Source organism: Camelus dromedarius, chromosome 18 (assembly GCF_036321535.1).
Source record: "Camelus dromedarius isolate mCamDro1 chromosome 18, mCamDro1.pat, whole genome shotgun sequence".
NCBI lineage: Eukaryota > Metazoa > Chordata > Mammalia > Artiodactyla > Camelidae > Camelus > Camelus dromedarius.
In genome coordinates, this window is record NC_087453.1 from 17,836,557 (window position 1) to 17,958,452 (window position 121,896).

At 52.8% G+C, this 121,896-nt stretch overlaps 1 protein-coding gene across 9 annotated transcripts; it reads right to left on the minus strand.

The window, feature by feature from the left end:
* Nucleotides 1-59,047: 59,047 nt before the first annotated feature.
* Nucleotides 59,048-109,501, minus strand: SRC (SRC proto-oncogene, non-receptor tyrosine kinase). Of its 9 annotated transcripts, XM_064475702.1 has the most exons (17): nucleotides 109,347-109,484; nucleotides 95,317-95,409; nucleotides 89,729-89,797; nucleotides 89,547-89,607; nucleotides 79,341-79,508; nucleotides 78,613-78,869; nucleotides 77,393-77,492; nucleotides 76,354-76,371; nucleotides 69,846-69,944; nucleotides 69,562-69,665; nucleotides 67,626-67,775; nucleotides 66,014-66,169; nucleotides 63,883-64,062; nucleotides 62,762-62,838; nucleotides 61,854-62,007; nucleotides 61,563-61,694; nucleotides 59,048-61,254 (listed from the first exon to the last, which is right to left on the minus strand). In XM_064475702.1, exons 6-17 carry the CDS (start codon nucleotides 78,860-78,862, stop codon nucleotides 61,046-61,048), a joined length of 1,629 nt encoding a protein of 542 aa, XP_064331772.1. In that variant the 5' UTR covers nucleotides 78,863-78,869; nucleotides 79,341-79,508; nucleotides 89,547-89,607; nucleotides 89,729-89,797; nucleotides 95,317-95,409; nucleotides 109,347-109,484; the 3' UTR covers nucleotides 59,048-61,045. The 9 variants fall into 9 exon arrangements, with proteins under 9 accessions (XP_064331772.1, XP_064331775.1, XP_031289704.1 ...); XM_064475705.1 differs by lacking the exon at nucleotides 95,317-95,409 and having other exon boundaries at nucleotides 78,613-78,866; nucleotides 109,347-109,501; XM_031433844.2 differs by lacking the exon at nucleotides 95,317-95,409 and having other exon boundaries at nucleotides 109,347-109,501.
* Nucleotides 109,502-121,896: the final 12,395 nt, after the last annotated feature.

The window sequence follows — 121,896 nt, forward strand, 5'->3', positions numbered from 1 at the left end:
TTCAGAATATTGCAGCTCTGAGGGGAAGGACGCCTTGCAGAGTGAGTGATGGAACAGAGGGACACGAGCTGGGGGGTCCCGTGGGGTGGAGGGAAATTAGTTTTGGACAAGAACGCGGGTTTCATTGAATGGAACAAAATTAAATCGTTCTCCTGCCGCCGAGGACCGTGAGCTCGGCCTTCCTCTGGGCCCTCCGGGCGCCCGGGCCGGAGGTCGCGCCCGCTCCCCGGAGTCTGTGCTGCCCACAGCTGGACCGCCGCACCTGCCTTTGAGACTCACCACGCCTGGCCGCCGAATGAATCCTGCCAGCTGCTCAGGAAAGGCATTCGGACATGAAATAAAACGTCTGAAATGCAGCTCCATCTTCTTTTTTAATTCCTGAAACCAGCTGGAGTGTCAAGGGGATGTGAGTGGGACCGAGGGCTGAGGGAAGGAAGGCAGAGGCTGGGGGTGGGGCGAGGTAGGGAGAAGGGAGGCAGAGACCAGGCTGCCAGGCTGCCCACCCCACCGGGAAGGTCCCAGATCCCTGGCTCCCTGTGGCAGCAGACGTTTGCCCCCCTTGCCTCAGCAGCCCCCCACTTGGTGGAGGCAGGGGCTGGGCTGAGAGGAAGCCAAAGGGGTTATGAGATGGGCTTGGAGTCAGGGGTCACCGTATCCCCCAGGGCCTTCTTCCCCTGACCTCATTCTATGACTTCAGGCAGATGGCCTCCCTCTCTGGGCCTCAGTCCCTATGTTTTAGAAGCAGTGGGTGAGGTTTGGGGGAGAGCTTGCACTGGGTCACCTCTTCTTGCTTCCGCCCTTTTGGGCCCTGGGAGTCTTCCTTGAAGGCCATTCCATTTTCATAGCAAGTACCTGGTCTGTCTCCTTCATTCATAGCTTATTTTTTGTAAGATTTCTTATTAATAAGGGTCTTTTCCCCTGCGGGTTCTCTGTGAGGACATGGCACTATTCTGTTCCCCAGTGTAGATACTCACTAAGTATTTGCTGACCGGCCAAACGTATCCAACTGGAGATATTAGCCGACAGCGCCCATGTGCCAGGCAAAGATGCAGGAGATACAGGTGAAGATACCAGAAGTCCTTGACCGCATGGAGTTCATAAGCAAGTAGAGGAAACAGACAACGAACAGGGGTACAAATAACTACATCCTTGGCCTCCCGTGATCACAAATGTGATGGTGACGTGCAGGACGAAGGCAAAAGGCTGAGAATGACCAGATCCGTTCCCTGCTGGTGAAATGGGGGGCGAGTCCGGCTGTTCAGATGGAGTAGTCAGGGAAGGTCTCTCTGAGGAGGTGGCATTCTCCTCAGAGACCAAATGATGCAAGGGACTGAGTCACGCAAGGATCAGGGGGAGGAGGCTTGCCAGGCAGTTTGCTAAGGCTGCTGTAACAAGTACCACAAATTGAAAAATACAGAAATTTATTGGCTTACAATTCTGGGAGCTTGAAGTCCAAGATCAAGGTGTGGGCAAGGTTGGTTTCTTCTGAGGGCTGTGAGGGAGAATCTGTCCCACACCTTCCTCCTAGCTTCTGGAGGTTTGACAGCCATCTCTGGTGTTCCTTGGCTGGTAAACAGACACATCACCCCGTCCTCTGCTTTCATCTTCACAAGGTGTTCTCTCTGTGTGCATGTCTGTGTCCAAACTTTTTATAAGGATATCAGTTATATTGAGTTAGGGGCCAGCCCGACACCAGCCCTACACCAGCATGGTTGGCATCTGGGGGGCTTAGGTAGCCTGGTCTACAGCTCAGAGATCAAATCTAACCCAGAACTCCAGGTGGAGAAGGAGGAGACAGACCATGAAGCTGAGGACACACAGAAGAGAGGGATCCAGGGGCTGGAGGCAGGAAGAGAGGCCCAGCAAGGAGACTGAGGAAGGTCTAGATGGAGGTTGAGGGGGACACGAGAGGATGGTCTGCCAAGCAAGGGAGGAGGGCGTTTCTGGAAAGTGGGACCAGTGACCCATGGGCTGTAAGCAGAAAGGTTGGAATAAGAGGATGAGGAAGGAGTGATGCTCCTGGGCTTGGCAGCTGGGAAGCTTTAGGGGACCTCTGGGAGAGGAGCTGGGTAGGAGAGGGGGTGGGGGATAACTGGTTGGGACTCCCCTCGCCCCAAGAAGGGAAGGGCAGGAAAGGGAGAGTAGGAAAGCAGGGGCCAGTGGGCACTTGTTCTCTGGAAAGTGAAATTTGATATATTAATTTTCTGAGAAGACACGTCAGGGACATTGAGCAAGTAGGGATGCGACAACTAGGGGCCAGATGGGGCCAAAGGTGTAGGTAGGGAGATTATCATCTGACATGTGTTACATTCAACAGGACCTAATTAAACTGCCTCTCTTCCTGGAAAGGCTGATCTCTTCTATGTCCTTCTCCATGGTGATGAGGCCCCACGTAGGTACCAGTTCCATCTGGCATTGTGGCTGGGGTCATGTGTTCCCCACCTTCTAACACCCTTCCCCGTTTGCAATGGCCAGTAAAACTGATGAATACTGAATATATTTGGTTCTGTATTAAAGCCTGGTACCCAAGAAGTACAGCACACAAATCTCAAGTGTGTGGCTCAATGGTTTTTAAATTATGAACGCATCCACCACTCAGATCAAGACCAAAACAATCTCATCTCCTTAGAAGTCTCCCAGTTAGTACCCACTGTCCAGAAGTAACTACTCTCTTGACTTCTATCACCCAAGAGTGGTTCTGCTGTTCTTCAACTTCACATGAATATAACTGGTGTGTACGGTTTTGACAAATGCATATAGTTGCATAACCCCCACCACAACTAAGATATAAAACATTTCATCCAAAATTCCCTCAAGCACCACCAGCCAGTGGCCACCCCTGATCCCTTCCCTGTCCCTATACTTCTGCCTTTTCCAGAATGTCATATAAATGCAATCACAGCATATGTAGCTTTTGCGGTCTGGCTTCTTTCGCTTATCATAATGCATCGGAGATTCGTCCATGTGGTTGTGTGTTTCAGTATTTGTTCCTTTTTACTGCTGAGAACTGTTCCATTGGATTAAGGCACCACAGCTTTTTGTTGTTTTTTGTTTTTTAATCTCTTTACCAGTTGAAGGATATTTGGGTTGTTTCCAGTTTGGGACAATTGTGGATAAAATTGCTATAAACATATATGTAGATGTGTTTATGTGAACAAAAGTTTTTGTTTCTCTAGGGTAAATGCCAAGGAGGGGATTGCTGTGTTATATGGTAAAATGTATGTGTAACTTACAAGAAACTGTCAATGTTCAAAGTCTGTGCCATTTTCCATTGACACCAGGAATGTATGAGAGTTCTAGCTGCTCCTTATCCCTGATAGCACTTCATATCATTGGGTTTTAGTTGTGTTTGGGGGGGGGCTTTGTTTTCATTTTAGCCATTTTACTGAATATGTAGTGGTTCATGTCTTCTGCCCATGTTTTTGTTGGGTCAATGGGGAGAGTTCTGAGTGGAGGAAGGGCATGATCAGATGTCAGATGTATGTTGGAGGGCGGGCTGGAGGGGATCAGAATGGATGAACCAGTACCCTGGGATTGGGGAGGAGTTGGTGCATCGTCTGGGAGACAAGATCACACAGGGAGTGACCCTGAAGATCCAGGAAGTGAGAGGATCTGAATGGGGTTCCCAGGGTGTTCAGGAGGAGTTGGTGATCCTCAGGTGCTGTGATCACCACTGACCTAGGTCAAGGTCCCCAGAAGCAGAACATAGGACAAGAATTTAGGTACAAGTGATTTATTAAGGAAGTGACCCCAAGACATATTGGTAAGGGAATGGGGACGTGGGACAGGAAGGCCCAACAAGGCTGCCGTCTCAGATGAAGGGTACCCTCAGAGGGTCACCCCAGCCTGAACTCACGGGGAGCTCCAAGTTGTCCCTCCTGGAAGGAAGGGGGCTCCCACACTGGTCTGGCATCAGCTAAGGGATTTGGGGGTGCCTGGTGGGGTTGGAGGAGGGAAGCATAAATCCCCATGAACTTCTGGCTCCTGGTATCTGTAGGGGAAGGAGCTCCTGGCAGCTAAGAATAGTCGTCCCAAAAAACAACTGCAGGTGTTAGATGTGGGAAACCAAACACACTGGTTAGGGAGCACCGAAGACTGCACAAAAGGGATCTGGAAGGATCTAGACAGACCATCCATGTTACCCACTCCCAGTGTCACATCATAGTACCCAGAACAGCCCAGGCACCTAGGAGATGTGCAATGAATCCTGCTGACTGAGAGGGATGGAAGCCGCGGAGATGGGACACTCAGGAGGAAGAGCTGTTTCGGGAGGAAAGATGCAGAATTTGGTTTGGGGCCTGATGACCTTAGTAGGCAGTTCTAATTAAGGGTCTGGTTCTTGGGCTGTGAACCAGGAAGTGGAGTGGAGAGAGGAGGCAGGAGGAAGAAGACATGGAGGCTTGGAGCACAGGGAAGGGGGGCCACGATGGATGGGGAGAAAGTGGTCAGAGACAGTGGGGAGGAACCAGGAAACCAGGAGAGATGTTGGTGCTGAGGAAACCCAGGGGCAACACATTTGAGGAAGAAAAGGTGGTCGGCGATCTCAGGCACAGCCGAGCTAACGCTGCAGTCTGTGACCCCACAGAGCAGGCTGATGAAACTGGCCAGGAAGGTTTCAATTGCCCAGAGGACCTGCAGCAAGACCGGAAGGGGCAGCCAGAGAAGGAGAGGGACTGAGGGCAGAAGGGCTGGGACGAGAGAGGGTGGCTGTTGTAAAAGGGAAGAAATAGGCTGGGGGGGCCCCATGTTGATAGGATACAGGCCAGGTGGCAGGATTAATTTTACACAATACCTCAGTGTTAGGCTGAGCTGCCTGAGGTGAATTAATTAAGTCCTCCGCGGGTAACTTTATCCCTGTGTCCTGGGTGAACCTCCTGGGGTCCTGAATGCTCCCAGGGAGGGCAGGTTACATCCTGCCTGAGGCCCCCAATTGTTGTCCCACTTAACAACCGTGGCCAACATTGAAAGCTCCCAAGAAGGGGAGGGGGCAAGAGAGCCCCTGGGAGCCCTTTGGAATATCAACTAGGGGTGGAGGGTGAGGATGGGAGGCAGGGATGGAGGCAGCTTGATGGAGAACCTGGTGGAGGCAGAGGTGGTGGGATGAGAGCAGTTGAGAATGTTTATGGACAGAGAAAAGAGCTGGCAGAGGGAGAAATGAAGAAGAAGAAGAAGAAGAAGAAGAAGAAGAAGAAGAAGAAGAAGAAGAAGAAGAAGAAGAAGAAGAAGAAGAAGAAGAAGAAGAAGAAGAAGAAGAAGAAGAAGAAGAAGAAGAAGAAGAAGAAGAAGAAGAAGAAGAAGAAGAAGAAGAAGAAGAAGAAGAAGAAGAAGAAGAAGAAGAAGAAGAAGAAGAGGAGGAGGAGGAGGAGGAGGAGGAGGAGGAGGAGGAGGAGGAGGAGGAGGAGGAGGAGGAGGAGGAGGAGGAGGAGGAGGAGGAGGAGGAGGAGGAGGAGGAGGAGGAAGAGGAGGAAGAGGAGGAAGAGGAGGAAGAGGAAGAGGAAGGAGAAAGGGGGTGTGAGGCCCAGGAGGAGATGGGCAAGGGACAGCTGACCTTAGACAGAAGGTGCTGGCAGATTTCTCCAGAGACGACTGGGAGAGGAGTGGTGGGAGCCAGTGCCCCCACACAAAGGCCTGTGTTCTCCATAGAGCGGGAGCCCAGGTTGTCTGCTGGGCCTGGGGAAGCAGGTGGCCCCAGAGAGCTAGGTGGTACAGCTCCTTCAGGGTGGAAAGGGAAGGAGTTTGGGGACCACTTAAGTGGTTGCTGAGCTGCATTTAAGACTCAGCCGAGGTTGGAGAAAATTAATCTGTGTTGGTGCCAATCAGCGTGGTGATGTGATTTTTGCCTGCTGTACTTGGCAGCCCAGAGGTGGAATGGAGAAAACAGATGTTTTCTTAGCTCCTACTCATCTACCATCTAATTCAATCTGCCAGCAATGCTGGCTGCCTTTGATTTCCAAATGGGGAAACTAAGGCCCAGGGAGAGGAGACCACATGCCCAGAGTGTTGCAACAAGGAAGTAAGGTGGGTCCCAGCCCAGGGACATGGACCCCCTGATTGGGGCAGCCCCCATGACCCTGCAACCTTCTGCTGGTATGCAACTCCCTGCCCCCAATTCAAACACTCACTGAGCCCACTCCCTTATGAGCCCAGAACTGCTCAGCTCAGCTTTGCCTACTCACTAAATTACCTCTCTGTGAGGGACCAGGAGGAAACAGAGGCTCAGAGATGACACATGACTGCTCCAGGGTCACATGGCATGTGAATCAACATTGTTAAGAGGTCAGTTCTCCCCAACCTGGTGTATAGATTCAACACAATTGCAATCAAGATTCTAGTAGCCTTTTTGTAGAAATTGACAAACTGATTCTTCAAATGGATATAAAATGCATAGAACCTAGAATAATCTAAACAATTTTGAGGGAAAAAGAACAAAGGAGGGGACTTGCGCTACCTAGTTTCAAGCCTTACTGTAAACCTATAGTAATCAAGATAATGCGGTATTGGCCTATGGATATATGGAACATAACACAGAGTCAGAAATAGACCCACACATATATAGTCTACTGATGATTTGACAAGAGTGCTAAGGCAATTCAACGGGGAAAGGATGGTTTTTCTCAAATGGCCCAGGAATGGTTGGAAACCCAAAAAAATTAACCTCAACTCTTACCTCACACCATATCCAGAATATATAAAGAACTTTCACAACTTAATAGTAAGATACTCAAGCTGAACAGGTACTTCACCAAAGAAGATATATGAATGGCAGATAAGCACATGAAAAGATACTCAACATCATTAGTTATTCCAAAGATGCAAATTAAAACCACAATGAGATACCACTCCACACCCACTAGAATGGCTAAAATTAAAAAGACTGACACTATCAAATGTTGACAAGAACTCAATCCAAAAATGGGCAGAAGACCTAAACAAGCAATTCTCCAAGGAAGACATACAAATGATCAAAAGGCACATGAAAAAATGCTCAATATCACTAATTATCAGAGAAATGCAAATCAAAACTACAATGAGGTATCACCTCACACCAGTCAGAATGGCCATCATTCAAAAATCCACAAATGACAAATGCTGGAGAGGCTGTGGAGAAAGGGGAACCCTCCTACACTGCTGATGGGAATGCAGTTTGGTGCAGCCACTATGGGAAACAGTGTGGAGATTCCTCAAAAGACTAGGAATAGACTTACCATATGACCCAGGAATCCCACTCCTGGGCTTGTATCCAGAAGGAACCCTACTTCAGGATGACACCTGCACCCCAATGTCCATAGCAGCACTATTTACAATAGCCAAAACATGGAAACAGCCTAAATGTCCATCAACAGGTGACTGGATAAAGAAGATGTAGTATATTTATACAATGGAATACTACTCAGCCATAAAAACCGACAGCATAATGCCATTTGCAGCAACATGGATGCTCCTGGAGAATGTCATTCTAAGTGAAGTAAGCCGGAAAGAGAAAGAAAAATACCATATGAGATCGCTCATATGTGGAATCTAAAAAACAAAAACAAAAACAAACAAACAAAAACAAAGCGTAAATACAGGACAGAAATAGACTCATAGACAGAGAATACAGACTTGTGGTTGCCAGGGGCGTGGAGGGTGGGAAGGGATAGACTGGGATTTCAAAATTGTAGAATAGATAAACAAGATTACACTGTATAGCACAGGGAAATATACACAAAATGTTATGATAACTCACAGAGGAAAAAATGTGACAGTGAGTGTGTATATGTCCATGAATGACTGAAAAATTGTGCTGAACACTGGAATTTGACACAACATTGTAAAGTGATTATAAATCAATAAAAAATGTTAAAAAAATGTTGACAAGAAAGTGGAGCAAATAGAACTTTCAAACATAGCTAGTGGGAGTAATAATGTTTTGTGCAGTTTCTTATAAAATTAAACAAGCACTAACCATTCAATCCAGCAATTCCACTTCTATGTACTCACCCAAGAGAAATAAAAACATATATGAATAAAATGAAACACACGAAGACCAGCTCTCAAACATCCTAGCAGCTTTATTTATAATAGCCTAAAACAAGGGGGAAAAACCAAATGTTCATCAACATGCAAAAGGGTAAGTAAATTTCTATGTAGTTACAGAAAGGAATACTACTCATCAATTAAAAAAAAAAGTAAAACATGCAACAACATGGATAAAAATCTCAAAAAAAATATTATGCTGAGCAAAATCAGCCAGAAGCAAAATAGTACATACTACGATTCCATTTATGTGGAACTCAAGAAACTAATCTAAAATGATGGAAAAGTGATTACTTGGGGTGGAGAATGGTAGGAGACTGACTGGAAAGGGGCATTGAGGGGAATTTATCGGGGGATGGAAAATTCTATGTCTTGGTTTAGTAGTGGTTACATTACTGTAATAGTTTGTCAAAACTCATCAAAATGTACACTTAAAATGGATGCATTTCATTGTGAGTGAATTACACCTCAATAATTAAAAAATACTATTTAAATTGTCATCATGAGAAAAATTAGAACTCTGTGGACCTCCCTGATACTTACTTCATGGTTTATCAATTATTTTTATTTATTGTTGGGGTAGAAGAGCCATACTCTTGGGGCCTCTGAAGGCTTTAATCCAGCCCTGGAAGGCTCATTAGGGCCACATACAAGAGGGTATTGAATATCAACTGTAGTGTCTACAAATTATTTTACACCCTTCCCTTCAAGAGGCAGAGCCTAATTGCCCTCTCCTGAGTGTGGACTGGACTTAGTGACTTTCTTCTAACAATAGAATAAAGCAGAAGTGAATGTATAAGATTTCAAAGACTAAGTCATAAAAGGCACTGCAGCTTGCTCTCTCTCTCTCTCTCTTCACTTCCTCTGGCAGAAGCCAGCTGCCACACCCTGAGACCCTCCTGTAACCCCTCTGGAGAGCCCACGTGATGAGGCACTGAAGCCTCCTGCCAACAGCCGTGTCGGTGCGCCACCTTGGAATTAGAGCTTCCTGCCCCAGTCAAGCCTTCAGATCACCACAGCCCCAGCCATCAGCTTGGCCACACCTCCTGAGAGAACCTAAGACAGACCACTCAACCAGGCTGCTCCTGGGTTTCTGACCCTCAGAAACTGTGAGAGAATAAATGGTTGTTTTAGGCTGCTTAGTTTGGAGATTTGCATTTGTTATGTAGTAAAAGATAATACACCAAGTTTAGAAGTTTGGAATTTCTCCTAGGAGGACTGGGGAGTCCTAGAAGGTGTTAGAGAAAGAGAGTGACATGGGGAGGGCTAAGCTTAGGAAGAAGTCTCTTGGTCTCAGAGTGAAGGAACTAGACGCCACAGGGTCCAGAGAACACTGACCAGAGGCAGAAAGTTTGGAGCTGGGTCTCTGTGCTGGGTGATTGAGTCACAGATTGCACTCTGGGCAGAGGAAACAGGATGTGCTAAGGCAAGGAGGCTGGATGTTGCCTAGTGTCAGAGGTAATGGGTACAGATGAAAAGTGGGGTTATCAGCACAAGTGTGGATGGACAGTGAGATGCTCAGGGCCTGGCCAGGCCTTCCCATGTCTTCCCCACCCTAGCCTGGACCAGCACCAGCCATTGCTTCAAGATATACTAGACAGCTACAGAACCACAGCTCAACTTAACCCCCTCCATAGTTGTGCTGGTCCCTCCCCACTGGGGACGCAGTAGCAAACAAGCAGACAAAATCCCTGCCCTCATCACACTTTCATGTTAGTGGAAGGAGACAGGTGACAAGCAAACGAAAAAGTAAATATATCATGGAGAGAAATACACAAGATAATGAGGGTTGAGGTGGTTGTGACTCTAAGTAGGGGGCCATCTGCTTAGAATTAGCTGAGAAGGTAACATTGGAGCAAACACTGGTGAAGTGGGCAAGTTAGCCACATTGATATCGGGGAAGACGGTCTTCCAGGCAAAGCAGACAGCCAGTGCAAAAGCCCTGAGGTGAGACATGACTATCAGCGCCTCACTAGCCAATAAAGAGCCTGTATGCAAATTAGAAAAAGGACCACCTGGCATTCACTTCCAGCCCTGAATGAGGAATAAAGACCAGATTCACCCTTCTGCCATAACCTAGACAAAATTTTAGAAAAAAACAATTTTCAGACAACAGGTAGCATAAGACAGTGATCCCTGAGAAAAAGGTAAGCAAATAAGATGAACCTTTACAACTGACCCAGCCTCCTGCCTGGACGCATCTTGGATGTAGAGAAAGGAAACCCAAGTAAAGTCCAGTGGCGCTGCTGAGTTGGTCTTTGAGACAGAGATCAAGGTTCAAATAGGCTGAGTAATTTGTAAACTGAGAGGCAGAGTAAATGACTGGAGGAAACGCTGCAGAAAAATAGCTCCAAAAATCTACATAGGGCTCCCCTTGAGTTATTACTAAACGCAAGGTTGCGTATTTGTAAAGTGAAATTCCACATGGCCAGGCAAAGGAAGACTGGGGAGTTTTAAGCTGACCAGGACCCCGAGCTCACACAGGGTGGGGGGACCACCACACTTAAACTAGCCAGAACCTGAGTCCTCAGTGATCCGATGGGGCATTCAATCATGCCTTAGTAGAAGGGATAAACTATCCCATGAGTGAAGGCTACCATGGATCCACCCCAAAAGAGCTTAAAAATGAGCCTCAACATGGTCAAATTAGTTAGCAAGTAATTGCATGCCATTTCTTAAAGGAAGACAACAAAAATCCAGACCATCAACAGAGAAGCATTCACAGTATTCGGCATCCAATCAGAAATTCTCAGATGAGCCAAGAAACAGAAAAATGTGACCCATAACTAGGGGAAAATCAGTAAATAGAAACAGATCCAAAAATCACAGAGATGTTGGAACAAGCAGGCAAGGATGTTAAAGGGGCTTTTATATCTAGGTATTTACAAGAAAAAGGCGACCTTTCTTCTGAGCAAAGGCAACTCCAAACCAGAGCTCATGGCTTGGAGAAAGAACAAGGACTGGACACCCTCAGCCAGGTGCCTTCGTGCAGTGTGCCTCTTAACCGTGGGTGACAGCCCTGGTGTCTGTCTGTTCGAGGACCACCAAGGAGGCTGGCGTGGCTGGAGCAGCAGGAGCATGGGGAAGGGAGCAGGCGGTGAAGGCAGAGGTAACGGGGAGATGGACTGTGTAAGGCCCGTGGGCCACGGTGAGGATGTGAGCTTTTACTCTGAGTGCCATGGGAGCTATGGGAGAGTTTGAGCAAAGAAGAGTCACAATCTCTCTGGAAGTTAAGAGGATGAAGAGGGGAGAGTGAGAGTGGGTGCTGGAGGACCACGGAGGAGGCCTCTTCAATGATGCAGACACAAGATGCTGGGGACTGGCCAGAGGCTGAAGGCACTAGGAAGAGAGAGGTCTCAGAGCAGTCCCGAGGAGGGAGACTCTGCAGGAAGTGGGGACAAATGGCCGTGAGCAGCAAAAGTGGGAGGAGTCAGAGAAGGCGGAGGCCCACACGCTGGTGAGAAGGGGAAGAGAAGCACGTCCCGGGGGTGAAGAGGATGCAGTGGGTTTGAGGCACCTGTGCAGGGATCCAGCCGAAGTTGGCTCAAAGTCTATGGCTGGGGAGATAAGAAACAAAGGAGGGGGTTCTTGGCTGCAGGAGCAGTTGGGGGAGGTTAGTATAGAGGGCCAGGGCTGAGCTCATCCAGGAAGTATGTAGAGATGAGAGGAGGGGAAGGAAAGGAAGAGAGACAGGACAGACAGACAGACCAACAGATCCTACCCAAAGCTAACATGCATGCTGTCGGTGGATGGGTGGATGGGCAGACAGAAAAAGTGACCATGAGAGTGACAGCGAGGGTGGGAGCCCACCCCGACCAGACCTCGAAGAGAAATGACCCACTGGTTTGCACACACATGTAGACACACACAGACACACACACAGAGCAAAACTCCACAAACTCCAGGAAGAGAGAGTGAAGGAAGGGCCGCAGGTGCGCGCACACACACACACACACACACACACACACACACACAGCAGGGATGATGCGCAAACAGCAAATTCAATAAAGGCTCCTCTGGAGAGGGAGAGGGAGAGAGTGCGGCTGAGTGAGATGAAGCCAGAGGCAGCAAGAGGAGGAGGAAAAGGGGCTCAGAGAGGCAGACACACAGACAGGCGAGACACTGACACAGCACATGGGGAGGGACACACACATAGACCCACAGACTCAGGCTCCAACACCTGGAAGATGCTTGGTGTCCGAGGCAGGTGGATGAACTGACGGAAGGGTGAGTGGGTTGGAAAGCACACAGCAAACGAGAATGAGAAAAAGTGGTAAAGAGGAACCCACAAGTGTGACCTGTGGTGCGACACCCAGAAACAATGGTGACATGGCAAGAGGACCAAATCTAGAAGGATAATGTGACAATAAGAGAGAGAATGGGGAAGAAAGGAGACTTGGATTTAGAGATCCAGAGACGCAGATGTGTGTACACATTGGCAGACAGACAGACAGAAAAACAGGCGCCCCATGGCCTGACACTGGGGACCCCAGACAAGCGAGATGCAGAGAGAGGCTGCACATCTTCCTTCCCTCCCTCCCTCCCTCCCTCCCTCCTTCCTTCCTTCCTTCTGTTTACCAGACTAATTCATACCAATCTAATAATGTGGATCCATATGGGAAAATAAGTTAGAAACCAGGATTTAGAATAACTTTAGTCCTTCCTATAATGTTTTGAGTTTTTCAAGTTGAATATATTCATAGTGTCACTTGGATAATTAAAAATTAATTTTCCAAAGGACGAGAATGAAGAAGGAAACAGAAAAAGGGTTAAGAGACAGAGAGTAGGAGAAAGAGAAGATACCACAGACAGACATGTCTTATGTCTGTCTATCCATCCTCTCCTCCAGCTGCAAACATTCCTCAGCCCCTTCTCTGTGCTGAGACCCAGACAGAATTCAGGCTCAGACCGTGTCCTCCAGATGCTCTTGATCTGAAAAGAAAAACCCCTCCACACGTCCATGTGCCTTGCTGTTCCCAGAGGCTCCTGTGATACCACAGGGATGTTGGGGAGAGGGGCCACTAGGCTTCATCAGGAAGGATGAGATGCCTGAGCCAGAAGCAGCCTTGTTGTGTGTCTGGCAGACCAGAAGAACGGGCATTTGTGCAGAGGGCCGGCCTGGGCAAAGATGGGGAGGTAAGTAACAGCCCGTGCTTTCCTGCAACTGCAAGAAGTTCAATGTGGCTGGCGATGGGGCAGAAGGAGAAGTCATTGAGAGTGTGAGAGTTAGGTCTGATCCAGAAAAGCCTTGAAGCAGGACCAGTCATCTTGAGCTTGACCGGGAGGGCAGTGGGGTACCGGCCGAGCAGGGGTCAGGCCGATGAAGGGTGAGTTGTCAGATGGGAGATTTAGAAATGTGGCTTGGGTGGCTGCATGAGATGGGAAGGGCAAGACTGGAGGCTGGCATCCAGATAAGAGGGTGGTGGTCTGCTGGAGACAGAGGAGGATCCCTAGTTGTAATGGAGGGGATCTGAGAGCCCTATGGCAGACTGGGTGTGACCAGAAGGAGACTGTGACTTACATGGTAGTGAGGAGGTTGGTACCAGTGTGGACCAATGTGGGAATAGCTGGGAAGCATCTTCGGATGTTCATAGGGAGCCCCCATCCCCTACTCCCCTGCTGAGGTACGTGGATGTGCAGGTCTCAGTGCAGGAGGACTGAGCCCTGGAAAGCGTCAGCACTGGGGGGGGGGGGGCGGATGGAGGAGAAGCTGCAGAGGAGAAGTGGCCCAAGGGATGGGAGGAAATCTAGGAGCACCCAGTGTCCTGAGAGAGAAGAGAATGTCTGGAAGCAAAGATGGGCATCACAATCAAGGCCCCTGATGGGCCAGTGGAGGTGAGTAGGCAAAAGGGGCCATGGGATTTGGCAAGCAGAAGGTCAGTGGAGGGCTCATTTGAGAACCATGGTGGACTCAGGGCAGCTGTGGTCAAGGGCAAAGGGTCAGGTGGGGTGGGGCCAGGAATGGAGGCAATCAGATCCAAGGATTCCTTTCCCGGCTCTTGTGTAGATGCATAGAGAGGATGGGGCAAGAGGGAGAAACAATGGGCCACAGGATAACATCTCTCCTTATGCTGGAGGAAGGTGGACCCTGGCAGAGAGGAAAGGATGGCTGTTGCTACGGCAACCATACTGGCCACGGGAAGGAAGAGGAGCCAAGTAAATGATGAGAGATTTTGGAGGAAAAAGCAGTACACCCTTGAAGGATGGAGGCAGGGAGAGAGAGAAGCTTGGATTCTTGCTCCTGGAGATGGAGAGTGAGGAGCATGGATGAGAAGTGGAGAGGATAAGTTTTGGTCTAGCTTGGTGAGTCTGTGATGCTGGTCATCTGACTGAGTGGGGCTGAGCAGAGGACAGGAGATACACAGGGCTGGAGCTGAAGGATCTGGGAGATGGAAAGGCCAGCATAGAAACGAGGGGCATTTGTGTGGAGAGTGTCTCTGAAGTCCTGGACAGTGTGGCCATGAGAGCACATGGAGGGAGAGGAGCAAAGGGGGAGGTCACAGACCTGGGGAGCACTGCTAGGGAAGATCAAGAGGAGAGAGAGGGGCTAAGGCAGACCACACACTCACATGCCACACACACACATGCACACACAGTGATGCTGAGAGCAACTTAGAGACTTCAGAAGCCTCACCACCCCATCTTTTAGTGGGTGATAACTGGTCTTTCTTCACCCCCAGACTCCTTAGAACTCAGCCTTGGATTTTGGAACTTCCATCCTCAGCAGAGCACCCAGGTGTTTGACGGATGTCTGTTGGTGGATGGATGGATGGGTGGATGGATCAGTTATCCACTCACCCACCCACAGGACGCTGTAGCAGGGGCTGAGAGGATAGGGGGCTCTAGTAGCCCCTTAGAGGGAGAGTTGGCAGGGAGGGGAAACAGATGGGCTGTGGGTGGCTAAATAGGAGTGTTCAGAGACAACTCAGGGTTCCTGGCTGCGGGACGGCACCAGAGAAGCAGTGACATTCTCTGTTAATGAGAGAACAGGAAAGGGGCTGGTTGGAGGCGTGGAGATGATAAAATAAGTTATAGACACCTATGGAAGGGACCCGTCAATACTGGCTCCAATCTGTGGCTTGAGAGAGAATGGGGGTGGCATGGTTCTGAGGTGCAGGAGGAGATTGAGGTGTCCTCACAGAGGACACTAGGTAAGTTTGTGCAGAGAGCAGGTGGTATGAGAGGAGGGGTATCAGAGAGGGAGAGGAGGAGAGACAGGACAGACAGACAGACCCTGGTCCAGAGCTCACCAGACGTTCTGTGAACAGATGAATGGAGGAGCCACCAAAGGAAGAGTCTGTGAGCGTGATGGAGAGTGTGGGGACCAGCCCTGACTGTGCCCTGGAGAGATGTGGCTCACATACGTGTACACACACTCATGCACACACAGAGAGAAACAGAGAGAAAGAACAAAACTCTGCAAGTTTCCAGAAAGACAGAGGAGGAGCTGGAGGGGAAAGTAGCAGGCACACAGGCTCACACACAGGCACACATACACACCAAGCAGGAATGACGCACACACTCGAAGCAAAATTCAATAAGGCTCCTCAGGAGAGCGAAGCGAGCTTGGCGGAGCGAGATGAAGACAGAGGCGGGGGTGGGGGGGTACATCAATAATAAAGTCAAAAAATAAAATGAAGAGGGGGAGGTAGGACCCTCAGGGAGACAGAGGCAGGCAGATGCAGAGATACAGGCACACGTGCACACAAACACACACAAACACACAGAGGAGTGGGCGAGGAAGGGAGGGGGAGGACAAAACCTGCTATGGAGCCTCAGAGAGAGGGGCTTGCCGTGACCCCCACGTCCACACAGAAGCAGACTTCATCTGTGACCCTCAGGGCAAGGGCCAAATCTGGAGGGAAGGAGAAATGAGGCAGAACGGAGGATGGAAGGAGAGAGGCAGCCCACAGACCTCTGGACAGGCAGCCACATGAGTGCTCAGACAGACAGAGAAGAACACACATATGTAGGTCACACGGACACCTTCTGGAGGTCAACCTCGAACCTAGAAAAAGAGAAAAAAACCAGCAAGGGAGGTCTGAGCACGGAGGTTTGTGGCAACTCTATCTGTCATAGTGAGAAAGAGGAAGCAGCCTACATGACCATCCGCAGGAGGAGAGCTCAGCAAGCCCATGTAACCGTGTTCTGGATGTGCTCTGGAGCAGATTCTTCAAACAGGGTGCGTCCTTGTGCTGTGCTGGCGGACGGGCTCTCTGGGAGGAAAATTCCCGATTTGTAGCTTTCGTTGATTTCAGTGATGTAAATATCACCACCAAAGCCAATCTGAAGCTACCATCGGGCCATCACTGGACAGAGTTGGGAAGAGGCAGCTGCCGTTAGCTCTATTTTTTTTTTTTTTTTTCAGTGGAGGTCCTGGGGACTGAATCCAGGACCTTCCGCATGCTAAGCGTGCACCCTACCGCTGAGCCACACCCACCGTCTCCGCCGTTGGCTCTTGCAGCCAGAACGAGCCAGCTGCAGCACACAGGGGCCGTGCATCGACGTGTTCATGAAAGAGCTTGAAGTCTCACTGCTGGGCAAGTAAGCCTGTTGGCAAAACCCACACACAATAAAAAGCACTTACATTTTAAAACACACCACCCACCAAAAAACAACTCCATTTTATCTAGACAAGAAGGTGTGTATCTAGCGTAGGGACAGCCAGCCTCACACAGACTGGGTCCCAGTGGTTTCCCCCCAAAGAGTGGGGTTGGGATGAGGGTGGGGGAGGGGCAAAGAGACATCAGTCTTACCCATTGAGCTTTAAGGTTTTGCAAAGACGATGTCTTCATGTATCACATGCATAATTAAAAATGAAATTTTTTAAATCAGAAAAGGAAGAAAATTGGAGGCAAAAAGGGGAGAATGAGACTGAGGAGGAGGAGGAAGAGGTCTCCAGGTCTTTGGTCTATCAGTGCATCCATCCTCCACTCAGCACAAACGTTCTTCAGCCCCTTCTTCTGTGCCGAGACACAGAGAGAAATCAGATGCAGACCCTGCCCTGGAGGGGCTCACAGCCCAGGGAGGCAGGTGTAGGTTGGGGGAGATGTCCAGACACACATACTCCTGGTGCCCTGGGCATGGGAAATCCTCACCCAATAAGATGCCCCCCCCCCCCGCCATGGAGAAGCTGGCAAAGACTTCTTTGAGGAGGACGTGGACTTCCTGGAGAGCACACATGACTCTGCTCAGCAGAGCTCTAGTGGGGAGGGCGAGCGGTGCCAGATGTGGTCAGCATAAGGCTGGTTCCCTGGGCCCTCTGGGGAGACCACCCAGGGTAGCAGACAGAGAGGGAAGAGGGAGGATGGGGCCCTCAGAGAATGGGCACAGAGGAATGGGTGAAGCAGAGGAGGCTGTAAAGGAAATAGAAGAGGAATGACCCCAGAGGTGAGAGTCAAGGAAGTAAAGGAGGTCCAGGCACCAAGTCAACCCGCACTGTCAGAGGCCCAGGATGGATGAGGGAGGTGAGGGGAAATGGGCCGTGGGGTAAGGAAACCTCATCCAGCCACTCAAGTGGGCACGGAGTGGCTGCCATGGGACACTGAGGAGGGCCAAGGGTTGGGAAAGGAGTGGGTGGACATGGTCAGAGCGGAGAGTCCCTGCCCGGCTGTTCTGTGGATGAAGAGAAAGGACAAGAGGGAGTTGGGAACAAAATGTCAAGGGAGAACGTGACTCTTTAGGTAGGAGAGATGTAAGCATGTCCACCTGCTGAGAGAGCCCAGCGAAGGAAGAGAGAAGGGGACAGCTGTTGCCAGGGCAACCACATTTACTGGGAGGATGGAGAAGATGGGACTTTGGGGGAAGAATCAGCCATAGATTGTAAGTAAGAGGCAGGTAGAAGGGAAGGGGCTAACCTATGTTTTCCAGTCCTGGGTTTGGGACGTGAGGGCACACAGAGCTGTTAGTGGACTTGGTGAGCTATGAGGCTGGTGGGGTCCTCAGTGGGGTACATGGTGCCTCAGAAGAGGGGCCAAGAGTAGGATCAGAGATGTGGGAGCATCTCTCTCTTTCACATACAAAACCACACACACTGATGCTCAGAGTGATATAAAATCATGAGATGCACTTACCCCCATAGTCTCATTACAGGTAACTGCTTCCCTATGGACTCAGCTCCACCAGGATCTGGCTTGGGCTGTGGGGTCTGTGCCCTCAGCAGGGCATCCAGTAGGTGTTCAGTGCATGTTTGTTGGATGGATAGATGGGTGGATGATGGATGGATGAGAGGAAAGGAAGGAGGGAGGAAAGTTAAGAGAGGAAGGAAGGTAAAAAAGGAAGGAAGGAGGGAGGGAGAGAGGGAAGAAAACGGTTGGGTGGGTGGAAGAATGAGTGGAGTGGTTGATCCATGCCTGAGCCAAGACAGGGGCTAAGGAGTTGGGCTGGGGTCATGAACAGCCACTTGGAGGGAGATTCAGCAGGAAGGGGAGACAGATGGGTGTGGGCAGCAGGAAAGTGTGGAGTCAGAGAAGACTCCCAGCTTCTGAGCCTGAGGAGGGTAACGATTCAGTGCTACTGAGACCAGGAAGTGTCTGGTTGACCCTGGGAGGTGGTTACTTGGGGTGTGAAGATGCCTTGAGATTCTCTAGATCTGCATTGGTTTCAAATCTGAGGCTGCTTTTGGGGCAGAGTCCAGTCTACAGGAAAGAAGTGGGGTGTCAGCCAGAGAAACAGACCCAAGACAGGGATGGGGGGCCTCACCTGAGGGCAGGGGAAGGAGATGGCCAAGAGGGAGGGAAAAGGACAAGGACAGACCATGAGCACTGTGTGCAGACAGGAAGATGGAGGGATAGGTGGAGTTTACACTAGGGACCTTGACCGTGTCCTGGAGAAACATGTTCCAGACATGTATGTACACACACCATGTACACGTGATGAGACTGACATAAAGTTACAGGAAATGCCACAGATCCAGGAAGAGACCGCTGAGAGGGTGGGTGTCACAGGTGGACACTTACACAGCAGGGACGATGCATAGACTCAGAGCAAGGTTCATGAAGGTCCCTCTGCAGAGAAGGAGGGAGTCCGTCTGATAGAGCTGAAGATGGGGGCAGAGGAGGGATGGGAGGAGAATCCTTGGGGAGCAAAGAAAAAGGAGGAGGTGCAGATACACGAGCACACGGGGGTTCACACACGTGCATGGTGGCACCTAGGACGTGATGGTTGGAAGGGTGGGAGGGAGGGTGGAGGGAGGGATGGATGGATGGATGGACACTTGGGGTGACAGGTGACAGTGACTTAGAGACACCAGTGGCAGACATGTGGATGCTCAGACAGACAGACACATGTACAGACAAATCCTGAGAACCCTCTAGAATGATGCTGTCCAGTACAGGAGCCAGTAGCCACATGTGGTTCTTGAGCATTTGAAACATGGCTGAAACGTGACCAGTCCAAATAGAGATCTGATACAAGCGCAAAATACACAGATAACTTCAAAGACTTAGTACCTTAAAAAAAAGTAAAATAACTCCTTAATCAACATTTATATTGATTACATGTTGGATCAATGACGTTTGGGATATGTTAGATTAAATATCTTATTAAAGTTAATTTCACTTATTTCTTTTTTCTTTTTTAATAGCCACATAATGTGGCTATTAGAAAATGTAGAATTAGGTACGTAGCTCACGTTATATTCCTACTGGACAGGGCTCGGCCAGGACCTAGAAGAGGGCGCCAAAGAGGAGTCAGGGAGCCTGGAAGTTGTCAACATTGTATGTAATGGGAATAAAGTGAAAGAAGGTGGAAACAAGCTAAATATCCATCAACGAGGGATCAGCTAAGTAAAGGCTTGTGTTACGTCCTCTGGATACTACCCCTCAGATCAGAGAATGGCAGGGGTCTCCTGTGTGCTGCCAGAGAACGTATCCAAGACGGATCATTGCGGGAAAATCCATTACTGAACAATACACACTGACAGTAGCACTTAGATTTAGGAGGAAAAAAAGAATTCAAAACACTACATTTCTCTGAGCACCTAGGAAATGGGGTGCAGAGGACTCATCCCACCCGTCTCCCCTCAGTTCCCTCTGGGAAGGAGGGTTGTGAGGGGCTGGAATCGGGAGGGGATGTCAAAAGAAACTTTCTTGTCTGTAATGAGCTAATATGTAAAAAAAAAAAATTGTTCACGTATCATTTCTGTAAGGAAAAGTTAATTATTTTAGAAAAGGAGAGAGAAGGCAGAAGGAGCAGGGGAACTAACACAGGAAGATGGAGAGCCACTGACGACACATTTTCTGTGTGTCCATCCATCTGTTTATCCTTCCTTCTGCCCAGACATCCCACAGCCTGTTGATAGAAGCTGAGCATCCCTGCCCTCAAGAGCTCACAATCCAGTGGGGGAAGGTCTGCCCCACACAGGTATCTGGCCTCCCCTTGGGGGTGATCATGTGGACTGGGTGTGGTCCCTGGACGAAGGGGGTCAGAAAGGCTCCTTCAGGAAGACAGAGTGCTGGGTACCCAGAGAAGCTGGGCTGTGTGTCAGACCAGAGGGGAAGGCATTCCTGGCCAAGATCCAGCACCAGGAAAGGCCTGGAGATGGGAAACAGACTTTCTAAGAACTGCAGGTGGTTCAGGGGGCTGGGCTAGGGGAGGGGTGGCCCCAAGAGATAGAGGCTGGAGGAATTGGCAGCCTCTGGTCCAGAAAGACCTTGAAGTTGGGCCAAGGGCCTGGGTGCAGTAGAAGGTCAGCAGGTGACGGGCTGGGGTGAGGGTGGGGCAAGCTGGCCAGGCATAGGTTTTAGAAAGGGGTAGCCGGGGTGGGAGGGCATGACAGGAAGACGTAAGACTTGGATGCAGGAGGAGGCTGGAAATTGTGTTCAGGACTCAGCCTGGTGGCCTGGGAATGGAGGCAGCGGCCAGGCGGAGTGGGAAAGCTTGGAGTCACTAAGGAGGCAGAGGGGCCGGGCTGCCGTGGGCTGGTGCGAGGAGAGGGGTAGCCTGGGATTCAGCACTGAATAGGATAGTGTTCCCCCAAATCCACAACCTTCCCAGAACCTTGGAATCTGACCTTATCACAGAGGGCAGACAGCCATGTGAAGAGAGAGGCAGAGATTTGAGACTCGTAGCTGTAATCACCAGAAGCTAGCAGAGAGGCAGGGAACAGATTCTCCCTCTGAGCCCCCAGGGAAAAAACAACCCTGCCAAGATCTTGATCCTGGACTTCTAATCTCCAGAACTGCAAAAGGATAAATCTCTGTTGTTTTAAGTCACGCAGTTTGTGATACTCTGTTATCACAGCCCTACAAAACGAATATAGGTTCTGACCTGGGCAGGTGGGCAGGCGAGGGGCAGGAGGGCTCGGATTCGGAAGGAGGAAAGGATGAGGCCCGTGGTGGTCACACCGAGTGTGAGAAGGTACCTGTGGATGTCCACGGCGTTCTTCAGTGTGCCGCTGGGGCTCAGCAGAGCACCTGGGCCCAAGAGAGAGTGGGAGAGCTGGGAGGTGAGCCTGTGGACAGGTAGTGCCACCTAGGGGGCGGGGGTCTTCTCTAGGGGATCGGGCAATGCAGGAAGCAGAGAGAGAAAGGTCCAAGCCCTGGGGAGCAGCAGCACTGAAGTGGGGATGGAGGCAGAGGCGGAAGCAAAGGAAACTCAGAAGGCGCTGCCAGCACACAGTCAACTGATTGTCGACACGGGTGCCGAGTCAACTAACTGGGGAAAGAATAGGCTCTTCAGTGAACGGTGCTGGAACAACTGACATCCACAGACAACAGAAGGAAGTTGGACCCCTAAGCATACCATATGCAAAAATTAACTTAAAATGGATCATAGACCAGAGCTCATGAAAGAGCTGAAACTGTAAAACTTTCAGAAGGAAACATAGGCATAAATCGTCATGACCTTGGACCACGATGGTTTCTAAGCTATGACACCAAAACACAAGCAATGAACGAAAATACAGATAAACTGGATGCCATCAAAATGGATAACTTTTGTGCTTTAAAAGACACCATCAAAAGTTGAAAAGACAACCTACAGAATGGGAAAGTGTTTTGTAAATTATATATCTGATAAAGGACTTGCATCTAGAATATATAAAACACAGTTACAACTCAATGATAAAAAGACAAATAGCCCAATTTAAGAAATGGGCAAAGGATGTGAACAGACATTTCTCCAAAGAAGATACACAAAAGGTCAATAAGGACATTAAAAGGTGCTCAGCATCATTAGCCATCAGGAAAACGCAAATCAAAACCACAATGAGATATCACTTCACACCCACTAGAGTAGCTATAATCAAAAAGATATGTAACAGGGAGGGTATAGCGCAGTGGTAGAGCACATGCTTAGCATGCCCGAGGTCCTGGGTTCAATCCCCTGTACCTTCATTAAAAAAAAAAAGACAAAAGATATACAACAATAAGTGTTGGTGAGGCTATGGAGAAATAACAAGTATTGGGGAGGATGTTGGAACTCTCTCCACTAGAAGCAATGTAGAACAGTGTAGCTGCTTTGGAGACAGTCTGGTAATTCCTCAAAAGATCTGAGAGTTATCATATGGCCCAACAATTCAATTCCTGGACTGTTCTCAAGAGAAATGAAATACATGTCTATACAAAAATTGTACATGGATGTACAACATTATGCATAATAGCCAAGAAGTGAAAGCAACCAAAACGTCTTTCAACTGAGGAACGGATAAATACAACGTGGTCTAGCCATGCAATGGAATAGGATTTTGCAAGAAAAGGAATGAAGTCTTGATACAGGCTACATGGATGAGTCTTAAAAACATTATGCTACACGAAAGAAACCAGTCACAAAGGACCACATAGTGGATGATTCCATTTCTATGAAATGTCTAGAACAGGCAAATTCATAGAGACAGAAAGCAGATTAGGTGATTGCCTAGGGCTGGAGTGGGTGAGGAAGGAGTGGGTAATGAAAATGTCCTAAAAGTGATTGTGGTGACAGAGGGACAATTCTGTGAATATACCCAAAGCCATTAAATTGTATACCTTTGATAGGTATGTGAATTATATCTCAATAAAGTTGTTTAAAAAACAAAAAGAGGGAGTGCCTGAGAGGTGGGAGGAAATCCATGAGTAGAGGGTGTCCCAGGAGGAGAGGAGGAGGCAAGAAAGAGGGGGCACCGGAAGTGAGGACAGCCTTGATCAGAGGACCCCGATGGGCTGGGAGATGAATAGGGAAGTGGGGGCCTTGGGATCTGGAAAATAAAAGGCCAGTGGGGGGCCTCCTCCACACTGGGGTGGGCTCAGGACTGACTGGGTAGGAAGGCAGTGAGGGGCACATGCCCCACATGCCCCTTTCTCAGCTCCTTGAGGACGGGGGGGGGGGGGAGAGGAGGACAGGTGCTAGGCGGGAGCAGAGGGTCCTGGAAGAAAATGTGGTTTCTCTGGGAGAGAGATGAGTGTTCATCTGGATGCTGGATGTTGCCTTGGGGAAGGAGAGGAGTAAAAAGACTCTGGGAGAGGGAGTTGGGAGAGGGAGTTTAGAGAGGAATCAGCGGGAGCTGGTAGGAAGACTGGAGGTGGGAGGCCAAGATGTAGGGAGAGGGGTGCCTCTGGGCTTCTCACCCCAGAGATGGGGCCATGGGGAGCCTGAATAAGGGATGGGAAGGTCAGGATACTGACCTCGCGCGGGTTTGCTCCACTGGGGCTGAAGAAGTCACCGTGGATGTGTGGGTCTAGTGCTTCTTCAGCAGGGGCTACTGAACACAGAAGTGAGGCAGCCATCTACATGACGGGGTCTCTGAAGCCTTGGGCCCAGGCACAGAGGAGGGAGGAAGGCACAGCCCTGGGGAGCACTAATGCCAGTGGAATGGGAAGACAGGGAAGGATCCAGTGAAGAAGGTATCAAGGTAGGAAACAGATACGCAGATTCTCTGCCTTTTCTCTCTTTTTCTCTCTCCCCTTCCACACACACACACACACACACACACACACACACACACACACACCCCATAATGCTCAGAGTGACAAAAAGACTTGAAACTGCTCTGTCACTGTCTTCTCATGGTGTATTAACTTACCTGTCTCCCCGGGACTGTAAGGTCCTCAGCAAAGAGCCCAATGGATGCTCAACCAGATTAGAAGGATAGAATGGATGGATGGATGGTTGGATGGATGGACAGATGAATGGTTATGGTCCAAATACAAGATTCTTATATCTGAGCTGAAGCAGGGGCTCAGGGGATAGAGAGGGAGTCTTAACCTGTGCCTTGGAGGGAGACTTGGCAGGAAGTGGGGCGGGACAAGTGGGCCATGGTGGTAAGAATAGGAACAGTCAGAGCTGACCCGGGGCTCCTGGCTATGGAGCTGTGGGGGGTGGTGTTGCCAGGCGCTAATGAGAATGGAGAAAAAAAGACATGGGTTGGATACAGAAACAGTGCGATGGGGTTGAGGAGCTGGGAAACGGCTTCCTCAAGCTCAAGTCTGTGTTTGGAGAAAAAGAAAAAGAGGTCTGAGCTGCAGGAGGCACGGTGGGGGGATCAGCACAGAGGAAACTGGACAAGCGCGTCCAGGAATGTGTGTGTAGTGAGCAGAGAGCCTGAGAGGTATGAGAGCAGGAAGAGGAGGAGTTGGGGAAGGACAGGAGAGACAGGACAAACAGACACTGAACTAGTTAAACAGTTTATGAACATGCAGAGGAGCTGGCAAGGAAAAAGGCAAGGGAAGTGGCAGAGAGGGTAGCCAGCTCTGACCACGTCTCAGAGGAAAAGACGAGACTCACATGTGTTCACACACAGTGAAATGGAGCAAAGAAAGCATACGGGTCCCGGCACCTGGCAGCTGTGGTGTGTTTGTGGGTGATGGGTGGATGGATGGATGGATGAATGGATAGAGGAACTCAGGGAGTATGAACAAAATCAGATAATGGAACCAGAAAGAGAAAGACTCATGTGTGACCACTCTGCTGGTCACCTTCCTGATAACAGATTTCCTGTGGGGAAAGTGGGTGGGAACTGGGATCAGGGGAATCAAAGGGAATTTCAAGGCTTTAGAACAAAACTCTACAAGCCCCCAGAAAACAGAGAGAGCTGCGGGGGAAGGGCAGCCAGCCCGTGCATGCACACACATACACACAGCAGGAATGACGCACAGCCTCAGAGCAAAATTCAATAATTCTCCTCTGGAGAGAGGGAAAGAGCAGAGATGAGCAAGACACAGTCAGATACAGGAAGAGAAGGGGGATTAGACGTCAATAAGAAAGTTGAAAAGAAGCGGGGGCAGCAAGACACGCGGGAAGACAGATGGGGGCAGGCAGAGACCAAGGTGCAGGCTCACGTGTGCACACATGCACCCCACCAGACACCCCACCTTGCACAGGGCAGGGGGAGAGGCTCCGTGTGATGTTGCTGGCTGGCTGGCTGGCTGGCTGGATGTGTGGAGGGAAGTGGATTGATGGAAGGAGGGGGAGGATGGATAGATGGAAGGATGGCTATGTGGTGGGGGGGTGGGGGGTGATGGATGGATGGATAGATGGATGGAGCAACCCAGAGACTGGAAACAAAACTTGATAAGGGCCCAGGCCCAGACAGGGAAAGTTCCATGTGCTTCTTTTGGCTCCTTCAGTTCCCCCCTCCATCCTTCTCTGCTTCAGGAGGTCAACTGTACTGACTACCATCAGTGGGATCCCTGCCCTCCAGCTTCCAGTTAAGTTTGGCGCATGGGATGCCCTGGCAGAAGACAGACTGGGGAGGAGAGAAATTCCCTGGGTCACCTCAGGCAGGTGGTCCCTTGACTGAAGGTCACCGCCCATCTCAAGGTGGCCCCTCTCCATGACTGTTGCCTCCAGGTTCTGTTCATTACACCCACCCCCTCATCCCCGAAGTAGGACAGGTGGTCACAGCCTTACCGCTACCATCCCCAGGTTTCTGCAAAATCCTTCAGGGTTTTCCTACTACCGCACTTGGTGACCTAGTACCTTTGTAAATAAACTCTTCTCAAATGTTCCTAAATTTGAATGGTCCATCTCTTTCCCGTTGGGACCCTGACGCAAAGCCACGGTGAGAACGGACAACACATATATGTACATACCTGGATGTGGACACACACACGCACACGGGAACACAGAGTAACGATCACATCCAGAAAGAGCAGGGAGACTGGAGAAGCTGAGAGGGAGTGAGGAAAGCCAGGAGAAACAGAGTGACTCAGAGACCCGGGGAAACGATGGAGAAGGCACAGACGGGGGGAGCTCAGGGACCCGGATGTCCATGGCAACCTTGTCTTAACAGCAAAAAAGTAGAAATCATCTAAATGTCCATAACCAGAAGAAATAAACAAGGATGTTTCTCTTCTCTGAATACCACCCAGCCGATAAAGAGGCTGACCTACATCCTCATGTAGTGAGATGGGACGATGTCCCCAAAACCTGTTTAGTCAAAAATCCCACTGAACAATATTCATAGCTCAGTATAACTTCTATGGGGAGAAGCAACATACACCAAAACCTACCAAGAACACTGTATTTCCATAGGAAAAAAGCACATGCGTACATATATGAATATATGCATGTCTACATGAATGTGTGTATTATACGCAGGTGTGTATACAGGTCTAGTGTGGAATGATCCCTGATAAAGTAATAATTGGCTACCTCTGGGGGAAGTGGCTGGAGAACAGGGTGGGAGGAACGTCAAAGGGACCCCTTTAGTCTTGTCTGTGATACTTTACTATTCGTACAAAGATGATGGGTTCATGTGTCACTTGGGTAATTAAATACTACTTTAAACTAATTAAATACTAAATTTAATTTTAATTTAACTGATTTCTAGCAAAGGGAGAAAGAGAACAAGAAAGTCGAAGGAAGAGAAGAGACCCTGTAGAGAGGCACACCTATCATCCCTCTGCCCACCCATCCTCCCCTCCAGTCACAGCTGTCGGTCAGCCCTTCCCCTGGGCATGTGACTCAGACGTGCAGACTCTGTCCCAGAAAGCTCAAAGAAAGATATCCACACCCACACCTGTCTGGGTGTTCCAGACACCCCTGAGGGTGCTTCCTTCGGGGATGGGCCAGCAGGCGTTCCTTGGGTGGTGGTGGTGGGGTACATAGACCTTCTTCTGGACAGACAATGGGAGGGAAAGGGGGAGGTCTGTGGTGGCCATGCCAAGAGGAGGCACCCCTCAGGCCAGTGGATGTGGGGGTCCCAGCTCAGCAAGAAGAGGCTGGACCACAGACACAGTCGGATGTGGCCAAGGTGTGAATGGTCATCAGGTCCTGGGAAGGGTGGACGGATCTGGAGGAAGCAGGTGGAGTAAGTAGACGGCAGAGAATGGTCCTGGAGGGCACTGAGATGCTGAGGGAGCAAGAGAGCCCTCCAGAGGAGACGGAGGAGAGATGACCTGAGAGGTGGGAGGAAAACCAGGACCCTCGTCATCCCAGGAGCTAAGGGAGGAGCAGGGGTCCGAACGACAGTCTCCAGAGGCAGGGTTCCTATGCACCAAAGGAGAGAAAAGACCAGGTTCTGTCTGGAGGTCCGTGGAGGCCTCAGTTGAGCACCACAATGGGCTCAAGTTCAGCTGCAGGTGGTTGCGGAGGGGTGGGGGAAGATGAGGAGAAAGTCAGTCTTATGTTTCCTCCCAAGCTTTTCTGTGGACGGAGAGAGAGAGCAGACAGGAGGTACTGGGAACAAAAGGTCAGTGGAGGGAGGTGAATGTGTTTGTCTCGGAAAAACCCAGGAGAGGGTAAACATGGCGTTGCCAAGGCAACCACACTGACCAGGGGTGATGGAGAGACGCGGAGGGGAAGGTGGGGGTGGGGTTCAGAGGAAGAATCAGCCAAACGTAAAGGTGGGAGGCAGTCTAGGAGAAGGGGGCCTCGATTTCCATCCCTAGAGATGGGGAAAGGGGGGCACGGGATAAGGTATGGAAAGTCAAGGATTTCCTCCCAGACTCGGTGGGACACCGAGTGGGGTTGAAAAGCTATTTAGCTACATGGGCTTGCGGTGAAAACAGGAGGGCCTGGGTGAACAGAGGCATGAATGAAGGGGGTGTTGGTAGCCCCTGGTGTGGATGGCATGGACCAGGGAGAGTTTATGGGTGGAGAGGAGCAGAAAGAGGAGAGCGCAGCCTGGGGGCACTGACACTGGAGGGATGAGGAGGCAGACAGCCTGGAGACGCGGACAGAGAGAAGATCCCACACTCACCCTGAGGGTGAGGCTCAGAGACCACAACTCAGGGAGCCTTTATCACCCTCTGCATTTTCTCATAATGTAATAACTGATCTGTCTTCCCCTGGACCCTGAATTTCCTCAGGATACAGCTTGGGGCTTTGGGCTCTTTGCCCTTAGCAGAGCACACAGTTGGTGTTCCACTGGCATTTGTTGAATATCTACGGGAGGGTGGATGGGTGGGTGGATGGGTGGATAAGTGTCCTCCAGGGACAAGGCCTGGGTCCTTGCTGAGGCAGGGCTGAAGAATGAGGCAAGGGTCCTGAGCAATCTCTTGGAGGGTCACTTGACAGGAAGGGGGGCCATCTGGGTCACGAGTGATAGGCAGAAAGACAGATGACACAGGGCTCCAAGCAGAGGAGTGACATTCAGCGCTCATAAGAACAGAAAGTGATGCCCATCTGAGGTGTGGAGACTCTGTGGTGGTGTTGTGATGCTCTGGTTTAAGACACCTGGTGGGGGGGGGGGGTCCCCAGCCAGTGCTGGCTCAGAGAGGATCACATCTCTAGGAGCAGAGTGGGGGACAAATGCATGGAGGGCGTGGATAGGACGGTCTGGGGAACGTGTACCAAGTAGAGAGAGTGGGCACAGGAGGGGACCTGAGGCCCCCCCAGTGTACAGGTGGGTGGGGGAGGAACAGAAGTTAGGGAAGAACCTGAGACATGACAGATACACAGACCCTGGCCCAGACTCTCTAAGAACCCCCTGAATGGGTGGGTGGATGGATGGATGGATAGGATGATGGCCAGAGACAGATGAAACAGGACAGAAAAGGTGGGAGCCAACTTTGACCATGAACACACACGCACATACACACAATGAGACACAGAGAAAGAAAAACTCCATGAGCCTCAGAAACCAGAGAGAGAAAGCTGTGGGGGAAGGCAGCTGCTAAATACACACACACACACACACACACACACACATACACACACACACACACACACACAGAAACCCTGAGCCGAAATGACGCACAAACAGAGCCAAATTCAATAAAGCTCCTCTGGAGAGCTGAAGGAGATGAAGTTAGAGGCAGCAAGAGAGGGGGCGGCACGTCAAAGAAAAGTTTCAAAATCTAAAGAAGGGGAGCAGAACCCCCAGGGAGACAGGGAAGTGGAGGTGTGAGTCACACGCAGTTCAGCACAGACACGCCCCAGCCAGGGACCCTGGCCCCGAGGAGACGCTCACGTGCGTTGGCAGGTGGATAAGGGAGCCCAAAGGGGTGAAAACTAAGGCTGAGGAAGGCCCAAGAGAGAGGAGCCCAGGTGACACAAGGTGCAGATAACTGACTCTGCCCCCCCCCCCTCCTCCCTGCTCTCAGCCCCCAGGAGGCTGGGCTGCATGGACGGAGGTGGTGCCCCCAGCCTGAGCCCCCAGCTCCTGGCTGGGATTGGCCAGGGGGGCGATCTGAGTGGAGGTGGGGAGGTCAGGGTGTTCTGTCCCCTGGAGCCCATACTGTTGTGTTCCCCTTCTCTCCAGGCAGCCCTCTCTACACAATTCTGGAAGCTTCTCCCAGCAGTGATAACAATTCACTGCCACCATCCCTGGTAGTTCCCTAACCCACCCCTCGGTACCTTCTTCAACAGACCCTCCTCAACTGCCCCCATTTGTGGAGAGTCCTGTTGGGAACTGACCGAGGTTAGGATGGGAACGGGGTCAGAGGAGACCTCAGTCTTACATAGAAAGCCTTATTGTTTGTTTGTTTGTTTTTTTTGACAAATAGGTGCTTATATCAATGGTGGAATTTAAAAATTATTTTTGAAAAGGAAAGAATGAGAGTGAAAGAGAAGGGACCCACCAACACCTGTCCAGCCTCCCTCCAGGGCAGATCCCAAGAGGAGGCCGACCCAGACCCCAAGGAACCAGCCACCTGGCTAGGGTGGCGGGGAGACCACAGGCACAGAGCTTGGTGCTGCCAGGGGAGTGCTCGTGGGGTCCAGAGGGCCCCAAAGTTGGGGGTCAGCAAGGGCTTCCCTGGGGAGGACCCAGGACCTAAGGCCTTTTTCTCTTCATGCGGTGGGGGTCAGGAGAAGGGGAGGCGCCTGTGGCAGCCACTCCAAAGGGAGCCTCGTCGTGCCAACATGTGGGTGCAGGCTAGGCTGAGTGGCCTGAGTCAGGTAGAGCTCAGCATGGCCACAGAGAGGTGGGAGCTAGGACAGGACCCTGGGGAGCACTGAGACCCCATGGAGGCTGGCAGGGTAGGGGGGACCCTCCAAAGGAAACAGACGGAGCATGACCTGAGAGGTGAGGGGAAGCCGGAGTCCTCAGCATGCACGGCACTTGCCCCCAGCATCAGGGGTCCCTGGGAGGCAGAGGGAGTGAGGATGAGATGGGCTGGCTGGTCACGGAGCAGGTGGAGAAGACCTTGCGAGGGAGCTACAGGGGGCTCAGGCAGGGGGCCTCACTGCCGAGGATGGGAGGGAAATAACCAGTGCCTGATGTTCCCTCCCCAGCTCGTCTGTGGATAGAATGAGAGGGAAGAGAGGAGGGAGACAGAAAAGTCTCTCCTCAGGTGGGAATGAGGCGAACAAACCCACCTACCACTTACGGAGAGGACTCAGGAGGAGGGGGAGATGATAGCTGTTGCCAGGGCAACGACACTGGCCACAAGGATGGGGAAGGGCAAGGGGGAGGTGGGAGAAAGCCTCTGGGGAAAGAATCGTGAAGAATTGGGTGTCGATTAGAGGAGGGAGCAGGGAGAGGAGAAGGGTGGTCAGATCTCTGGCTCTGGAAATGGGGGCTGGCTCTGGCCAGAGGATTAAGAATTTCATCCTGGCTTGGTGAGTCTGTGATGCTGGTGGGACTTCCAAGTGGAACCAAGGAGGGAACCATGGATATTTGCAGTCCAGAGGTTGAGCCGAACAAAGAACCTGGGTTGAGGAGGATGTGAGGTGAGGCAGCATCTTGCAGAGGGGGTCCTTGAACCCCAGGAGTGGACAACAAGGCCAGGGAGACTAGCAGGGAGAGAAGGAGACGGTTCCAGCTTCGAGGAGCATCAGTGCTGGAAAACCAGGAGGAGGGAGAAGAGTCTGGAAAAGATCGACAGACAGACACACAGACACTGATGCTCCGAGTGACACAGAGTGGCGGGAAACCCCTAACACCCATCTTTTAATGCAGTGATAACTGGTTCCTGAGCCCCTGAAGGGTGTGGGCTTTAGGGCCTGGGTCCTCAGCAGAGACCCTGTGGGTGCTTGGAGCAAGTTTATTGGATGGAAGGATGGATGAATGGACAGTCCAGGCATTAAAGAGCTGATGACTGAGCTGTGGCAGAAGCTGAAGGGATTGGGGTGGGGAGGGAAGTGCTGAGCAGCCCCTCAGAGGGAGTCTCAACAGGAAGAAGTACAGGTGGAGGTGGATGGACGGCAGGAGTGGAGTCAGAGACGACTCTGACTCCCGGCTGTGAAGCCCTAGGTGGCGGTGGTGCTCAGCGCTAATGAGAGCTGGGAGAGCAGCACGTCTGGGGGCCTGGGAGATGATGTGCGTGCAGAACGACTAGGGTTGGGGCTGCAGGAGGACCCTGGGGTGTCGGTGCCAAGAAGGACTCTGAAATCATCCAGGAAGCAGGTGAAAAGTAGGAGAGGGAGGCTGGGGGCCCCACGAGGTGAGGGTGTTTGAAGCAGGAGGACTCAGGGAAGAAAGAGGGTCAGGACAGACAGACTCTAGTACATGGCTTGACAAGTATGTTGTGGCTGGATGGACAGGCAGACGGACAAAGAGCCATTGAGGTTGACAGAGAGGGTGGGATCCGATCGTGACCCTGCCTCAGAGAGAGGAGGTGACCCAATACATGTACACATGTGTGTTGCGCACCCATGGTAAGACATGGAGAAAGTAAAAACCTTTACAAGCTGGAGAAAAAGAGACGGCGCTGAGGGGGCAAGCGGTGTGCGCGCGCACACACACACACACACATACATACTCGCAGCAGGAATGACACACAAACTCAGAGCAAAATTGAGTAACACTTTCTCAGGAGAGTGGGAAAGAGCATGGCTGAGCGAGACAGAACAAGACAGAAGCAAGAAGAGCAAGGTGATGTGTAAATTAAAAAGTCAGAAAAAAAAAAAAAGGAGAAGGGCGATGGGGACTTTAGGGGACGTACAGGCAGGCAGGTGGAGACACAGCCACACACACTCTAACGCACACACACTCTCTTAGCTCTGCTCCTGGACCAGGCTCCGTGCGTCTTTGTTGGGGGATGAGAGGATGGGGTGGTCCAGGGGGAGAGAACCAAACCTGAGGAAGGTCCCAGAGAGAGGAAAGCTCCTCAGACTATCCTAATTTGACTGTGACATCCATTTCCTGATGGGAGCTTTCCTGATCCACATACAGAGTGGGGAACAGGCAACACAGAAACACACACTCCACAACTAGGGCCAATGTCAAAAAGAACTGGGGAAAATGGGGGAGAAACTAAGAGAGAATGCGCCAGGGCAGGAAACAGACAGAGCTCTCGGAGAGCCCAGGAGACGATGAATGCACAGACATGGTTTGCAGTGCCCTGCGGACCTGGAGAAGAGGGGACCGCAAGGAGACAGCGTGTGTGCAGCACCGCCCTCTCTGTAATGATGAGAAATTGAAAGCAAACACGATGTCCACCCTTGGCGGGGGGAAGAGCTGCACGATTTCTGGAATCCTGTGAGCAGAGGCAAAGAATCGACTGCAATATATGTTCTAATAGGGAAAAGGAGCCCCCAGAGAACGGCTGAGTGTACAAGCCCAAGCGAGACTAATGTCCACAGTACGGGGCAATTTCTTCTAAAAACAAGAACAATGATGTTTTGAATACTGTTTCCCAAACCATACTCTGCCTTTTCTGGAGGAATACATGTATGCTTCCATTTCCAATTGTTGACAGATTTTTCTGTTTTGACTTTGTATCTTGTGACCCTCACTCACCTAATAGTTCTGGGAATCCTTTTTGTAGATTCTTTAAAATTTCCTATGCGGACAATAATATCATCTGCTAATAGGACAGTTTTACTTCTTCCTTTCCCGTCTACTTTCTTTGACTTCTTTTTCTTGCCATATTGCACTGGCTAGGACCTCCAACATGACGTTGAATAAGAGTGATGGAAGCAAATGTCCTTGCCTTGTTCTGATCTTAGAGTAAAGCAGTCTTTCGCCACTGGGTATGATTTTAGCTGCTATTTAGAAGTGTGTGTGTGTGTGTGTGTGTGTGTGTGAGATTATTTTTTCCCACTAATTTGACAATGATAGTTTCCTCCTGGGAAAGAAATTGAGGACCAGGACGTAGGCTGAGGGGGACAGTGGAAGGGACTTTAGTGTCAAATGTAATGTTTTTATGTTTTAAGACAATGTATTTGTATATCATGAGTGAGACCAAAAAGTAATTTTTATTTTAAAAAAATAGAGTGAGGGGTGGCAGAAAGGGGAGAAAGAAACTTATACAGAACAAGAAGAAAGAGGAAGCCCACAGACACAATTTGCGTCTGTCCATCCCTCCTCCTGCCCTAAGCCCAAACATTCCCAGCTCCTCCTGTCAGGGGCTTCATCAAAGAGGACATGGTGCCTTATTCTTGAAAGATAACTTTGGAAGGGAAGGGAAATAGGCCATTGCATCCTTGCTGACAGTGAGGAGGAGCTCACAGGACAGGCACAGGGTCCTCTCCACTGGGCAGATGGACTCACAAAAGACATGAGACCACAGATCTAGCAAAGAGGAGGCTTTTAGAGGGATATGCCGAGCATTGTGGCAAGTCTGAAGGCACTGGGGGCAGCTGTGCTAAAGCGGAGGCTTCTGAAGATGGAAGGAGAGGGGGAACAGGAGCAAGACAGGACAAGATGGAATGTTTCTCCACAAGTGAGAAGGAAGTAAGCTGAGAGGAGCCTAGAGAGAAGGGAGAGCATGGCCGTCGCCAGGGCAACCGTATTGGCCGGGAGGATGGGCAGGAAGAAGGGGAAGACTGGAGAGAGGCATTGTAGGAAGAATCGGCAAGAAAAATTGGAACTAAATTGGAAATGGAGGGCAAAGGAGAAGAGAAGGTAATGTCTGGATTTCTGGTCTTGGAGATGGAGGGGTAGGAACAAAGAAGGAGGATGGGGATGATGAGGAGTTTGATCCTGTCTTGGTGAGTCTGTGATGTGGGGCTAAGGAAGGAGCAGTGGATATGCACGAGGGATCTTCTGCATCGAGCAGGGTCTCTGAAGCTCTCAGCATGGAGAGGTCATGGAAGGAGAGGAGCAGAAGCAGGAGGACACAGCCCCAGAGACCATCAATTCTGGAAGGTCGCAAGGAGGAGAAAGGTCTGAAAAAGTGGTCAAAGCAAATAAGACAGATGTAATCCCCCCAAACATACACAGTGTAGCAGCCAAAGTAACCTGAGATCTTGGGAAGCCCCAGACGCGTCTACAAGGGCCGTGGTGACTGGTCTGTCCTTCCTCCTGGACTCTGACGAGCTCCTGCAGGATGTGGGCTGGGGCTCTGGGGCCTGTGGTTTCTTGGGGCCAGTTTGTTGGTTGGATGGATGGATGGATGGATGGATGCAGTGGTCCAGTCTTCAATATTCTGATCCAGGCTGAGGGAAGGGCTGATAAGACAGTGGGGAGTGGGTGCTGAGCAGCTTTTGGAGGAAGATTCTACAGGAAAGAGAACAGATGGGCTGTGGGTGGCAGGAGAGTGAGGACTCAGAGATGACTCGGTGCTCCTGGCTATGGACCCAGGCAGGCAATGACACTCAGCGCTAATGAGAACAGGGAGAGAAACCCATTAGAGGTGCAGAAATGATGCGGTGAGCTTGTCATATGCTGGGTTTGAGGCACCAAAGCCAGCTGGGAACTGGATTTGAGTTTTCAACTTATGAGCAAAATAGGAGCCTGGCCTGCAGGGCTGTCAGCCCCGAGGGCAAGAGAGCATGTGCAGGGGACAGGGTGGGGCCCAGGACACACACTGTGGACCCTGGGGTGTGAAGGCAGGTGGAGGGACAGGAGAGGGGGAGGCACGGTGGTGGACAGTAGATAGCGCACGCGTGCGAGCGCGCGCACACACACACACCACGGACCAGCCCAGGTCCTGGCATGAAACAGGTGTTTAATAAACCTCTTGTGGATGAATCGACAAATAGTTGGACGAAGTGTGAATGACAGTGACCCCGAGACTGGGAAGTGCCTCAGCCCAAACCCCAGAGAGAAAGACGTGAGAGACTGACAGATGTTCACACACACACACACAATCCACGAACACAGAGACTCAGAGCAAAAATTCAACAAAGCTCCTCTGTAGAGAGAAAGGGAACATGACTTTGAAGGGAGATAAAAACAGAGGTAGTGAGGGAGGAGGAAAGGTCCCTCAGACAGCAGGGACACAGATACAGGCACATTGTGCACAAACACAGTCACATTCTCACTGACCTGTGCAGAATCTGGCACTTGTTAGATGAGGGATGGATGGATGGATGGATGGATGGATGGAGGAGTAATCCAGAGACGGAAAAAAATTTGATAAAGGGCCCAGAATATAAGTGACTCACATATGTCCATACACACATCACACACATAGACCATCTAGCACGTCTACCACAGATTATTTAAAGATGGAATAACTGAATGAAGTAATAAATTAACAATGGAGTGAATGAATGAAGCAAACCAGAAATTAGATCAAAACCCAGTAAGTGAGAGAGACAGAAATACAACCTACGGTGAGACAGACACAGATGTGCACACCCAAGCATGGGTGTGAGTTCACACACACACACACACACACACACACATGGATGATTATCCACTCTCAAAGGGAGGCCCGAAGCAGGGAGGGCTCAGGGGAGAGCGCAGAAGCCGGAAGGGATGCAGAGCACAGGAGAGCAAGGCAGAGAGGCGGCGTGAGCTGGAGTGAGGGGACAGAGGGAGCGCTGTTAAGGAACGGGCTTGACAGGATTTGGTCACCAATCGAATTCAGGCATGTAATCCATGAGTACTTATAGGGCACCTACTATATGCCAGACACTGGTAAACAAGCAAATTACAAAAGGGGCTTCTGCTGTAGGAGATTCAGCTCCTACTCTCCCAGAACCAATCTTCCAGCACACAAGACAAAGGCCAAGTAAGTTAGTGAGATATTTCTGATACTGATAAGAATTAAAAAGCGGATAAAGCAGGCTGGTGGGACAGAGGGAACAGTATAGCTCAAGTGGTAGAGAGCATGCTTAGCATGCATGAGGTCCTGGGTTCAATCCCCAGTACCTCCTCTAAAAAATAAATACCACCACCAACCAAAAAAAAAAACAAAAAACAAAAAAACCCAGAATGGTGGGATGGGACAGTGCCCCAGGAGAGGGGAGGGGACACTTTAGAAGGGATGATCCTCCCTGAGGAGATGTCATCTGAGCTGAGAACTAAATGACAGAAAGGAAGGAGGAAGCCTTATGAATTTCTGGGAGAAGAGCCTTCTAGGCTGAAAGAAATACAAGGGGCAAAGCCCTAAGATAAGAATGAGCTTGGCATGTCCGAGGGGCAGTAGGAGGTGGGTGGGGCTGGACTGAGTGAGTGAATGGAGAACGCAAGAGATGAAGCTGGCAAGGCGGTCAGGGCCAGGTCATGTTAGACTTTGTAGCGCATAGCACAAAACTTGGGTTTTACGCTCAACGCAATAAAAAATTACTAGACTGGATTAAGCAGGCAGTGGCCTGATCTGATTAACAAGATCCCTCTGGTTCTGGATACCAGAGTAGACGCAGGAAGCCCTGGGAGGAGGTTGGGCTATTGTCCCAGAGAAATGATGGGGGCTTGAGTTAGGAAGGGGAGGCTGGGATGAAGAAAACAGAACGATTGTGGGATCCTTTGGAAGTTGTCAGTGGGGCTTACCAGTGAATTGACCATGACTACGTATGAATGGTGAAGGGGCTCCTGGATAACTTTCTGGGTTTCAGGGCGGTGTCTTTTATCGATATGGGGGAAGGCTGGGAAAGGAGCAGGTTTTGGGGAGAGATAGAATGATTTCAGTTTTGGATGTAGTGAGTTTGAAATGCGTGTTGGACATCCCAGTAGAGAAGTCAGATGTGTAGAGGAATCTGGAGTTCAGGGAGAGGTAGCATTGGGAAGTCATCAGGAAAAAGAGAGTACGCCAAACTGCTGAACTAGGTGGGACTGTGTCAGTGAAGAAGAGAAGGGGGTCATTCAGAGGTTGAGGGAAGAAAGAGTATCCAGCAAAAGAGACTGAGAGGTAAAATCAGAAGATTGTCACATCACAAGAGTCAAGTGAATGTTCTGAGACTGAGGAAGTGTTCAGCTGCATCCAATATTGCTGATGGGACAAGGAAAGATGAGCACTGAGAACTGACAACTGGATCTGCCAAGATGAGGTCACTGGTGACCTTACCAAGAGCAGTGTCAGCAGTGAGGTGGGGGTGAAAGGTTTATTAGAGGCGGTTAGAGAAAGAGTGGTGGGGGCTGATTTCCAAGGCCTTGTTGAGACCCAGACGTGCTCAGGTATATGAGATGGAATGACAACAGGTGATGGCTTGGGAGTGGGGTGGTTGAAGCTGAGACTTTATAGAGTTGGAGCCGTTGTTGCAACATCAAAGATGCGACCACGGTTGAGGTCGAGTGGAGGACAAGGTTGTTGGCACTTCAGAGGTCAAGACCATAGTGTTGGCCACACCATTCACGTGGGTAGTGAAGTCATCAAGGATGCCACCAAGGATGGAGTAAGAATGGAGAGATCCAGGAAATACAGTCCTCCGTGATTGAGGGGGCACAATGGGAGACTGGAAAATGACCACTCCAGTGAGAAGTGCTGATGGAGTGAGCAAGGCAGTCAAGAGCGATATGGAGGTACCACCCTCTACAACAGGGCACATCATGGTCTTATTCCCCTATCCAGGGACCCCAGCAGGAGAAGTACATGTGGGGAGGATACCCAGTCCACATTGGGACACATGGAGTGGCAGGTGCCTTGAGGGACATCCAGGTGGAAGCATCTAGAAAACGGCTCATCATACAGATCTCAGGTTCAAAATAATGATTAGGCAGGAGGTAAATAGTAGTTGAGTGGTTATTGAGACAGTAGCCAGGGAAACAGGTGGAGAGAGACATAAGAAGGGCTGGGGACACACAGCATGCTGGGAGCGAGGCCCTGGTTTTAAGTTTGGATGGGTGGTGGTTGTGCCAGTTACTGAAATGAGGGAGGAGAGGCAGGGGCCGGGATAGGGGAGTGGAAGTTAAGGGTTCATCCAGAGCATGTTAAAGCTGAGTTGCCCGTAGCTTCCACAGGGAGATGTCCACGGAGCAGTGGGACGTAGGAGTCTGGGGCTCAGGCCCTGGCTGGGAGTCATCAGCATGAAGTCTGCCGGGGTTTTCAAGTCATAGGCCTGCATGAATCAAGACTCCCAAGGTGGTAAAGAGAGAGAGACAGAGACACAGAGACATTCAGAAAGAGAGAGAGAGACGATACCCCCAGAATGAGCCATAGACTCACCAATATTTCATCGACACTTACAAGGCGTTCTCCAGCTTTTCTCCGGCAGCAAGTCATGAAGGACAGATGAAGGAGAGATGACAGTGAATGTCCTGGAAACCGAGAACAGCACTGAAATGCTGCAAAGACTAAAATTAAAATGTCCATTAAATCAGGCAGCATGGAGGCCACACCAATGACCTTGATGGGGGCAAGAGCGGGATATTGATCACAGCAAGTGGAGGAGATGGGCTGGTTGGGGTCGGGCAACTCTTTCCCCAAGCTTTCCTGAAAAGGGAGGAGAGAGATGGAGCTGTAGTTGGGGGAGAGATGGGGTCAAAGGAGGGATCTTTTTCTAGGACGGGAGGGATTTGCATGCTGGCTGGAGGGATCCAAAATTTTTTTCAAAGGGTAGCCATCCTTCCAAAAGTACTATCTTTGAGACAAAGAGGTGGAAGGGGGAACTGAGAGGGGGACGAGGAAGAGACGAAGCGCACTCACTGGGTCATTCATTCGTTCGTTCAGAAAATCTCTAATAACAGCTATCCATTTAATCCTTAATAACAGCTACGGATCGTGAGCCCGGCCTGCCGGAACGGCTTTTCAGAATTCATCTAATCCTCGTGACACTCCATGAGGAACGTGCTGTCAGTGGCTTCATTTACAGACGGAGGGGACTTGGGAAGGTGACAGGTGTTTGAGCCAGAAGCGGAGGGGACGAGCGCAGAGGTGGGGTGCCGGGGAGGGGGCTGTGCTGCAGGAGGGGCTGAAGCGGGGGCTCTGGAGGAGCCCCCCCCCAGAGGGAGAATCGGCAGGAAATGGACAGATGGCTGTGGGCGGCGGGAACTGAGGAGTCAGAGATGACTCTGGGCTCCTGCTGCAGCCCCCCGGTTGGCGCTAATGAGAGCAGGAGAAAAACGCGTTTGGGGGCTGCGGAGACAAGGTGGCGAGTTGGAGGCATCCGTGGAGAGGCCCAGCCGGTGCTTGCACCGTACCTTTATACCTGTCGACTACAGGGGCAGGGGAGGCACTGCCCAGGGAGAAGGAGCAGAGTGAGGAGACAACAGGCTCAGGGCAGGACAGGAGAGGCAGAAAAGAGAAAGACTTCAGGGCCCTTTACACTTTGAGAGAAAAATGCTTAATGCATATCACCTTATATTATCACTTAGAGGATGACTTGAGCCAGACAGCCTGGTTCAAATCCCACCTCTACTACTCATTTGCTGTGTGAGCTGGAACAAATCACATAACCTCTCTGAGCCTTGGTTGCCCCATCTGTAAAACAGAGGTAATAATAGTATCAACAACCATGGTGTAAGGATTAAATGAAAAACACATGTAAGGAAGGCACTTAGGACAGTTTCAGCAGGTAGTAAGCACTATACAAGACTAGCTGTTGTTCTTGCTGCTGTGGATACACCGTCTCACTCTGCCCATGAACACCCACAGCCTGTAGGAAGGCAGACCTACAAAAAGAGGATAACGATGTTATCTGAGGTTTGATTTAACAGCCACATTTATGAGAGTGACCAAAGAGGAAGCCACTTACTAACAATGGGGGTCAGGAAAGACTTTAGTGAGGAAGGGTTATTTGAGCTGGGCTTTGAAGGATGTATATGAGTCAATGGGTGGAGAAGGAAGGTTTTTTTCAATCTTCCAGCCACTCTCTGGCATCCCCCGGGTGCCTTGCTCATGCCTGGCCCTGTGCTGGATGGGGGAGGCCAAAGCTCCAGAGAGGAACCAGCACTAGGGTGGCCCTCATGTCACTCCCATTCTGGTGGGGGAGGCAGGCTTGGAAGAAACGGATGGTAATAGGAGAACGTGGTAACAGCAGGGACAGGGAAGTGTTCAGGGGGTCATGGGAGCCTTAGGCAGGATGCCCACCTGGGGGTGATGGGAGGGGGACCATAAGGGAGCAGAGGAGGGAGCCAGGTCCAGGGAATGACAAGAGAAGGAGAATGCAAGCCAGGCCAGGCACAGCCATCACCAAAGCCTTCAAGGTGGGCACCTGTGTTGCTGAAGGTCACTCAGGTCCCCAGGCTTCCTTGTCAGCCTCCCCTCCCCACCTCTACAGCCCCCAGGCCTCCACGATTTCTCTTACTCCTAATTCCTTGAGTATCTAAGAGCCACCCAGGTGTGGACCCACCTCCTTCCTTCCTCCCTGACTGTTGCTCTGGCCTCTCAGTCCCTTCCCCATCCTTCCTGTTCACTGCTGCCAGAGGGCATGTTACCAAACTCCACGCTGTGACAGAGTCACTCCCTCCCTCTATAACCTTCCCTAGCTCCCTATGGCCCACAATGTAAAGCTCAGAATTTCTCTTGGCTGCTCTCACATCTGGGACCAGATTAGCTTGGGCCCATCTCTGGGTCCCCTACAGGATAGGCCCCATTTCACATCTGACTGACTGGAGGACTCCATGTCTCCATTTTGGAGTCAGGTGCAGTTCCAACCCCACCCACCCACCCACACACTGAACACACACACACTCCTCTCTCTGTTTCTGTCTTCTGTGTGTATGCCTTTCCCTTTCTCCCCTCCCCCCTAGTCCTTATCTCCCTGTCTCCCTCTGTCAGCCACTCCTCTCCCTCCTCTGTTTCTCTTTCTCTCTACATCTCGATGTCTCTCTGCTTCTCCCTGGGTCAGTGTGATGCCAGTTCTCTCCATCTCTTCCTCTGTCCCCTCTCTCTGGGTCTCTGCCACTCCTTCTCTCTGCCTCTGTCTCTCTGCAGGTCTCTCTCTGTCCTGGAGCCTCTGGGATCCGTTTTGCTCATCTCTGCAGCTGGCCCGCTCATCGCTGCAGATCCTGACCGCCCCTGCGGGGCCGGCTCTGTGCCAAGCCCAGTCTTTGTGTCCGGCTCCCAGGCTGCCACTGAGGGTCATTCTCCCACCCACTCTCCAACTTCTGTCTTCTTTTTCTCGAAGCCTGTCTCTGGAGTTGAATTCAGTTTCCCTCCAACCCCTGGGTCAGTCCTGCCAGGTTTGCTGTGTGCACGGTCACGTGTGCCTTCACACATCTGTCCATCTGTCCATCTGTCTTCCTGCCTCAGTCAGACCTGCTCTCCAAGTCACTCTGAGTCCGTCATTCAAATATTAGGCAGGGAGCACCCACTCTGCACCAGGAGAGGAGCCAGGATGCTGTTTTGGACACAGGAGCCTGGTCCCCTGAGGAGGGGAACAGCGATGAGGACAACCACGGTGCAACTGGAGCAAATGCCCACCACACACAAGCCCCGGGCCAGGCCCTCTTCTCAGCTCTCCACCCTCCTCCTTCCATCCTCTCCCCCAAACTATGAAAGAGGCACTACTGTCAGCTCCATCTCAGAGAGGGGGACACTGCGGCTCCCAGGGGAGGCCTAGCAGGACACAGTGGCACTGGAGGGGCAGTGAGGGGTGACTCCAACCTGCCCGGCTCTGGAATCCACGCTCGAAGCCCCTCCCTGATGCCCCCTCCCTGGAAAGGACAGATGGGCTGGTTCAGGTGGGTTTTTTTTTTTAATATTATTTAGTTAGTTAGTTTTTTTGTGTGTTTTTTTGTTTGTTGGTTTTGGTTTTGGAAAGGAGGTAATTTATTTATTTACATACTTATTTTAATGGAGGTACTGGGGATTGAACCCAGGATCTCGTGCATACTAAGCATGCACTCTAGCACTGAGCTACACCTTCCCCCTAGCTGGGAGCCTCAGGAGAGGGAGAGACACTCCTGGTCATCCCCTCCCTGGCTCACTGTCCCACCCCACCCCCTTTCAGGCCCCAGCCTGGCTCCCTCTGAGTCCTGGGAGCCTGGAAGTCAACCTCAGGAGGGTGGAAAGGGCCCAAAGCAAAGTCCAGGTCTGTACCAAGGCCAGGCCAGGGGGAGGGGGAGGAGGAGGAGGAGGGGCTTCAGGGAGATAATCTGGGTACAGAGTCTGCAGGAAGCAATGACAGCTCAAGAGTGGGTGTCAGAAGCCAGGAATCAAGCAGGGGCCCTGCCAGGGGCTGACAGCGTGGGATTGATGCCAGGAGCCCAGCAGGGGGCCGTGGGCAGGTGTCTGTGAGGACCTGGGGAGGCCCCAGATGGCTGCTCTGAAGGGAGCTGTGAAGCCCATGAAGCAGGGATGGCGGAGGGGAAGAGCTGGGGCACAGCTCAGCCACCGGACACACGCGTGTGCACACACTTGAGCCCAGCGCAGAGCTTGGAGCCAGGAAAGAAGGGGTGTATGGATGGAAGGAGAGGAGGGAGGGAGAGAAGGATGGAATGAGGGAGGGAAGGGAGGGGCAGCGCACCAACTGGCACGTAGCAGACGCCCGCTGCCTGCCCGCAGTGTGCTAAGCATTCTTGCCATGAGCCATCACATCAGATGAGCCTCAGAGCTCTTCTTACCCCCATTTTGCAGGCAGCGACACTTGGGCTCCAAGGAGAGTCACTTGCCTGAAGACCATAGTAAGACGTGAACAGGTGCTGGGCACCAAAGTCCAGAGGCTTCTCTACGGTGTCTGGTGAGAGGCAGGAGGCAGAGGCGGGACAAAATGGAAAGGAGACAGCTGCGTTCTCTGAGCAGGAGGCAGGCGACCTGGGCCACAGGGGGAGGCGAGGAGGGTCCAGACCACCCCACTCCTGCTCCCCATGGACCATGTCCCACTTCCCAGCCCCCAGGCCCTGTGAGGTTGAAACAAGAGCGAAGCCCCTCCATGCCCAGGCCCCTGGTCCCCTGCCAGCCTCATCTTCCGGGCTGACAAGGAAACCTTCCAGAAACACTGTCCAGTTTCCTGCCTACACTCGCTGGTGGGAGCCGTGCCCTCCACCTGCGTTATCCACACCCCCACCACCACCACCAGCGCCAGCTCTTCTTCATTCTTAAAAAAACGAAGAACAAAGAGACAGGGGCAGAAAAAGGATGCAGGACACAGGCAGGCACCCAGCATAGCTGGTCCCTGCACCCGAGGGAGGCAGAGAAAGAGAGGGAAGGGAGGGGATGGGAGATGGGGTCTCTGTCTCTGTCTCTCTCTCTCTTTCCAACCTCCCCCCCACTATTTTTTACTGCTGGGTTTCTCTGTCTAGTTTCCTCTCTCCTCTCTATCATCACAAAACACACACACACACACACACACACACACACACACACACATCTGATAAAGCCCCAGAAGGGGGGGAAGGAAGGAGGAGACTGTCCGACAGACAGACCTTCCCAAAGACATTCAGACCATTCAGACAGGCTGACAAAGATACGTGGGGGTGTCCCAAGTGGGGACCCCCAAACGCTTCTGAAGGAACGGATAAGTCAGAGCAGAGTGAAATCGAATCTGCAGAGCAAGACACACACAGACAGAACAGGTTCACAGATACAAGGAAGATTGCAAGAAGATTCCCGAACTGCTAACAGCGGCTCCTTCCTCTCCGGGAGATGGGATTACAGGGGATTTTTGTTTCATATTCTTCTGCACATTCTCTCTGGTATTTTCCACCTTGACTTCAGTGAACACATATTACTTCTGAAACCAAAGGAAAACGATAAATGTCATTTCCTGAAGAAAGAAAACGTCCACAGGGTGTTGAGGGTGGGGGTGGACCTGCCAAAGCTGCAGAGAAGCAGAGAGAGTGGGTACCACACTCACACACACACACACACACACACACACACGCTCCAACACACGAGCTCGCACACTCGCAGGCTCACACACTCACACACCCCTTCACGGTCACATGTCCTCCCACCCACAGGCACACACACGGTCCTGTTCTGTGGGCTCACAGTGTGAACAGCCAGAATGAAATTCCAGAAATCTCCAAGGAAGGAAAAGTGTGAAAAAGAGGAGAAAGGAGAGGCAGACAGAGAAGCCTAGAGATGGGTGGACACACACACACACCCCGCCCCCAGCCCAGGGCAGGACTCAGCTCACTGCTCACAATGTGCTCCTAATGCCCTCATTATTCTGATGGTTGTGGTTATAACTTTAAAAGGGCTTTTCTTATTATAAAGGTAATAATGCCATTTGTGTTCCTGGCAGACAATTTAGAAAAAATGATGCTCTATTTTTTGAATGAGCAAAAGAACTTATGAATGGGAGTGACCGTCGGAGACAGAGGGAGAGCAAACTGTGAGGAAACCACAGAAAGGAAGTGAGAAGGGAGAGCCTGTGGAGGGACACGCGCGCGCGCGCACGACAGGGCAAGAGCAAGATGGCGATTTTAAAAGGCTGCAGAGAGGAAGGTGGCAAGAAGACAGACAGGCAGATGGGTGTCCAGGGAGCCAGACACATGGACACAAGCCCCCTGGAGCTCACACAGAGTAGGGGCAAAATTCAGGGAGACCTGAGTGATGCAAGGGGTACGAGTCATCCCACAGACACACACTCCTGGAACAGGTGTCTTCAGGACGGGTTTGATGAATGAATGAACGTGCACGTGAATGGGAACCCTCGGGGGAGAGCAGAACCCATGCAGACAGAGACGGACACCCAGAGACAGAGGGACAGGCTGGGAGAGACACAGAGAAGGGCTCTGAGTCAGATGGGAGTCGGTGACAGAGACTGAGAGGGACAGAGAGTGCAAGGCAGAAGAGGGGCAGGAGAGGGGACATGAGGGGCACAGCAAGGTGGGGCCCAGGTCCCAGCCCAGCTTGGGGTCTACTCCCCAGCACGCTCCCAAGGCCCCCCTCTTCTGGGAAATGGGAGCAACATGAGACTTCTGCTCTTTTTTCTGTGCTTCTCCGTGTTTTCCAAACGATCTATCACAAAGATGGATGCATTACTTTTGGGATCAGGAGAAAAAAAAAACATGTGCCTTGAAAAAAAAGAAAAAAGAAAGAAAAATGGTGCAGAGATGGAATGGAGATGAAGCTGCGGAGAGCAAGCAGGGAAGTGATCAGACCCGTCCACGTGCGCACAGGCCCCAGGACTGAGGGTAGACCTGGGGAGGGGAGCGGGAAGAGTGAGGGGCAGGGGAAGTCAGCAAACAGGTTCCAATCCCCAGACCTCTAAACACATCTGCACTCACACAGGGAGAACAGCTCCCGGAGGGGCCTGCAGCTGCCCTTATTGATCACCTACTGTGTGCAAGCACCTCGGGGTTGGTCCCCTCAAGCCTACCGCCACCTTGGGTGACAAGTCTGGGCTGACCCAGAGGCCCAGGCAGGGGAGGGTCTCCCAGAGAAGGGTCCCAGAGCCCTAGAGCCCAAAGCAGGGCCCTGGGGGAGGAAGAGGAGTTTGTCAAACAGATGAAGCAGAAGGCATGGCCTTGCTTACCAGGCAGGGGGAAAGCTGAGCACAAGGACAAAGGCTTGGAGGAGCCGAAGTGCATGGTTAGAAAGAGAGGCAGAGACGGCGAGAAACAGGCAGAGGGAGAGGCAGAGACAGGGACACAGACAAGTGAGGGAGGCTGCAGGGACCGGCAGCCCAGGTGCAAGGACCTGGGAGACCTCAGCAGCTGCCTTTGCTCTTAGCACAATGAGAGCTAGGGATTTAGGATCTGGGATGGAGGTTGTTTCTGATCCCTCATGGGAGCAGAAGCAGGAAGACCAGAGAGGAAGCCAGTGGAGCCTTCCAGGGAGAGAGGAGGTGGTCTGACTAGGGAGAGGGGGTGGGGACAGAGAGCTGCTTAGGGGACAGCTTCTGCAGGATGCGTTACCTTGGGTGGGGGAGGGGAGGGCCGGGCTGACCTGGGCGACCAGAGAATGACAGGGATCCCCAACTCAACAAAGTCTCAGGAGGAGAGGGTGAGGTTAGACTTGTGACACCTGTCAGATATGGGGCTTTGATGCCCCAGGAGGGATGAAGTCACCGCTGGGAGGGTGCCATGGGGAGAGAAGCCCCCCACGCCCCCACGCAGTGCGCCCCGGGAGCCCCAGCAGACTAGGCGCAGGCAGAGGGAGCGGAAGGAGACCCGATGTGAAGACTTACAGTCACGACACACTTATGGACACACACAGATGCACCGGAAACCAGGAGGAAGGGGGACAAGACGGGGCCCGAGAGAGGAGGAGGGACTGAGGGGAATACGTGGAGTGAGACAGAGTCAGGTATGGGCACATCTGGAAAAATCGAGGAGCAAGGAGAGGGAGGCCAAGAGACAGAGAAGGAGGGCGAGTGTGGTGGAAGCCGAGAGACAGAGAGGGAGCCTGATGGGTAGAGAGGGAAAGAGGGACAAAGAGCCAGCGAGAGAGGACAGACCCAGAGTCAGAGAGGTGGCTGAGAGGGGAGAGTCGGGACAGGAAGACCAGAGAGGGAAGGGGAGCGGGGCGGGGGCACCCCCATCTCGCCTCCTCCCTCTCTCAGAGCCAGGGCAGATTTCAGTAACGCCTTAGAGACAGAGAGGGAACGGGCTGGAGTGAGGGGGAAGAGCAGAGAGTCACACACACACACACACACACACACACACACACACACACACACAGCCCAGCGCACTGGAGAGACTGGAGGGTGTTGATTGAATAGAGGGATGAATGCCTGAGACTCACAGAATGAGCACAAAAGCAAGAACCCTGCGGAGAGGGGGCCCAAGCAGGGGGCTCCTCTGTCTCTGTCTCTCCCTCTCTCACATTGGTGGGGGGGGGGGGCTCACACACACTCGAACAATGACAATGACCCCTGGGGCTGGAGCCGAGAGAAAGCAAGGAGCACAGTGTAGTGGACAGTCGGATGGGCAGACAGACAGACCAAGAGTGTGTGTGGCCCAGTAAGACACACACACAGACAAAGCATTTGATGCTCAAAAGGAGCGCAAAGCCACCTGATGCCCCAGAGAGGAAGCTGTGAGGAATCACCAAGCAGGCACGTGAAGAAGGGGAATTGCAGGTGCAGGGACCGGCATCTGCAGGGGTGTAGAGGCATGGAGGCCCCTGGTGGGAGTGCGAGGAGGGGTGGCGGGGGGGCTTGAAAGCAGAAGGAGAGGAGACTGGAGGGGGAGGCAGTGGGGGGCCCGAATGCTTCTTGGAGGTGGGAGCCTCCGGGAGCTATGAGGTGGGAGAGGATTGGGTCAGAGCTGCTTTGCAGAGCTGTGACTTGTCCCCACGTGGAGAATGGGTCCACAGGGTAAGCTCAGAGACCAGGAGACCAGGGAGGAGGCAGGTATTTGCCACTCAAGTTGGGGCTGGTGAGGTGTGAGCAGCGGGTGCTGGGATAGGGGGTTGACTCAGCCAAGGCTCCCAGGGCTGGGAACCAGATAGACTCAGGTGGGAACAGATGGGGTCACTGAGACTAGAGTTAGGGGCTGCCTCCCTGGGGACTGGGTGGGCAAGAAGAAGAGCTTTCCTGTATCCTGGTTAGGCAGGGCTTAGAAATTAGATTGTTTAGTCAGTCAGAGAACATGTGCTGTGTGCCTTCTACATGCCAGGCAGTGTCCTAGGAGCTGGAGACACTCCCTGCCCTCCTGGGGTCTACAGCACAGTGGCAAAGAGGATGGTGTGAAAAACAGAAAATAAAGCAATAAATCCATATAGAAGAAGACAGCTGGCAGTGAAAAGTGCTTTGAAGACAAATAGAGCAGGATACGGGTAAGGAGAGCTACAATGGTGGATGCTGTGTTAGACTAAGGAGTCAGGGAGACCTCTCCAAAGAGGGGACTGTGGGGCAGAGACCCGAGTGAGTGAGCGAGCACACAGATCTCAGGAGAGAGCACTCCAGGCAGAGGCAGCAGCATGTGCAAAGGCCCTGGGGTGGGAGCAGCAGGTCTTATTCAAGGATAGGCAAGTGCAGAGTGGCTGGAGCGCAGGAGTGGTGGATGAGGAAGGGGCAGCAGAGCCCTGCCTGGAGCCAAGGGCCTTTTGTGTGCGTGAAGGGGAGTACCTTGGTTCTGCAGCAGAGTGCCCCGCAGGGAGACAGATGACCCTAGTGTGGACAGGGAGATGGAGAGAAAGACCTGAGGGACCTGTCAGGCCTCAGTCCCGCTGGCCCTACCCACCGTGGGGTTGGTTGATGGAGACTTGATTAAACCCTGAAAGTTTCCCCAACAAACTCACTCAGCAGCAAGAAAGCAACAGGAGGGGCGAGAGCGAGGAGCTTTGGAAGGATGCACACAGACACAGGCCTGACGCACGAAGAAAGAAGAAAGCTCGAGAAAGGCTCCGAGGGAGAGCAGGAGGGGCGGGGAGAGAGCTGGAGCAGCGAGGCGAGACCCCCACGCCGCCAGGGGCTTGGGATGACGCACGCCCTCGGCCCACGCAGGGCGCGAGGTGTGACGCGCCCCCGCTAGCAGGCTGGTGAGGCCTCCAGGCACAGAAGGTGATGTGCGACCCGGACAAAGCCCCCAGGGGTGGGGGGTGCAGAGAAGGAAGAGGAGAAGGAGAGAGACACATGAGCTGGATCGCCAGGCAGCCAGGGGGATCTGTGGACAGACAGACAGACAGGGAGACCCCAGACAGAGAGGGAAGGACACACGGACAAAATCAGCCAGACAGACCCCTCCACTCAGGGTGATGCAGCCAGAGAGACACAGTGATTCTCACAACACGTGGAGACACAGCCAGGAGGGACCCTGCTTGAGATACACAGACAGACATCCCTCGCACACTCCATGCTGCACACAGACAGGAGACAGAGACAGACACACAGAAAGACATATAGAGAGACAGACAAGACACAGAGACCGGCAAACATTCCCATTCACATGGGCAGAAACAATAAAAAACCCAGGTCAGGACACACAGACCGTCAGATAAACGTACACACGTATCGACACAGAGAAACAGATACCTGCACACAAATACGGACACTAGGACGGCCAGAGAGTCAGATACACTCACAAATGCATCCCCGGACACACACATAGCAGGAACAGATACTTACACACACGGTACACAGGGACAGACAGACAGACCTGACGTGGACAGAGACACACAGACCCTCACTCTGAGTCAGACCGAAACACACACACAGACAGGTGGAGAGAGATGGGCCGGACACTCCCAAGGGCAAGACAGAGGGAAAGGGAAGTTGGCAGAAGTTAGAAGATAAAGATGAGGAAGAGGACGTGAGGCCAGGTGCCCACACCCCAGCCCACTGGCTCGGGGTGTCCCCTCCACACCAGGGGCCCGACCATGGATATACTTTTGACACTAAGGCCTGCCCCCGGCAAAGGGAACAGGGTGTGGGGGATGTCTGTCTCCCTCCTGCCCCACTCCCATGAGGCAGCAACAATGTTTGTTGACTGAACACATGACCAAACTTGCCTAATGTCAGAGGGTCACTCTGGGAGGCCAAGTACAGGCCAGAGCAATGCAGCAGGTGACAGGCCACAGGGATGCCAGTGCCAGGCAAGACATGAAGGACTGGTAGGGAGGCAGAGGGGTAGTCAAGGGATGTGGTGTCACTGAGGCTCTGGGAACAGACTTGTCTGCAGAGCCAGACCCAGGTTTGCTGGAAGGTGGGAGAGGCCATTTCAGGGGGTCGGGAACAACATGCAGGCAGACAGGGAGTGAGAGGGAGGTGCCGACATGAAGAGAGCCCTGGGATGGGGACGTGAAGACAGGTGGGGACATAGAGGGGGCTTCTGCAGCGAGAAGACGGACCAAGGTGGGTAGACGGGTCTGGGGCTCAGCTCGGCTAGAGACCCTGATGGCAACGGGCCATCTGCGGAGCAGACAGAGTTCTCTAAGGGGGCTGGGGAGATGCAAGGGGGCAGGAGGAGGAGGGCCAGGCCAGAGCTGCAGCAAGGGAAGAAAGGAAGAGAGAGAGAGGGAGAAATAGAACCAGGCTCACCTGGAAAATTCTAGATGGAGCCCCCAGGAGCGGGAGAGGAGAGAGAGGCAGAGGTGGGGGAAGCAGGAGCGAGGGGGAGGTGGTGGGCAAGCGGGACACACACAAACACACTCTCACGCACACATACACTCCTGCAGTGACGCACAGAATAGAAGCAGAATTCAATAATGACTTGGAGACGGAGCGGAGCGGAGAGAGCGGGAGCGAAGCGGCCGCGGGAGGGAGGGAGGGAGGGAGGGAAGGAGTTAGACACATAGCCCCGTCGTCTCAGGAGGAATTCAATAATTGTTGATCGAGTGAAGGAACAAAGATGAGGGGCTCTCAGAAGGGAAGCAGCGCGAGAGAAAGTTTCAAGACAGAGAGACAGAATGTCACACATATACACAACGAGAAAAAAACATCCCCATCAACTTTTGGATTTAAAACAATGCGAGTAAACAGCAATAGAGTCAGAATAGCAGTTCCCTTGGCGGGCGGGGGTGGTCACGAGTGAGAAGGGGGCTCTGGGGGTTGGGAAGGCCCGTTTCTTGCTCCCAGAGGTGGATCCACAGGTGTAGACACGTGTAAAATTTGTCGAGGTTTTTCACTAAAGATTTGTGCATTTTCTGGTATGTAAGTTATACCTTAATTTTTTTTTTAATGAGGGAAAGAGGATAAGAGAGAGAAGAAAAGATGACTGTCAGGCAGGGAGAGGAACAGATGCACATACACATACACACACACACACACACACACACACACACATCACAATATAACAATGTCCAGGTGCAAAAAACCCTGACAAAGTCTGACAAGATAAGAAGTACAAAGCTAACACTACCAAGAGAAAAAGACTGTCTCCTAGACCCTCATATGGAAAGGGAGGCCTTGGGGAGACCTGAATTGGGAAGGGGTCCACAGGACAGGAGAAACATCACCAACACAGGTCCCCCGAACTAGAGGCACCAGAGGATGGGGGCTCCCAGGGCAGGTGTCCACCACCGGCTGTGGACCCGCCCAGCTAGAGTGACCCGTTGGAGGTGCGGGTGAAGCAGGCATGAGGGAGAAGGCGAGAAGGCGGCCAGGAAGATGCAGAGTCGGCGGTGGGCTTGAGGGGTGCCAGGGCCGGGCTGGGTGAGGGGCCTGGGAGCAGCTGCGTGCTCGGGTCTGGAGCTCACAACACAGGGGCAGGGGGAGAGGGAGGCGGGCCCCGGCGCCAAGATGGCCCAGCAGCGGTGTGCACGGCGAGGACAACAGTGCACCCGGGAAGGCAGGGTAGGAAGAGAGCCCAGAAATAACCCTTGGACAGACAGGCAGATGGATAGATGGTTGGTAGGAGAGACAGGTCTTCTTGTGCGGTGGAGCAAAAGCAAACGCTGGACAGAAACTCAGAGATGGACGTGGAAGGAGAAAGAGAGACTCAGGGTGGAGTGGGGAGAGAACTAGACACCAGCGAGTGTGGGAAAATCACAATGGGGCTGGAGAAAGGAGAGGGCTCGGAGAGCAGGGGTGAGGGGAGATCTGAACTACATACACACAAAGACACACATACTCATCGAGACACGCACACACTCACGGGAGGTGTTCAGTGTGTGCGGACCAAAAGAAAATACAAAGGAACTGCCCCCAAGTGGGAGCAGAGGATTAGGTAAAGTGGCCGAGCTGACAGGGTGACAGACAGCTTATCATACCCGGATACACACACACACACACACACACACACACACACACACACAACTGCGCTCCGTGAATCCACACGCACGGGGCCAGGGCAGCTTTCGGAATTGCCTTAGAGACAGGGCAGCCACAGGCAGGCGGGAGGGAGAGTCACACACACTCACCCCCCAGCACAGGAGAGGCTTGGGGGTGCTGAGTGAACATGTTGGTGGGGGGACATATGCAGGTGATTCAAAGAATGGGCACAAAAGCCGAGAACTCCAAAGAGAGGGGTCCTGGGCTGTTAGTCACTCCGTGTCATCACACACACACACACACACACACACACATACATGTTCACGGCCGGGAAGGAGCAGATGCTTCCTGATGAGTGTTCTAGGAAGAGCCAGGGGCGTGAAAGGAAACAAAACCCCCAGCCAATGGCAGGGACCCCCGAAGTGGAGCCAGGGAGGAGCACAAACTGGGAATTCAACAAGCCACCAGGGACAGGAGGGCCGGAGGCTTGGGGGTCAGTCGAACCAGACCTCAGCTTGGACACACAGACACACGCACAAGTGCTGGGGTGAGGTAAGCGAATGGAAAGGCACATTATGGGACACAGTCACCCACACACACATACAACTGTGCAGTCACACTTGGCAGAAAAAACAAATTAATGCGGGTAACACAAAAAAACAAATTAAGGCAAGTTAACACATACAGTTAAGCTAAAATTGAGAGACAGAGACATAGAGAGAGACAAAAAAAAGAGCAAAACAAAAAGGAAGACAGAGACACAGACTCAGAGACAAAGACAGGAAAACAAAGAGAAAGGAAAGGAGAGAGACAGTGGGGGGGGGTGACAGACACCAATGCAAGAGGGACACAGACTGCCACAACCAAACGGAGGAGACACCCTGAGGGGAGAATATGGAAAGTGAAAACCTAGACAGAGGCCGAATGAAGGAGGACGGAGAGAAAAGATCGGCTGAGGAAGAGAGAGGGGCTCCCAGGCCACCCAGGGCTGCCTCTGAAGAACGGCTCGACTGGCTTTTTTTTTTTCAGAATGTCTCCATTTAATTTCTTTTTCTTCTTTTTTTTTTTTGTTCTAGAAAATCCTTTTTTTAAATTGAAGTATAGTCAGTTGCAATGTGTCAATTTCTGGTGTACAGCACAGTGTCAATTGGGATTTTAAGAGGATTTTAAGGGAACAAGTGAATGAATGAATGAAATGAATGAATGAAACATGCTTGAATGGATGGGAGGGACCCTCAGCACAGCCCGTGCTGGATTCAGGCAACAGCCAGGGGGTCAGCCAGGGACCATATACCACACACACTATACACACACCACACCACACCACACACACATCACACGCACCACACACATACACATGCTATACTACATACACACCATACACACACCACACACATGTACGCACACAGAAACAATTGCAGGAAGCCCAGAGAAAAGAAGAGGTTTCCTGAGCCCCAGAGAGAGGGGGGAGGAGAGCGATGGAGCCGCGGGGACAGCACAGCCTTCCGTGCGCCTCTCTCGCCCTCTCCCGGTATCTGTCTGTAAGTCTGTCTATCTCCCTCTTACTCACTGTCCTGCACACAATCTCACCCCTCAAGAAAAGTGGAGAACCAGGGGGCAGAGAAAAGAGGGGATGTGGTGACTTGGCAGCAGGCCCACTGGCTCGGCTCGGCTCCCCGCTCCCAGCTTTTGCAAAGCGGTCCTGCTGCCCCAGAAGCCTCCCTTCCCACTTCCCCACCCGTAACCCCTGCTGCCCTGGGCCTCACTCAGCCCACCTCCTCAGAGGAGCCCTCCCAGGCCCTCCAAGCTGTTCTGCTCATCTGTCCCTCTGGACAGTAAGTGCCTTGTCCAGGGCTACACCCCAGCAGATTTTTCTCACCCTGAACCCCTAACCCCCAACAGAGGTCAGGTAATACCATAGGTCACACCCCTGAGTGAAAGCAAAGCTGGAAGGTGATAAGGATGAATGTAGAGGGGGAAAGCTGAGGGTAAAAGAAGGGGGGTCAGGGAGAGCCCCGGGGCAGGCACATCTGGAATAATCAAGGTGGGTGGGGCAGAGCCCTGGGAGCCGGGAAGGGCCAGGAGGAGGGGGATGAAGCACTGAGCGGGTGTTTCACACACACGCACACATGTACACACTCATGCACGCCCACCACCGGGCAGGGGCAGTTGTTCCATGATGAGCGTTTTATGAAGAGCCCAGGGAATGAAATGAAACACCTACCCCCAGCCCACGGCAAGGGGAAGGGGCTGCGAGGAGAGAACCCACATTGGAAATTCAGTAAGCCCACAAGATCTGGGAGGGCAGAAGGCCTAGGGGACAGACAGGGACTCAGACCCCTGCTTCCTGGCAGACGCACAGACACCAGGGCTTGCGTGTTTGTTGAGGGAATGAATGAATGAACAGGAGGCCCCAGAGCAAGGGACAAACCTGTTAGGCTGAGAGAAATGGACAGAGAGAGACAGACGCAGAGACTCAGGGATGGGGGATACACACATCACGTGGCTTGGAGGCACTCACACAGAAGTCAGGGGCACACTGCAGGGGCAGAGTGGAGTCCAAGAAAGACAGAGAGGGTGGACTATGCAGAGGACACACAGCCTGCCAGCGACAGCATCTACCCAGGCCCAGCACAGAGAAGGTTGCTCAGTAAATCTACAGCCCGCAGTACATTTAGGGATCCATGAAAAATGTTCTAATTTCTTTCCAAATCAGAAGAAAAATGAACATTAGCTCAATGTTTTCATATGTAATGTTAATATATTCAACTTTATGCCAGTGTTGTCATAAAATAGAATTTAAAAAAATTTTTATAGAGTAAGGGGCCCATGAAAGCAAAGCTGACTAGCACCCACAAGAGTCTTAATAGGGCCCTGTTGGGGTGCCCATCCTGGAATGGGGTAACAAGAGGCCAAAGTTAGAGCAGACCCTCCTGCAGGGAGTGCTGGAGCCAAGGGAACCCAGGGAAGGGGCAATCAGGAGGCCTTCCCATGGGAGGTGGCTTATCCAGGCTGAAGGAAGGAAAGACATGTTAAGCAATCAGGGTGACTGGAGTCAGCCTGGCGAGGCCTGGAATGGCAGGTGAGGGAGATGGGGCTTCCTCCACCAGAGACAAAGGATTCAGAGCAGGGCCAGAGATGGGAGGAGGAGATGAAAGGCCACAGCAGAGTGAGGGTGAGTGATGGCTAAGCCACCCCAAGCCGGCGGCCCAGTGCCAGAGGCTGAATAGTGGGGCCTCTGCAGAGCAGGTGGGAGCAGACAGAAGGTGAGTCGAGTTTGGGGGGGTCAAAGATGAAGTGTCCGGGGGATGGTCGCCAGGGAAACTGTCCAGGAGAGAGGCCTTGAGGTGGAGGCTAGAGGGAGCATTGGGCTGAATCTGGGGCCAGGAAGGGTAGCAATCAGAAAGTGACCCCAGGGGCCATGTCTCAGGAGCCCCAGGGAAGAGGAAGGGGAGTGGGCGAGAGGTTCATTCCCAGACACACATATACACAGATGCACTCACACAGAAAGGGCGGCCAGAAAAGGAAGAAGAAAGGGAAGGGGGATATTTAATAAAACTGCAGGGTGGTGGAGGCAGGAGGTAGAGAAAGACAGACCCACTGGCACAGAGATCCAGACACAGAAACACAGACACACAGACACACAGACACACACACGACAATCAGAGAAAGAGATGGGCATTTAATTAGACCACAGCAAGGGGGAGGCGGGGCAGCAGAGGCAGACATACAGTCAGATGGACAGATGGACAGACAGGCAGAACCCTGGATCCCATGGGACACATGCTGAGAGGAGCAGAGGCAGGGCACTGGGAGACAAGAGCCCCAGGAAGGGAGGGCTGGGGAGAGTGGGATGGACAGACAGATGGACAGAGCTCCATCTCCCGGCCCGGTACCCCCACACCAAACCCCCGTCTCCATCCATGCCCCTTCCCCTGGCTGTTCCTGTCTGCAGCTCTGTGTTTCTGTGTGTCTCTGTCAGTCTTGCTCATTCTCTCGGCAAATCACAGCTTTTTGGAGCCCCAGGGAGAAAAATGGGAAAAGACAGATGAGAGAAAAAGACGAGGGACTGTGTGTGTGTGTGTGTGTGTGTGTGTGTGTGTGTGTGTCCCCGTGTCCAGCACAAGGTATGGATGGAATTTTAGGAGGGAGGAAGGGTGGGAGGGGATGAAAGGAACAGAAGATGATCGAAGAGACCAAAAGCAGTGTGGGGCCGCAGCCTGGAAGGAACAGGGAAATAGACATGCCTCGCACACCGTGCACTGGACACACAAACACACACACTGCACACATTGGAAATGCAATTGGTGGAAGGGACAGCAATGAAACTATGGAGAAAGGGAGGCAGGGAAGGGGCTGAGAAAGCCAGAGGCAGCCCAGGGAGACTGACACAGACACACAGGTAAGCATGTGCACTCACGCAGCCACGCAGGCCAGAGGCAGGATGGGGCCCGGGGTACATCTTTAATACAAGGTTTACATGAGTGTACGAAAGAATGACTAGGCCAGCAGCCCAGAGTGAGGGCCAGTAACCGTGGGCCAGAGGATGGAGAGACAGAGACAGGGAGACTCACTCCGAGATACAAGAGAGACAAGGAGACACTGAGGCCAGTGGGCAGACGATAGGACCAGACAGGCACATACCCAGAAACATGCCCCAAACTCTCTGGGGCGAGGGGCACAAATTACAGTCCTTTTTTTTTTTTTTTTTTGTGCTTTTTCTGTATCTTTCCTACTCTGCTATAAGGAGTATTTTTTCCCATGGAGGAAAACATCTTATTTTTCTAAAAAAAAAAAAAACTGCATACAGAATAAGAGAAAAGTCACTGAAACCAGGAAGGGAAGGCAGAGGGGACAAGGGGTTCCCAGGGTCCCCAGTCCCCTGAAGTGGGCTGGAAACTGAACAGGGCAGCAGAACGGGGAGCAGGCAGAGGGGCCATGAGATGGTGGTCCCAGTAGGGTGGGTGCCGCTCACCTCTTCTCCCCTCTCTCTCCCTCTCTCCCTCTCTCTTTCCCTCCCTCTCCCTCCCTCTCTCTCTCTCTCACTCTCTCTCTCTCTCTCTCACTCTCTCTCTCTCTTTCTCTCTCTCTCTTTCTCAGAGAGTTGAGCAAAAGCAAACTGAACAGAGGCCCAGAATGAGAGAATCAAAACCAGAGAAGGAGCCAAAGACAAGAGACTGGAGAGACAGAGCAAGGGACCCTGCCTCCCTTCCCGGAGCAGACATCACCCCTGCGGGCCAGATCTGGGTTCATCAGCCAGAATTTCCCCCAGCCTCTCAAGCTCTCGTTCTAGTGAGGGAGCTGTGTGAACCGCCATGACAGCCCTTACAAGTTCCAGGAGGTCAGGAAAAGCTCCCAGAGGTGGTCTGTGGTCTCTGAGGTGTTTTGAAGGATCAATAGGAGTTTGCCAGGTTGCAGAGAGGAAAGAAAGGGCATTCTCAGTAGTGGAAATAGCCCCGGCAAAGGTATGGAGGTATGGGAGGGTCTGGGGGAAGAATCAGAGGCGTAGAGCCATTGATAAGAAAATCAGAGAGAGGGAGATACAGAGAGAGACTAGAAACAGCAGTAGAGCACAGAGAAAAGGAGAAACAGATACAGGGAGAAACAGACAGAAAATCAGAAATCACACAGAGATACACAGGGGAAAACCAAGAAGTAGGGGTAAGGGGGTTTAGCGAAGGGAAAAGAAAGAAACACAAAAAATTGTCAAGACATAGAGCCAGGGTCAGGGAGCCAGAGAGAGAGTTGCAGGGGCACAGATCGACAAAGGGAGACACAGGCGGATAGAGGCACAGAAAGAGAGACACACGGATTGAATCACACAGCAAGACAGGCCGAGAGATGGAGAAAAAGGGGGCTGGGGGCCTCTCGCGGGCGCTCGACCCCGCCGCCCAGCGCCGCGCAGGCGCACTCCAGACCTGCCGCTGCAGCAACGCGGACGAGCGCTTTGTCCCCGCCGGGGCTGGGGCGCGTCCCCGGGCTGCTCGAGCTGCTCGAGCTGCTCGCGCGTGTCCCTGCACCCCCACCCCTGGGCATACGTGGGCCCCAGCGGGAGCGGCCGGCACTCTGTGCACTCCCTGAGCCCACATGGGTCCACGCGGGCACACGCTGCCCCGCGCTTGCCCGCAGAGCCCAGCCACGCACATCGGTGCCCATGCCCCTGAAGCCCGCAGGTTCAGGCAGAACCACCTGGATTGGTGTGCATGCATGCGTGGCCGGAAAAACAGGTGCACACAGCTGGGCGCACACCCCCAGGAGCCAAGACTCACAGACCACCCGGACATCTGTCCACACACCAACACAGATCCCCATCAGCAAACAAACCCACACATATACCCACGTGAAGACAAAGGCACACACTCCTTGGAGCACAAACTCACACCCATGCTCCTATGTCTGCTCCCAAGATACATGCACACCCACCGGGTCTCCGGGTGTCCATTCTGACCCAGACATGTGAAAATAATAGTGAACAGAGGAACATTCTGTTTTTGAAAGCTGTTTTTAATTAAACAGATTTAACAGTGTTATTACGACCAGAGGTGACTCACGTGGATATGTGTGTGATCTGACATAAAATCAGTTTCTTTGTACAGACTGTTGCAAATGAACTTCCCAGGCTGTGTGCCTTGGAGAAGAGAGGCGAGGAAGGGTCTTGGGGTTTTTCTTCAGAGTGCCTAGGGCTTTTGCTGATCCAGTCTCAGCCCCTACCCAGTCCAGCACTCCTAGGAAACACACAGCATGCACACAGCCACATCTCCCCATGAGCACATCCACAACTCCACCCGGGCATGACAGCCCCGCGGGAGCCCCCAGAGTGTCAACTGCCACCATCCACCCAGGGCATCTGAGTCCTCAACTGCTCACACTTCCAGAGTCTTGGGCTTCACCTGGTGCAGTTCAGACACAAGCAAGGTTTCTGCCAGGCACTCGCTTCCCAGACGCAGGTACAGATATGTACACAGAGCCACATCCTGGAGATCTCCAGTCTCAGTCCCTTCCTGGCCTGAAGTCCTCCAGCAACCAGTGCTGCCTGCACAAAAGCCCCTCTGACCACAATCTGTCCTCACATCCCACCCTCTTACTCCCCAGCACACAATAGATACTCAAGAAAGCACTGGCCACACTCTGAGGTCTGTTTGTGTTTAATCAGACAATATGCAAAGTATTTACAACGGATTCCAAATCCCCCCTCCCTACCCCCACAGGCCTGGGCCGTGGAATGTGGGACCCCAGGCCCTGCCCAGAGCCAGGGGTCCCCTAGGCCTCTGCATAGTCATCTGAAATCTACAAAACACTGTTTGCTTGTTTAAAAAAAAAAAAAAGACAGTATTAGGACACCTTATACAAAGGGCGTTGGGCAGTCAGAAGGGGATTTGAGAGCACACTGGGGTAAGTGAGCCCAGATTTGACTGGGACGGACGGGAGGAGACTTGGGTAATAAACATGTATGAAAAGAAAAGTTGAAATTTCATAGGCAGGCACCACTTGGCCTCCTTCCCCGCTGGCAGGGCCTGGCTGGCTCGAGAACCCCTGGCAGCGGGAATGTTATTGCTATGATGGGGGACTGTGGGTGAAATGTACATGTCTAGGGGACAAAGCAAGGGGCATTTTTACATGTTAAATATGGACGCACATGGAGGGATACACACGTGTACACGCGCACACACACATACACACACACAGGGGCCCTTAAGATGCCTACAAACTGTCAGCTGTCCCTTTTAAGAAGGGCACACTGAGGCCCAGGGAGAAGTCACCATTATTCCAAGGCTGAACAGCAGAACTAAGGCCAGTCTCCTGATGCCACCGGCTGGACTCACCATGTGATGCCAGCCACAGGGTCTGGTCAGGAGTGGGGCAGTTGCAGAGGCCCTGGCCACGTATCGAGGCAGACTTGCAGCCCAGAGAGGAAGCAGGGGCTGCCCACGGGCACACAGCCAGTCCTAGTGCGTGGCAACAGACACCCTTGTCCTATCTCACCACAACCTCGGCACTCCTTTCCCTCCTCATGAGTTAAGGGGTGCCAACTTGGGGAGGACAGCAGGGGCCAGGGGTTGAAATGACACAGGACAAACTGGGGGAAGTAGGACCTGGGGTTCTTTCCTGAGGCCAGGGCCTCCCAACCACTTGGATCTTCTACTTCTGCTTGATTGCCTCCAGAGCCTGGGAGCTCACTCCCTTTCACGGCCGGCTAGCTCCAAACATCAAAAACCACCCACATTCTGATTGAAATCTGCCTCCTACTTCTCTCCTCCTGAACTGCCCTCCTGAGTGAGCAGTGGCAGCACGACTCTCTCTGCTATCCGTAACCCATCCTCAGACCCCTTGTCCCCTGGGCTGCCCCAGTCTGTCCACAATGCCTCCAAGGACAATCTTGTTGGTTCCTGAGGAAGACAGAGGGAGCACCAGGTTCCAATCCTGCCTCATCCCTGAACTGCTCTGTGCCCTTGGGCAAGTCACACCCCCTTTCTGGACTCGGGTTTCCCCATGGGTAATATGGGGACAAGGAATTGATGATCTCTAAGGATCCCTCAGGTCTAAGAAGGGCAGGGCTTAAGGGGGGATGTCCACCCCACCCACCATCAAGTCAAGCTAGGCAGCCCGAGAGCCACGCAGAGGGGTCTGGACCCAGCGGCCTCCACCAACAGGTGTTTCAGAAATGGACGGCAAAGGGCAGGGTGGCAGGCAGGCCAAGGGCCCGGGCCCATCACTCCTCTTTGGAAAGGCTCTTCGGCCAGCTCCGTAGACAGACCTGGGATGGCATGGAAGTGGGAAGGAGCCAGTGCGTGGAGTAGGCCGAGGCTAAGGAAAGGGCGTCCTCAGCCCCACCCCTTCTTCCCAGTTCCTCCTGCTGAGAAACACAGGGCTCTGGGAGGGAACAAAGGGAGGAGGCATGTGGCTGGGATGGAGCCAGGACACGGTCACTGCACAGCCTTGGACCCTGGCCCCAGGGCTGTCTCAGGCCGCAGGCCCTGCCACAGAAGAGGGAGGGGCCTCATCACTGGCAATTCAGCCCCACAGAGGGGCTCAACGGTGGGCAGGCATAGAGAGGCCAGACCCCACATTAGGGGCCACCCAACCCAGGATCCAAGCCAAGAAGGCAGTCCGGCCTGTAGCCTGCGCCCTATAGGTTCTCTCCGGGCTGGTACTGGGGCTCAGTGGACGTGAAGTAGTCCTCCAGGAAGGCCTGCAGGTACTCGAAGGTGGGCCGTTCCTCCGGGTCCTTCCGCCAGCACTGGCACATGAGGTCATGCAGAGACTCGGGACACTCAGGCGGGCAGGGCATCCGGTAGCCCCGCTCCACCTGGTCCAGCACCTCGCGGTTCACCATCCCTGTGGGCAGAGAGAGGCAAGAGGCAGCTGGCTCCAGTGAAGGAAGTGGAGCAGGGGGAAGCTTATGGGGACAACAAACATGCCTTCCCACCTAGGACAGGGTGGCTGTGACCATGGGTAAGTCCCTTCCTAAGGCTGGGAACCCAGACCAAAGAGAGAGCCTAAGATCAGATGTTCAACCTCTTTGTTATACAGATGGGGAAACTGATGCCTGGGATGGGGTGTGACTTGCCCAAGGTCACCAGGATAGAGGGGTCACCAGAGCATGGGCAGAAGGACCAAAGGTGGGCTGTGGGGAACCCTCTTACCAGGGTAGGGCACCCGTCCCTTAGTTGTGAGCTCTGTCAGCAGGATCCCAAAGGACCACACATCGGACTTGATGGTGAACCGGCCGTAGAGCGCGGCTTCTGGAGCCGTCCACTTGATGGGGAATTTGGCACCTGCAGGAGCAAGAAGGGTCAGGGGAAGCTCAGGAGGACATGACTGCTCCGCCAGATAGGCACCATTCTCATCCCCACTTGACAGAGGAGGAAACTAAGGCTCAGAGAATGGGGGGTGACTCCCCACGGCCATACGGCATCGGTTGGGGCCCTGCCCACCTTGCCGGGCTGTGTATTCGTTGTCTTCAATGAGCCGGGCCAGCCCGAAGTCAGCCACTTTGCACACCAGGTTTTCTCCAACCAGGATGTTGGCAGCACGGAGGTCTCGGTGGACATAGTTCATCCGCTCCACATACGCCATGCCTGAGGCAATCTGTAGGCAGAACCCCAGGAGCCTGGCTCAGGGGCTGTCTGTGCCCTTCCCAGGCTGGGGTCACCCCCAGGAGTAAACAGCCAACCAAGTGCCCTGCCCTTCCCAGTTCTTTAGGTAATGACATCAGTTTACAATAAATACTGTTGGCATAAAAAGCAGGACCAACATCTGGCGGGAGGCAGGACTGCAGAGCAAAGGGCAGAGGGGAGGCACAAGATACATCCAGGGAAGTGGAATGACCATAAAAAAGAGGCCCCAGATGCCCCAAGACACAGATAAGTGCCAGGTCCTGTCTATAGTCCCAAGTCCCCTCTCTGAGAAGCCTCAGTTTCCTCATCCATCAAAAGGAATAATAACCATCTCTACCTCCCAGATTGTGATAAGAATTAAATTAAAAAGTGGTTGTTGAGCACCACCTACAGCAAGCACTAATGCATGTTTGTTGAGTGACTGAATGACTGAAGAAAACTGAGGCCTGAGGTCCCACAGCAAGTCAGTGACTCCTGATGCCCAGGTAAAGCCTCCTTCCTATGCCCAGAACCACCACTCGCGCGTTGGTGGTATAGTGGTGAGCACAGCTGCCTTCCAGAACCACCACTCGCAGCACCTGTAAGTGGTCCCAGTAATATATGTGCTGAAATCAGCAAGTGTGGGGGCAATCAAAGCAAGTTTCCTGGAGGGGGCACTCAAGAGATCAGCCAGGTGGGTCAGAGTGCTCAAGGCTAGGTGTGGGAGGCGAGAGGGGCTGACTCACCTGAGCAGCCATGTCCACCAGCTGGGGCAGCCGCAGGTACTTGCCTGTCTCTCCCTTGAGAAAGTCCAGCAAACTCCCTGGGCAGAGAGAAAGCAGCTCTAGCCCCCAGCCAGTCCTCCCTGAGCCAGGAGGAGGTGATTCCCAGATCTTGTCCACCAGGGCAGGCTGGCCTTGCTCTATCCACAAAGCAGATTTTTATGTAAACCCATCTCTGAATAAAGTCTTAGTGCTTCTCATTCAAAAGCCAAGCAGGATGGGAAACAAGAAAATGTCCACCTCCAGGTGGACAGAACTGCAATATAGCCACACTATGGAATACTATTCAGCAATAAAAAGGAACAAGCACACAACAAGAAAGAACCTCAGATATAAGAGATGATATATGTGAATTTCTAGAAGAAACAAATCTATGAAGGCAGAAAGCACATCAGTAGCTGTCTGGTTTTGGGGTTGGAGACTACTGTCTACAGAGGGGCACAAGGGGGCTTCCTAGGGTGATGGAGATCGACATCTTGATTGTGGTAAGAGATACACAGGGTATCCATTTATTAAAACTTATTGTGGGGAGGGTGTAGCTCAAGCAGTAGAGCACATGCTTAACATGCACAAGGTCCTGTTCAATCCCCAGTACCTCCTCTAAAAATAAATAAACCTAATTACCTCCTCCTCAAGTAAAATAAATAATACAATAATAAATAAATAAAATATAAAAAAAACCCTCACTGGACACTTAAAATGAGTATATTTTATCATATGTAAATTATACCTCTATAAAGTGGAATTGTGAAAAATAATTAATTTCAAAACTGAGTAAAGGAACTTGACCCAGATGTGGCTCAGCTTGGAGGATTGGGGGAGTTCTCCTTCCAGCCCCGGAATGACAAACAGCTCTAGAAAACCAGCAAACGGGGTTGGGGGACAGAAGATACATTGTGGGAAATTGTTAAAAACAAAATGCAAGGAGAAAGGCGACCTTTGGTTTAAATTTCCACTGACATGGGAAATTGATTCTATACCATTCCACCTTTAAAGATGTACACTCTAGATCTGGTGGGAAGGGAAGCGCCCCAGCACCCTGGCGAGGGGCTGCCCGTGTCTCCACGCCATCACCCAGGCCTCACCCTTGTTCATGTACTCCGTGACAATGTAGATGGGTTCCTCGGACACCACCGCGTACAGCTGCACCAGTTTCTCATGCCTCAGTTTCTTCATGACCTGGGCCTCCTGCAGGAAGGCCTCCGGAGACATTGTGCCGGGCTTCAGGGTTTTGATGGCCACCCTCGTGGTGCCGTTCCAGGTCCCTGTGTGGAAAGGGAGGCAGGCTGCCTCAGTGGAGGGCCCTCATTCCCACCCAACAGGGAACCGGGATCTGCCTGCCTGGGTATCAACTTCAGCTCTGGCCTCCCAAGCTATGTGACAAGCCCAGCCTCTTTCTGAGCCTCAGTGTCCCCGTCTGCAAAATGGGCACAAGGGCAGGCCGCTCCTCACAGGGCTGTTACAGGATTAAATGAGTATCAGGTACATGCTCAAGAAAGAGTAATGCTATTAGAATTCTGATTACAAGAAATGTCCCCCAAAGCAGCACATTGGCCTGAGAGCTGGGAGACCATGGTTCCAACACAACCACTCTCTCCGGGCAGTCACACTCCTTCTGGATAACTCATCGAAGGTGCTTCAGGTGTCGGCAAATGCAATGTGTATCGGGGGGCTGGGGCTGAGGCAGAGCTGGCCTCAAAACAAAGCCACCAGAACAAGGCTTGTCTCAAGCCACACTCCCCAAAAAGTAAGGCACCCCACTAAGAACGAGGGCTTAGAGGTCAGACCGACAGGAGTTTGGCTCCCACCTCCACTTCCCGCCAGGAGTGAGACCACAAGTGAGTCAGTTCCCCTCTCTGAGCCTCAGTTTTCTCGTCTGGAAAATGGGGATGCTACAGTATCCACCTGTGGGGCTGTTTGAAGATTAAATGAGATTTGAGCCACTGGGCCCAGCCCGTTGTGAAGACACAGTCAGTAATAGCTGCAGCTGTCATTTTATTATTACCTGGTTTTTAAATTGTGAGGCATTGGGGGAAGCTGAGTTCTAAACTGGTGTGTTTAATCTGAGTTTTCCTCCCAGCTGGGCCTGAGGCTCCTTTGATGAGCAGCCTTGGGTCCGTTCCTTCCCATCTCTGGGTCTCCATCAGACCCAGGTCTGTGGTGCTCCCGGCACAGGCCATCTGAGGATGTGTGCCTGGCACGTCATGAGTCCACCCGGATCACCCAGGGAGGAATGAAAGTGTCCCCCACTGACTCCACCGCACACACGGGCCAGGAACGAGTTTTGCAGCCACCAGAATAGCTGATGCTCTGGATTTACCAGGTTTTGTGTCTGTGCCTGGGAGCTGGCTTCTCATCCTCAGCTCAAAGCCAAGGCCGCCTTTTTCCTGACTTGGCCTGACCTCCAGCCTGCAGACCTTTGCCCCTGCAGTGCCTGCCACCCAGGAACTCCCTCCGCTCCCCTCCATCAACTCTCCCTCTAAAGGGAGGAAAGTGGAGACAGTGATACCAGGTAGTCACTGCGGCTCAGATGAAATAATCTTGAACACAGCACACGGCCATCCCCGCACTGGAAGCGCAGCCTCATGACCACCAGGCCTCCCTCACCCCGACCTCCACCATTCCTGCGTCAGCAGAAACCAGTCAGCTGGAGGGGGCCTGGTTTTGTCAGGGCTGCATGGCGTTTGTTTTCAAGGACGCTTTGGCCACTTCTCCAGTTAGACGGGAGATCGTAAACAGACCCTGCACCTCCCGGCGCTCCTTCTGTGGGCAACTCTTCCCACAGCTGAGACTAACGTGTGGACGCACGCGGGCCAGCCTTCTCTCAACCCCGCCGGTGGGGCCTAGTATCTCCAGCCCCATTTTACGGTTGGGAAGATCAAAGCTCAGAGTGAAGCCACCTCACCCATTCCACACAAGTCCCTGGGGAGTTGCGATGCCCAGCCCTAAGCAGCTCTTGGTAAACAGGTGCTACGGTCTGCAGAGGTGGGGGGTCCACACCCCAGCTTGCTGCCAGCCACCGCTGGGGAGTTCCGTGCTGACACAGGGCCCACTACTGAGCAGACGTGATGAGACTCATGGAGGCAAAGGCTGGGAGGACTAATGGAGCCTTGAGCTGCCACACAGGATAGACATCTGTCTGGTTCTCAGAGGGGTGACACTGAAGTCCCCCCAAGGGGCCCAGGGTCTCCTCCTAGGGGCAGGGCAAGGCCTTACCCATCCACACCTCTCCGAAGCAGCCCTGGCCCAGCTTGACCTCCAGCCGCAGAGACTCCCGGGGGATCTCCCAGGCATCCTTGGCCAGACCCTGAGTCTGTGGCTTGGATGTGGGGCACACGGTGGTGAGGCGGTGACACAGGCCATCAGCGTGTTCTGAGGACAGAGGCAGAGAGGTGGAGATCAAGCTGGGCATCCGCCCGGGGGCCTCCATGTCCCATGGTGTGCATGTGGAGACTTACACACCGTATGCACACAGCCCTCAGGGACATGCAAGATGGCCTCGAGGCCAGGTGTCCACACCTGTGCGTACACACCCTCCCCAACACAGGCCCATATTGCCTCAATGCATTTGCTCCCTGAATCATTCATTCATTCATCAGACTTTAAGGGGGGCTACCTATGTGGGTGCCAGGGACCCAGTCAGAGACAGACCAAGTGGAACCCTGTCCTCAGGGAGCTCACAGTCCAGGGGGCACCCAACTTCTCTTAATCAACTCCCAGGACCACGAGTGGGACAGAGGGGAGGTGTGCGAGCAATAGCAGGTGGGCTGGGTGGAGTTCTGGAAGGCTTCCTAAAGGAAGTGGTCCCTGCACTTGGATCTACAGGAGGGTGAGTGGTTGACGAAGGAACAGCCCTCCAGAAAGAGGGCACACTGCATCGTGTGTGTGCAAAGGCTCTGAAGGAGGAACAAGCCGCTGGGTTGGAGGAACGGTGGAGGCCAGGGGGACCACAGGGGCACAAATTGGGGGAGGGCCCCTGGTAAGGCAGGGAGGCCAGCTGAGGGTCTTTATCCTAAAATTCCAAGGTAACCCCAGAGGGTTTTGATCTGGGGGAACAGGGTGCAGAATGAACCCTACAGTGGTGGCCAAGGGGACAGGGACGGGTGGCAGATCCCAGAAGGAGTCGGGAGGCCCAGCTGACAGAGGAGGAGTAGTTGGTGCTCTCAGGAAAGGCCACACCTGCACATGGAGGCCACAGTCACATGCCACAGAGACACAGGCACCCACAGAGACCAGCCCACACGGGAGCACAACGGCCACAACACTTCAGTCCTCCAGGGCAGCCCTGGACATCCAGATGGGTCGGCCTCACTCTTGCTCTCATGACCTGTGCATGTGAGCTCCCAGGCCTGCTGCTCTCTCCCCCGCTCTCTCCCCCTCTTCGCTTCAATCGATGGAGCTGCCCCCTCCTTCCCAGTAACCGGTTCTAACCGGTTCTAGGGTTGCAGAGACAAATGACACTGGCCTATGCCCCCTCCTTCCCAGCTCACTCCTCCAGGCAGCCCCCTCCTTACCAGGCAGCCCCCTCCTTACCAGGCAGCTGTGGAGGAGAAAGGGGAGGGAGGGGCAGTGGGGGGCAGGGAAGAGGGGAAACAGGAAATAGACGCACAGGGAGGAAAGAAGGAAAAAAGAGGGGGAGGAAGGAGAGGGAGAGGAGGGAGAAAGGGGAAAGGAAGAAGGCAGAGGGGAATGGAAGCCCACATCCTCAGGGTGATAGACGTCCAGGCCCTTGTCAGCCCAAAGTCGCCCTCCTCAGGATCTGCAGCTCAGAGGACGGGCCGAGGCCCCCCATCCCAGGGGGCGTCCTCTCTGCCGCCCCGACACTCACTGGAGTAGTAGGCCACGAGCTGCTGCAGGCTGCTGAACTGGGTGCGGGAGGTGATGTAGAAGCCACCGCTGTCCAGCTTGCGGATCTTGTAGTGCTTCACATTGAGGCCCTTGGCGTTGTCGAAGTCGGACACTGAGAGGCAGTAGGCGCCTGCAGGGCAGGCCACAGGGGAGCCGTGACCACCATGCCGGCGCCCCCACAGCTGTAAGCACACCTACCCGACACAGCAGGGCGGAGCCAGGTCTGGTCCAACCCGTCTGAGCACCCAGCTCTGGGGCAGTCACCCGGGTAGGGCCAAGTGACAAAGGGGCACCTGACCGGAGAGCCTTTCCATGCACCCTTAGCCTGGCAAAACCTCTGAAGCCCAAGTGTGCATCCCAACTGTGTGACCTGAGCAAGTCGCTTGCCCTCTCTGGGCTTTGGTTTCCCCCTTTGCACAATGGGGTTACTTCCAGGGCTGCTGGAAAGATTGAATGAGACCACATGTAAGAGGGCCTGGCACACAGTAGGTGCTCAATAAATGTTCTCTGGGAGCCTCAGAATGGCCCCAAGTGCCTGTGTGTCCCTGGCCTAACTGCCTCCCCTCTCTGGGTCTGCCCACAGGAGCACTGTCTGTGCCCTGCCCCTTCCTGAAGACTCCAGGCTCAGGCAGGAGCCAGTGGTTGGCTGAAGGCTGCCAAGGCTAAGCTGGGCCAGCCCTGGTGGCCCGCTCCCTGTTCCCCTCGAGCCTGGAAAAGCTTTGGGCTGGAGAAGTTTCCTTCTGCCCAACAGGACTGACTAGCCCTGTTAAGAGACGCCTGGGGTGGCATCAGGGAGCAAGGCTGAGGCCCAGAGGTGGGGGGCAGAGACTTGAGCAGCCAGAGAAAGCCTTTCTCAGGAAGCAGCATACAGGGATCATCCTAAAAGCCCCCACAGCCCACAGAACCTCTGGACAGAGTTCAGGTAGGGGTTACAATCTCCAGTGTAAAGAAGGGAAAATGAGGCCCAGAGAGGGAAAGCAGCTAGCCTCAGGTCACCCAGCAAGTCAGGCACAGAGCTGGGACTTGAATCTATACCCAGGTCTCTAAAGCCCATACTGGACAACCATGATTTGCTGCAGATGGCCCAGGCCACGTGCATGTAGAAGCCACAGGCCCGAATTTAAGGCCAAGTCCTGACCACACGTGCACACAGGCAGGCATGCCCGTGTCGAGTGGCCACATGTTCACAAAGGCCCACATTCCCCAGGCCCCTGGGCACAAGGACAAACCCACAACAATTCACTCCCACACAGCAACACACAGACAAATCCATCCCCACGTGTGCACACACATGCCTGGACCCACACACAGCATGCACGGCCACATGACCGTTCATAAATGCACACGCAGGACATGGATGCCCTGCTTTCCCATCTCCTGCTGAGTCCTAGGCCCACAGGAAGCAGAAGCTGCGTTGCCATGGTGATGGGGAGTCTGCAACCCACTTGTGAAGGGGCTGGAGAGAAAGGGAGGCAATCAGTCTCTGGCAGAGGGGTGAGACTGGCGAGGAACAGAGGCCAGGACTGTTGGCGGAAGGGCAAGGCCAGGTCTCAGCACCCAGACCAGCCCCTGAGGCCCCTGGAGAAGGGGAAAGAGAGGGGCCCATTGCATGAGCACCCTCCCTGGGAATAGCCTTTTGCTATATGATTCTCAGACCTCCTGACAACCTGTGCCCATTCCTCACCTAAGGAACCTGAGGCCGGAGAAGCTAAGCATCAGCTCTTGATGTACCTCTGGCCACCCCAGAGAACTCAGTGTTCCTCAAATGTACTTCTCTGTCTTTGATCCTGTCTTTTTCTCCAGCTGCAGGGCTTTACCCACCCAACTTCATATACCAAACTCCTATTCATTCTACAATACCCAGCTTAAATAATCCACAAGACTCAGTTCCCACTGGCCAGCAAGAGGGCTCATACCTTTTGTGGTCTCGCTTTCTCGCACTAGGAAGGTCCCTCTGGGGTTCTCCGCATTGAGCAGTAACCGCTCTGACTCCCGTCTGGTGATCTTGCCAAAATACCACCTGGGGTGGGAGGGAGAAGGATGATGCTGGTGTCCAGGCTTCCACCCACCCACAGTGCCACCTCTTCCTCCTGGGATGTGGTTAGGGCCCTGGGTAGACAGACCTCCCGCTCCAGCCCAGGAGAGAAGTTCTGAACCGGCAGTGATGGTAGCCAAGCAAGAGGCCAGGGCTGATACTCACTCCTCGGCCTGGATGGAGTCAGAGGGCGCCACATAGTTGCTGGGGATGTAGCCCGTCTGTCCTGTGCTGAGCGAGTGAGCCAACCACCAGTCTCCCTCTCTGAGCAGGGGGAGGGGGAGGGAGCAAAGGAGAAGGAACCATCAGCAGTGGAGCCTGAGGTCTGCAGTCTTCATGAGTGCTGTGCTGGGGGATTGAGGCCGAGTGGGGTGCAGGGAACAGTGGGATCAGGCCCCTCACAGCCTGCAGGGCCAAGCTGGCCTGAACTCTTCCTCTCCCCACCCGAGAGGCCTCTTGGCAAAAGCTGACTCAGATGACAAGGTCTGAATTCACAGGGGCAGCATCCTGGGACGGGAAGTGATCTGCTCCCCTTCAGAGAGATCAAGCCATCCCAAGATGCCAAGAGCCACTGTGGAACTGGGGGAGGAAGTACCCTGTCTCTGGGGAGCAAGCAAGTTGTAATAGGAGAAGATTTCCGCCTGAGAAGGATATCAGATCAGACCTTCAAGGCCTCCCCAAGCCCTGAGATTTGGAAGCCCAGGCCTGGGAGCTGGTGAGACTTGAGGGGAGGCAAGGGTGGCCCTTTGGGGGCTTGGTGACAATCTAGGCACCAACCCTGCAAATTGGAGCAATGCTCGCCTTTGTCACAGATCGTGCGCCACACCTTCAGGGCTCCTAGGCCTCCTCCTGCAGTCTACCCAACTATGGGGGAACCTGAGGCCAGAGGGGGCTGGGACTTGCCCAAAGTCACACAGCGAGTCGTGTCAGAGAGAGCTGAGCTGGCAGAGCCCCAGTGCCCAGGGTACAGCTACACTAATTGCCCCATGAGGAGGAGGAGGAGGAGGAGGAGATGGGGACAGGGCAATGGGGGCAGGAGAAGGCCCTGGCAGGGCGGGTCCCCTGGGTCTGGGTGGGAGTGGGAGAGGGGCAGAAGTACCTTTGCAGCCATCTGAATGTGAACCAGGTCTGGCTGGAGCGGGGGTCCAGAGACACAGAGGAGGGAGGAGAAAGCGAGAGCCCAACAGGAAAGAAGAGGCAGAGATGGGGGTGGTGAGAGAGAGAGGCAGAAAGAGTGAGGGAGATAGCAGGAGAGCCAGGCAGTGCTGGGGACAGGGGGCCAGGCGGGGCAGCCACAGAGGCCTCGCATCCAAAGCAATCAGAGGAGACAGGGAGAGAGTCCATGGGGATTGAGGGGAGGCCCATTGGGCTGCCTGGGCAAATAGGGTCTAGCCCCCTCCCATTCCCACTGTGCAGATGGGAAGACTGAGGCCAGACAAGCAAAGGCCTCTGCTCAAGGTCACACAGCCAGGCCCAGGCTCCTGACTCCCAGATGAGAAGGAATCCTTCCCTACAGGGTGCAGTGGGGCTTGATGCCTTGCTGAGCTTCTCAATCCAAGGCTGCAGTGGACCTCACCACAACCCTCAGAAAATACACAGCAAGCAGGATGTGCTCCCCCATCTCCACCGCCGGGACCCAGAGAGAGAAAGGCCCTTGCCCACAGCCACAGTCTGGCCTTGAACCGGGATCCCAGGCTCCTGGGTTTTCTGAACTGCCCTTGACCTATACTCTTCATCCCATTTTGAAGATGGAGAAGTTGAGGCTGGGAAAGGGTAGGGCTGAGGGAGCTCTCCAAAAACAGGTTAGAACAGGTGAGCATCCCCAACCCAGGGGCTCAACCAGGTGGGCCAAGGCTCAACCAGAGTGTGGGTCTCTTCTGGATAGAGTGAGGCAAAGAGATCACCGTTGGGACAGTGAGAGCTGACTTGGCTGTGGGATCACTGCTAAGGCAGAGGGTCTCTGTGGGTGCGAGAGGGCCCTGGAGTAAGGGGACAGAGCCCACCTCAAGGAAAGAAGCCCTTAGATGCCCAGGACTTCCATCTACCTGCCTATGCGTACCCACACTGTGGGGTCCACACTTGCCCGTCCCATTTGACCCTCAAGGCCACCCTGCAAAGAAGGAAGGCAGGTCTCAGCTCCCAGATGGAGAAAACTGTGGCTCAGAAATGTCTAGGGACCAGCCCAAGGACACACAGCACTCAGGCTGGAGTAACCCAGCACTTTCTTCGTGGACTTGGGAAATCTGAGGCATGGAGCCGGGCAGAGACTTGCCCAAAGCTACACAGCAAGGACTCAAATCACAGGGAAGAGCTGAGATCTTCCAGTCCAAAGTCTTCATTTTACCAAAGGTGAAAATAAGGCACAGAGAAGGGCAGTGCTTTGCTCAAAGCCACACAGCGAATCAACGGCAGAGCAAGGGTGAGAACCACGGCCCCTGTGTGCCCACAGCCAGGCACAGCTGGCCTTCTGGACCCCTGCAGCCTCCTGAGGCCTCCCAGAGGCTCAGAGACCCTTGTGGAAACCAGAGAAAGATGGAGAAGGAGGCAGCAGGGCCAGGGGGTGCAGGGCAAGGGACTGGGTCTAGGGTCTAGGTCAGAGACTACAAAATGAGGCAGACTGACAGAGTTTACAAGCCAGCCAGCCTCTGGGAAGCCCCAGCCACCCACTCAAGAGTGGGAGGTCAGCAGGAGCACGTTCCCAGAGGCCAGCCACACAAGGCTCCAAAAGTAAAGCGGGTTCAGCTCTGCTGACATCACCTGGACTTCAGCTGGCAGAGCCTCCAGCTCCCTGCCATCAGCCCACATGCGAGTTCGGGCTCATGGTTCAGTTTGGGGGTTTCATTTCACAAGGGCAGGGATGGAGGTGCACTGCAATCTCACTAAAGGATCCAAGGTCCAACTTCAGCCTGGCCCCAGCTTGAGAGGTACCTAAGGGCTTGAGGGCCAGAGTCAGACCACTCTGGCGCCACCTCAGCTCACCACTTGCAGGCTGTGTTACCTGGGCTCTGCCTCGGTTTTCTTATCTGCAGGGTGGGCATACTCATGCTTCCTTCAGAGGATGTAAAGTACCAGCCCAGGGCCTGGCACACAGTAGGTGCTCAATGTGCATGAGCTCTTAGTATCTTAATTTAACTAAAAAAAAAGAAAAACAATTAAACTTGCAACTCTGTGGTACCCCTCCCCACTCCCCAAAACGTTTTTTTAAAACCGAAGCAACTCAGTTCCAGTCTCCAATAAGGATCTGCTGTGTGACCTTGGGCAAGTACCCTACCCTCTCTGGGTCTTAGTTTCCTAATCTATAGAAAAGAGGCAATGTTCACAAAATCTCCCTTGTGGGCAAAGTATGTAAACCAGTCAGCATCAAGCCAGGCTTTGGGGAAGCTAATTACTGTGATTAGCATCTGAGCCTCAGTTTTCCCACCTGTGAAATGGAGACATCAAGCCCCATCTTCTCATGCCAATGGTCTGTGAGGCTCAAACCTGCCTCAGGTGGCTGGGAGCTGACTCTGCCCTCACCGTGAGGGGCCCCATAGACCCCAGATCAGTCCAGTCTGGCGGGGATACCAATTTGATTATCCCTCAGTACTCAATGTCAGAAGTAACAGTGGCGTTAACCTAATAGGTTGAGCAGATTCATTGCATCCGGCACTTCCTTGGGGCCTGGTCCTCATCAGATGATAGGCAGGAAGAAGGGACAGCAGGGAATCACACACGTTCCTTGCCCAACCCTCACCTTCCCACATGTGGCCAGAGGAGAAAGCACTGGACCAGCAGTCCCTGAGCTATGATTTTCCATCCCCACTGCTGTCACTAGCTGTGTGACTTCAGGCTACTGACCTCACTTGTCTGAGCCTCAGGATCCTCTTTTTGGAGCCTAATCCTTGTGGCTAATCCAGGCTGGCATGTGGATCGGGAGAGTGGCAGCTCTGGAACCTAGGAAGTTGTGCCAGTTTGGGTCCTCCTATTTAACCCATTTGGGCTTTGGGGACTGGTCAGAGAAGCACTTTGGGGATTGCAGGCAAGCCAGGGCAGCTGGGCACGGCCCAGGCGGTCAAGTTCCTGAGACCTGAGGCCTGGATCCACGGTTGGTGGGGAGAGAGCAGGGTGAGGCCAAGGTAGGTCATGTGAGGAGGGCAGGAGGGAGTCCCTCACCCCAAGGGCGGGAAGTAGAACTGGAGAGCAAGGGCGCAGAGGCCAGTGCCCGCTGGGGAGCTCCCCCAGAGAAGCTGCTGGAATCCGGGTAGGAGGAAGGGCAGTTTAGGAAGCAACCCAGAGTCAGACTCAGAGGGGCTCCAACTTCTGGAGGGCGGGGGCTCAGGGCAGTCACACCTCAGACCCTAGTGGGCTTCCTCGGGCCCAAGGCCACACAGCTCCCAGGATTCCAGGACCAGAATCATTTGTCAGGAAGATCCAGGGAGCAGGGTCCCCAGGCCGCTACTGTGAGGACCCCAACCCAGCCAGCCCTAGCCAGACCGCAACAGACAGGCACATCCTTAAGCTCTCCTCCCCGACTCCCAGCCCAGCCACAGGCTAGATTCAGAAGGTCCTTCACCTGCACAGGCTGGGTGTTGGGCAGGGGGCAGGCGATTAATAATAATGGAACCTAAGCAATTATAGTAGAAGGACACACAGGGTGTCCCTGGATGAGGTACGAGACCTCAACACCTTAAACCTGGGTAAATCGTCCACTAAGGTCCTTCCCCCACCCCGATCTCATTACCCTTCCTCTTCCCCTACTGCCAGCCCCCAACTCTATGGTGCTGACTTCTCAGGCAAAGAGCAGCTGAGCGTTGCGATGTGAAGAAAGGCTTTGACCTACCCCCACCCTCCAACTGGGGTGCCTCACTGCCCCACCTACCCCAAGGGCTTCCCACGGATGGGGCTCCATCACTTCCAGCACCCCCTCCCCGGCGCCCCCAGGCCTGGCCACACGTCCCCCCGCCCATCCTGGGAGACAAGAAGAAGGAAGGGAAGGGGCTGGACAAAGGAGTGAGGGCTGCCCTCTAACTCTGGGTGAAAGAGGCAGAATCAAAGTTTCCAGAGCCTTCCCTCTGGCCACACCCCCGAGACACCTGTCCCATCGTTGCTCGTTGAGATCCTCTAGTACTTCAAAGCCTCCAAACTGAGGCTTCCTCTCTGCTTGGGCCCTTCCCTCCCATCTCCTCTGTGCCTCCAAGGAGCCCCTCCTCCAAGGACCTGGGGTCATACCTACCCCCCCACCTCTGCTCCACCTAGCTGTGTGACCTTGAGCAAGTTATTTCCCCTCTCTGGACCTCAGTTTCCTCATCTGTAAAATGGAGCAAATAAACATTTCCACCTCCCAGGGCCATGGTGATGTCTAAATAAAACAACGCAACTAAGAGGGCTCAGCACGAGACCAGGGCACAAGAAATGGTGGCTGTTTTATTACTGTTCACGCATCTCGTGCACCAGCACACACTGGGCAACCCCCAGTGTACTGAGCAACAGGTGATGGGGGACCCAGAAATGTGGCAGGTCCAAGAGCAGCCCTCAAGGATTTCTTAGTTTGGAGGGAGGCAGATGCAAATAGCTGGAAATCATAAGAGAACTGGGACTCGGACAGGGGGCGGGGGTTGGGGGGTGGGCAGGGAAAGCCCCCTTCCCCAGGGAGAGCATCTACCCAAGTTCCAATCCTGGCTTTGCTACTTGGTAGCTGTGTGACCTTGGGCAAGAGCCCTCACATCTCTGAGTCTCAGTTTCCTCATTTGCAAGATGGAGATGGCCCCTCCCCCATCACTACAGCCCTGGAGGAACTGCAGCAGAGTAAATACAAGGACATGGGTAAAAATGCCTGGTACCTCTTTCCCCTTTTGCCTCACAAAGAAGGCAGTCCTGAGCTGGATCTTGAGGGATGAATAGGAGTTTGCCAGACAGAGATGGGAGGAAGAGCTTTTCAGGCAGAGGGAACAACATGCACGAGGGCAGGGAGGCATGAACAAGCAAGACATGCTTGGAGATGGTGGAGATGTCCAATCTCCTTAGCCAGGCCTTTGAGGATGCTCACAGATCCTACTCTACCCTCTAGAATCTTCTCACCCTTCCACAGCCCTGAAGGCATCCAGCCCCCTCCAGCACTGCACCCTCCCGCAAGCTGCCCTGTGAGGGGGACTGCCTTCTACCACCCCCACCGGCCCTGAGACTTCACTGTGCTTCTTTCAAGTTCATGCTTGAACCTCCCAGCTCCTGTGGTTACACAGAAGGGGGTACACAACAGGGGCCCTAAAGCTTGAGCTGACTCTGGCCCCCAAGTCTGCCTGCCACTTGGTCTGCATTGGGGCTGGGTCCTGGCCACACTCTGGCTCCAGGAGGGCATGGCCTTCTCCACCCAGGCCTCACCAGGCCCACACTGGACTCCGCACACAGCTGCCACTCAGTGTGGGCTAAACGGGGAGGGGGTGAGCTAGCGGGAGGGGGAGGGGGAGGAGGTATGATGGGGAGTGACAGGGGCGATGCAAAGACCCTCCCCTTTCTCAGCCGGGGGTTAAGGTCAGGATCTGGTCAGACTACTAGGGGTGAGGACAGAAGCTGGGGAGGCTGAAGGGGGTGCAGCCAAGGGAGCCAGAGACCATATGGAAGCACATGCAGCCAGCAGCCCCACCCCCACCAGCAAAGCGCCCCCACCCAGCCCGCCGCCCCTGGAGTGTGTACACACCTGACATCCACCTTCCTCCTAAGGGCCAGCGAGAGAGAAGCAGAGAGAGGGAGAAGCTGAGAGAGAGCTGGAGGGAGCAGGTGCAGGCCAGGAATGGGGAGGGGGGTCCTCGAGGCTGCGGGGTGGGTAGGGGGTGGCAGAGAGGGGGCAGGAAGCCCTACAAGGGCAAGAATGCAGCAGGTGTGGAGCTGTACCCTGCCCTCTGTCAGCAGCTCCGTCCCCACTGTGATCACCCCCAGGCAAATGACCTAAAGCTTATACCGCCCACCCCCCAAGACAGGTCTTGCACCCCACCCACACTGCACCCTTGGCAGGGAAAGGAGAGGAGGAGGGGAGGAGGGGAAGGACCCCCATCCCTTGGCTAGAGCCCCACCCACCCCTCACCAGTTCATTATCCCCACTCACCGGGGCCCCAGGGCCTGGCAGGGGCCCCCATCTCCCCCATATGCCAGCTCGGCCCTGGGACGCCCCACCCTGAGGCTGGAGTCCCCGAACCAGAGACGCCCTACCGGGTGCCCTGCCCACCACGCCCTATCCCACCACCTCATCTCCATGCCGCATCCTGACCCCTCCCACACTGGGCCCCCAATATGGGTCCCCCAACCCCTGCCCAATGTAGGCCCCTCCCTCTACAGCTGGAGACTCTGGCTTTACTGGCTGTCCCAGAACCCCCAGCACCTGTGGACACAGCCCCCAGCTCCACAGGCCTGGCCTTCTGCAGTCCTGGGTCCCAGGCCGGTCCTGCCCTGACCACATGCCCCTCTGCGGGTTCTGGGATCTGGAGTGCTGCGCTCTCTTGACCAGTTACTGAACTCGGATCCCAGCCCCTGGAGCCCTCCCGGAGCCCCGCCCATGGGCGCCTGCCTCATCACTCCCTCAGGCCCCAGGACCATCCCTGGACCTTGGCTGCCTTGATGCTCAGCTCTGCCCGCTGCCCACCAAGCTGCCTCCTGGCTCGGTGATGCTCAGAAGTGGCTCTGGCCCCAGACTGGGCCCAGGGTCGGGGTCCTGAGGGGCAATGGGGAAGGGGGCCACTCACGTGTTGTTGACAATCTGGAGCCGCTCCCCTTTCTTGAAAGACAGGTCAGTCTCTGTCCGTGACTCGTAGTCATAGAGGGCCACAAAGGTGGTCACGCCACCTGCAGAGGGGGTAGGGCCTGTCAGACCACCAGGGCCATGGCTGGGGAGAGGGGTGGACAGGAGAGCCCTGTATCCTGGGGGGGGGGGCAATTGGTCTCCCATCTGGCACACAGTAGGAGCGCCACAACTATTTCTTGAACAAATGAATGGGCATTGTGTGTGGGTCTGTCTCACTTGGGGGTGTGTCTGCGTCTGTGTGTTCTTACTGCATGTATGTGCATCTGTAAGTCTGTGGGTCTCCGGGATGGCGTTTCTAGCTGAGCATGTGTGTCTTTGAAGGACTTCTGACTGCATGTGTCTGTATCTCCATCTGAGAGTATGAGGTTTTTTGTGTATGTGTATTTGTATTTGTGTACATTCACGCTGGGTGTGTGTCTGTGCCTGGAGGGGGCACATCCACACGTCCCTGAGTGTGTCTCCACGTGCATGGTTTCTGTTTACGATGGTGTCTCCAGCTCAGTACATGTACATGTCCTGTATGAATGTCTCTGAATGAGCTGCTGTGTGTGCACGTGGCTCTGTCTGAGTGTGTCCAGGTAAGAGTTCATGTGCTTTTGTGAGTGTCTCCAGGACCACATCTGCCTCTGTAAGCATCCCTTGCCTGGGGATGCTATACCCACAAAGTGCCAGCAGAGGGCGCAGGGGCGCATCTCGGCACTGGGCCAGCCCTCTAAGGACCGGAGCTCCCTTTCTCCCTCCTAATCCGCCCCACCCCTTTGCCACTCACCTCTCCGGTCCAGATCCATCTCTGGGCCGACCAGAGCAAAAAGCAAAGCCTCAGACCTGGTCCCCGTGTCACCCTGAGAACCCCCGGTTCTCTGGACCTCAGTTGCCCCCTACAGTCCTTTATATCCTAGGCCCCTTTACACTTTACATCAGATTCATCCCTCGAGGCCATGGAGTGTACTCTCCAGTTTATGAAGCCTCCAGGAAACTCCCAACAGTCCCCAAGGCCAAGGAACCCACAGATTCCTCCTTCAGTGACAGAAAGAAACAGCAGTCCAGAGAGGGGGTATCACTGCCCTAGGGCACACAGCCCTCCAGGCACGGCAGCCCAGGACCGACCAGGAGAGGGGCCAGGGCCACCCACACGGCACCCACACTCCCAGGCCCACTGACCAGCCAGGGGCCCCGCCCTCTGCGGGGAGGTGACTGTGTCCGAGGAGTTGAAGCCTCCAAACAGCTTGGGCTCGGCGGCCGCAGGCGCAAAGGCCGTGTTGGGGCCGCGGTGGCCATCAGCAGAGGCCGGCTTGCTGGGGGTCTGTGAGGTGGGGAAGGCACCCCCGCCACCGCTGTGGGTGTTCTCGGCAGGCTCCAGGCTGCGGCGCCGCTGGCTGGCATCCTTGGGCTTGCTCTTGTTGCTGCCCATGGTCCTGCTGGGGATGAGAGAGGACTCTGGGGTGAAGGACTCTGGGAGCAGGCAGGGCTGCCCAGGCTAACATCCACCCATTCTACAGATGGGGAAACAGGCCCAAAGAGGAGTACTAGCCCCATTAGGTTAAGTTAGTCTTTCACAACCTCAAGCTTCTTCACCTGTAAAATGGGAATAATGATGGCACCCCTTAACACGTTGATCGCCCACTGTGGATCAAGTGCCCCTGAGGAAACACAACTGTTACCCAAATTTGGGTGACGTGGCGATCAACACAAGGGCTTCCTTGGTACAGGGTGAAGCACAGAAGAAAGCCTCATAAGCAGAAGCCCTAATCTTCCCCACTTTCCCCTGCTTCCCACGTCCCCATCCACAGGTCCCGGCTCCCAATGAGCCTGGCCAGGGTCTTCTTAACCATCATGGCCACCTCTCCCCGTTCCCTCATCTTGGCAGCCCTGACAGGTCATCATCTCACCTGGTGGAAGACAGGGGCTATCCCAGAGGACCTGGGAAGCAGCCTGAGGCCTCAGCACGAACACCAGGTATGGAGTCAGGGGTCTTGGACTAGAGACCCTGCTCCACCTCTCCCCGCTGTGTGACCGTAGACAAGTCACTTCCCCTCTCTGGGCCTCAGCGTCCTCATCTGCAAAGCAAGGATAAAGCAGACTTCTCAGGGGTGTTGGGAGGGTATGATTAGAAAGAGAAATTGCCGTGGCTCTGATTCTTCGGTCACGATTTTTCGGGCTCTGACTCCGGCAGGCCTGATGTTAAGCTCTTCTCAGACCTGAAATATCGTTCGTTCTTCCCAAAGCAAGATCAAGAGTGAGGCTGGGTACGGCATGGCAGTTAAAAGTGGGCTCTGAAGCCAGGCTCCCCAGATTCAGATCCCGAATCTGTCCCTAATTGGCTGTGTGAACCTCAGGCAAGTGATTTAAGTTCTCTGTGTGCCCCGTTTCTTCATCTGGAAATGATGAGGTCATTGTGATAACTGAAGGAGGCAAGGCAGAGTGCTGAGAACATAGTAGGTCACTCTGCCACATCAGCTATTACTGACATTGTGTGATACTGGCCACACCGGCATGGTGAGTTCTAATTATTCTCTGGGGGATGCTGCAGGCCCTGGAATCAGTCCAGAACTTCCTCTGAGAACCTGTGAATGCGGAAAAGTCCCCGTGACCAGTGGGGGCCTCAGGCAAGACTGTCTGCTCTGAGTGCCAAGTCCAGCTCTGTAACACCCCCTCTCTGTGTGAACCTTAGCGAGTCCTTGTAACCCTCTGGGTCTCAGGCTGCCCATATGCACAATGGGGACCACCTGATTCAGAGAAAGTGGGGCTGGGAAGGCCCTGGGAGACCTACTCAAAGGATCACCAGGGCTTCCTGAGGGACATGCCAACAGGCCTGGGAAGGCCAGTTTCTATGGCAACCCAATCCCTTGGGGTCATGGTGCCCTGGTTTGGTGTTCACAGCACCGACTGCACAGCAAGCCCTCTGCTAGTCACCAAAGCAGGGCACAGAGATGAACTGGCCAGGTCCTGCCTCAAAGGGTGCATGCTTTAACAGGGAATTTATTTGCAGGACTCTGAGAGGAAGTAAAAATTATAAAAAACACATTAAAAATTTAAATGCTAATGAAGAACTAAGAGCCCAAACTTTCTTTAGAATGAAGTAAATGATGGAGAGTGAGCCACCTGTCACTGGAGGTAATCAAGGGCAGAAGAGCAGGTACTTGGTTAATGTACCATGGAGGGAGAGGGAGAGCTGGGGCTTGGACCTTGAAGGCCCTTCCAGCACCAAGAGGATGCATATGCCCTCCTGAGAAGGGGCAAGGAAAAAAAGGCAGCTCCTGGCCCTTCAGCTCTTACACTAAACAAGAAGACCACTCCCCACTGGGGCATTCAGAAAAAGCAGAAGAGGGCCTTCAAGACCAGGCTAAAGTGGCCCGGGGCCTCTGATTGCACTGTTTGTTGGTTTGTGGGGTTTGGATTTTTGTTTGGGGATTTTTTCTGGGTTTGGGGGAAGTTTTGTCCTTGTGGTTGGGTTCTGATTATATAAGTACCACATATTTGTGGAGAGTCAGGTGGGTCCAATTTAAGAGCCAGAGTCCTGCAGCAGACTACCTGTGTTTGAATCCCAGCCCTACAAGCCCATCGTGGGACCCTGTGCCTCAGTTTCCTCCTCTGTCAATTGAGAATAACAGTACCCACGTCATAGGGCTGCTGGGAGAATCCATGAGGACGTACATGAACCATGCTTGGGACATGCTTGGGACAGTGCAGCACACTGTTAACCCTGCCTCCAAGTCCCTGGGCATGGAGGTGCATTGCCTTCCAGCATCATATGAACGCAGGGCTGTAAACTGGGATCCATCTAGTAGATGTAAGCTCCTGTGACAGTAAGCTACCTGAAGGCAGAACCAGGTCAGCTCCATCTCCATATCCCTACTAGGTGCTCTAAAATACTTGCAAAACAGACAAAAGACTAAATGAGCATAGACACATGATTTGCCTCCTGCTTTGTTCCTGCAATGCTACATTGTAGAGACCAAATATCATTCTGCGATATTTAGATACTCCCAGAGCCTGGACCTTGCACTGGGGCCTGCTCTAAGCACTTTGCAAATATTGATTCACCAAATCCTCATGATAATCTAGCAGGTAGATACTAATAGTGTTTCTATTTCACTGATGAGGAAGCAAAGGCACAGAAAGGTTGAGGCATGTGCCTGAGGTCACACAGTGAGAGTGAGAATGAAAAGAAGTGGAGACAGGAAACCACACTGGGCAGGCGGGAATCAGCGGCTCGGCTGCTCACGGGTCCAGGGGAGGAACTCGTGGGCCCCATCTCCTGCCCCCTCTCTCACATGGAACAGCCAGATGCCCTTGACAGATGGGGCGTGAGTGGATAAGGCTGCCTAGCCCCGTTCCTAGAGAAAGCCCAAGATTTCAAGCTTCGACAAAGCAGGGTGTGCTCGAGGAGGGACAGCACATAGAGGGCGGGGTGTAGTCTCTGCAGGGCTGCCGCCAAGCTCTGTAACCTTGGGAGAGACAGCCCTCCCGGGCCTTGGTCTTCTTTCTTGAGACAGGACCCTTCTCAAGGCCCAAACGCCACGTCACCATGATCTGCCTGTTGGAGAAGGGCCAGCGCCCTACATCTCTTCCGCCACTGGCACATTCTGAGCAGAGATAGCTCCTTGGGGTCCAAGAGGAAGTGGTGGGGGTTCTGGACTGCGGGTGTCTGAGGTTCCCAGAGGAAGGTGGCCCCTTTCCTCTGGGCAGCTGCTCCCGACCACAGGCTCCGGACAGAGGGCCTGCGCCATCCGTACTGTGAGAGGTGGCGAGATGCCCACAGCACTCCCTCACCAGTGCCCCCAGTGCTTTGCGCTCAGGGCGTCCCAAACTGACTTGGCATCTCCCCCTAAGGCTGCCCCCCATCCCATGTCGCTGTCTCAGGGCTGGTTCTCCCATTCTCCCTACCACCTCGTCCTCATATGCATCCCTCTCCCGACCCTCTCTCCACTCCCTCACGCCCGCCCCTGTCATCCTGGCCTGGGACAGCAGTGGTGGCCCCTCCAGGGCGCCCTCCTCCGGCCACCAGAGGCATCTCTGTAATCCGCACAAACAGATGGGGTCTCCTCCACTCAACACTGTCCATGGAAAACCGGAAACGTGTTTATCAGAGGGAGCTGGACAAATAAATGACGGTCCGTTCATGGAGCAGTCAGCTGTGCAGCTGATTAAACAAAATGGGAGCTCAGCGTGGCCGGAGAAGATGCTCTCCACAAATTGTTAAATGAAAAGAGGAAGATGGCAGTGTAGACTGTCCTCTGGGCCACTCGGAGCCTCAGTTTCCTCACCTGGAAATGCAGCAGTAGTGCCACCTGCATCAGAGGGTTGGTGGGAGGATTAAATAGACGCACACATAACAGGCTTAGCGTGGGGCCTGGCATGTAGGACACATGAACTACCATTATTTCCATAAAGAAAATTAGCCTGTGCATGTGTACGTGTGCATCTGCAGACGTGTACACACATGTGCTGTAGAGGTTTACAGAAACTTCTGGAAAGAGCAAATTCTTCACAATATTTCATCTAAAAAGTGTGGAAGAGGGAAAGGAAAATCCCTTCTTCACATGTTGTATCACTTGACATTTGGAAATTACTTTGTCATGATTTCTTTTTCCGGGGAGACTTTAAAAAGCGGCCCTGTGGAGCTGGGGCTGTGGCCCTCCCCCATGGGCCCTCTCCGGGGAGGGCACCGCACTCTCTCGCCTCCTGGCCTTTGCAGAGGCTGGGCCCCTCCTCCAGGCTCACAGATGCTCACAACATCCAGAAGAATCCAGAAAAGACTATTATTCAGTCCAGACATACCCACTCCTTCCTTCCTGACATGGAAGAACATCACCTCCACCTCTTCTAAGGGTGGAGAGGAGGCCAGGAGCTTAGGAGTTGAGAGTGAGGACTCCAGTCAGACCTGGGTTCAAATCCTGGTTCCACTACTTACTAGCTAAATCTTCTTGGGCAAATCATTTCAAATCTCAGTTTCCTTATCTTTAAAATGGGGGTCATTATAAACCTAAAATCTGAGAGTTAAGTAAGAGAGTCCTTGTGCCAGGCAGAGAGTAAGTGCTGGATAAACAGCACTCACTGCTGTTTGTTTGCTGATGTTAATACCGGTACAGGTGACAGAGGGAAAATGCAGGAGGAAGACAGAGGAGGTAGCTGGGCCTTGAACGTCAAGCACAGAACTGAACTTTGAATGCAGCTGATACTCAACTGTCCTGACAGCGCTGCAAAGTAGGGACTATAGCTGCACCTACTTTACAGATGGGACCAAAGTTCAGAGAAGCCAGAACCTTGCCTGAGGCCACACAGCAAACAAGTGCAGCAAGTTGGGACGCTTGAGGTTCAGAAAGGTGCAGTCAGAAGGCACTTGTGGTGCGCTGTCCACTGTGCTGATGCCCCCACTGCTCCAAGCACCTCGACCACTCCACCATCCCCACCTCCCTAACACAGAGGCAACACAGGTCAGAGGCCAACCTCTAACATCACCATATGTATCTCTGGACCCTCCAGGAAAGAATAAGCATCATGGAAGGCCTGGAGCCAGAATGCCAGGTTCAGATGTCAGCTTGCCACTTCCTAGTCAAGTAGCCATTAGGGAGCCTCAGTTTACCCCTTATCAAAAATGGGAATCCACGTAATTGCTCCTATGTAATTGGGCTTGACAAGAAAACATGAGGTATTATTTATAAAGTGTCTGGCACACAGGAAGTGCTCTATAAATATTAGCTATTATTATTACTGTGGAAGGCCTCTTTTCAGATCCCTGCTCTCTTTTCTAACCACTTTTACAATTAAGCAAAGGCTTCCAAAATTCCATCTATGTGCCAATCCCTGTGCATGGCCCTGGAGAGATTGTCTGGTAGAGCTGACTGGAGCCACAGCCTACAAAAGCCACTTCACAGGGAAATGAGTGCAAAATAAAAAAGCATGTCTACTAGTTAACCTTGCTCTAAGATGCTTGCCAGTGCAATGAAAAAGAAATGAAAGGAATAAAATGGACTAAAAAAGAAGAGTATCATTATTTGCTGATGTAATCAATGTAGATGCGAGAAATCCAAGAGAATCTGCTATAAAACTATTAAACAAAAAGTGAATTAAGTAAAGTGGAAGGAAATGAAATGTTAAATCAATAATGTATATACCAACAGCAATCAGGAACTAAAATGGAAGAAAGCGTAGCATTACAAAAATATCAATTCTGCCTAAATAAATCTAAAAATTGAATGTGATCCCAATAAAAAAACCCAGCAGGATTTTTTTTAACTAGGCAAGTCAATTTTTAAGTTTGTAAGTAAATGTATAATAGCTAGGAAGTTCCTAAAAAGAAGAGTAATGAAGCCCAACTGGATAATAAGATTTATAATAAAGTCACAGAAATTAAAACTGTGTGATACACGAATCAATGGAGCAGAATAGAAGAAGGTCCAAAAATTATCCCCAAACATGTGGGAATTTAATATATTATGAAAGTGGCATTATACCAGTGAGAAAAACGTAGACTAGTTTGGGACCAATAATCTGCCATCAAGAAACAAAGCTGGATCTTGATCTCATTCCACATGCCTATACATTCCAGGTCAGTCATAATTAAACCACACAAAAATGAAATCATAAAGCTCTAAAAAGGGGAGGGAGAATAAGTTTTCTAATCTCAGAACGGGAAAAGTGTTTCTAAACATGACAAAAAAAAAATCTAAAAATCATTTTCAAAATAATAAATCAATCTACATAAAAATCTGAAATGTCTGCATGGCTCGATAAATATCATAAGCTCAAAAGGCAACCCACAAGCTAGGAAAAATATCTATAACTCATATATATATAAAATTAGTATATAATGAGTGCCCATAAAATAAGAAAAATAACCACAAATGAAAAGGCACTTAAACGTATGAGGTGATGCCCAATCTCACTTAGAAGATAAATCAAATTAAAACTACACAAGCCACCCAGCAACAGTGGAATATACATTCTTCTCAAGTACACAAGGAATATCCTCCAGGATAGACCATATGCGAAGCCATAAAACAAGCCTCAATAAAGAAATCATACAAAGTGTGTTTCTGACCACACTGGAATGAATTAAGAAATCATAACAGAAAGAAATTTGGGAAATTACAAATATGTGAAAATTAATACACTCCTCCATAACCAATGAGTCAAAGAAGAAACCACCAAAAAAAGTAGAAAATACTTTGAGATGAATGAAAATGAAGGCACAACATGTCAAAATATACAGGATGCAGTAAAGTAGAACTTAAAGGGAAATTTATAGCTGTAAATGTCTGTGTTAAAAAAAGATCTCAAATCAATAACCTAAACTTCCACCTTAAGACACTAGCAAAGAGAGAAAGAGACAAAGAAAGAAAGAAAGAAAGAAAGAAAGAGAAAGAAAGAAAGAAAGAAAGAAAGAAAGAAAGAAAGAAAGAAAGAAAGAAAGAAAGAAAGAAAGAAAGAAAAGAAAAAGAAAGAAAGAGCAAACTAACCCTAAAGCACATAAAAGGAAGGAAATAAACATTATAGCAGAAATTAATGAAATAGAAAGTAAAAAGTGGAGAAAATCAACAAAACCAAAAGTTTGTTCTTTGAAAAGATCAATAAAATTAACAAACCTTTAGCTCGACCAAACAAGAAAAAAAGAGAGAAGACTCAAATTATTCAGTCAGGAATGAAAGAGAGGACAATACTATGAACTTTACAGAAATAAAGCAGATTTTAAGGAAATGCTATGAACAACGCTATGCCAACAAATTAGATGGATGAAATGGACAAATTCCTAGAAAAACACGAACTATTGAAACTAAGAAGAAATTAAAAAATTCAATAAAGCTAAAACAAGTAAAGAGATTGAATTAGTAATTTCAAAACTTCTCACAAAGGAAAACTCAGACCCAAATGGCTTCACTGGTGAATTCCATCAAACATTTAAAGAATTAATACCAATTCTTCACTAGGGAACACTTCCCAGCTCATTCTATGAAGCCAGTATTACCCCAACACCAAAGCCAGACAAAGACATCATATGAAACTACAGACCATTATCTCTTATGAATATAAGATGTAAAAATATTCAACAAAATATTAGCAAACTGGATCCAGCAACATGTAAAAAGAATTATACATCATGACCAAGAGAGATTTACCCCAAGAATACAAGATGAGTTTAATCTCTGAAAATCAATCCATGTAATATACCATATCAATAAAGTAAAAAAAACCACATAATAATCTTAATAGATGCAGAAAAATTATGTAGCAAAATCCAACACCCTTTCATGATAAAAACACCCGACAAACTAGGAATAGAAGGGAATTTCTTCAACGTGATAAAGGGCTTTCTATGAAAAACCCATATCTAACACCATACTTAATGATGAAAGACTGAATGCCTTCCCCCTAAGATCAGGAGCAAGACAAGGATGTCCACTGTCACCACTGTACTGGAGGTTCCAACCAGGGCAATAAAGGAAGAAGATGAAATAAAAGGCATCCAGATTGGAAATGAAGAAATAAAGTTATCTCTATTTGTAGATGACATAATCTTGAATATAAAAATTCCTAAGGATTTCACTTAAAAATTATGAGAACTAATAAGCAAGTTCAGCAAGTTGCAAGGTATAAGATTAACATATAAAAATAAATTGTATTTCTATACACTATCAATAAACAATCCAAAGATAAAATTAAGAAAATAAGCCATAATATAAAAAGAAGACTTAGGAATAAGATTAACAAAAGAAGTACAAAACATACTCTGAAAACTACAAAAATTGTTGAAAGAAATTAAAGAACTAAATAAATGGAAAGATATCCCACGTGCATGGATTGGAAGACTACGCATTGTTAAGATGGCAACAGTCCCCAAATTGATCTATAGATTCAGCACAATCCCTAACAAAAGCCCAGCTAGCTTCTTTGCAAAAATTGACAAACTGATTCTAAAATTCAAATGGACAGTCAAGGAACCCAGAATAGCCAAAACAATCTTGAAAAAGAAAAACAAAGTTTAAGGACTTACACTTCTCAATCTCAAAACTTGCTGCAAAGCTCTGGTAATCAAGACAGTGTGGTACTGGTAAGAGGACAGACTTATAAATCAATGGGATAAAATTGAGGGTCCAGAAATAAACTCAAATTTACAGTCAACTGACTTTTGACAAGGGTGCCAATATAATTCAATGCAGGAACAGGAACAACTGGGTATACACGTGCAAAAGAAGGAAGCAGGGCACCTTCCTCAAATCCTACACAAAAATTAACTCAAAATGGATCACAAGCCTAAATATACAAGGTAAAACTAAAAAAACTTACAAGAAAATACAGACATAAATAAATTTGGTGACCTCAGATCACAATGGTTTCTTAGACATGACACCTACAGCATGAGTAACAAAAGAAAAAATAGACAAACTGGACTTCATCAAAATTAAAAACTTCTGTGTGCCAAAGGTCACCATCAAGAAAGTAAAAGAATATACCAAACGGGAGGAAATATTTGCAAACCATATATTGGATAAGGGACTTGTATCTAGAATATATAAAGAACTCTTACAACTCAACTTTAAACCCAACTTTAAAATGGGCAAAGGATTTGAACAGATACTTCTCCAAAGAATATATACAAATGGTCTAAAACTGCATGAAAAGATGCTCAACATCATTAGTCATCAAGAAGATGCAAATCAAAACCACAACAAGATACCACTTCACATGCACTAGTATGGTTGTAATTAAAAAGACAGACAACAATAAGCTGTTGGCAAGGATGTGGAGATATTGGAAACTTCATACATTGCTAGTGGGAATGTGAAATGGTGTAGCTGTTTTGGAAAACAGTCTGGCAGTTCCTCAAAGGGTAAACATAGACTTACCATATGATCTACAAGTCTCACTCCCAGGTATATACCCGAGAAAAAAGAAAACATAAAGACTTGACCATGAATGTTCACAGCAGCATTATTCACAATAGCCAAAAAGTGAAAACCATATGTCCATCAGCTGATGAATGGATAAATAACTCATTGTATATCCATATAATGGAATATTATTTGGCAATAAAAAAGGAATGAAGTACTGATACGTGGCTACAACATGAATGAACCTTGAGAATTTGCTAAGTGAAAGAAGCCAGACACAAAAGACCACATAGTGTATGATTCTATTCATATGAAAGGTCCAGGAAAAGCAAACCTATAGAAACATACAGTAGATTAGCTGTTGCTTGAGGCTGGGGGAGGAAGAGTTGAGGGGAAGAGGGACTAATGAAAATGTTCTAAAATTGATTGTGCTGATGGTTGAACAACTCTGTGACTAGACTAAAAATCATGAATTTGTACACTTTCAATAGCTGAATTGCATGGTATGTGAATTATATCTCAATACAGCTGTGATACTGAAAAAACAAAATGCTACACTGGAGGCCAATGTTCATCTATTAGATTGGCAGATCCCCAAATTCTAGAGCAACCTCGGGGAGGGGAGAACCAGAGGCTGTGATGCAAAGGTACATCAGTGCTACCTGCATGAAGGATAATGTGGCCAAATCTATCAAAATTACAAGCACATGCATTCTCCAGCCCTGCAATTTGGGATTAATCCTTCACACATGAACACTAAGCATACGATGGAAGACACACATCGCAGAATGGTCTGTAATAAGCAAAAGGCTGGAAACAACCAACGTATTCTTCATTAATTAAATTAAGCATGGTCTCCATCCACACAATGAATACTATGCAACCATGACAAAGAAAGAAATAGCACAAAATGATCTCCAAGGTACACTGCCAAGAGCAAACAGTCAGGTGTAGAACAGAGTATGTCATGCACGACCATTTGGTTTTTTTAAAAAAACTTTTCAGAGGGGAGGGTATAGCTCAGTGGGAATGTGTGCTTAGCATGCACAAGGTCCTGGGTTCAATCCCCAGTACCTCCATTAAGAAATAAGCAAGCAAACCTGATTACCTCCTCCCAAAACAAACCAAAACAGTGCAAAAAAAAAAAAAAAAATCAACTATACTTCATTAAAAAAATTAAATAAATAATATTTTTTTAAAAAGAAAAAGAAATTGACCCAAATGAGTTTAATATATATATATAACATACATGCTTATCTGTACCTGAACTCCCTGGAAGGACACACCACGAACTCCTCCGCGTGGCTGCCTCTGGCCAGGAGACCTGGGTACAAGAGAGGCTTACTTTTCTCTGACTTCTTTTGTACTGTTTGAATTATTTTTTTACCATGTATGTTAATGCTTTTTCTTCCTTTTTAAGGAAAAAAAAAAAAAAACAGGCTTACCTGGTTTCAGATCCTGGCGCTCTCTCTCATAGCTGGGCAAGTCACTTCACTTCTCTGAACCTCTGGATTCTGCAAAGGGAGGGATAATAATAGTATTTACCTTGCAAGATTGTTGTAAAGGATTAAATAAGACAATGCACCACAGCACATACACCACACCACGTGCACCACACGGCACGCACAGTGCTCCCCAACGTGTCTGGCTCCTAGTAGTAGGTGTGTAGTCCATGTTAGTTATTAGTATGTTACTGTGCACACCAGGTGGATTGTAATAGGTACCACCAGAGAGCCTCAGATCAAGTGTTCAGAGCATCATCAACCCCCTCCAACTGGGAGAAACTGGGAAAGTCTTGGGAGAGGCAGCCTTTGAGAAGGGCATTCACTCAATGATGCATTCACCGGCTTCTTCAACAAAGTCTAGCTGAGCACTGACTATACACCGGACACTACGGTGGGAAAGACAGACAGGCCAAGTAGCTGGACCGGCCAAGGGAGGAATTACAGAGAGGGCAGGGACAACGAGGGGCTGGGGTGGAGTCTCACCCAGGTCCAAGTGCTCATAGAGCAGACCAGGAAGAGGAGGTTCAGAGAGGGAGGGGAGCTGCCTAAGATCACACAGCACCTTCTCAACTTCTGGAAATAGCTTCTCCCTGCTGCGCCCTCCCCATGTCCCATAGGCCTGGAGAAGACAAAGTCCTGGAGAAGACAAAGTCCACAGGGGCCCATCCCAATGTGCACTCATCAGAAGGTGGATACTGATGCTGTTTAAACTGAAGGCCCCACAAAGGGGAGGGACAACTGGTTCTCAGATGACAACAGCTTCTGTTTGATGGGTAAAGAGACTCCTGTGTGCCCGGCACCATGCTGCAAGGTGCACTACCTCCACGACCCCAGGTGAACTCTCTGCAGCCCTAGGTGGTCAGCCCCATTTTGCAGATGAGGAAACTGAGGCACAGAAAGGTCAAGTTACTTGCCTAAGAGCATACAGCTTAGATAAGAGACAGCATCAGCAGACAGGCTTGGGCTGTCTGGGCTCCATAGCCTCGTGTCCCAGAGCCCATCCCCCAAGGGAGCCTCCGCCAGGGCAGATAGCAGCAATTGCACCCCCTCGCAAAACGGCCCTCGGTGGGAGCTGTTCTCAGCCAGTCCAAGAATGTGTCCTGATAACAGTGGCCCAACCAGGGGTGGGAGGAGTGGGTGGTAGAGGTTGTGTGGGGAATGTGTGGGGGTGGAGGAGGGAGGATGGAGGAGGTGGTGGGGAGGGACACGGCCCACTGGAGTTCAACTGTCCTGCTTCTGGAGGGGAGGGAGCAGAAAGGCCCCATCAGGCACCTGCCCGAGGCAGGTGAGGTGCGGCATCCTGGTTAAGGGGTGTCCTGCTGTGGCCCATGGAAGGATACTGGGCAAGTCAACCACAGCATCCTTCAGTACCATGAGACACCCATAATCATCCCGGGGCAGCTGCAAAGGCAAATGAGCTGACTATGTGTGCCTGGGCACGCCAGCGCGCTGGATGAATGGGGCCCTGACCTCTGCTGCTACGCTATTATTCCCATTGTGACTGTTTCACTCTCCAGTTCTCACCAGGACCCTGCTCCACAGGGACCATCAGCCCTGTCTCTCAGAGAAGGAAAGAGAGAGACGCTCAGAAAAGCCAAGTCAGGTGCTCAGGCCACCGTCCAAGACAGCAGAGGACCAGCTGGGAATCCTGGCTCCCCTGGCCCTGGGCCACTCTGGCCCCTCTCCCTAAGGCCACTGGTCCCAGCTGGGCCCTTGCAGGGCCCAAGAAGGGCCCTTGGACAGTTCGTTTTCCATAAGAGTGGAGCCATGGACAGGGAAAGTGGCTGGCCCAAAGCCACACAGCCCAAGAAGGGCCACTTATGGAGTGAACTTCCAAGGCTTGGTCCCCAGCTGATGCTCCCTCCCTCCTCCAAACAGCTCCTCCAAGCAGAGGGGCAGGGACCACCAGTACTGGCTGTGCCCACAGGGAAGGAAGCTGGGGCTGGAGGAACATGAAAGAGGGCACTGGCCCAACACACCCATCTCACAGGTGGGGTCTGAGTCCCCTTCCTGCCTCCCCTGTGGCCCCCACACTAGAACGGAGGCTCCGGGTGGGCAGGAATCTTCTCCTGATTCCCTTTTCCCTTCAGACTCTCAAAAGGATTACCTGTTCAACTGGGGTGCTTTTCTTAAAATGAGTTCAGAATGTAGAAAAGACTCTTGCTTCTGAGTTGGGGGAGTGTGAATAATGATGATGTGAATGGCAGTAGAAACAGCGAATATTTACTTAGCACATACTATGTGCCCCCATTATCATATATGCCCCCATTATCACCCCTTATTTTACATCATCCTTATTTCACAATGAGGAAATGGAAGCACAGACAGGTTAAATGATCAGATTAAAATCCTGCCCCCTTAGTAGCTAAGTGACAAGCCCCTCCCACTCTGAACTTCTCCCTGAAGCAGGGCAGCCACCCAGGGCCATCAGGAAGGGACCAAGAAAGGAACGTGCGGCTGGACTCTTCTTGGCAGGGCCAGGGCCAGCTCAGCCCCCTCCCAAGAACTCAACACCATCAGCTGCTCCAGTGTGGACTGATGGGGTGGAATGGGACATGCTGATGGGGGTGTGAAGACCTACTCCTTCTCCCCTCATGTTTTTCCACTTGACGTTCACACCACCTCTTCAGTGCTCCCAACAGTCCTGGAACGAGCTGTGGCCATACTCACTTTACATGTGAGTACACAGGGGCTCCAGGAAGCTGCCCCAGCCAGGAAGTGAAGAGCCAGGATGCCAACGCAGGTCCAAGTGATACCAAAGCCCATCCTCTCTCCACTGAAGCTGCAGGGAGGCATGGGAAGGGCAGCCCAGGAGGTGGGCACAGCACATGCAAAGGCCCTGAGGCAGGAAGGTCAGATGTGCAGGGAGTTACTGAGCGAGCGGTCTGGACTGAGTGGGTTCCAGGTTAATGAGGTCAATATAGGCCTTTAGCCCAAGCATGAGGAGGTCTGAGGGAGGCCCTCAGAGGGACCTGTCTAGCAATTAAGGACAGAAGGCCTGAAAAACTGAGAGGAAGGGCCATGAAGATTTTCTCAGGCTCTTGAGTGTGCTGGGAGGGGCGGGGCCAGGTTACTGAGCCTTCATTCGACAGCCATCTGTCAGAGCACAGTGATCTCCAGCTCCAGAGGGGGCATCCAAACCATGGTGGACTTCCCACAGGAGGGGACATCTCAGCTGAGGTCCAAAGGCTGAGCAGTTTGTGAAAAGTGTGACCTAGGCAGAAGGGATCGCTGTACCAAAGGCCCAGACACGGGACCATTTAGAGAAAGGCAAAGAGCCAGTCATGGAGCCTGTTTCCCCAGGAGCAAAATGGAGGGAAAGATGGGCACACAGTGGGTGCCTCCCTCTTCCCCATACCCATTTCCCACCATCTCCCTTCTCCAAGGCCCCTGCATTAGGGAGGGGGCTGCTGGGTGGTCCTGCCTCGGGAGCATCTTTGGGGCTGGTGAGGTTGGCAGGGCTGGGAGGCTTCACTGACCCCCACTCCCACCCCCCGCTGGTTTCTACCTGTCCAGGCCAGGCAGCCCGGCTGGTAGATGGGGAGGGCAGCTCACAGGCCAGGAGGCCACAGCCCCAGTCTCAGAGAACTTTCTGAGATATCCCCTTTCACAGATGAGGAAGGGAGGCTCAGAGAGGGGTGCACCCAGCACCCAGTCACACAGCAAGGTGGAGGCCAGCCCTCAAATGAGGGTGTGGGACTGGGACTCTGAAGATAAGATTCTTGGGGAATCAGGCCCAGGGGTGCTGGGCTGAGGAGGAGCTGGAAGAGGAGATGCGGGCCCGAAATGACCACAGACCAGGCAGGTCTCAGGGACCCACCTGATGAGGGCCAGCCACCATGTGGCTAAGCGGAAGGCCTCCATCAGAATCTCTGCATGATCTCGGCAAGTCACGCCCCTTCTTGGGCCTCAGCACTTGCAAGGGGACAAAGGCTCTGGTGTGCTGACGATTCCTTAACAGACCCCCAAGGACCAGGGCTGACCACAGGGAACACTGATGTGAGAAGCTTCGCTCTCTCCCAGCCTCTCCAAGGTCATGTCTCCCGGGTTCCCCAGGGGCCCCACCCCCGCTGGCTGATGGCTGCCAGCCGGCCCCTGCCCAAGGGGACCACTATTTCCTGCCAGCAACTCTGGCTGCTTCCCTGCTCCGGGAATGCACAGTGCCCCCTCCTCCCTGCCCACGCGCGCACAGGAACTCCCTCCAGGGACACTGGTGGGCAGGAGCACCTGGTGGCCAGGGCCCTCCACATAGTCAGCCCGGAGCTCAACCCCCACACTCAAACCCATAGGTGCCTACCCTGGACGTGCGACCTTGGGAAGGTCCAGCCCTCGCTTTACTCATCCATGAAATGGGGGCTCTGGCTGATCTCTGAGGGAGAGGGCACCCGAGCCTGACACTGAGGATGGTGGGCAGCAAGATGGTTGATACCCTTAAAGCTCTTACGTGCTGTTCACGGGATCAAGGCCAAGGGCAGAAGGGGACATGCTCCCTCCTCCCTTGCCCTTGACCCTCCCTTGGATGTAATTACCCTCTAGCCTCCAGACCTTTGCACATGCTATTTCTTCCCCTAAAGCCTCACCACCCGCCTCCCCTGTGCCACCTACAAACTCCCATGTACACTGCAGGCCTGACGACAGCCCATATTTTACCTTGCCTGCCCTCCAACTGGGAGAGGTAGCCCTCTTTTTCTGGGCTCACATAGCCCCCATCACATGGGGATTAAGAGCTATGCTTCTGGGGTTCAAAACCCAGCTCTGATCCTTCCTAGCTGTGTGACCAGGGAAAAGTTACTCTACCTCTCTGTGCCTCCATTTCCTCCCCTATAAAATAAGGACAAAAATAATAATTACCTCCCATGATTGTTGTGAGGATCAAATGAATTCATATTTGTGATGTGCTCAGAACAGAGCGCAGACCCTCACAAGCGTGCCACGAGTGTTCACCATCAACCAATCAGAGTCGCCGCTGATACTTACTGAGCACCTCCCATGCACCAGGCCCTGTCCTCAGTATTCTACCAGAATATTCTCACCACAGCCTGAGAGGAGGTCCACTATGAACTTCACCTTATGGCAAAGACAGGGAGGCCCAGAGGCATCAGCTTCTCCTCAAAATATAAGTGAGGAAGGAGAGATTTTTGCTGTTGTTAAGGAACTACTGTTCATTTCTTTTAGGTAGATTGTGGTTTTGCGGCTACTTTCTTACCATGAGTCCTTGTCTTTTAGAGAGGCAAACTGAAAGACTCACACCTGAAGTATGCCATGCAGGATTTGCTTTAAAATGATGGGTAAGAGGGTGGGACAGAAGTGGGGGGTTGGCTAGGACAGGCCAGGAGTTGGTGGTGCTTGGGGACCCACGACGAGGATGAGTTCGTGGGGTTCATTATACTTTTGTTTCCATAATAAAGAGTTCAAAAAAGAAGATGAAATAAAGTAATGCAAAAAAAACAAAAAAAGTTTGACTTCCCTTCCCCGCTCCCACCAGCTGCCCCCAGCCTGGGCCAACCATCATCATCCCCTCCACTCACTGGGCCGATGGCCTGCCTCCAGCCGCGGCCCCACAGTCTGCTCTTCACGCAGCAGCCGGATGTGCTCAAAAGCCTCCTGTAGTCCCTGTCTCACTGCGGGTTAAGAGACAATACCAAAAAAGTCCAGAGGCCATCCCCACCACCCACCTTTCTGCCCTTTCCTCCCTCTGTTCTCCCCCTCACTCGCTCATTGCTGTTCCTCCAACACTCCAGCACGCCCCTACCTGAGGGTCTTTGCACTGGCTGTTCCCTCTACCTGGATTCTCTTGCCCCAGGGAGCCTCAAGACTCCTCCCTCCCCTCCTGGGATGTGAGCTTCAGGGAGCGGTCTTCCCCCGCTAGTTAGTCATCTAATCACAGCCCCGTTCTCTCCGCCCCAGCCAGCCCTCCAACCCCTTCCCTGCTTTGACCAGGGCACTTATCATGTTCTTACAGACCACGTGCATAAAAAAATTTCCTTATTTGTTGTGTTTTTGTCTCCCCCACTAGAATGTCAGCTCTGTGAGCACAGATTTTTGTCTAGTTGTTTCTTTGCTGTATCTCAAGCCTCTAGAACATTGGCACATAGTAGTGCTCGGTAAATATTTGTGGGAGGGAGGGATGGAGGGAAAGAGGGAGGGAGGGAGGGAGGGAGGGAGGGGTGGAGGGAGAGTGAGAGGGATGGAGGGAGGGTTGGAAGGATGAAAGAATAAAGAGAGGGAGGGATGGAGGGAGGGAGGAATAGAGGGCAGGAGGAAGGGAGGGATGAATGAGTCCTACCCAGGGCCCCACAAGGTAAAGAGGGATAGGCCTCAGCCCGAGGTCCATCCTACCCCACAGTCTATGTCCCAACCACTGCGCTCTCCTGCCTGGCATGTCTCCGTGGCAGAGCCTCTGACCACCTTGATGACACAGGACAGTGTGCAAGTCTGAGACAGCTCTAGGCCCGGAGCTCTGCCCAGCATGGGCTCAGGCACAGCTCGGGTACCAGAGGATGTTTGCCGAGTGAGCCAGGAGTGAGTAAAGCATGAGCCAGGGGCCATCCGTGAGCCAGGGCAGCCGGAACATGTCTGGTCCTGTGTTCACGGCATGAACACACTCAGGGCTGGCAGGCCCCAAACCGGATCTGCCAGTGTGGCTGGGGTGGGGCGGGTGCTGCAGGCTCAGGCTGGCACGGCAGACAGACGGAGGGGTGCCGCCAGGGACAGGACCCGCAGCCCAGGGAGGGCGAAGGCTAAGCAAGTGGACCGTGGCGCTCCCACTCATCCCAGCCCGGCAGAGACAGAATTGTTCCAGCCCCTTTGGCTCTTGGCATTCTTCCTGGGCAGGAAGGAGACCCCTTTCCAGACCCTAGGCCCTGAGCTGCTCTGAAAAGGGCCAGATCCCTTCCTGCTAGGACCCGTCCACAGCCTGGAAGCCCTAGAGGGAAGGGTAAGGCTGGGAAGTGGGCGGCACCAGAGCAGGACAAGCAGCAGGCAACCTGGTGTGAAGCCCCACTCTGCCGCTGGTTGCTACAAAGCCTTGAGCCAGTCCTGGGCTCTTCAGGACCGTTTCCCCAGGTGGAAAGTGATGCTGGGCATACATTCCAGGGACCTTCAATTCCAAGGTGCTGAGTTATCTGGAAGAGGCCACCTCGGCAACTCCAGCCCTGCCCCTGAAGCCCAGCTCCGGGGTGGACATGGCTGGAGCCCAGACTTGCACGCACGTCCTTACTCCCCACAGAAACAACAATAATAAGAATACCTGCTGACCACGGAACACTTCCTGTATGCCTGGCATCAGGCTTTACAGTCACTGTTTCATCTGGTCATCCCCACAGCACTGCAAGGTTGGGACCATTACTGTGCCCATTTCCCAGCAGGGGAAACTGAGGCCCCGGTCACATGGTAAGTTGGAGTCCAAGCCCCTGACCCCACCCCTGAGGTCACACTGAGCAGCCTCCATCTCCCCAAGATAGTTCAGGGAAGGAAAGAAATCTCAGATACACTCTGAAATCTATAGCTGGAATTGGCGGGGCAGGGTCCATATTCCCCAAATCCAGAAACCCCTGAGTCCTGAGAGGCCAAGCCCCAACCTTGCCCCCACTATATAACTCAGGCCAGAGTATACCACTGGGAGCCTCAGGTTTCTCATATATAAAATGGGTAGGACTCTGCCAGGTTCACCTAAGGTATACTGCTATTTAAAGCCCAAGGAACTGGAGGACTCAGTCTAGCCCCCAGGACAAGGTGGAGAAGCTGGGTGTATGTGCCTCTTGATGGATTAGGGGGAAGGGGAGTGAACATGAACCTGAAGCCCACAGTGACTTCACAGAGGGCACTCAGCCCCTCATCAGCAGCCCAAGAGAGGAAGGCTGATTCCTCCCATGCCCCCTGAACCCATTTCCAAGCCCTGTCAGTCCCACCTCCAAACACATCCTGAATCTATGTCCTTCCCTCCTGCCTTAGTCACCCCCTAGTCCAGGCCCAGCCTCCTCCTCCAGGCTGGCCAACTGTGGGCAGAGAGCCTTTCTGAAATGTCACCCTGAATGTGTCCTACTTAACACCCCTCCCAGCCCACACCCCAAAAGAAAGGACAAAGTCCTCACAGGGACCTTCAAGGCCCTACAGTGGACTCTACTAGCCCCACCCCCTTCACTCCTTCTGCTCCACCCACACTGGCCACTTCCCCTTTCCCTGAGAACCCAGTGCACACCTGCCTCAGGGCCTTCGCACTTACTGTTCCCTCCACCCAGAGCATACTTCCCTTACACATATGCCTCACTCCCTCACTTCCTTCAGGCACTTTACTCCTGTCACCTGCTCAGAGAGGCCTTTCCTGACCACTGGTTTAAAGGGCAACACACTGAGCCAACTCTGCTCTCTGAGTCTCATTTCAAAAGCCACCTCCTCACAGGAGGCCTCTCTGACCTCCCTCAGCCCAAGGGAGAACCTTCAACTTCTCCTTCCCATCGTGGACCGTAGCTCTCATAACGTAACACACTGTATGAGTACATGTCTGATGAGGACAAGGGGCCACTTCTGTCTCACTCACGGCTGAACACTGCAGTGGGTATTAACATTCGAAACAGTTAACAGCTGAGATGCTAAGGTGCCATTCGGTCAGAATGGACACTAGCCAAAAGTGCAGGGTCTAACATGGAGTGGGTACTTGGTAATTACTGAATGAATGAACAAATGGATGGATGGATGGATGATGGATGGATGGATGGTTAAGTGAACAGGGCACACACTGTGGGCCTGGGACTTACCAGGGACGCCCGGGGCCCTGAGAAGGTGGCCCGGAGAAGGGAAGGGTCTCCCCAAGTTCACCAGCCAGGCTCTGCAGCTGCAGCCTCTCCTCCTGCACAACCTGACTTTCATTTCCCATCCTCTCAGTCTGAGGAAGTTCCTTCCCCCAGGGGAACTGGGCGAGGAGGAGGGGCAGACAGCCCCTTGGTCCCCGAAGGGGGGGCTCCCAGGCTCCATCTGTCCCACCACAAAGGGGCTTTGTCCTCGGTGCTGAGAGCCTGGGGCAGACCGGAAGCTGCCCCTCAGCCGCCCAGCAGGTCCCAGCACCCCCAGTCAGCTGCGCCAACAGCTCCAAAGCCAGATCCCAGGGGCTGGCATGGTATGGAGCACAGCCCACTAAAATCTCATTACTCTTCCTAGGAGCCCAAGGAGGGAGGGTCTAGGACGACCCCCATTTTCACAGATGGGGAAACTGAGGCAAAGCCACTTGGCCAAGGTCTCCCAGCCAGCAAAGACCAAAGCTGGGATTTGAAACCAGGCCCACCTGGCCCCCGAGTCTTCCACTGCTCTCAAGTCCCCCTGTCTGGAGGACAGGCCCTCTGGGTTCAGGAGGATGGAGGGGCCTTTCTGGAGGTACAAGTGGCCAACCATTCCCAGCCCTTACCCCAGCAGGAGACCACTGCCCTGGCATGGTCTACCCAACCATGGAGGGCGGTTGGACTCTGAACCCTGAGTTTGCCCCAGGCCCAGCCCATGCCCCAGGTGTCTTCGGAGTCTGCCGGCCAGGCCCTAGCACGTCTCCACCACTTCCTGCCAGGCAGGTGTCTGCAGGGAAGAGATGTGTGGGCAGGCAGACCAGGGGGCAGATGTCCCCTACCCTTCGCCGCTCCCCTGTCAATACCAGACCTGCCATCTGCCCGGCCAGTACCCAGCCTCTCTCCAGGCCCGTCTGTTCTTACGGCAGTCCCCAGGGCCACTGCACCAAAGCCACACTACCTCAGCTGGGCACTACTACCCCCAGCACCAGACAAATCAGTCCTGCCCCGTGGCCTCTCCTCACTGCCCCAAGGCCGCATGTAGGTACACCAGCCATTTCTCAGGGCAAAACTCTCCTGCTCCTCTGAGCTCCAACAAGAGCAGCTACTGACACTGCATCTTCTGGCCTTTCTCAAGCTCTACCTCCCCACCAGAGAACCACTTCATTCTTCCAGGTGTGTCATAGGTACTGCTTCCTCCAGGAGGTCTTCCCTGACTCACTCCAGGACTTCAGACCAGCCTCTAATTTGAGCCCCAGAAAGAATCCCCATCTTGAACCCCAGCCTCTGGGCTGCCTTCACTTGGCAACAGTAATTGAGCACTTGAGCCTGGCCTGATCCTTCCCTTCACACCTTCAGCAGGAAACCTGCCCTGCTCCCAAAAGCCCCAGGCTAAACTTTGCCTGACCAACCTAGTCACCGTCTAACTACCTTGTACATGATCTGCCACTCCTCACCTCCGCAGGCTACGCCGACACACACCAGGTTATTTCCCACCTCCAGATCTTTGCTCACGCTGTCCCTTCTTCCTGGGAGGCCCTCACCCTTCTTCTTCCCTCATGAGTTATCCTCTGCGAAGCCCTTCTGGCATCCTAATGGCTGCCACAGTCCATATGGCGCCCACCCCACGGTACTGCAATGATCAGGGTCTGTGTCTGGCTCCTCCAGGGCGCAGGCTGCTCCCAGAGGGCAGCTTTGAGGTCCCCAGCACAAGACTGGGTGACATCAGCAGCAGGTGAGCAAAAGTCCAGCTGCCAACTCCGGCCCAGAGAACACAGGGGCAGAGCCAGGAGCAACTCCCAAAGGCAGTGCTGAGTCCTCTTCTGCCCTCACTGCCCACAGATCTAAGGTATGGGTGGAGTGGGGGAGGGGGCTTTCACAAATGGCCAACTGGTAACCCAACCCACGTCGTTTCTAAAACTAGGGCACAGGAGAGAAACGGGAACAGCAGAATTGTCCCCAAATAGAACGGTGGCTCATCTGGTTCCAGGGCCTTCGGGAACACCTGGCAGGGGTGGGGGTGGGGAGGCAGGTGGCTGCTGTCCAGAGGCTTCAGAAGGAAATCTAAAGTTTAGGAGCAGGGAAGTAATATCACTGCTGTCAGTGCTGACACCCAACTGCCCACTTCCCTCAGGGTCAGTCCAAACCCTGGAAAGTGGGGAGTCCTCTCCCACTTAGCCCCATCTACCTACTGGGTGCTCCCCTAAACTGTCCCACCCCCAAGACTTTGCTCAAGCAGGTCCTCTGCCTGGAATGCTGTTCCTCTTGTTGCCAGTCAGAATCCTGCCTATCCTTATAACCATGGCCACTGACTGGGCACTTTCTATAAGCCTGACATGGGTGGGCATTTCAGGGGAACGAGCTTATCAGATCTTCCCAACATCCCTGCGAGGAAAAGACTCCTGCCCCCATCTCACAGATGAGGAAACTGAGGCTCAAAAAGAGAGGCCATTTGCCCAGGACACAAAGCAGAGGAAGCAAGTGGACCAGGTGATGTGGTAGGACCTGAGTGGCAGCAGCCAGAGGGCACCCAGATGGCCTGGCAGGGCCTGGTTCAGCCTCCTAGGCAGGCCCAGCCTTGGGGACTTGGCATAACTTAGGGACAAAGAACACAGGGCACAGCCCCCACCAGCCCAGGCAGAACTGGAGCCCCTACATCACTCTGACCCCCACCTAGGGTGGCTGAGGACTGAGGAGCCAGATTGGTACACTGTGATGGAACAGTCTGCCCCAAAATATGCACAGACCTACTGCACTGATAAGAAAACTGAGTCCTGAAAGGGGACAGTTTCCCCGTCTAGAAAGTGGGATGTGCCCCAGGACATCCTCCTGTGGTCTGGTGGACACTCCTTCCTTTCTCTGAGTCTCAGTTTTCCTATCTGGAGAATGGAGCTGTGGTTCCCTTCCTCCCCAGGTAGATATAAATGATAATAAAATAACAGCTAACATTTATTGAGCATTTACTATGTGTTAACGTTGCTCAGAGCATCATGCATAATGCCTCTCTTGATCCTTAGAACAAGTCTGTGATGTGGATACTGCCATCAGGCTTCTTTTTGAAATGTGGAAACTGAGGCTACAGAGAGGCAAACTGACTCACCAAAGTCACACAGCTAGTATGGAGGTAGAGGAGAAGCCTGTGGGGCTGGAGGCGGGGTGGCTTATAGACGTCTCCCAACCTTCACCCAGCCCTGAAAGGAACAGTGGGGAGGGGCTGGAGGAAGGGTCAGGCATCAGGCAGGAGGCAGGAGTAGGGCTCAGCCTAGAGGAGGCGGGGCAGGCGGGGCAGAGGTGCTGAGAAGGCCCTGGGTCCATATCCATGCACTGGTTGGCTCGGGCAAGTCCTTTCGCTTTTCTGAGCCTCGATTTCCTCCTTGGTGAAATGGGGCCAGAACTGCTGCCTCGCAGGGATGTCGTGGGGCTCAGACACAGCCATTGGCCTGGCACTGCGCAGGGCTCAACTATGCGCTCAAGAACAATGACTATTCAAGGAATCCTCAGAGCGGGACCACTGGGCTCGCTGTTCCTTCAGGATCTGGGTTCTGTCTGATTCTCCACTCCGAAGGGGTGGGAAGGTGGGCATGACCTGCCTCTTCCCTAATTCCTAGACGGGACCCTCCCAGCTCTGCTGGCTTTCCAGGCTGTGTGACCTCAGGCAAATCACTTCACCTCTCTGAACTTTCAGAGCCTTCTCTTGATAATGTATCACGGCTTCCATGGGACTGAGAGAGATGTTCCTCCCTGGGGGGACTGAGGGCTTATGGGGAGAGGGCGGTTCAGTTCCACCTGCCCAAGCAGAGTAGCACCTGGCATGACCCTGCCTTGAGGCCTCAGTTTCTTCATCGGCCAAATGAAGATTATTATGATGGTCTGTCTCCCTCCCAGCCCACTGGGGATGATCAGAGGTGATTGTGGAAAGTGCTTTGTAAACTGTAAAGTGCGGGACCCTTGGGAGTGATGACTACCACATTTAGAGGCAAAAAAGAATCCTATGACTTACCATCTAAGGCAGAATGTATTAGAGCCATGAGGGAGGGCAGAGAAGGAGCAGGGAGTGCAGAGGAGAGACGCATGGGAAGCACGGGCTCAGGCGGGGGCAGAGAGGGTGGGCAGTGAGAGCCTTCTGGAGGCAGAGGCATCTTAGCCACAAGATGAGTGTGGAGAGGGAGGGCACGCCAGGCAGCAGGATCTGCAGAGGCAGAGGCACGGATGCTGGACAACCCGGGGCAAGCAGGAAGACAGCTGATGGCTCAGGAAGGCTACCAGGTCACCTGAGTGAAAGGGAAACGTGGGAGGTGATGGAGTGAAGCAGAGGGAAGAGCTCGGCCCAGACCAACAGCACTGCCAGGAGCCCTTGCTGTGGAGCCCGGGTCCCTCCTGCCTCTCAGCCTCTGCTGCCTCTCCAAAAAAATAAGGGTAGTATGGCCGCTGCCTCCAGGCCTAGCAGGCGAAGATGCAAAGTACCCAATGCTCAAATGGCGGCCACCTTTGGAGAGATGGACCCATTCAGTGACGGGGGCCTGGAATGCCTGGGTAAGGGCGCCGTGAGGTCTTAACAAGCCACAGGAGGGTGAGGGCCAAGGCGGGAGCCAGGCTCTGGAGGCTACATGGAGGATGGAGCTGGCAGCTTCCAAAGGGTCCAGCCACCAAACTTGTCTGTCTCTTGTTAACCTCCCCCGCCAGCCCCGCCCCATAGGACCAAACCACCACGGGCACAGGCGTCCAGTGTCAGCCCTAGGGCTTCCGGGATCAGCTGGCCTGCAGAGGCCCAGAATTCCCGCCTCATCAGGGAATTACCTTCATAATCACAGGCACTCAGAAACCTTAAGCACTTATTGTGTGGGGGCCCTGCAGGCACGTATTAGTTCCTCTGATCCTCACAGCACCCTGTCCAGGATGTACTGGCACTGTCGTCCCCACTTCAGGGAGGTGCGACCCTCAGGCTCAGAGCAATCATTTTCCCACAGTCAGACACAGCAAACAAGTGGCAGAGCCAGGATTTGAACCCAGGACCAACTGGCTCCAAAGGTCTGGCTACTTCTACTCCCTTTAGTCCATAAGCATACATTGAGCACCCAGGATGTACCAGTGCTGGGAGGTGGGGGGATCCCTGCAAGATTCCAGGACTCCAGATCTGAGTGGAGATCCACCAGCCAGAGCTGGAAGCCCAGAGAGTCAGGATCACCTGCCCGCCCAGCAAGGCATCCTCCCCATACCCAGAGAAAAATTTCAGCCAAGCTGGCTGCAAACTCAGTGGGAATCAGATGCCACACATCAATCAGAAGCCAGAAGTCCGTGATCACATCTCACTCTGCTGGGTGACTGTGGCCCTAGCCTTTGGCCTCTGTGAGTCTCAGTTTCCTCTTCTGTGTAATAGGAACAAAACTTCCACCCACCCCCAGGAGGGGACAAAGGATGGAATGAGTCACCTCGCTATGACCTGGCTGGGGAGAGCACAATGTGAGGGCATCAATATCAGACAGAGTAAAAGTCAAGGCCACAAACTTGAATAAAGAAGCCGCAGAGAAGATAATCAGACCTTGACGGGGAGGCTGAGCTTTCCAATACCACCCCAACCCTGACTTCCATGCCCCAGCACCAGGATTCTGCCCGTGCGGGCCTCGCAGCCCAGCCGGTCTGAGGATTCAAAGGACCCATTCCCACAGTCTCTCAACAGCCCCACAGCCGGGCTGACATCCCCAGTCCCACATGGCACCAAAGAGGACTCAGCCCGGCCAGCCCCTGGAGAACCCCCTGGCTAGGATCCCAGTCGCAGTGCCTCAAGGAGGGAAGAGCCCTCAGCAAGAAGGCACTTGGTCAAGATCATCTAGTTTCTCCTCTCTGGCTTCTCATTTTATTCTGGAACTTCTCTGGGTAGTTCCAAGAGGAGGGGAGGTTCTGGGGCCCAGGTTGGAGGGGAAGTCACTTGCTCAAGGTCCCGTATCAAGGAGTGGGGAAATCGAGGTTTTGGCTTCCAGCTCTGGGATCTTCCCCAATCATCTACTCCTTGACTCAGCCCCTCCCAGCCCCCCAGGTTGTATTGTGGGAAGGGACAGGCTGGCTGGGTGGGGAGAGCCCTAGATGGAAAGACAAGAGATATGCACTTTTCTCCCTTCTTGGATAATATGTCCTGGATCTTGCTGGCCTCAATTCCCCCATCTGTGAAAAGAGAAGGTCAGAATAGATCAGGAATATCAAACTCATGGCACACATACAATGATGCCTAATCCTCTGCCCAGGACAGACATTACTAATCTATCACAGCACTCTTTCCCATGAAGCCAAGACTGGGCCTCAGAATATTTCTCAACACAGCAATCCAGGCCTGGGGGATTTGAGCCCTGGGCCATCCCTAGACCAGGTAATATCTGAGTCCCCTCAAGGGATGGGAAGGAAGAAAGACAGACATAACATTTACTGAGCATCCGGAAGTTTCAAGCCTCTGGGAGACATTCACTGATTTAATCCTCACAAGGGAGGTGTGCAGAAGCTGAGGTTCAGAGAGGCTCAGTGACTCGCCTTTAGACAGACAGATGGGAACAGGGCCTTGAATACAGGGGAGGTACCTACTGGATCACCCTCCCCAGGAACAGGGATGCAGAGCCAGCCACCAGGAGAGAGCCTAAGGGACAGCCTCACCGCATCCTCCTCTTGGCCCTACTAAGTGCAAGCCCCATGCTCATTTTACAGCTTCAGAAACAGTCGCAGGAAGGGGGCTTCAGCTGTTAGAAAACAAAGGATTTGAGCATGTGTCTGGTTCTTCCTCACCCCTATTTATCAAGCTAATGCATGCTAAACGCTTTACTTCAGTTCTTTTGGGATATCTTGGAAGCCATGACTCACTTCATACATGAGGATACTGAGGTGCCCCCAAAGGAAGGGCCCGCCACCCTGCTAGGGACTCAAGTGGAAACCAGAGTGGTTTACCATGGAGATAAGGGAGTGGGAGCAGTGGAGGGGAAGTAAAGGGCTGGGGGAACCCCAGGGAAGATAGAGGTTCAGAGACCACACAACTGAAGCAGGAAGTGAGGCTCTGGTCAAAAGGCCCAGGACAGGGAGGTAGGGGCCTCGGAAGGGGCTCTAAGGCCTGCAGAGACACAGGAGGCCCCTGGTGATGCCAGCCTGGCCCAGGAGTCCAGAGCCCCAAAGCCTAAACTCAGCAGACCCTGTCTACTGGCAACTGGGAAACCCTAACCAAGTGGTTTCTCCTCTCTGGGTCTTAGTATCTATATCTGGAAAATGGGGCTAATCTCACCTAAGGCAAGCTTTCAAGAAGCTGGGATGGGTTAGACCAATAGAGCTCTCCCCAGTTCAGCCTCCTTACACAGAGAGGGCAAGACAGAACTCAAGTCACCCAGTACATGGCTGCCAAAACCCCTCCATAGACCAGCACCTCCAGAATCAGTGAGATCATCCACTCAAAGCCTTCACCGGACAGCTGGGGAGTCCAGACCTGTTGGGCCCACTGACCCACCCAGTGTCACAGCACACAAGACAGGTCCCATTTCCTGAGTACCTACATCGGCACCAGGCACTGGGCATACAGCCCTCCTTTAACCCTCACCTGATAGGAAGATATTTACTGTTTCCATTTTTAAGGCAAGGAAGCTAAGTCTCAGAAAGGTAGAATGAATAACCCAAAGACACACAGCAAGCGGGCACAGTCAGAACTTGGATGCAGATCTTTCTGACTCCTGAGCCCTGACCATTCCTTTGGTCTCCATCTCTCCAGCCGACCTCACTCCCAGCCTCCAGCCATCCTGCATTGCACGGCCCCATCCCCTGGCTCTCACCCTCTCCTGCCTTTCTGCTAGTGAACTACTCTACTTTCAAAGCCCAGCCTCAAATGCCTCCTCCTCTTGACACCTGATCTAGGCACCCACAGAATACCTGGGGTCGAGCCCACAGGTCTATTTCTACCAGGTGACTTGGTCAACTCTGCACCCCTGGTCTCCAACATGGGGCTGTTCACACAGGGGACACCAACTAGCCTCCTGTGTGAAGATGAAGGCCAAACTCCTCCCCAAGGCCCATGTGGCCCAACATGGTCCAGCCGTCCTGATAACACCCCCTCATTTCACCTCTCACCCACTCCCCTTAATTTTCTGTGCCCAGATTCACAGGCTCTCCCATTGCTTCTCCATAATAGCACACACTCCCCCATCTCAGGACCTTTGCACCTGCAGTTCCCTCTGCCTGGTAAGCCCTTCCCCTAGCTCCATGCCTGACCAACTCTTACACGCTTCCTTTGAGATTCCTCTGCACCGCATGCCTCTCTCTCTGAGCCCTTATCTCATCTGTGATTATATATTAATTTATTTGGCAACTTGTTTGCTACTTGGCTCACCCTCTAGACAAATTTCTGGGTGGCCAAGGACCTGTTCACAATTCCCCAGCAAGGACCCACCCAGGCTGACCACACTCCCCACCAGCCCCGGGGCCCTGGGAAGTGTCTAAGCAGAAGGGTAGAAAGCGCACACCCTCTCCTTCTTTGCTGAGTGAACTGCTGCTCCCTCTCGTCACCACCTCCTGGAAGGCTCTGGATACCTTCAGAACTCCGACTGCTAACCCATCACCACACTATTTAGCCCAAGTTCAAAGCTCCTAGAACATAGCAGGTGCTCAACAGAGGGCCACAGATGTTTGTATCTAGGCAGGTTTGGGAAAAACGAGGTCAGTTGAGGACGACCTGTCAGCAGGCCACTGAGCCATCTCCTGCCTGGCTCCTGAGGCTTGAGGGTGCCAGACAACCCCCCGCCCCAGGTCACAATCAGGGAAGAAGCCAAATCAGGAACTGACTGTGAGCTGGGGATAATTCATGCTCCAGGAAGAGGCTAGGGGAGAGGAGAGAGCTGGAGGGACTTCCTGGGAGAGGTGGGCCTTAAGCTAAGCCTTAAAGAGCAAGAGCAGATAAACAACTGGTAGAGTTAGAGGGCACGCCTTCAGGAGCAAAGGCCCAGGAGCCACAAGGGAGAGCCCAGGCAGGCAGTCAGCTGAGACAGGTGACACATTGTAAATCATTTCCCTGGGTGGAAAGACCACATCACCAAGGCACACCACATCACCACATCACCAAAAGGGCCTCGTGGCTTCCACACAATCACTCATAAGTAGAGTCTTTCTGACACTGTCACGTGCCTGGTCCCATACTGGGAAACCGCTGCTCCCCCATCACTGGAAGGGTACAAGGGCACCCAGACTGAGGACTCAGATCTAGGCTCTCATTCCAACTTCAAATTATGTGGGCTTGGCCAAGTCATTTCCCCTCCATAAGCCTCAGTTTCCCCACCAGCAAAATGAGGATACACATGAGTCCCTACCTCATAGGAGCTGCTCAGTAGATGTTAGCAGCTCTCATTATCACTGGCCCATTTTATACTCAACAAAACTGAGGCCAGAGGGAGAAGTGAGTTGCCTAAGGTCACACAGCCACTGGGCAGTGAGACTGTGCTGGAGCTGTTTCTTCCTCAAGGGGTTATTCAGTGACTTTTTGAGTACCAATCCCCTTCTGGGGATGAGCCCCACGAGGCCTCCCACCCATCTGTTTTAGGCAATTCATCCAGGAAGCGCTCATTTATTGAACACCTACCACATGCCAAGCCCCTACATGCAGAAGTGCACAGATTCTTCCCCTGAGGATCCCCATTCCACACATGAGGACTCAGAGGGGCAGTCTTGTAGCCCAGATCACCTAGAAGTTTCTTGGGGAAGCCAGGAGGCCGAGAAGACGGTCAGCAACAGGACAAGGCTGGTCCATTCTTGAAAGCAAGTCTGATATCAGCTGCACTGTGGCTTGGCTTGGACTCACCTCAGGAGACCTAGAGACCACTGTCCCAGATGTACAGAGTCCCTGAAGCCCAAAAAGCCTCACCAAGGGCCACACATAAACTCCATGCACTCTCAAGCCTGCCTGAAGGCGCCAGAGGCTGAACTGATACCCCACAGGCGAGCCCCTTCTGTTCACCTCATCCTTCCACCAGCCCAGTAACCTCAGCCAGGCCCACAGCTGGTCCTTATGAGGACCCCTTAGCTCAGAGAGGGCAGGCAGTTGCCTGAGGACACACAGCAGGTAAAGTGTAACGCCTGTCAGGACTCAAACCCACCACCAACCCCAGCCCAGGCAGACAGATGGACCCGGCCTGGTGGTGAAATCCCAAAACTTTTGCCAACTTCTAAGCAGACAGGCGGCTGGGCCTGCACAGAGGCAAGGCTGGGGGCGGTGGGCAGCAGGGACAAAGCAGTTTGGCCCAGTCCCTTCCAGGCCGTTAGCACCAGGCCCTACCGGAGGCCCCATGAGGACAGGGAGGTCCTGGTGCCTAGGCCCTGCACCCTTCATCCAGCGCCCCCAGGCCCACCCTGCTCGCCCCTTCTCTAGCCCCCATCCCGGGCTGGGGGCGCCAGGCCGGGCAGCGGCGGCCAGAGGCGGCGCCGACTGGCTCAGATTTCAGATTTGGCCTAGACCTGGCCCGGGGGCTCAGGCCCAGCTAGCTGTTCTCAGGGGGCCCACAGAGGGAGGGTGAGCCGGAGGGAGTCCCCGCGCGAACAGGACCCCTAGGCACCCCCATCCAGCCCCCTCCCCCCGCGGCATCACAACAAAAGGCCGCGCCAGGCAAGTCCCCGTGTGCCCGCCCAGCGCTCCGGGATCGCCGCTCCGCCCGGAGGATGGGGGTTGCAGGGGTGGACAGGAGCTCCCACAGCCCGCGATCCGACGCCACAGTGGTCCCCGGGCGGGGGCTCCCTCACGCGGGCCGGGACTGAGGGCCGGCGGAGGGGTGGGGGGTGCTCACCTGGGCCGGCGGGCGGGCGGGCGCACCGGCAAACAGACGCACGGGAGGACAGCCGGCCGGACGGCCAGGGATTCGGGCACACGGCGGCCTGGCCGCTCCGGCTCCCGGGCCGGAATGGATTCCGGGCCGAGAGAGACAGATCGAGAGAGAAAGGGGGGGGGGGGGAGGAGGAGGAGGCGGCGGCCCGGGGAGGGGAAGAGGAGGGAGGGAGCGCGCGAGCAGGGAGGAGGGGCCCGGCAGGCCGCCGGGAGGAGGAGGAAAGAGGAAGCGCGCCAGGACAGATTCCCGCCGGTGACCCAGGAGAGACCCATGCGCGGGCCCCCACCACGCCAGGGGTCCGGGCGGGGAGGGAAGGGGGGCGGAGGCCTGGGGCACAGAAGCCCCGCCCACCACCCCCACCCGGAGACAGCTCCCTACCCCGCGGGACACCCATCGGCCCCCAAGCCAAAATGCCCTTCCTAACTCCCCCCACCTTATTTACCCCAAATCCACCCCTCCCGAAATTATTAGTAACAATAATAATAATAATAATAATAATAATAATAATAATAATAATAATAATAATAATAGCAGCACTAAAGGAGCGCTCAATTCTTGCCAGGTTATCATGCTACGTGGCTCAGATCAACTTTAGGATCTACTACCAACCAACTGGGCTGGGCAGGCCAAGGATTATCCCCATTTTATGGATGAAAAAACTGAGGCACAGAGAAGCGTGTCGCTGGACAAGAACCAGGGCTTTGACCCTGGCCTTGACCTGAGTTTCCCAAAGTGGAGACTGGGGCAGGAGGGACAGTGTGAGAAGGAGCAACATGTATTTTAATAGAAATTTGTTCATTGTAATGTGCATAAGAAAAAGAAAAGGAACTACAGCAGCCCATCAGAAGGCAGCAAGTTCCAGATATTCCTGCTTAGGAGGGGGCTGAAGCAGGTATTTAGTGACAGTCACACTTCCAATCAAACAAAGAGGCTGAGTGCATCTAGACACAGAGGGCAGGGAGTATTGCAGAGAAAGGGGATATTGAGGAAATGCTGTTTTCACCACAAAGCCTCCCCCACCCCCTCCCTATCTGACCCCACCTTACTCCCACCACCTCCTGGCCTAGGTTTCTGGACCGCCCTATTGGGGGCGGGTGCCCCACCCTTAGCTCCTCACATGTCCTCCTGCACAGGAGAAGGTGGGCCTGAATCCAGCTTTAAATACCACCATCTGCCTCCACATTCCTTCTCCAAAAGTTCTCCCATTTTACAGATGGGAAACTAAGGCCCAGCCAGGTCAAATGGTACCAGGCCTGGGCTTCTCCTGAGAGAAGTTGGGAGGGGAACCCTAGAATATGGGAGGCAAAGGCCTCAGGGTACAATATAGTATCCAGTAGTCCAGGAGCGAGCAAGGCCTTAAACCAGACTGATGTAGGTTCAAATTTAGGTTCATTGCCCACCTGCTGTACCTTGTACAAGTCCGTCAACGTCCCTAGCCCAGTCCCCTCTCCTATGAAACAGGAGTGAACGTGGCCACTGAGGACTCCAGGGAAGTTCAGAACTGACAAGGGTGAGGGTGGCTGAGGTTGTGCTCAATGGGAGCTAAATGGGAGCTCTTATGGTTGGTAAGCTGAGGCCAGAGGGGGAAGGGGCTGCTTGAAGTCCCACAGCAAGTGGGCAGCAGAGCCAGCACCAGAAGCCACCCTTGGCTGGTGAAATGGCTGCACTTATTTGCAAGGTTGGCTTAAAGATTAACGACAGCTTCCCAGGATACTGGGCGGGCCCCTGGCTGGAGGAGCAGGTTTCTCAGGCCTCATTCACTCCCCAGACAGGCCTGAAGGCCTTTCCTGCAGACCCAGGCATAGGGGTGGGAAGTTCAGCCAGCAGCGTGCCATGCTGGCGCTGGCTCGCACCACTTACAAGAGCAGATCGTGTTCATCTCTTCCCAACTTCAAGTTCAATGATGTCATGTTGGTAGCTTGGTATCTATCAGCCATGGTGGAAGTATTAACACCTTGGAAATCAGCAAACACTCCAAATCAAGGCTTTTTTTGTTCCTTCCAGAGAGCTATTTGTTTAATATTTACCAGCACATCACTAGATTCATCCCCAGGAGTTCAACTGAAAATTCCAAGCTTCTTCTAGAGCTAGGATGACAGAGGGTTTAAAAAGCACAGACTTTGGATCCACAGACCTGGGATCAAGTCCCATCTCTGTCCCTTCGTAAATATGTGACCTTGGACATATCATTTCTCTGAGCCTCACTATGCCAACCGGCAAAATGGGCTAAAGATAGTGCTTCCCTCAGAAGGTTCCTGTGAGGTTAAAGTGAAATAATGTATGCTCAGGGTATCTGAGCCCTCCTTCATACCCTAAATGCTTTCTTGGAGGTTTGAGGGCAACTGGGGCATATCTTGGCTCCGGGAGCACAGATGTAGCCTTCCACCTGGAGCCACCACCGGCCTGGCTCAGCAGCTGACGTTCTCAGGAGGCAGTGAATTCAGGAGGATGTGGCCAGCACAGTGGTTTCACAATTGAATGGTGGAAGAGTTCGTTATTTTCAAGCACTCCTCTGGGCCTCCTTTGCGCAGGCTGTAACACCTACCAGGAATCCTCGCCCCGTATCTCTAGCGTCCCAACCCTCTCCATCCATCAAGGTCCTGGATAAGTGCCACCTCCTCCAGGACACGCTTCCTGATAAACCCCTGAGGGAGGCACGCCCCAAAGCATTCAGGGTGTGTCTGTCCCCACCCAGAGAGCGGAGACAGCCTGGCCCATGCCTGGCACAGAGCAGGCATTGCCTACCCAGTTGGCTAGAGAGAGCACTTGGCCTCGGGATCCATATACAAGAGTTCCAACTCTCCCATTCATTGACTGTGTGGTCCCGCCCTCTCTGAGCCGCAATTTACTGATCAATAAAGTAGGGGCAACAACCAGACCAACTTCCAGGATTATGTAGATGCAAGAGTTGCTGGTCTGGCCAGGTGGATCAGTAAATGACTCTTTGGGCATTATTTGGCTTAAAACATTGTTAGTAAAACAGCAACTCATTGCTTAATATCTGCAAATCATTCATCATCGATCATGGACAGCAAACACTTATTGATCACTGATGGTGTACACAGCCCTGCGCCAGGCCTGGAATGCCAAGAAGGATAATTTCCCAATTCAATACACCCGGCAGAGGATAAATGTTATTGATATCAAGATTGTGGAGATGGTGGGCACCTGCTGTACACAATCCTCTATCTCTGGAAACCTCCTCTTCCCTCCTTCCCCACTGCCTGGGTCAACGGCACAAATGAGAGCAGGATGGAGCTTGTGGGGTAAGGCCTGACCCCCCCCAACAACTGGCAGCAGACCCAGGGTGAGAGCTTCCCCATGACATGGGGTCAGAGGCACTGCCTGCACCTCACCCAGGGCCCTGGTGGCCTGTCTGCCGTGTCCACCCTAAGCCCAGTTCATCCTTGGAAAACAACTAGGCACAGGCACTCAGTGGGAAGGTCCAGACCAGCCCTTTCATCCCTCAAATGGTTTTCTGGAGTTGTCTATTCAAAGAACCAGGCTCAGGGCTACAGGACAAGGTGGAAGAGTGGGCAGGCTCTGGCTTGAGGCTGTGGAATAGGCTTGGCACCTCTCATGGCATTGCATTTTACAGTTTACACAGAGATGCCCGGTACATCATTGCATCAGCTTGATCTGGCCCTGGCCAACTGCTCAGGCCTCACTTGCCAGCCCTGATCCTCTTCCTTCTTTGTCAAGCCTGCCTCCCTGCTGTCACTCCATCACAGTAGTGTATGCTGCCCTGAAGCCTCTACACTGGTCCCTCTGCCTGGAATGCTCTCCACCTGCTGGCCCCTGGGTAAGCCTTACTCTTTCTTTCTCTGGCCAGTCAATATTTCCTGAGCATCTACTAGGTGCTAGGCTCTGTGCCATGTGCTAGGGACACAGCAGTGAACAAACCAGGTCTGATCCCTGCCTTGGGGTTGCTTACAGCCTGGAGGAGCAGGAAAGAGTGAAAGTGTGCTAGTTACAGTGACGGGAAAGCACCAGGGGCTGGAGGGGCCCAGAGGAAGGGCCCCTAACTCAGCACGTATGTTGGAGTGGGGGGCTGATGAAAGAAGGAGGCCATCTATGGAGAGTGTAGAAGCCTAAGGAGGTAGTGGCAGGTGAAAATGGGACAGAGAAGGTGTTCCAGGCAGAGGGAACAGCAGGAGCAAAGACACAGAGGCAGAAAATACTGAAGTGTTTGGAAACACAACTGGCAGTAGAGCACAAGGTGATGGATGAACTGGGGTGAGAAAAGGGAGGCTAAGGGGAGCCCTGAAGATCCTTGACGGCCAGTCGTGGCTTCTGTCCTGGAGGCAGTGGGGAGCCATGTAGGGTTTTGTGCAGAGAAGGGCCTGGGAGATGTGCTGTCACTGTATGGGAGACAGACTGAAGGGCAGAGGGGAGCAGTCTGGAGGCCTCTGTGCTGACATCAACCAGCTGAGGACCAGCTGAGGTGGAGCCCCTGTCTTACATCAATGTGTGTACCTGGGCATATACCTATGTCCCAGGGAGCGAGGCCAAGCTGGTCCAAAGGCCTAAAACTCAGGATGCTAGGGAAGTACCCCCAGCCCTAGGAGAGTTGGAAGGACCCAGGAGCAGGTGGTCATGTTCCTCCTCAGAGGCCTGTCTCCGGGAGAGGTGATCCGCTGCCAGCAAGTTCCTCCAGCATCTGCCCACCTCCAGGGATGGAGACTGTGGGCACCTGAGCAGGTGGAGCCAAAGTGATGACACACAAATGACAGCGTTGGCTTCTGAGGTCTGCCCCACACATTAAAAATCCTCACGGCCTCACCTGCTGGGGCTGTATGGCCAATTCACAGATGGGAAACCTGCAGTTCAAACACTTCCCTTCTCAGCCCAGAGTTTGGAGACAAAACAAGTTATTTTACAAGCAGAAAAGCTCTGCCCATGTGAAAATGAGGGAGACATCTGACCCCACCAAGAAATACAGCCATTCATCACTTCACTCCCCTCAGGCCACGGTAGAGGCCCAGAGAGGGACAGACACTCACCTGAGGCCCCACAGAGAGTCACTGGCAAGCAGAGCCAGCCCCACTCCAGCCCAGGCCTCCTTCCGCCATATCTCAGAATGTTTGTGAGCAAAGATAAAAGGATCCAGGGCCCTTGATCTGCCTGGCTGGACAGGAGGGCAGAGGGCAGGGCGGAAATCTGCAGCCAGATCTGTGACCCCACAGATCAGAGGGGGTTAGAAACCTGCTGAGCAGAGAGGAGACAGTCTGCAACAGGAGGGCTTCAAAGAATGCTTGCAAAAATAACCCTCGTTGCAGCAGCTCACAGACACCGTGTGCGGAGCTTCCTGGCCAGTGTCCTGTTGTGGGGCTCCATGTGTAGCAACTTGTATGTTCTTTACTGCACTGTGAGGTAGGAGCTATTATTATCCCCATTGTACAGATAAGAAAACTGAGGCTCAGCCAGGCAACATGCCACAGCGAGGGCGGGCCAGACTTTGAATTTTAACCCAGGCAGAATGCAAGCTGTCCTGAGTCTAGAACTCAGGCTCTACAGTTCTGTCCTGCCCAGACCTTCTGTGAGCCTCGGCCTTCGCCTATTTCCCTTCCAATAGGGAGAGGTGGGATCCACAGAGCCACACCCAACCTCTGATCCCCACCACCCCAAACCTCTGCTTCTACCTCATGGAATGTCTCCATCTCCCACATTTCCCAGGCCTCTTCGGAAGATGGAATGCAGCAATGTTTTGTGGGAGTACTTTGAAAAGTAGATACTAAGGAAGAAAAAATGCTAATCCTACACTCCGCCCTCAGGGAGGAGCATATAACTGCCTGCTCCTTAGCTGTGGGCTGCTCACAGTGACTTTCTTCCTTCCAAAGAGGACAGTGTGGAAGGGGATTGGGGGTGGGCAGGAAGGCAACTTTACCCTGCAGAGACCTGATGAGCACTGCCTCGGCCAGGTGGTCAAGGTCGGCATTAACAAGGATAAAGTCATGATAATAATATGCACCCTCGGTATGATGCCATGAGCACAGCACTTCATCTCTGTGGTCTTCCTCCCCAGAACCCGTAATCTCAGCATAATCAGGAGAAAAACATTAGACGAATTCCAGTAGAGAGACATTCTACAAAATAGCTGACCAGTTCTCCTCGAAACTGGCAAGGTCATCAAGAACAAGGAAAGTCCGAGAAATTGTCACAGCCAAGAGGAGCCCAAGGAGACCTGATGACTAAGTGGAATGTGGCACCCTGGATGGGCTCCTGGAACGGAAAAGGGGCATGAGGGGGAAACTAGGGAACTCTGAATAAAATATGGACATTAGTTACCAATAATACATTGATACTGGTTCTTTAGTTGTAACAAAGGTGATTACTGATGTAAGATGTTAGTAATGAGGAAAACTGGTTGGGGCTATGCACCATGTCATGATCTAGAGCAAAGGACAGAGTGTTAGGACAGGCAGGAAGCCAGGAGAGCTTTCTCAAAACATTTCCCTCTAAAGCTTGGGAAACTGAGGACTGAGGAATGGAAGAGATTTGCCCGAGGTCATATGCAAGTTTATGACAGCCAGGACTAGGATCAAGGGTTCTTGAAGTCACAAGTATTTATCAAATGCCTACTGTGTACAAGACTCCAGCCTAGGTCGTCATCATGGTGAAAGCAGGTTGAGAAGTTCAAAGGTTCGTCCAAGAGTAGCACCTCCCCTGGGCCAGGTGTCCAGGGACACAGACGCTGCCTGTTGGGGCTCTCAAGCCAGAAGGGGAAACAGATGTTCAATCACCCTGAGTAGGAGAGGGAGAGAGCCGTGAGCTTCTGTGCCCAGAAGATTCAACCCCACCATCTGCGACACATGTTATCTTGCTGAACCTCACTGTGCTGCGAGGTGAAAGAAAGCTGGTGATGGAAAGAACCTTCCCTGGGTGATGCTGAGAGGATCTAATAAGGTATTGGGGCTTTGAGGTGTCTGGCACAACGCCTTGGGCATCACAAGCGCCCAATAAATAGTGATTCTTTTTATTTATTTTTAAGAGCAGTCTGAGTGCTGTCACCTTGTAGGGATTTCTCGTGTAGCTTCCCAGATGAGGGGTATTTGGGTTGGGTCTTGAAGGATGGGAAGGAGTTTGCCAGGCAGAGAGGATGTGGAAGCTGAAGCCCTGGCCTCCAGGGTTCACAGTCTGGTCTGGCAGAGAAGAAGACATGGAGTTTCTCTCCCAGGGCATTCCCACGCAACAGGACTTCCCTGTTTCTTGGCCTTGATGCCTCCTTCCCGGCCTCCCTGGGCTTTGGGGTTCATCACTGCCTGAGTCAAGAGCAGAGGCATCAGGGGATGGGCAAGGGTGGGGGCGGGCACCAGAGCCGAACAACTACAGGACTCAGTCATCTGGAAATGAAACCCAGCCCTGCCGCCCACTCACCAGCTGAGTGTCGCTTATACAGCTTCCTCCTTCTGTTCCTGTTCAGGAATTACCCAGGCAGGGCTCTGCAGTGGCTGGGGACTGCCCAAAGGCTGGGCCTGGAGCCTCCTTGGGTCTGCTCTGGTCACTCAGAGACTCACAGGCACTTTGTCTCCTGTCCCAGTCCTGCCTCCAGTGTACACTTTCTCCTTCCCACCACCGGACATCTGCCTGTGCAGTATCACCGCCTTCTCCTCTCGGCTTGTCCAAACCGCACATGCCCACCTCACACTCCTGGAAGCCTCTACAGAGACCTTCCCTCTACCGCCTCTGTATCCTCTCTATTCATGCCTCCTGCATGGCAGCCCCATGCAGGGTTGGGGACAGATGGGGCAGCAAGCAAGACCAGCACGGCCCCCATCCTTTTGAGCTCCGGCCTCTACCCGCTGTGTTCTCTGTATCCTACATCATTTGTCCACATCCTTTGGGTGGGGAATCAGAAGCCAGGGCCCTAGTTTGGTGCAGACTTAAAATGAACAATGTAGATCCATATATTCTGCCATGGAAATAGTTCCTGCTATGTTAGTCAATTTAAATGTTATCATATTAACAATATAATCTCATTTCTGGTTTTTTTTTTTAAAGTGGGAGTAGGAAAAATAAAAGGAATAAACACTACCAGGTTGCTAGCAGTTGTCCTGGGGATGGGGGAGGGGGGAAACTCACAGATGAGCTTACTAATTTTTTCTTTTGTGCTTGTCTTTATTTTTTAAGTTTTCTACAATGAGCTCACGCCACTGGGGCCAGAGAAAGTGATATAGATGACTTGTGAGGCTAATCTGCTCCCTAACTGGTCTGGATGCCCAATGCAAGGCCTGGTCACAGAGCTCCACAGCTCAGGGCTCCCGGGGACCAAAGTCCTCAAGGGGCAGCTGGTCATGCACTTGGCTTCTCCCCACCCACTCTGGGCTGGTCCCCAGTCCCCAGGTGCCTCTGCCAGGGATCTTGTGGCTCATTTTGCTCCTGGCCCCACCTGATGAGGAAGAGAGAGACCCCCAGGGGAAGTGCCCAGTTCTCTTCCATGATGTTCTGGGGCCCTGCTCTTCCCCTTTCCTGTGACCTTGGCCCACCTTGTCTACATCCACAAACCCCTCTAGGGCGGGGCAGAGGCAGGTATGAGGAGGGGGGCTCCTTGGCCCTGGGCCTGAGCTTGAGGCCGAGGACACAGCCAGTGTTGGCCCAGGAGGGGCCCAGAGTCTGGTGGTTCCCACTAGACTTTTATCTTAGTTGCGTTCTCCCGAAGCAGAGCCTGAGAGCAGGACTCATTTGAGAGGTGATCCTAGAAGCTGCAGGAAGGGGACGGGAAGAGATAGGGAAGAATAGAGGCCACTGTACTGAGTGTTATCCAGGCAGGTCACCCCTGGAGGCAACAGGAACTCCATCCCTCCGAGACCTCAAGTAAGTTTCAGCATGCCCCCCACCCTGCGGAGGGAGGCTGGAGCCTTTGTCCCCGACTCTGGACCCCCTTTGGCTTCAGGATGCCCTCAGGGCTGTTCGTTCCCTCACATTCCATAAGCAAGCCTGCTCCCTGCCTCCAGAGAGCCAGAGGGAGAAGATCTGAGAAAGGACACCCCGCCCCCAGCCTCACCCCCAACCCCCTCCCACGTCCTGGCTTCTTTCTAGAGCTCCAGACCCATCTGTCCATCACCCTCCAGACCTTTCCCCAGAACACTCTCCCAACCCCACTCTGGTATCCTGGATGTTCTGCTTATCTTAAGCAGAGCACATCCTCTGTTCCCTGAAACTGACCCCTCCCCCAGGGTCCCCAGCTTAGGAATAGCTGTTCCACCCTCTCAGGTAGGTCAGCCAGAAAGCCCGCACCCCCAGCCTTCCCCCGGCGCCCTGACACCTCTATCTCTACCACTCTAACTACTCCTCCTGTTGCCCCTTGCCCATGCTCAGGTGGGGCCTAGCACCTCCAGACACCATCCTGGCCTCCTCATGGTGTCCCGACCTCTGGTGTCCCCTCCCTGATTCATCCTCTGACACTCTCCGGTTCTTCTTTCCAGGACACAACTCTGGTTCTTCAGTGGCTCCCCTGTAGCCTCAGGCTGAAGCCCATTCAGGAGGCCACACAGGGCCAGACAGCCTCTCCAGTCCTATCTGCATCTTCCCCCAGGGCTGAATTTCTGGTCACTGGCCACCAGTGGCACTATCTCACCTTTGCTCTTTGCTCCACTTGGGAGGGACTTCTCCCAGCTTTTCCTCCCTGGTTAAGGCCATTCATTCTCTGGCCCCTTGTCTGACCCTCCAGCCTGGGTCAAAGTTACACGGACCCCATCTGCACGTCTCACAAGGAATGCTCATTTTACTCACCCATTTCCCCACCACAGGCCAAGAGCTCCAGGGGGTGCAGTTTGGGCCTGGGTCATCCTTGTGCCCCAGCACTACCCTGACCGGGGCTTGATGCTGAACAGGCCCCATGCTGGTGGAGACAGGAATCTCAGGCCTGGATTCCCCAGGTCCACCGGAACAGTGCCAGGCCTGTCCCAGCCCCTGCCTGAGGCTAACACATTAACTCAGGCTTCCAGGCCAAGCACTGAGCCAGCTACCCTGCCCCAGGTCACATCTTAAGTCTGGCCTCACCTTCTCCCCAAACCCCTGACTGCTCAGGGAGGGTCTCAGGGAGATGCAGATCCCAGCCGTAGCCAGGAAGGAACCCAGTCCCTGTGCTGGCCCAGGCCTCAGCTCCCTGGGGCCATGGTCCCTGGCTGAAACCTCTCCCATCCAGATGGGTGGCCCTGGGAGAGTCTCCTCCCCACAACCCCAATTTGAACCAGGCCTCTTGCCGCCTTTTGTGGTCTGTCCTTGACTTATACCACAGCTCCCTCCCAATAATTAAACATATTTAATCATCCAGTAGTTAAATGAGCTCCATGGGCCTTAAGCTAGCTCCCCTGCAGTCTTCTCATTCCTGGGGGTTCTGGCATCTGTGTTTCCAGGGCCTTGGGGCAGGGCTGTCTGATTCAGTTCAACTCAGCAAACACTGTAAAGCACCGTTTATGTCAACAAGAGGAAACGTGGGTGCAGAGTACACAGTAGGTGACTGGACCAGCCTGGGCTACTCGTCTCCCCCCTGCACCTCAGGCCAGGGCAAGGAGGAGTTCATCACCAGCCAGGCCCCTCTACCTACCAGGCACTGGAAACTCAAGGCCCAGAGAGGGTGAGAAACTTCCCCAAGGTCACAGAGCCCAGGTGTGGCGATATGGCTGGGTCCTAGGTAGTTGATGAAATATTTACCATCTGATGGGTGGACACTGGCTGATAAAACACACGCATCTCCTGCCTTTGGGAAGTTCACAGGTTGGTGTGAGGGGTGGTGGATAAACCAGAGAACAAATTTACTGATTGAGCATGTGCTACATGCTAGGATGGGAGTGAGCCTGGGGCGAGATAGGGAAGATGGGGGCGGGGGAGAACTGACAACAGGAGGTCAGGGAGGGCTTCTCAAAGGAGATGAATTTTGGCTGAAGTTTGAAGGATAAAAAGAGTGGCCCTACAAACATTTGAGAGGGGAGAGCACTCAGGTAAAGGCCCGGAGGTGAGAAGGGGTTTGAATTGGTCTCAGTGGAACAGCAGGTCTTGGGGGAGCAGTGGGAGATGAAGCTGGAGACTGCAGCCAGGTCTGGAGCCTCCTGGGCCCTGGGGAGAGCCTTGAACTTGACCTAAAGTCACTGCAAGGTCTCCGTAGAGGTTAAGCAGGAGTGGGTGGGGTGGTGACACAATTCAATGTATGATTTTGAAAGATCCCTCTGTCAGCTGCGTGGAGGGGGATTCGAGGGGGCAGGTAGAAGCAGGGAGGCCAGCAAGGAGGCTGGGACGCCCTCAGGGAGGGGGCGAAGGTGGCTCAGCCCGGGCAGGGGAGGTGGCGGGGAGAGCACGATTCAAGTGCACTTGGAGGAAGCACCCACAGCCCTTGCTCAGATTGGGAGCGTGGGCGCACAGAGAGGGCGGAATTGAGATGAATTCCCAGGCTTTTGGTTTGAGTGGATGGAGTTGCCATTTGCTGAGATGGGGAGGCCTGGGTAGGAGCCTGCTGAGGGCAAAAAGTCAAGAGTTCAGTTTTGGCCAAATTATGTTGGAGAAACCTTTTAGGTATCCATGGCAATGTTGAAAAAATTAATACTTCTGCCGACACTTACTGAACACACGCTGCATCGGGCACTCAGTGCCTTATACATGTTAACTCATTTAATCCCTTCATCAGCCCCTTGGAACAGACCTGCTGTTCCACTGAGACCAATTCAAACCCCTTCTCACTTCCGGGCCTTTACCTGAATGCTCTCCCCTCTCAAATGTTTGTAGGGCCACTCTTTTTATCCTTCAAACTTCAGCCATTATTATGCCCATTTCACTGATGAGGGAACTGAGGCGCAGGGTAGGATATTGTGTATAGGATAAGAAAGCCAGGCAGAGCTCCAAGGAGCCCTCACATCTAAAAGGCCACAGGAGGGCTTCCCGGAAGGGAGTTCTCCTGGGTCAGCCTAAGGTTGCCAGGGGTCACATGAAAGCAGGCAGGGATGACAAAGTGACCAGGGGATTGAGCTACAGAGCAGCTGGAGCTGTCCCCAGGCAGTGCATTTGCAGCAGGGGGGAGGGGGAGCTGGATAACAAGAGGTCCGGAAGGAATAGAAGGGGAGGAGGTGGACAGGACAAGTGGCCTCACACTTTCCAGAAGCTCCGTCTGGCTGTGAAGGGCAGGAGAGAGACAGGGACAGCTAACAGGGACTGAGGATCCTGGGACACTGCCCTGCCCACCTGGGGTCAGAGACTTCAGCCGTTTGCCAGAGACATGGACACTTCAGAATAACTTCCTTTTTGATATCGTCCGGCCGGCAGTGCACCTAAGTCCTTTGTTAGCACAGAGCTCTCTCCCACCTGCAGCCATTCTCCAGCGACCAAGGACAGGGTGCAGGGTCAGGGGAGGCAAGGGTGACTCACTCTCACCTCTCTCAGCTCAGGGTGTTTCCACACTAACTGGGACTTGGTCAGAGCCAAGAGATCTGTAGGGTGCCCTGACACTCCCTGGGGACTGTGGGTAGGAGACCAGGAGGGCCAAGTCCTCAACGGCCAGAACAAGGAGTCTCTCCCGGCT

Coding starts and splice junctions, on each gene's coding strand:
- SRC (XM_064475707.1), bottom strand. CDS start 78,862: ATGGGCAGCAACAAGAGCAAGCCCAAGGATGCCAGCCAGCGGCGCCGC. Junction 64,063..66,013: donor CTTCGGAGAGGTGTGGATGG/GTAAGGCCTTGC, acceptor CTTTCCACACAG/GGACCTGGAACGGCACCACG. Junction 61,695..61,853: donor CGAATACACAGCCCGGCAAG/GTGGGCAGGGCC, acceptor TTGCTCCTGCAG/GTGCCAAATTCCCCATCAAG.